The sequence below is a fragment of the Anser brachyrhynchus genome (genome assembly GCF_964034855.1).
Source record: "Anser brachyrhynchus genome assembly, chromosome: 20".
Lineage (NCBI taxonomy): Eukaryota > Metazoa > Chordata > Aves > Anseriformes > Anatidae > Anser > Anser brachyrhynchus.
Window position 1 is genome coordinate 11520656 of NC_137713.1, and position 121896 is coordinate 11642551.

A 121896-nucleotide genomic window follows, 5' to 3' on the forward strand; every position below is an offset into this window, starting at 1 on the left:
GTGTCCTGTTGTTGGCCAGGCATCTCATGATGGTGCAGAGACCAGACTGCTCTTCCTATTTCCTTTTGCGAGCAACCTTTTTGCTAACAAACTTTGTACCCATTCCCATTCAAAACCTGGCCTGAAAGAGCCACAAATAAATATGCCTTTGTGTCACTGAGACAACTGTCCTGCATGGTGAATTCAGGTGAAACTGGGGGGCTGGGGCTCGTGGTCCTCCTGGACAGCAGCACGCCCTCTGCTCCGCAGTGCTGGTGGGCTGCGGGGCGTTGGGTGCATTACTGAACCATAATTTCTCCAGTGAGCAGAGAGACAGGGGTACTTTTGCAGGCCATCACGATGTTGTGGGACCCTTCATCCCCAGCCCAAAGCTTTCCCCCACTGGAGGACCCTCCCCATTGCTGCAAGAGATGGATCTGGAAGAGCCAGCAAGAGCAGATGTTTCTGCATCATCTGCCAGGACCCTAAAATCTGGTCAGAGCTCCGAGATCACCGCAGGAGTGGCAGAGCCACCGTTGTCCTCAGGCTGGCATCAGTAGGAAAGCGATGCCACCACTCGTCCCTCCAGGTGCTGCCGTGAGGTCGCCTCCCTGCCACCGTCCCCGCACACCCTTTGCCAGGTCTCTACCTCCCAGGCACCCGAGGTCACTGCGCTCTCGGCGTGGCCTCCCCTGGCTCCAGATCGCTGCTTCCACCTCCAGCTCCCTCTCAGCAGAGGCTCGCTTTGAGCAAAGCTGCTGGCTCGGTGGCAGCTTCGGGCTGTCAAGAGGTGAGCTGCAGGACACGAGGACACTGGGGTCAGGGTCTGTGCTTCTGCCTCTGTTCCAACATTCAGATGCTTTGTCCAGGGAAACAACAGCCCCGTGCATGCCACCAGCCAGGACAAGCTGGAGGTGCCACAGCCTCCACATCCAGCCCCTTCTGCAGCCACAGGGCAACTCCTGCTGGCTCAGGCACCTCCAGTCCGAGCCTGAGCACCATCCCTTCTGCTGGAGACAACCCAGCTCGTCCCGAGAGCGCTCCTCATCCTCGCCTCTCCAGCGCCGCACGCAATGCTCCACCTTGGAGCCAGCGCCCAGCTGCGCTGTTAGCACCTCTCTCCTCCCCACACAACAGCCTCGCACTTGGCCGGCTTCTCCCCTTCTTATCTGCAGCCTCCCACCCCTCCAGCCCCTCCCCGAGCCCCCTCTGCGAGGATCCCAGAGGCAGCCGTAGCATCGCCCCTCAGACACTCTCCTACGAGCCCTGCGAGGCCTTCGAGCCCCCAGAAACTGGTTGCAGTTATTGCCTGTTCTCTCCCCCCATTCCCAGATCATCTCTAAATTTTTTCCTTCCATTACAGAAGTGTTTGGGATTCCTCTTATCTCTAAACATGGAGCCGCATTCGTACGAAGGGGATGTAATTTGATTATATTCTGCCTGTGTTTTAATCCCTCTGTGTAATGTCTCTGTTGTGCTCAGATTGTGCTGTTTGCCTCTGGTAAGGATCTTTTCTGAATTTCATTAGAGGAAAGACTTGCTTAAGTAATTTGGGAAACAATTTGCAAGTATTTTTGCTTATAAAAGCAGTGAGTTCAGTTTGCTGTCAGTGGTGGATTTATACCTCCTTTGTTTGTGCGCATCCAGATGGTATTCTCTGACTATTAAAATGCTTTTCACGATGTTCGCAGTGATTATTCATTTAGAAATTCCCACAGGAAGCCGACAACCCACGATGTGTTGCTTTTCTGCTTGAGGAGCCCCAGCCAGCCAGGCCTGGGGCTGAGATGGCACCAGCCACGCTGCATGCACCAGCCCTCGAGGGGAGCAGGGTCCTCTCGCTGGGCATGCCGCGCGTCCCCTGGGGACACCACCATCACGTTTTACAGCAGGGCAGAGCCAGGAGGGTGCTCAGGTCCCCATGAGCCAGACCCGAAAAGTCCCCTGGAGCCCTGGGCGGCCGAGAACTTTTGCAAGCCTGGCCCTGGCGGTAGCTCCAAGAGGAGCTGGCTTTTTGGAAAGTCTGGCCCTGGCTGTGGTGCCGAGTGCTGGGGAACCTGGCACTGAGTTCTGCTGAAATCTGGCGCTTGACACTTAATGACTTTCTCTTGTACGATGTGCTCTGTTATTTAACTGGGAATAAAAGTGGGATGCAGACTGCCAGACTCTCTCTCCATCCTTCGCTTTCCCTGAAGCTGCTCTGCATCAGCCTCCCTCCCACGTTCTGCTGCTTTCACCATTGCTCATGATTTTACACAAGTGCAACGATCAGTTCTTGAGGCAATTTCTGTGCTCCTCTGATGCCTGCCCCTGGCCTTGCTGGGCTGCACTTGGCTGGATCTTCCACCCCCTGCAAACTTCACTCTCCACCCTTCCTCTGAGCCAGTGCTCAGTGCCACCTGGACCTTGTGAAGGAGATGCACATTGTGCAATACTCCCATTCCCTCTCCTGGGCTTACTGGTATTCTCCTGATTGCTCCACCAATGCAGGGTTTGCTCCTGCTCACAGGTCACCCCTGTTTGTCCCCCCTGAGCCCCGGCTGTATCCCCATGCACGGGCACTACTGTCCACCCCTGCTGTCCCCTGCTCCCCAAGCCTTGGCACTGCCCGGCCTCCCCGCAGCCTCCCTGTGTGCTGAGCTGGGGACGGCCCTCATGCTGAACTTTCGCCAGGGCTGGAAGGAGGCTTCACTGCCACGGAGACAGCGCTTCCTGCTCTCCGAGGCACTATAAGGCCTGCCGCGAGCCAACCGCTCCAATCCCAGACTGACCGATTCTGTCCAACCCTCCTGCGTCCCCGCCCGGGCCAGGCACGGAGGTGTCCTGCTCGCAGCCTTGCACGCTTCATCTCGCTCCAAGTGTCCCTGGGCTGTCCCACGCACAGCCTTTTCCTCCTTCCCAGGGAAAAGAAAACAGCCCAACCACCGTGATTGTTTACCGAGTGAGGCTTCGAATGCCTCGCCTTTTTTTTTTTTTTTTCCTGGGGCTGGAAATTGGCTCCAGGTGTTTTCACTCGGGCCGCACACGCAGGAAGGGCGCAGCAGAGGGAGAGGCTGTGCGCTGCCACTGGTCCCCAGCATGTCACACCTCATCAGCTGCCTGCAGCGGGGGGCTGCGGGGGGGCCACATCCCCCCTCACACGTCCCAGTCAGGGTCAGTTTGCCAAGGGCAGGAGACAGGACCACCATCCTAGGCACAGCATCCTCCATGCAGCCGTGTGGGGAAATCCACTTTCAGCCCAAAAAGTGTCTCTGAAAGGAGAACGACACATGAATGTGGTTCCCCAGCCCAGCATCGCTCCCGCACACACGGCTGGTGTGCCCCGTCCTGTGAGTGCGCACACCCGCGGTAGCACACACAAGCATCCCCATGCCACGGAACACGGGCCCAGTTTCACGAGCAGCTCTCACATCACTCCACATGCCCCATTTACAAAGCACCATCGGACACACACCCCAAACACAAACCCACAGGTTGGCCAGTGGGCAAACCCTCCCGTCACTAGAGATGCCCCCCACATGTGCATGCCGTGTCCCCACACGTCACCACCTCCCACCAGCCCCAGCGGACCTGCCCTGGCTCAGAGACATCACCTCCTGGCCCCATCCCATCCAATTCCCCCATGGTGGCAGTGCTGAAGGTCTCGGGGTGTCTTCTGGGGGTCTCCTGCTGACTGGTGTGGTTGGCTTCTCAGAGTTTGCTCCTTGCAGTGCTCAGTTACAAGGTGGGGCTGCTCAAGCCGTGAGGCACCCACACCTTCTTCCCCTCGTGTCTGTTTAGGGCTCCTTGGGCAGCCCAGCACAGCACTGGTGGGGTTCTCCCAAGGTGTATCAGAGCGTAGATGAAGGGCCTGGAGTGGGACTCTGGAGCTGAGACAGCACAGTCCCACCTGCAGCATCGCCAGCCAGGGCTGTGTACTTGAAGAGCTTTTTCCTTCAGAAACACAGCCAGGAGGAAAAGTGAGAAAGCCGCCGCACGAGAGTTGGTCAGAAACACTTAGACAAGACATTTCCCCATTGGAATGTGCTGGCTCATCGCGATGTTTTGTGGAGACGGTTTGATTGTACTCAAACTCTGCCAAGAAACTGCCAGACCTGCTGCCTGGCCATCCTCCACCTCCCCCAGCTCCTGAGCAGCTGCCTGGGGCATGGGCAGCAGCCCAGGAGCCCGGAGAGTCTGCAAGCCCCAGGCCTCCGCTCACCGCTCCATGAGAACCTCGGCCCCCATGGCTGGCCTGGGCCTTGGCCGGGGGACAGAGCAGCAAGAGGAGTAGCGTGAAGTCAGCATTCCCAGGAATTCCCTGCGCCTCGGCGTTGCATCCAACCCCCCCATCCCCGAAAAAAATCGCCGGCGGGAGAAGTTCTGTGCTTTGGGTTCATTCTGAATCCAAACAAAACCAAATCTTGAAATGTCAGGGGTTTTTTTGGGAAACCACACTTTCTGCTCCCACCGCGAGCACTGTGCTGGTACTGGGCTCCAGGCACAATGGTGTGAGTCCTCGGGGAGCAGTGTGGGGACCTGGCAGGAGGCACTGCCTGCCATGTCTGCCTGCTGAAGGACTGGCTCTCCATCCCAGGTGGGCTCAGAGACCTCAGCTGCGGGGAGGAAAAACAGTGCTAAGCATCAGTTATGCGCATAAATGTTCTTGATGTGATGATGTGAGCTGTACATTACTGTGGCAAGGAAAACAGGGATTGCATCCCCTACTGAAAGTATTTTGCAGCCCATGAGAAAGATTTCTTTGTTCTTGGTAGAAAAGTTGAGACTGTGCATTTTTTGGCTAAGACTTGGCATGTTCATTCCTGTGCTGAAGATGCAATACTGGCTCTTGGAGAGGATCCCAGTGTGAGAACAAGCAAAAGAGTTGGGAGGGGGGGATCTCCATCTTCGGAGGCTTGCAAGCCTCAGGTGGACAAAGCCACAGCCCCCGGCCTAGTGCTGGAGATGGTTCTGCTGTGAGTCAGAGCCTCCAGAGCCCCCATCCCACCATACCGTGGCGGGGGCAGGGAAAGCCTCCCCACCAGGACGCCTTCCTCTCCCACCAGGAGGTGCAGAAGCTGGGCATCCCAGCTGAGGACCATGTTTCACGCTGGTGGTTCTCCGCAGTCACACTCCTGCCAGCCTGATCCCGGTCACGGGCAGCCACAGGCCGGGCAAAGTGACCACGTTTGTGAGATGTTGATGGACAGCCGACAGCGCAGCAGCCGCTGCACGTATACGCATGGGGGACGGCAGCGTCCAGCGAACATGACAGCTCGCTGGTGTGGTTCCAGACGATGCAGTGCACAGCTGCGGGACAGGTAATTCAATACTGCCCCGGATCTCAATTAGAGACTAAACAATATAAAAGCCACATGGCATACGTGAAAAGCAATCGAAAGCTGGCTGACTGTCAGCTCTCAGAAGTGGCTGTGGAGAGGCCCATCACTTCTGAGGTTTGTTTTTAGGGAGTTCCTGCAGTCCTCCGCTATTTAACACTACTGTGGATGAAGACAACATGATTAATGTCATTAGTGATTAATGGATGAAAAACACAATTAATATTGTCTGCAGATGGCACGGGCTGCAGAGGGAGAGAGCAACCACGATGTCCTATGGCATGAAGCCGCTCCAGCAGGAGCAGAGTGAGGACCGGGGGCTCTGGTCCCAAATCCACAGACCAACGGCCCTGAGCCCATTCCCAGGGCTGGGGGCTCCATCCCAGGGGGCAGCCTGGGGGCCTGGCAGGTAATTTGTGAATGTGCAGTGACACAGAGGGGCTGGAGCAGAAGCAGGAAGGCTTTGGGTGTTTTGGTGTGACCCCACCGGGGGCTGGGCTCGCTTCTTCATGTGGCCTTCACAGGGGAGGCTGGCTGGATGAAAGCTCCAAGAAGAGTCATAAAAATCACAGAATCATGCAGTATCCTGAGTTGGAAGGGACCCACAAGGATCATTGAGCCCAACTGCTAATGTCTGTGGAGAAGGAATCACACAGCAGTGGGACTTGCTGAGCCAGCAGGAACGGAGCACTGGCCTCTGAGTCCTCCCCGCTCAGCGATGTGCAGAGATGTGGCGGGCAGGGCATGGGTGCTCCATCTCTGTATTCTCACAGTCACATCTGTGGTGCTTTAGGACACTGATTGTGTCAGGAGCCCCTCCAGAAGAAGAGGACTCTCCCCAGGGAGCAGTGGGATGTGCTCTGGGGAGCCAAGGTCCTGGGGTGGGCAGTAGGTGTTGTCCCTCCCTCGGCTGGCTCCCAGCACTCTCCCAACACAGGGCAAAGGGGGCAGACACCACGGAAAATCATAGAATAATAGAATCATTAGGGTTGGAAAAGACCCCCAAGATCATCTGGTCCAACCATCCCCCTACCACTACCATCACCCACTAACCCATGTCCCTAAGCACCACGTCCAACCTTTCCTTGAACACCCCCAGGGACGGTGACTCCACCACCTCCCTGGGCAACCCATTCAATGCCTGACTGCTCTTTCTGAGAAGAAATGTCTCCTCATTTCCAACACGAACCTCCCCTGGCACAACTTAAGGCCATTCCCTCTAGTCCTATCACTAGTTATTTGTGAGAAGAGGCCGACCCCCAGCTCCCCACACCTTCCTTTCAGGTAGTTGCAGAGAGCAATAAGGCCTCCCCTGAGCCTCCTCTTCTCCAGACTAAACACCCCCAGTTCCCTCAACCGCTCCTCACAGGACTTGTGTTCCAGGCCCTTCACCAGCTTCGTAGCCCTTCTCTGGACACGCTCCAGGGCCTCGATGTCCTTGTAGTGAGGGGCCCAAAGCTGAACACAGCACTCGAGGTGCGGCCTCACCAGAGCAGAGTACAGGGGGACGATCGCCTCCCTGGTCCTGCTGGCTGTACCAGTCCTGATACAAGCCAGGGTGCCGTTGGCCTTCTTCGCCACCTGGGCACGCTGCCGGCTCATGTTCAGGTGAGCATCGACCAACACCCCCAGGTCCTTTTCCTCTGCTCAGCTTTCTAAAACATGTGTCTTCGAAGGAACAGCAGGCCAGAGATTCAGAGAGAGTTGCTTGTTGCGTGAAACACAAAAGCTCTTCATGCACCAGAGCTGTGAGGGTTGGCAACTGGTCTCTCTTGCTGGGAGCCGCAGGAAAGCACAGCACATCGCTCCCAGCAAGGGCAGTGGCCCTGCTCCAAGGGCAGGGATGTTCCTGGGCTCGAGGGAATTCCCAGGACAGGCTGGGGCACCCAGCTGGAAAGCAGCCTGGCAGAGAAGGCCCTGGGGGTCCTGGTGGGCACCAAGCTGACCGCGAGCCAGCAGCATGTCCTTGGGCAAAGAAGGCTGATGGTGTCCTGGGCTGCATTAGCCAAAGTGCTGCCAGCGGGTGGAGGGAGGTGATCCTTCCCCTCCACTCAGCGTTGGTGAGGCCACACCTGGAGACCTCTGTCCAGTGCTGGGCTCCCCAGTAGGAGAGAGACCTGGAGCTACTGGAGGGAGTCCAACAAAGGGCCGCGAAGATGCTGGAGGGCCTGGAGCCCCTCTGCTGTGAGGAGAGGCTGAGAGAGCTGGGGCTGCTCAGCCTGGAGAAGCACAGGCTCAGGGGGACCTCATCAATGTCCATAAATACCTGAAGGGAAGCTGCAAAGAGGACGGAGCCAGGCTCCTTTTGGTGGTGCCCAGTGCCAGGACCAGAGGCAGTGGGCACGAACAGGGGCACAGGAGGCTCCCTCCGAGCACCAGACAGCATTTGTGTGCTGCGCAGTGACCGAGCACTGGCACAGGCTGCCCAGAGAGGTGCTGGAGTCTCCTCCTTGGGGATCTTCAAAAGCCACCGGGAGGTGGTCCTGGGCACCCTGCTCTGGGTGGCCCTGCTGGAGTAGGGTTGGACCAGAAGGACCCAAAGGTCCCTGCCGGCCTCAGCCATGCTGGCATTCTGTGAGACTGATGGCACCCACACATGGTGCTTTGCTTCCCTTCACCCAACTTGGAGGGGTCGCGTCGCTGTCCCCAGCAATCACTGCCCCTGCCCCGTGTCTCTGCTCCTTTGAGGGATGAGCAGGATGGAGGCAGGAGAGCTTGGGGCAGCCACAAGTACAGGGGCACAGGGCGCAGTGAGCAGCTGGTCCCCACTGCAGGAGCAGGACCGTCCTGCAGCAGCCATGTCCCCAGGAGGTGGCCACAGCACCCAGCACATCCCGAGGTGCTCTAGCCACTCTGTGACAGCCGGGGCCACATCAGCACGACCGGGCTGGGCGGTCTGGACCTGCGGGGCAGTGCTGGCTGCCACCTGGGGATTGCTGTGACTCATTGACACTTGTTAATCAGTACAGAGTTTCCCCTGCAGGAACGGTGAGCTCATGTCCCTCCCTGGGCACTGCCACCACTGGGACCTGCTGGAGGCAATGGTGGCACTGGTTCTCCGAGGTGCTGCTCCTACCAGGGGACGGACAGATGGACAGACGGATGGACGGCAGCCAGGGGAAGCAGACATGCGTGTGCGGGGAGGAATGTTTGCTCTGAGCGGGTCCAGCCCCTGTGCTATTTCTGGTCCCAAGAGGCCCTGAGGGAGGGCTGTTTATCAGGGATAGACTGTACCAGATTGACTTGGCACCTTTAAAAAAATCAACAAAGCTCTTTTTTTTTTTTTTTTTTTTAAAGACAAGGTAATTGCTAGGAAGGCTGGAGAAGGAGGCGGGTGACACGGGATCAACTGGGCTATAAGGGAGAGGACGGACTGTGCTGGTGCAGCAGGCCAGGCAACTAGCAGACACAGCACGGTTTTGGGGCAAGATCATCTGGATCTCTGGGGAACAAGAGGCACAGCAAGGGACATAAGGGTCAGGAGGCCTCGGGACAGCAGCGGGTGAATGGCATTGAGGACTGGAGTAAGGGAAAGTGGGTGCAGTGTGATGCTGCAGGAAGGTTTTGTGCTTAGGGCTGATCATGGGGGCCACTTTGTAAGATAAGGCTTTGGTGGAAGTCCCCAGGAGAAAGGCATTCTGCAGATGTCAAGATGTCACCCTAAGCCAGCAACAATGGGTGGCCATGTCACAAGGATCAAAGGGTCAAAAGGATCCCAGGGTCACAGAAGTCAAGATCCTCAGATCAAGGAGCTGGGATGCTTGGGGTTGGGACCTCCCACCTCTGTGCTGGTGTTCGTCGCCCACATGCCCTCTTCTGGGAAGCACAGACCAGTGGTGGATCTGTGCACGGGTGTCCGCGCACTTCCCTGAGGTCCTGGAGGCTGCCCATCGTCTCATGGCCATCTCCTGTCCAGGCATATGCTGAGGTGATGCTGGCGGTAGGGACATCTTGGACACGTGGAGGAGGGGACACAGTCTGCACGGAGCGACTGAGCGGTGTCAGGGAATGGAAGCCGTCTGTAAGTGTCGGGGATGCCCGAGATGGAGAGCAGGCACCTTTCAGGTGTCCATGTGGGACTGGAGGTGCCACTGGATGCAAGCTGGACCCATGGAGGATGCACACTGGGTGTCCTGAGCACATGGTGGTGTCAAGGCAGGTGGGACTGCTCTCAAGTCATGGGGAGACCCCGGCAGCAGGAGACACCTTTACCCCATTCAAGGAAGCTGGAACGACCCACCATGCTGCTGGTAGCACAGGAGGATGCAAGGCACAAGCAGGAGCTGCAGGGCTACAAGCTCTGGGTGTTATCAGCCACAGGACACACTTGGGCTCAAGCCTGGGGTGTTCTCCTAGCTGGGGAATGGGGCCAGCAGTGGCTTAGGGCTGGGGACAGGGATGGCAGTGGCGATGGTGATGGCTCTTGGCAACGCGTCTGCAGGGGCAGGGCTGGGATGGAGTGCTGGGTGCTAGCCTTGGCCACGCCAGGGCTTTCCACATGCGCAGCCATGGCCCAGGGGGACACACAGGGAGCACAGCCACCCCCGCCGGGGCAGTGCATGGCGGGGCAAGAGCTTGCACAAGGCGGGCGCTGCCGCGGCCAGCGACTCCTTCCAGGAAGGCTGGCCCATGCAGCTCTCCAGGACTTGCTCTCTGGCACCAGGAGCCAACTTCTAGGAACTCCTGGCTGCCTGGGAAAGCAGCGGCCGCCCGCGTGTCTCCAGCCTTATAAGGAGTTTGTCCTGCACGGCTGCACTGCTCCGGCCTCCTCCAAGCACCGCAGGCACCCTGCAGGCACGCAGCGCCGAGCAGGCAGCCCTGCAGGGAGCAGAGGTGGGGCAAGGCAGGGTGGCACCCGGGGACCCCGTGGCACCCAGGTTTCAGAGGCAGTGGGGGGGTGGCAAAGAGCCTGGGCAGGTTTGAGGGCTCTCAGGAGCTGAGTGCCAGCAGAAGATGCTGAGGTGCTTCACCATGGCACCTCCCCTGAGCACACAGCCTGGCTGCACAGCGCGAGGGCACCCGTGTACCAGTGTATGAGCACACGCAGATTGCGTGCACGCATCACTGTGCCCCCTTCTCTGCACACACGTGTGTGCGTGAACAGAGCCCCCTTGGTGCGAGCTTGTCTCGGTGGCCCTGGGAGGTGTGTGTGACCCGTGCCCATGTTAACAAGCACGGCCCCAGCCATGTCACTCCCAGAAGAAATCTCAGGGCTTGCCAAGGGACACGGCTTCCTCCAATTGTCCCTGAGCAGTGGTGCCTGGGCTGGCACAGGGCTGTGACTCACCCATGGCCTTGGCACCGGGGTGACCATGGTCAGCATTGTGCTAGGTGGGGCGTTGAGATAAGGGACCCAGACACAAATAACAGCAGAGCCAAGGTCGCCAAGGCACCAGGACAGGAGGTTTCAGGACATGCACCTTCCGGAGGGACACCTTGTCCCTAACAGGGGGTCACAGCCAGGGGTGCTGCCTGTGAGGTCCACCATGTCCTGCTGCTGTCGCAGGGCACAGGGGCACCCTGTTGTGGTGACCCCATGTCCTGCTGGTGCTGTAGCCTGTGAAGCAGGGCTAGTGGTCAGCAGTGAGATGCAACACTGTGGACATCACCCAGCACCAGAGATAGCATGGAGGGGGCTCAGTCCTTTCCATCCATAAGGTCACAGAGGACCAGGAGGCCATGCTGGGGCCCCGTTGGGAACCACTGCCAGCCCCACGGGCAGACAGTCCCACTGGCATGGCCCTTCGGGAGCAAGGAGCTACAGCACCAGGCTCTACCCCTGAGGGCCAGAGCATTGAGTTCTGCCTTGATGTGAACTAGAGGAATGGCCCCAGGGGCTGTACTCCATGCCCTGCCCGAGCTGCTGGCCAGGGAAGAGGACATTGCCAGGTGCAAGCCTCTAGGGCAGTGGAAAGCCCAGGGCAGGGCATGGTGTAAGGAGCCCAGCCAGCACAGACCACATCTTGCCCAGGACTGTGCCTGTTTGGAGGCACGCCTCATGGAAATGTGTCCTCTGGGGCTCCGGGCTCAGTTTCTCACAAGCCTTGTACATTTTTCAAGGCTACTTTGATTTTTGATCAGCAGCTGGCAAAATATTGAAAAATATTTTAATGAATACTATGCAGTGTTTATCTTTATAAATGAGCATCTAGTTCGTCAGACTTACTCATGACTCTCTCCTTTAAATAACATCCTAAATGTCACTGCAAAGTTTCTCTCTGGTTCTCCTGGTGGGATTTTCCTTGACCGTGACCAAGAGCCCAAAGGGCAGCAGCAGCTCTCCTGGTACTGCTTTGCAGCACTGATTTGGCAGAGGCCAGGGATTCAAATGTTGTGTAGCTGTACCCCTCAGCAAGCAACCCACAGGGCCTTGATATAGTATTTTCCAGGCTTCCCAGCTGCTCATTGCCTACATCCCTCTTCAGTATCTAGAACGTGCCCCTTAGCACCAGCTCTCATCTCAGCCCAACCTCTACTTGCTGCCAGGGGTCTGGAGATGGCCCCATGGGGCTTGGCACACTTCGGGCATCGCATCCCTTCTCATCTCATCCCATCCCATCCCGTCCCATCCCATCCCATCCCATCCCATCCCATCCCATATCTTCCTGTCCCTTCCCATCCCATCCCTCCCTATCCCATCCCATTCTGGCAGGCAACATTGGAGAGTTTCTTATCAAGGAACAACAACTGATAGTTACAGCAGCTCCTGGCCAGGGAGAGCTTCCCGCACAGCCTTCCATGGGCTCTGCTGCCCATCCCATTCTCTTCCAGGCAGCTGTCTCTCCAAGGCTGCAATCCCCCAGGGTGCCCTCATACAGATAATGGCTCCTAATCCCATTGCCCAGACCTGCTGCCCCAAAATCAGCTCCACCAAAAGCCTGTTGAGAATCAAGCTCATGGTTCTGCCTGTGGTGTGTCTGCAGGGTGAATAAACAGCCCTAGTGCAAGGGGAAGGGCTGGGGCAGGGCAGGGAGGCTTTGGGCTGCAGGGCCTCCTGAGGTGAGAAGAGCTTCAGGAAGGAGGAGGGTGGGTTGAAGGCCCCCAGTGGGGCCATGCATCACCCCATTTCCCCACAGGGCACAGGCAAGAAGGAGGAGAGGCTCCCATGCAGCTTCTCCTGGCCCAGGGAAAGCTCACGCCAGGCTGTCTCTGACCAAGCAGAGCCCAGCTCACAGCTGGGATCCCAGGATCTACAGCCACCATGGGGTGCTGAGGGGCACCAGAAAGCTGCCAGGGGCTCGCAGCACCATGGGGAGGGGATGGGGTGGGCACAGGGCTGCCTGGCACCATCAGAGAGGGACTGTGGCCTCCTCACTGGGCAGGGAAGGGGTCCCTGTAGCTGGGGCAGCACCAGCGCTCAGGTCCCCTGAGCAGCCTGCGATTGAGAGCCATGAAGGTGCCAGAGCAGAGGAGCCACGTTCTGCCCAGGCACCGCCTGCACGTTTGCTCTGTCCTCCCTCCCTGCTCACAGAATCCCTGCCTTTTGGACATGCAAGGGGCTTTGGCTGGAGTCCAGTGGTCCTGGGCTCCCCAGGACATCAGACACCAAGGCTGCCACCCAGTGTGCCCTCAAGATCATCTCTACCCTGGTGTCATGCTGCCCATGAACAAGGGTTGTCCCCTCACTCCATAGGCAAGAGGATGGCCTGGCACCGTCACAGGGGCACCACTGCCTCAGTTTCCCCCACCTTCCAACACATTCATGACCCGTGGGCAGATGGGGTACCACGGCTTGTGTGGCCCAAGCAGAGCAGGGCTGGGGGTGCTGGCTGCCGTAGCCCAGAACCTTGCATTTCCCTAGGGACCTCCCTGGGCTCTGCCTGAACAAGCCCACCGCCGTGCTGCATCGCCTCTCATCCCCGCTCCCCCAGGCCTGCGGCACTCCCAGCGCCTGCGCAGCTGCTGGCGTGGCCCAGACAGGCCCTGCTGCAGGGGAACGGGGGTCAGGGGCCAGGCAGACATCTGGAGGGGGGCGCAGCCCTGCCCATTCCCCCACAGAGGGGACGGCAGCACTCGGGGCTGGGGCGGTCCCCAGGGGCACCCAGTCCTCTGCCCGGGGGGCTGCGCAGGGTGGGGGTGCTGACAGCATCCCTCGGCTGCTGGGGGCCCCCAGCGGCGCTGCACATCTGGCTCGCCGGCCGCCCGCACATCTGGAGGCACTCAGGCAGACCCCGGCAGCTGCCTGGAGCGGGAGGACAGGAGCTGGCGGCGGATGGAGGAGGCTTGGGGGGCTGGCTGAGGAGGGTCGGGCAGAGCGGCACACCTCCCCTTGTCTTGCTGGACCTTGGTGTTAGCACTGGACATCCCGAGGGGCCTCCTCTGCTCTGTCCTTTCCCTGGGATTCCTGTGTGCTCCCAAGCAAGGAGCCAGGAGGATCTCAGGCAGGCTTTGGAGCATCTCCTGCAGATGGCCACCCCTCTGTGAGGAGGTGAATTAGGCCACCAGCAACGGAAGACACATGTCCCAGCCCCTCTCTGTCCCCAGACACATGTCCCCAGCCCCAGCAACTGGCCCAGCACTGGAGGTCTCGCTGTCCCCACAAGCCACGAGGTCCAGGAAGACAAGAAGTAGGTCCCTACCCCTTCCAGCTTGGCCAAGCCTTGCTGTCCACCTCTCCAGGATGAGTCCCCACTCCTCTGCCACACCAGTGGAGAGCGCTAGCACTGCCCGCCGTCCCTCTTAGGTCCACCTGCCTCTCCCCCTGGCCAATACCCCTGGGTCAGGGCTTTCCCAGAGCAGGGGGAGATGCAGCCCCCAGAGCAGGTAACAGCTGGGTGCCCGGCTGGAGGCTGGCCCTGCCTGGCAGTTCTTACCCGTGCTATGAAAATCACTGCAAAAGCACTGGCTACATTCACATGGAGGTGAAACCCATCCTGGTCTTGCTGCTGAGCAAGCTCAGGCCAGCCTGTTCTGTCCCTGGAGCAGGAGAGACAAAAGCCCATTGTTTCCCCACCAGGCACCCCCCACCAGGCTTCCCAAAGCACTGGCCCGGAGGACAGCTTCGCCCACCCAGTCCATCCTCATCCTGCTCCCCACCACCAGTGCTCAGCTCTGACCACAGTGGGAAATGAGGCAGGGCAGAGCAGAGCAATGGCACCAGGAAGAGGCACCCAGCCACACCTCCAAAGCTGGCCTGTCTTCCTCAGAGCAAAGGGGCTTGATCTGCATGGTTTCTCCATGCCAGTCAGGCTGATTTCTCCCAGCCTACCAGCCCAGGGAGACTTCCACTGGTGGAGCCTGGGCTGCCTGCTGCAGCAGCTGGGCCTCCTCCAGAGCATCCTCTGAGGACCAGCTGGGCAGCACCCACAGCTGCCCACCCACAAGCCTCCAAGTGAAGAGGAGAGAGGGAGTGGTGTCCCAGTGTCAGAAGAGAAAACATCAATAATGAGGCATCAGTAGCTCATAAAGGAAAAGCAAGGCTGTTCTCAATTAATTCAGATCTAGATTAAGCAAGAGAGGTGAGCAACAGCGTGGGCTGAACCCATATAAAGTTATTTGCTCAAATAGGTTGAAAAAAAAAATAAACTAAAAGAAGAAAAAAAAAAAAGAAAGAAAGGAAGAAGAAATACCATATTCAGGTCTGGTTTGTTTATTCCGAAATAGAGAAAATTAAAACATAAGCACTAGGACAAAATATGCCAGCTCTAAATTCTGCCTTAGATGATGATTTTATTAGCAAAGAATCTGGATCTCAAGTTATGTCTCAAAACAACACAAAACCAGATGCAGAGGTCAGTACTCTCCTGCCTAATAACAATGCTTTCAGTGACATCCTTAAGGAAGAGATGGACTCATCAGTACTGCAAGAGACATTTCAAATAAATTTGGACAGCAAAGAAGACAGCAAAATTTTGCTATTAGAATCTGCAATTTGAGACAGAGCATAATGAAAGCTCTGTTCCAAATGCAATCCCATGACATCACTAAGACTCAACAATTAACTTCAGCTGCTTCTCAAGTAGTTTAAAAAATGAAGATAAAGTCATAACTCATCAAATAAAATCATCCCATAAGAAAAATCTGTGCTATCCTGAAAAAAATAGGTGTTTGAAGACTCAACATAAAGCCATTTCCAAAGGGAATAACAGCAAAACTAGTAGGAAATAAAGAACAATGTAGAAGTTATACAAGTTGAAGTGTTCACGACAGAGCTAAGACTAATGTCATAAAAATAAAACTATTGCAGCAGAATCAAGTCCTACGGACAAAACACTTCGCTACCAACCAAAGATATCTTGAAAGTCAGCAGGCAGGAACAGATTCAAATTTTCCAAACCTGGAAGGGACTACCAATTCCAGAGAACAATCTGGATACAACAGTGTTGTCCACGTTAAAAATACTTAATATATTCAAAAAAAAGAAAAAAAAAAAAGACTGACACAAAAAATGGTTAAGATATCCTGCATTAAAAACGAGTGCTGAGGGGCACAAGGACCAGATGTCATCTGTTGTTTGGCTTAAAATCTTCTCTTCGTTACACCCAAGACAAGCAAAACTTCCCTTTAAAGGCAAGAACAGCCCTATGAGGGGGAGCTGCCAAGGGGCACACAGAAGGTAAGAGCTAACTATGAGGAATGAAAGTGCACAGGGAAAGGTCTGCCTCACCAGGTGTCCCCAGCTGCTGAGCGGCTACGACTGCTCTGACAGGAGCTAGGCCCACATAGGCAGGCACAGATATCTCACAGGGAGCAAAACTGGAGACAAGTGAATGAGACACCCCACACATCATCCACAGATCGACTTCTGGTCACTCAACAAGTACAACGTGTGGATGCTGCATGAGTGTTTCCTCCAGCACCATTCCTACGGACACGGCAGGCACTGCAGGCACATCAGCGGTACTGTAGTTGCTTCGAGCAAGACAGGTCTCTTACCCAAAGCCGCAATCTAGACATGGCTCATGTCTGGCAGACTGTCTCCCAAGAGGACTTCTTGGCTTTGCTTACTGTTATTTGTCCTGGAGCAAAAGTTGATGAGGTTCCACCATGAAAAACGCCACTGACAGTCCCTGCTCATTACCGGTATTTAAGATCTCATAGCAACATGCCAGTATTGGAGATTATTACGCCCTTTTGCAGTTCAAACTAGACAAATATGGTACTGGAGCTATTTGGAAGGGGCACAGTGGGAGCAGAATGGAGCCTCCAATACCATGGGGAACCCTCTCTTATCTTTAAAGAAAGCTACAAATTAATGGCATTTGGCAGTTGAGTGTGCTTATCAGCAACACTGATGGTAAAAAGAAACTCCTTTAACTCTTGAAAGCCAAACTCAAGTGAAAAAAAAAAAAGGTTCAGACAGTTTCTTCTTGTGGTCTCATGCTGTTGATGTGGGAGTATGAATGCCAACATATCTGAGTTGGTTGGATGGGATGACCAAGAAATGTCATCATGACCCAAGGGCAGGTGGTTGCAGCACATTTGCACTTAAACAGCAAGAACTGAAGGACAGAAAAGCACAGCACTGAAGTCTTTGTGTTTAGGGAATGTTCAGGGAATCCCAAAGAAAGTACAAGGCTGGTGCCAGCTGAGTGGATAGGAGGGAATGAGAGAGGAGGAAACTGAAGGACATGGAGGAGCTCACAGCCATGGAGGAGTTCCTGACTGCTGCTCACCCTCGTTTCAGGGTGACCAGGGGAAGGTACAGGGGGTAGAAGCCATGGGCAGGCTCCTTTCTCTGCTGCATCACACTCCCAGCTGTGGGTTTGCTTTGTGGGTTTGGTTTCCTCTCCCATCGAGGAGCCTCCAGCCCACATGAGACCATGACCCAGAGCCTGCTCCCCACAGCTCCCCAGAGGGGTGACCACAGATTTTTAGAGGAAATCGCAGTCAAAGCTTGGTCCCTGCCTGCTGGCCCGGCCTGAGAGACTCGAGCAGGGAGGTGAAGACTGCATTAGCAAATATTGTGGCTTTGTTTGTGGTGCTGGAGCTCGGCAATCAGGAAGCAGCTCATCCTTCTCGGGACACAGCCTCTCAGCCCTCTAGGTCTAGGGACTTGCTGCTCTCCCCCACTTCCACCCCATGTGCCAGTGGCCTGGCTCTGATCCTGCCTTCTCTAATAGGAATATAAATTCCATGACAACATTTTCCTACCTTCAAAACACCCACATTTTGCTGGGGGATGCAATGAGAGCACAGAAGATGCGCAATAACCACTAGAAGATGTGCAATAGCCACTTGATGTGGTTGCTTGACTGCCTGGAGACAACCAGGCTGCTGATGAGCATTGTTGAGCAGGAGCCAATGGCACAGCACTGTTATTTTGCTCACGGTCTTTCGGATGCACCAAATTTATGTCCATAAGATTTCATTTTATGCAGCTCAAACAACTTCAGGCGTGACACCACTGCCCTGCTACCATCATGACCAGGAACTATCTTTTGGCTTAAGATCTTCTGCCGGAAAGGCAGCCAGTCTGCCTGCCAAGCTATCAAGGAGAATTCAACCTTTGCTCTCTGTAATTTGTTCCAGCAGTCGGTGTTGAGATATGCGCCGGTCCACATTTGAGGAAATCTAGCTTTAATGTCCAGCCTTTCATTCTCACTATTTTAATTTCTCTGCTACATAAAAGCACTCGCAAGTGCTTACTTTTTGTTTTGTTTTTTTGCAAAGAAGCTAGCCTTCTGAAATCACGCGCATGTGTGTGCTCCTCATGCCTTCATAATTAGTGGAACAAATTCAGGCAAATTTGACAGGCAGCTAGTGGCCTTAGGAGCCGTGTTTTAAGGATGTTTAAAAGTCAGATAAACATGTGGGAGGAGATAAACTCTGCTGGTTTCCCCCTCTCCGTGTAAGAAATCAGAAAATGCCTTTGGGCAAGAATGTGGAAAAAACTTCTCTTGGTGCCCACACATCTGTAGAGAAAGAGGATTTGGGAGGGGACCCATTACTCAGACCTCCATTATCTCAGTTAAAATATTGACCCACCAGGAGACACCCCCTTGGCGCCCATGCAGGGAACAGGATGTCCACCCCACGAGCTCCTTATCTCTGGTAACGAACCCTCCTGTGGTCTCACATCCACAAGACCATGCTTCCCAGCGCTTGGTCTCCTGGACCTTGCTGTCATGAGGATATCAGTGCCTGGAGATGAGCGGAGACCTCTGAACCTGGCATGCACAGCACTCGGATGCCCTCCCCTCCCTCTAGATCTGTGTGCATCACACTGATTTTGCAAAGGGAATTTTCCAGGATAAACAGCTGAGATGAACTAATGGAAATCTGTGGCTTGTTAACCCTCGTTAAAGCCACTGGCAAAAGCATGGGACTCTGCGTTTCGGCAGGGGCAGCCTGGGTCAGGTTTAACGAGGGCTGCGGCAGCGGCACCCGATGGATGCTGCTGGGCAGGAGGCGCGGGTGCCGTGCTGGGGCTGCGCAGGTGACGGCGGCAGTGGTGCTTGCAGGGCTGGACAGCCTGTTCTCCAGTCTCTCAGCCCAATTAACATCACCTCGGAGAATGAGGTCATTGTAGCAGGCCAGACAGTCTGGGAAAACACTTTCACAGCTCCAGGAGGATTTCCTCTTTCCTCTTTTCAATTGTTCCTCTGTGCTGCCTCGCTCCGCTCCCCCTCCCCATCCGTGTCCTCAGGCCTCCTTTGCACTTGGGCAGAGGCAGTGTGCTGGGTGCAGCTCACCCGTCCCTTCGGGAGCAATCACTGCCTGCAGGAGCAGCTCAGGTGCTGGGGGAGACCCTGGTCTCTGCAGTGGGTTCTGCTCTGCCTGTGCTGTCATGTGAAGGAGGTGGCTGCAGAGCTGCTCCCAGCTGCCTCTGGTCAGCCCCAGCAAGCTCGTCCTCCCCGGGACTGGTGGGAAGTGACAGGACCAGTAGCTCTGTCCTCATCCTCCTCATGGTCACACATGTAGGGCAAAGACAACAGCTCAGCATGACAGGGAGGAGGGTTTCTATATGTTGTCACCAAGCACATGGAAGACCCCTACAATGGATGTATTCAGAGTAAATATTTATCTGAAAACATCTTGCCACAGCATCTGCAAGGATTGCACCGAGGCTGCCTCCGCTTCCTCACTGCAGCTCTCACATCCCAAGGTGCCACATCTGGCGGTGTGCCCCACGGCCTACCCATGGGTCCCCCCTCCCCGCTCCTTCTGTGGGTCCCTCCTGCCCTGCTATCACAGCCGCCCCTGCCCTCCAGGTCCCCGTGTGGCCGCCCAGCTGATGGCACTGGTAATGCTGCCCTGCCACTGGTGTCCCTCTGTGCCCCAGCGTGCTCCTGCACCACCCCGGGCCCTCCCTGCTTCCCCGGGGCCCCCTGGCAGGACCCAAGAGCCACTTTTGTGCTCAGTAGTGGCCACCAAATCCTTCACCGAGCTCCTGTGCAGCACCGCGTGGCTGCCCAATGCTCCCAGGGAAGGCTCCCTCTGCCCCCAGTGCTTGACAAAGTTCTGCCTGCCCCTGCCCACAGTGCCATCACCCCAACACGGGGATCGGCTCTGCCTCTCCAGATGTCAGCTGCTGCCTGTGAAGAAAGCTCTCAGGGCTGCTCCAAGGGAGGTAAACACCACGCTGAGGCTGTGATGGGCCCTCTCCTGGCCTCGGTGCCTCGCACACATCAGTGCCTGCAGATGCAGAGCACAGGGACTGCGCTGGGTGCTGGTTTTGGCTTCACGACCCAGAGTTTTCCCAAGATGTCTGTGCACATCTCTGCTGCACCCCTTCTACCACAAGCCGGCAGGGCCTGAGGACTTAGCAGCCATCTCCAGTCCAGTTTGCTCCCGATTTCCCCGCCTACAAACTCATCCAACATCCACAGTCTTCAGCTTGCTGGGGAAGCAGACAGCATTTTGGAAGCAGAACCAGCGGCGTGGCAAGGGGCTGGCTCAGGCAGAGCGGGATTGAACGGTGCCGGAGCAGGGCTGGATGGTTCACAGCACCATCCCCAGCGCTGCCCAGAGCCCAGGCGAGCAGCCTGCCTCGCCCAGCACCCAGCCCTGCCCACATCCCTGCCCCTGGCCTCGCACCCACAGGCAGCAGGAGCCTGCGGGCCACAGCTCTGCCTGCATCGCATGGCATTTTTTCAGCAGCATTGCTCTCCAAGTCTTGTCTTGGACGTCAAGGGTCTTGTTCTGAGCCCCCCAGCTTTGGGCTGCTCTCCTCTGAGCTGCTCAGGTGCCGCGTGGCCTCCGCGGTGCTTGAGGAGCCCAGAGAATGAAGAAGGGGGGCCCAGCGCACGGCCCAGCCCCACACCACGTAGCGTGGCTGGATTTGGGGCACAGGAAGGATGTTTGGAGAGCTCATGTGTCTGTGGCTCTCCAAGGGATCACACTCTAGCTTTGGGCCCCCACTTCATTCAGGCAGGGCAGCATCCAGCATGGCCAAGACACCAAGAGGAGCCCTCAGGACTCATGGGCTGAGGTGGCCTTGATGTTCCTGGGCCAGGCCGGCCTTGGAGGGAAAACATGCCCCAGAGCCACCCAGAGCTCCCAGAGTATTCAGGGACAGGACATCTGCACATTCTCTTTTCCAAAGCAGCTTCCAGACTTGTCTGTGGTTCCACCATGCCCCAGGCACTTAGACTCACAAGCCTTCCTATCCCTTCTGCATCACAATGTTTATTCCCACCAGTGCTCACCATCTCTCCACACCTCAAAAAGTGCTCCCAGATGCAGCATCGCTCTCCCCTCAAGCTCGCCGCCTGCCCTCTGCTCAGAGGCCGCGTTCCAGCGCGCGTCTGCCAGGCTGCCTTTAGACATGACCTCAGGCCAGCGTGCAACATGCTCCAGAGGTGCCTGTTTTCTTCTGGGGAGAATCCACAGAGCAACTCGGACACAGGGATACACAAACCCGTCTGATATGTTCAAAGAATTACTGAGCATCTGCAAAGAGACCGAAAGAAAAACAAACATGCGGATGAAAGGATTCCTGTGACATGACAAAGAGGGAAAAAAAGGAGAGAGGGATGAATAAGGCCACCCAGACAGGTCCTGGGCTTTTGGGAAGCCCACCATCCTCTCTAGGAGGGCTACCTCAGCACCTGCACCATGGCCAGAGACTGTCACCACCTGCGTGTCCCCTCTGCCTCTCTGCTGCGAAGCACGCATCCCGACAAGACATCGGTGCAATTCCATCCTCGCGGAGCTCCTTTCTGCAATGCAGGGACATTGCTCCCTACCTCCCTGACCTCTGCCCTGGCCATGCAGGGTGGTTGATGGCTCTACGGCTAAGAAATGTGCCTCGAATCGCATCCTGTTGCTTTTGCACCCTCCCCAGAAACTCCTCTCTCCTTTACCAAGGAGTATGAAACATGCACCTCAGCAGACTTTTCTTACTGTCCGTGGCACCAGCCATCAGTGACATCCATCCATCTTCCAGTCTTCCACAGCTTGCTCCATTGACATTCAGAAGTCCCCTAGCTATTGTTCAACAGCTCCTTTTTCCTGTCACAATAGCAAGCAGATGTTTTCATCCATTAAAAAAAAATAAATAAATAAAAGAAGGCCGCCCATGGTCTTCCAGAATAACCAGAGGAGCTGCAGTTCTAGCTATACCCAAGGGGTATAGCCTCCTCTTGCAGAGCCCAGATGCTGTCTTCAGGTGGGGATGGGTCTTCTTGGTGTCACCTACTGCCAGGTGTCCTTAGCTCTGGGATGCAAAGTTACGGCCCTGCTTTGGGGCTCAGAGATGCTGGCCACTGTTGCAAGGGTCAGGCTCATGGCAGGAGACGTCTGTCTCACCAAAGGATGGGGGATGACGGAGGATTACACCCTTGGACCAAGCAGCATTGCTGCAGCCAGGCGCTGACCACTGGCACAGAAAGGTGCCTGCGCTGCCACGGCCAGCGCTGCCTTCACGGCGGGAAGCTGTGATGGGCACTGCCGGCTCACGGGCGGTACACAGAGCCCTGCTGCATGAAGGATGCGGTGGTGCAGCACTGGCAGCGTGCTGGGAACTGTCTCAAGCAGAGGAGAGTCTTAATGCTGCACGGGGCTGAGCAGGGAGCTGAGCCAGCGGGAAGTGGGCTGCTACCAGCATCGGCTTTTGCCCTGCGCTGCCTCGGTGTGTGGCTGGACAAGGGGGTGCAGGCAGATGGGAAGCAGAGCTCTGCAGAGAAGGTAGGAAGGCAGAGCCTTCAGTGGCTTTAACCTTTGGACTGATTCTGCTGGCTTATAAAACAAACCAGGTCCAGGTCCAGCCACTGCTTGAAGCACGGCTGGACAACAGGTCCCACTCTGATCGGCACTCATGGCAGAGCTTGGCCCCAGGGGCTGTCCAAGGGAGAAAGGAGGAGACCCCCTGGCAGGGAACCTGTGCCCACCACATGTCCTCTCCACAGGGGCCCTTGGGTGCCCCTGTCCTTATCCCTGCCCCTCCTTTTCTCCCACCATGGCCATCCCCCGACACATCAGCCAAAGCCTTGCAGCAGCTGAGCCTCATTGCAGCTGTTTTGGTGGGTGCTACTTGTCCCTGTGAAGGTGACACCACCTGGGCACAGCACAGCCTCTCCGCAGGGCTCCCGGAGGACCCTCATCCCTGGGAAAGGTGGGATGGGGAGGAGATGTGGCCTGATGTCGCACCATCAGCCGGTGCCAGCACTGGGCGCCCCGAGCACGGCAGCTTATAGGGACAGGCAGCCAGGCACGGGCAACATGAGATGCAGATTGAAGCTCTTCTGGGGCTGCACAGCCATCAGTGCTCCCAGATCCCAGGCCGAGCTCTCGAGTCAGTGAGTGCCAGGACCATTAATAGTGCAGTGACAGTGTTTAAATTGGAGCTGCCACTGCCGCAGACACAATAACTCCTCATGCCCGAGGAACTGAATAGCAATGGCCCCGTGCTGCATTCTCCTTCACCCTTCGTGGAGCGAATGAGGGGAAAGGGCTCAAACCCAATGTCTCAGGCTGTGGTGCACCCTGCCCTCACCAGGACCATCCCTGTAGTGGTGACCTGTACCAGTTCCTGTGAGTCCAAAAGCTGGAGCCCCTTCTGCAGAGCTTCAGGGCTGCGCTGTGACTTATTGTCGAGTGTTTACTGTCATTGCCGGGGAGACATTAGTTCAGATTATGTCAAAACAAAGTTATTCCAAGCTCAATCCTAGAGAAAAATATTATTGTAAGCAGTGATTGGCGAGGGGCGGTGTGTCCACCGCCAGCAATCCCAAAGCCCACGGGGTGGGGGGAGATAGGATCTTTGTTTTCAAGCCAGGCTCCCAGCCAAGAGCAGCCAAAGCCGAGGTAGAAGGGAGATTTTGTGAGGCAGCCAGCAATTCAGGTCAAAGCTTCATCTTCTCCAGAAAAAAAAAAAAATCCTTTAAACTGTAAAGAGAAAGTCCTGTTCCAGCTCCAGCCTTAGCCAGAGAGCATATGTGCCATATTGTCCAGGAATTGAATGTAAGGAATCCAGATATGCCATGTTATCCAAGAATCACATGTAGGAAATCCAGGAGTGACTTGTTATCTAGGAATCACATGCTGGGAAGCCAGACACAGCCTGTTAGACAGGGCTTGTATGCAAGGAATCCAGATGTGGCACATCAGCCGGGGGCAGGGCGCGAGGATCCAGATGTGCTGCATTCCCCCAGAGCTGTGCGCGGGGATGGGGAGCAGGCAAACACGTGCAGGCTGCACCCTGTGCGGAAGCGCAGGTACCCAGCTGGCTCCTGCCTTAGCTCAGAAACAGACAAATGCAAAAAGCAGCCTCAAAAGCAGGGGCTGAGCCGAGCCAGTCACGAGCTAGTAGTGTGGGGGGCCAGACTGCAGCTGGGCAGAGAAGAACAAGCTAGGAGAGGAGGATATGTATGTTCTCAAAGCTCCATGGGCTCAGACTCCGGCTCTGGAGTGGGGACGTCATCAGGGAGAAGTGGTGATTCTTTTTGCTGGTGCTAGACGCTGACCCTAGAGCCACCAAACAGCATCCAGGAGCAGGAGAGACCTTAAGGGTTGGTCCAGACTTGGCAGATGGAAGGAGATGCACCATGGAGAACACACAAGGGTATGAGTGAGCCTTGAGAGGGGCAAATAAGGACAGCAAAACGCAGGCAAAGTCTCAGGAGACATTCCCAGACGGTGAGATAGAGTGGGCAGTGGACACCTCTTCCCGGGGCTGGCAGGGCTGGGTGGGAGTGATGGAGCCGGCTCCCTGGGGAGGACAGGGACAGGGCTCAGAGCAGGGTGCCCAGCCCCAGGGAGCTGGAGGTGTTTCCCAACCCATCACCCCTCATCCCACCGCAGGGCAGCACCCAGGACGTGGGCACTGCAGGAGGCTCTGTCTCCAAAAGTAAACCAGCAGGGATGCTGCCACCACCCCAGTATCCCAGGAGCTCTTTCCTGATCCCACTGAGAAGTCCTGGGTGATGCTGGGTGAAAGGAGATCTTCCCCTACACGTCTCCATGACATGGAGGGGGGCACCTCTGCAGGGCCACCCATCACAGCCACAGCTGCCAAGCCCCACTCCACCGCCAGCTTGCAAGGTGTGCACAGCATCACGGAGCCAGGCCGGCCACCTCCTGGCCTTCAGGACAAAGCCTGGAGCTGCTCCTTACAGCCCCCTCTCCAAAGCTGTGACCTTCCCATAACAGTGCCCTACAGGGCTCAGGTGCACTGTTGTGACCAAATCCCCTCCTGCCCATGGTGTGCTTTCTTCTCAGCTTCTTCTCACAGCATCTATTTTTGTTCCCCCCTACCCACCTCCCACTGAACCTGTGCCAAAGAAATAAAGCACAGGGCAGCTCTGGGCACTGGCCAAAGCAAGAGCTGTGCAAATGGCACCAGGCAAAGTGCCCAGTATTATTCTGGCACTGATACAGCCCCTTTAGAGACTGGCCAGGGCCCTCCCCATCCCCAGAGCTCCAGGAAGGGGCACCCAGAGACTGGCCCCAGTCATGGCGATGCTCAGACCCAGCATCCTGCAAGCACATCTCTTCTGCTCCTGTTCCTGCCATGCTAAAAAGTCTCCTGGTGACACAGGCATTTGGGCTCAGACGGGCTAGAAGGCAGGAGAGAGGGAGAGGCCCATTCCCTTCCGCAGCCAGGTGGCTGCACACTGGTAACCAAAGGCTGTCCTCAGGGCCATGGGGCAGAGCATGAGGGGTCTGTTTGGCTACATTAAATCTCACGTACGCTGTCCCCAGCCTTGTCTGCCACTTGTCATTATCATGTTTGGTGGCTCATATCTCTGTATCCCACAGCATCCTCCATTCCTCTTCACTGTCTTGTCCATCTCCTGTAACTTCTCCAGTGCTCTGCAGATGATGTGCTCTGCAGGTGGCTGCTGCTCTTTGCTGCTGGACCTGGACTCTCTCTCTTGTGAGCACTCTGCCCTTCTGCTGGGCTGGATGCCCCCTGCCCCAGGGAAAAGCCCTTTACCCCAGTGAAGCTGCTCTATCACCTCTCGGCAGCCCTTCACTGCTGGGAAGGAAGGGGACACGTGCAGGCACTTGCTCCTGCTCTAGGAACTGCTGATCCTTCTGGACCCCCTGGAGCTGCTCTCAGAAATGTGATGGAGCTGTGGCTTGTGAGCAGACACCGTGCCCTGCCCAGAGAATGGAGCTTCCTCCTCGTCTCTGCAGCTCCTGGCCTTGCACCCAGCCAAAGCAATCCTGTCCTCACCCCGCTCCCCAGCCCGGGTACCAGTGCTGGCACTCGTTCTCTCATGTGCCTGCACCCCCGTCCGTGTAAGCCATAACAGCAGAGAGGTGACAACTGGTGATCCATCCTCTCAAGGACCTGAGACACGGGTTTGTGTCCTCCCAGCCCCAGGAGCTGCAACATGGTCCCAGATCCTGCAGATCATTCACAGCATCACCTCCATGTCTCCCACCCTGGTGCTAGCATCACAGCCTGTAGCCCTGAGGTGGATCAGAAACCCCCTTCCAACAAGAATCTGTGCACACCATGAGCACGCCAGCTGGTTCCTCACAAGGGCTGCGAAGGAACAGGATGCACACCATGATTTCTCCTACAAGCTGGCCCAAAGCCTGGCCTGCAGGACGGCTTTGTGCTGCTGCGCCAAAGCTCCAGGCAGCAGCAAATCCTCCCCCCATCCAAAAAGCTCCTCCAGTGTCCAGTGGCCCTTGAGGAGTGGGAAACTGCAGCTTGTTTCAAGGCTGAGTTTGTCTAAATGAGGCTTCCAGCCAGTTGACCATAACATACATTTGTCAATGCTCCTGAAAGCCTCCCCCACCAGGAAACATCTTTATGTTCAAGTACCTATAAAAATGGTCATGTCACCTCCCAGCATTCTCTTAGCAAGTGGCACAAGCTGAGCCCGGTGCAGCTCGTTTCCCAGCCCCTAGGACCAGGGGACCACAATGAGTGGACACCAAGTCCGGTTGCAGTCCCCCCTCCTCAGCCTTCAAACTCCAGCTCCTGGCAGGTCTCCAAGGGCTCAATATTGTCATGTCTTTCCAAGACTTGTTCAATGTCAGTGTCAGCATTTCAGGGACTCTTCCAGCAGTTCATTCTTGGCTCAAGGGTATAAGTTAACCGGGCCTGTTGGTCTGAAGTTGCACAGCCTTCTCCATCACAGATGTAAATATTTTAGCCCCCACAGGGGTGAACGCTTCTTTATGCTTCGACCCAAGCACAGGCTGGAGTCATCTGTTGCATTCTTCTGGTTTTGCTTCTTACCGTTTGACTCCATGTGTTTTGCACAGGGCTGAGATTGGGGGTTGGCTTGGTTTGGTCATCTTTAACGTACATTTCTAGACTTCTCACTGACATTAGCCAGTGAAAGCTCATTGATTTATTTGGTTTCCCCCTCTACTACCTGTACAGTTTAACCAGCAGTTCTTTAGGTCACTGCAGGCCTCCCTTCTCCCCACCCTTCCGGACAGTGCCAGCTTCTCCATCCCATGGGCTAGACCCAGTTTTGGACACATTCCATCTGTCCGGTGCAGCAGTGCCTGGCTCAGCAGGAAGCCTGCTCCGTGCAGGAGGAGATGTCTCCTGCCTGCTCTACACGAGCAGTGGCAGGACAGGGGGGAGCACCCCACAGGCTCTGCTTGAAGCACTAACCCTGGAAATTTCCTCGCCACTCCTACAACTCCTGGGCAGTAGTAGGGCCATGACCAATTTTTAGGGGTCTTGAGAAACTGAATCATGCAATTTTGGTGCTCAGTAACAGCTGGAGGAAGTGACCCCCCCGTGTCTGCTCACAACCTGCCAGAACCCTTCCCAAGGAAGGAGAGAGCTCGAGCCATGGCCCACCTCGTCTGATCACACCTCCCCAGCAGGATGGAGCAGCCCGGCCTGGAGGTCTTCACCTTTCCGAGGTTCTCACCAGCTGGCATTGTCCCACAGACCAGGAGATGCCACCAAGGTCTCTTTTCTCCTCTGATGGCCACTGCTCCACGCTGCCAGCTCTCCCACCAGCTGACTGGGGCTGCTCGGCATGAGTCACCCCTCCAAAAGGCATGGTAGAAGCAAAACAGAGAGGATGAGGAAGAGAAAAAAGCACGTTACCCTCTCTGGGCAGGGACATGGGCCTTTACTCAGCTGCCTTCCCTCCATGCCAACCTCTGGCCAGGCTCACACCTGGTTCCCACCTGCAACACACCTCAGGGCACTGCGGTCCTCCCCCCAGTCACTGCCACCCCAGTTACACATCCAAACCACCGCTGACAGCTTTTTCCTTGGGAGAATTATTTTGGTCTATGAAATCATGGCTTTAGGGCATTGCTGGGATGTCCTTGAATGAGTCCCAGCTTTTGCTAACGCCTCCCACTCTAAATTTACAGTCCCAGTCAGTCATGCCAGCGATTGTTTCACATTTTAGAAAATTGACCTTTCAGATGTCCAAATAAACACGTTGTTCATTGATGTCTAATGTGAGCACAGCCACGCTGCTCTCCGGTGCCTACAGATCCCCACGCCTGAGAGCAGCAATTAACTCGTCATTAGTGGAGCAGAGTCTGCTCACTCATCACCCTGACAGTGTCCAGAGCTTTCCGCCATGACCAGCTCTTATCTGCAGTTTTTAGAGACTCTCAAAAAGTCACATTATTGGCTGCAGAAGATATCCGCCGAGTGTCTACCAGGCGTCTCCAGGCAAAGAATTCTTTCCCCCCACGAGCCTTTCCTGCAGGCTGGAACCGCGTTTCTTCCACACGCTCCTGCCTCTAACAAAGCAGCTCTGCTGCCTCCAGGTGCCAGAGCCATCGTCGGGCCGTGGTAGTGCCTGTTCCTCTCGGCCCCTGTTCGGCGAGCAGTGTGCCTCCCCGCAGCCGCCCCGTGCCTGGGGTCACGATGCTGATGGATATTTTTATCAGCTGTTCCAGTGCCTGAACAAGCCCTCCAGGCAATAGCACTTCATTTGTTGCTCATCCCATTCCCACCCCCCACCCCCCTCCATGAGGCAATAAAATACTTTACCTTTGTTTTTTGTGTTTGTTTGGGTTTTGGCCATTATTTGCCATGGACTGCTCTGTAAACCCCCCAGATTCCTCCAAAGCCAGACAGGTCCTTTGCCATGTAATCAACAGCCCTGGGGAGCGAGTCCCTCCCATCTGCTTTCATCCCCCAGCACCAGTTTGTTTGCCGTAACTCACACTGTGCCACTACATTTGTATTGTGGGTTGGGTAATAGTATGAGGACACTTCATGTTTCTAAAACCAGTTATTTTTGGGACATGTTTGTAGCAATGCTGCAACCGAGGTCAGCCTTCCAGCCACATGCACACGCCGGCCTCCTGGAGACTGCCCTACCCTGTCCCATCCTATCGGACATGCACTGGCTCCCACCTTCCCAGCCCTGAGCCAAAGGGCTCGTCCCCCCAGTGCCAGTCACCCACAGGGGAACCATCCGGCAGCAGCCGATGTGGGGTGCTGTGCCCACCAGGCTCCCCTCACTCACACGTATGGTCCACGCCAACCTCCCAAGGCCTCCTTTATCTCCCAGGTGGGAGGAAGGAAAGCCCCTTACTTGCAGGAGGAAATCTGGCAGGGTTTGGAAGACAAGTTTATGAGGCCTCCACATGCTCTTGGGCCTTGGTGGTGCTCTGCTAGGTGCTGGGGATGATGCAGGTGGTGCTTGTTGTTGGTCACACCAAGGACCACTGCTGCAGAAAGCCCTTCTAGTACTGCCCCACATTTTCCACCCCCATGTCATCCAATAGCACATTCAGCTGCTCCAGTAGTGGTGGTGTGAACCTGGCTCCAGCATGTTGTACGGATCATCCCATCTCAATGCACCTCCCATGGCATCCAGATGCCTCTGTGGGGACTGACCAGGGCATGGGTACAGTGACCTCTTCTCCCACAGAGCAACCCTTCCAGCATGAGGCCCTACTCCAGGCCAAGCGCTCTGTGCCACGCAGGAGAGGGCCAGGTCCCACCACATCGAAATGGACTCTGCTGAAGGACGTTCCCACAGGCCACAGGCAGAGCCATAGCTTCCCTCAGGCACTCACGGGGTATCTCCTTCACACCAAGGAAAGGGGATGGGAAATGCTGTTGGCTCCCACACAACCCCAGCCTCTTCCAGGGCAGACCCCGGGCCCCAGGGCAGACCCCTTGCCTCGCAGCTCTGCAGCACATCGCGCTGTCAGGCCCAGGACATCGCCGGGCTGGAAGGCAGAGCCCGGGTGCAGAGGACCAGGTGGCAAAGTCTGTCCAGGCCACTTCTGGTAGCAGGCGAAGAGGTCTGGGGGGGCTCGCTGGTCCCTGTGGGTGCAGAGCAGATCATCTCCAGCGTCTGCAGCGCATCCAGCCAGAGCACCACGGGGCCATCACGCCGCGTTTCAGAGGCGCTGTCAGCAGTGACTCATGGAGTGAGAACACACAGTTCTGTGGGACCGGAGAGCCCAGGGAGACAACAACAGTCTGAGATTTATTCCACAAAGCAGCCTGAAAACAAACCCCAGGAATGTTTATTATTTTTCCTATGCAGCGGGGAAATAAAGCACAATTGTCTTGTGCTTGGAAATGCTGGCATCCCCACACACGGCTCCTCCGCGGAGATCGCGGCCACAGCTGGACGCTCCCAGCCCTCAGCCCAGGCTGCCTCCCTGCGGTCTGCGCCATGGAGGAAGGGAGTTTTATGGAGTGGCTGAGCTGCAACCTGATGGGAAGGGTCACCCCGAGCCACAGGAGCACCTGCCATGGACGTGGCTCCAGGAGATGGAGCCAGCAGGTTTGGGAATGGATCCTCACGCGGAAAGCAGGATCATCCACCTGCACTGCTGGTCATGCATGCACGAGCCTGGGACTGGGACCGTCTGCTCCCAGCCTAAAAACCATGAGACCCAGGTGCAGCAGGAGCAGGAGGACCAGGGGAGAGGGAGAGAGATACCCAGAGCATTAGCAAGGGATGTAATCGCCCCCAACCCCAGTGTTGGTGGGCATGAAAGATCTGGCCTCTGGTGTGGGGCTGCAGTGCCAGGATGCTCGTACCAAAGGCACACAGTGCACGCTGGCTGCACCCTCCCTCGGAATCCTCTCCGCACCCCCGTGCATCCCCACCCAGTGGGCGTGGGCACGGTCGCTGTCAGAGCTCCTGCTGCCAGCCATCTGCCCCTCGCAGCACCGGGCAGCACCACCTCAGTCCAGGGCTCCTGCAGTGCCTGAGTGAGGTAACACCGGGAACATCAGCTGTTCTGCTCCAGCAGCACCCACCCCACCCCAAATCCTCTGCAACAAGCAGCCGGCAGTGCTGGAGCCTCTGAACAGGACGTCGGAGATGTCACAAGGCACACTAGGGCTTACCCAGTCCTGATGCCCTGCAGACCTCACTGAGACCTGCACACTAGCACAGATTCACCCCAAAACCCAGCACATCCCATCCTAATGCTCTGTCTTGCTCCACTAATGTGCTGTTTCCAAGAGATGCCAGCCTCTGCATCCCTTCCTGAGGTGCCTGCCCTGAGGCTGCACCCCCCAGACCCGTTCCCCCTTTCCAGGGATCAGGAAGAGCAGTGCTGGGACTGGTGTGACTGGGCCGTGTGTGGGGACTGGAGGCAAACACCAATGGTGATGAGTGGTGGGAGAAGGGTCCTTGGAAGGGCAGGCATTGGCAGTGCTCAGATGGGCAGCTCATCACAATCCCAGCACATCAACAGGCAAGCACACAGGGCTGGGAAAGCCAAGGACAAGCTACCCCAAAGGGTGGCTGAAGCCACTGAAAGTCAGTGGCAGGAAGATAAGCGCTGTAAAACTCCCAGGTATGGAGACCAGCAGCAGCAAGCGGGAACCGTGGGCAGTGCCAGCCCATGCACAGACATTTTGGCTGCCCCAGACCACGTTTTCCACGCGGCGGCATCCCTCGGAGGAGCCGGGCTCTTGGCCGGGCCCCTCGTGCAAGATTTTCCAGCTTTGACCTCAGCCCTGCCGCGGTGCACTCAGCCTCGGCAGCCTGGAGGGCTGGAACTGGTCCCGCTCCCTGCCCTGTCTCGCAGGGCCCAGCCCTCTACAAATCAAGAATGTTTATTTAAAATAATTTGGGGAAGAAAAGAAAAAAAATATAAGCCTTTGCGTAGAGCTAGGGAAGCCCTGAGACAACAAACGAGCATGAGTGTGATACTCAGCTTCAAAAGGGCAGTCAGAACCGGTCTGTGCCTCATAAAATAATGAGTGAGTATTAGGAAAAGATCCTTAAATACCACAGATATAAAAAGCAAAAGCATCTGGCATGGCCTGTTTGCAAAGAACATCTCTTGCCTGAGAAACTTAATTGTTTTGTCAGGAAAAATTACTGGACGAGGCCAATTAGAGTGGGATTTTGGTTCAGTGCCTAGTCTGATGGCCCCGAAGATTAGCACCCACACGCATCCCAGTGTCCCGAGCAATGTCACACCAGCCCTGCCCCAACCTATGGAGCAGCACAGGGACCTGCAGCAGGACACAGAGCTGTGTCCTGGCTTACGCAGCGTTCCCAGGGCAGGGAACGGGGACACGAGGTCCAGAGGGGCTGTGCTGCTGCCACACTGAGCAGTTAAGCAAAGCCATTGGACCCCAGGAGCACACGGCCGGTCCATGAAGAAAGTTCTCTGAAGGGCCCAGGAAGCCGTGCTATGGAGAGAGCCCCAAGGGTTGGAGAGGACCTCAGGAAACATGAGTTTGTACCGGGATGGGCGGCAGGACCAGCCCCGTTCCTGCAAACCTCCGCTGTGGATTGCCCCGTCTCCGGAAGCCCCGGCAGCGCCATCTCGCAGCGCCTTCAACCCCGTGGGCATGGCTGTCAGCGTGCCCCACTGTCACCTCGCGGGGGTGTGCCACCAGCAAGTGACAGCAGCTGAGGTTGGGCAGGGCCCATGGAGGCACCTGGTCCAGCCCCACTGCCCCAGCAGAGCAGGCTCAGCGTGGTCAGACTGGGGCTGTGTCCACTCCAGTCCCGAATGCCTCCAAGGATGGACATCCCATTGCCTCTCTGGGCCCTTACTCCAGTGTTTGGCCACTCTTGTGGGGAAAATAAAACCGCCAGGAGAAATTCCAATGACAAGTCCCCATGTGGCAACCAGTCCCCATCATCTTTGGCAGCTCCCCTTCGCCACCTCACCTCCACAGCTGTGCTCCATCACCCCAAGCAGCGGTGCTCCATCTTCCTGGACAGCCCCACTCCACCGCCCGGCCAGTCCCGGGGCCAGCACCACCCCACGCCCTGCTGCGAGGCCGGCTGGTGGTCAGACGGGCATGCAGGGGCTGTCGGGGGCTGTTGGGTGCTGCCGGGTGCTGTTGGATGCTGTCGGGTGCTGTTGGGTGCTGTCGGGTGCTGTTGGATGCTGTCAGGTGCTTGCCAGCAGCCTCTGCCCTGTGTGTCTCGGGGCTCACGCTGCAGGGACTTGGTGTGAGTGGGCTTGGGGCCAAGGGGAGCGCAGAGGGCAGCAAGGGCAGTGCTGAAAGTGGAAAAGGTCAGACACAAGCAGCAGGAGGAACGGCTCTGGAACAGCCCTTAATAACGGAGAAATCCATTCATTGCAGACAGCAACTCAAAGCATGAGTGAAACCAGACCCCGGCGGGGAGATAACAGAACAGTTACAGGGAAACTGGAATTCGGCTTGCTTGCACTCAGCTGGGGAAAGAGCAGACAAAATAACCAAAGACCTACCACAAGTGCAGAGATCTGTGGCACCAGCCCCTGCATCCACCGGAGCCATGGGCACACGGAGGTGGGCAGGGGGCAGAGGTGGGAAGGAAGCCTCAGGGAGGGCTGCACATGGTGTCCAGGACCTCATTTGCTTAATTAGCGGATGGGGTTTTATACCAAACTGGTTGCAGTCATGGGGTCTGGGGACACGTCCCCAGTGCTTTGCAGCTTGACTGTGAGGGGTGGCCCGAGGGGATTGGACCCCATAACTAAAAGCAGGAGGCTGAGGTCAAGCAGGGACTTCCCAGGCAGGGGTGAGCTGGGCACAAATCAGGGGCAGGAGTTGGAGGCTCGTGAAGGAGGGAGCCCAAAACACCAGCAGCACAAGTGCCAGCAGGGCTCTGGGTCCTGCTCCCCGCCACTGCCATGTCCCACTGCTCACCCCACCAACCCATTGCCCTTGCAGGCACTTAGCAGAGGGCAATCAGGGATAAGCCCAGGGACAGCAAATCCGCTCACTGACTGCTCCGAGAGCAGCACAGCATCAGCTGGGGTGCATTGCCCTGAGCTGCACACCAGCAGATTTAGGATGCGTGGTTCAGGGCTACGTGTCCGTGCTCACCAGCCCTGCGCCCACATAGCGCAGGTCCTGGAGCAAAGCGCACCTTGCACAGCCCGGCCCCCCGTCCTGGCAGCCTCAGACCCCCCCAGGCCACGGGGGGCTTCCCCGGAGCTGCCCGCCAGGTTCCTGCACTGGGCTGTCAGCACCCATCGCACCGGCCTGGGAGCAGGGCAGCAGGGTCTGGGATTACAGGGTGAAATACCACAGCATCAGATCCCTGGAGCTGTCAAAACAGGACAGAAAATATAAACTGTGAAAAACACATCAGAGAGAGGGGATTTCCATCACCCTGACTCACCAGGCTTGGTAGGGGCTGCCCCAGCCTGGGGCTTGACCCCAGCCCCTGCATGGGGACAGGGCAGCTCCAGCACTGCTTGCTCCCCTCTCCCCGTCCAGCTCGGTGCAGAAGCCCCCAGTCCTAGGATGTGGTCGTCAGGAGAAGGGAAGCAGACCGTAAATCACTGCAGCTGTGATGGGAGCTGGGCCCGGGCCATGGCCATGGCAGACCCCTCTGCTCCCCTTGCCAAAGGGAACAAGCAGGGCACAGGGTGCTGGCTGTGCTGCCGGAGGACGCAATCCGTCTGCAATGCTGCTTGTCCAGCCAGGGGGCTGGGCAGCCGCGCTGTGTATTTATATCAAATGGGGGAAGGGTTGTATTTTTTTTTTTTTTGGAGTACAGCAGGAAATAGCTGGGATAGTTACATACCTGGCGAGATGGCTGAGGAATCGGGGGCCAAGAAACATAGAAGATCTGGCATCACCCAGAGCATCTGTGCTGCACACATCTTGCAAGCATCCGGGGCTGCGTGCGTGACAGGGCAGCGGGTCGCAGCCAGGACCCCAAGTGTGGCCAGCGCTTCGGGGCCCAGCAGCTGGCGTGCGAGGGGTGGCCAGAGGCGAAGCCGTGAGCTCCGTGCTCCAGGCAGCAAAGCACTCAGCAGCATGGCTCACAAGGCCAGCACACGGAGCCCAGCCAGCTTCCCACCATGGGCCATGTTCGGACGTCTTCTGTGTCCCCAGCACCCAGTCTGCCTGCAGACCCACGGCCCTGTTACGGACAGGGCTCCTCTGCAGCCCTCGGGACCACAGGAGGAAGATCCAAAGCAGGAGCTGCAGAGCTGTGGTGCCTCCCCCGTCACGCTCAAGGACACCACCGTGGAGCCCTTCGCTGCTGCTGTACTGAGGAGGGGCTGCCCACAGCCCACCAAGCCCCAGCAGGAGACCTGGCGCTGGGCTGGTCTCTGGCGCTGGCAGGAGCCGTGCTCGGCAGGAGGCTGGAGCAGGGACCTCCTCAGGTCTCCTCCACGCACCGCCGCTGTCAGCTCTGCCCTGTACAAGAGCCAAGGCACGTTAAGCGCTGCCGTCCACCAGGACACCCCACGGTGATCCCCAGACATCCTTCTCCAAAGCCCGCTGTGCCAGCCAAAGGCTCACAGCCCCCAGACTTGACCTGATGAAGGAGACCCAGCTGTGCCAAAACACGGGGACTGGGGCTCCCCTTGGCAGGCCAGCTCCAGTGGGGAGCAGCCACGAGTCCAGCCTGGCTTGAAGAGTGGGGCTGTCCCTGGCTTGGCTGAGCACGTGAGGCCAGGTGGGCTGGGAGAGACCAGCCCTCAACAGGATGAACCTCAACAGGATGAAGGCGGATGAAAACGATGGGATGAACCTGGAGAGACTCTCCTAGGGCTTTGGATACAGGATTCTCCTCCAGCACTGTTACTTTGCTGTATCCCCACTGTTGCCATCTCAGTCCCAAATCCCATGGGCAGAATAATTGTCCTTGTCCCCCTGGGGCCGACCAGGCCAGGTCCCTCCTGGTCCTGCTCCCCAGACCCTGCTCACCCCCACCACGTTTCTCTGCTCTCCCTTCACCCATGTCCCTCTTCCAATGCAGCAGCCCAGACTGGGTCCAAAGCCACAGGCTGTTTCTTTGGTTTGTTTTTTTTTTTTTTCCAAGAAGGTCATTTCTTCAATGTGTCAGGATTATTTTGAGCTCTGCATCAGTCCTTCAGGGCGTTTGCAGCTTCTCATGGGGCTGTGGAGTCTGGGGAGGAAACCAACATGGTCTGCCTCCAAGGACAAAGCAATGAGGATTGCTCTTTGGGAACCCCATTTGCACACAGGCTGTAGAAGCCCCAGGTGCTCCCTGCTGAGCAGCACTGTGAAACAGCACGAGAAGCTTTCCTGCAGCCAGAGATGTGGCAGGGGTCCTCTCGCCCACCTTCCCCCTGGCTGCAGGCGGTGCCTTCCCCTCCCTCTGCTCTGCAAGGTGGCTGCAGTGCCTCGGGGTCCGTCCCTATACATCGCCACCAGCAGCCACCTGGAAAGCAGCAGAAAATCAGGGCCCACACAGGGTGACACATCCTCAAATACTTTCCCAGCTTACAGCAGTTTGCAGTACATGGACCTCCTGAGCCAGAGCTGAGCCTTTTTATGTGATAATCCCTGGTGGATTTTTCTTCCATGAACTTGAGCTGAACCCACACTTTGAACCCACGTGAGCTCTGAGTTTACTTGTTCTCAGAGATAATCCACAATGAGATTGCTTCAGCCAGTGTTCAAGTGCCACAAGACAAAAGCCCATCAGGCTCAGCCCGTCTGGGAACACGGGGTTCCTCCGAGCACCCCTCACCCCGACCTCCAGCCCACTGGAGGCTGAGCAAGCCGCCCTGCCCAGGGAGGCATCGGCTGTGCTCCCAGCCAAATGCCAAAGCAATAATGGAGAGAAACAAACCAAGCCATCCCAGAGCCAGCTGTGGTCACCTCTCCACTGGAGCAACAACCTCCGGAGACCTCCTCCACCTTCGCTGCAGACCCCTGGAAATCTACCAGCCACCTCCAGCAGGTCACTCTGCGTCTGTCCCTGCACTCATGTTACCCCGTCTCCAATGATTTAATGTTGTTTCCGCTGTCTGGGCCCCTCCTCCTTGTTCTTGAGATAATTGCAGAGATTTGGATTTTGCCAGATTCCTAGCCTCTCTCTGAACTTACTCCCTTAAAATCATTTCTGTGAGCACCAGGCAGCTGCCCTGCAGTATCCTCCCCTGCACGTGCTTCCCGGGAGTTATTACGTAGCAGTTCTCAGTCCATAGTCTGCTTTGCTGCTCTCCTCCTTCCTTTTCCAAGACACTAATTGCACATCCTCTTCCAGCTGCAACTGTGAGTTAGGATAAGCCCACCACTAAACTGCCTAACCAGGTCATTTGGATCAACACGGGTTGGAGAGCGTTCAGACAAGCAACTCAAGCCAGGAAATCCAAAGATGCAATCCTCCGGCAAAATCCTCCTAAGCTGAAATCCTCCGGCTAAGGGAGGGCAAGAATCAACAGCCAGGCGTGCGTGGCTGACACGGCTTCAACCACAAGAGAACACCACGATCTCCGGGGAGGGCGAGCTCTCGGTCCATGGTCACCATCACCCAAACCGCTGTCACCTCCTCAGCCCGTTCCTCAGCTGGCCGAGCGAAGGCTCCAAGCCACACGTTTATCCTCCAAATGTGTGCTCTCCCTGTAGCTCCATGTAGCTCCATGTGCTACATGGTCCTTGCCTGGGGATGTGGTTCCACTCAGAATTGACAACGCTCAGATCCAGCCCAGCTTAATCTGAGACAAAATAATGCTTTGGCCATGGAAAATGCTATTTTCCATTCATCTCTACTCCCCAAGGGAAACCTGCAGACCCCTCATGGGCAGAGCAGGCAGGGATGAAGCCACCAAGGGGTCCCCCTGGCCTCCCACCCACGGGAGCTGCTGGGCTCCAGCTGAGCTGGGATTCACCACTGCCCCTGCAGGAGGAAGGGCTGGGCTCCGGGGTCCGATTCAGGGGCCTGAGGAAGAAATATAAGAAGAGTAAGGGGAACGGGGTGAAGCAGCCCATCCTACCTCCTGAATGAATATCCATACACTTAGGTGCTGGTGGAGGGAGATAAAAGCTGCTTTTTTGAGATTCAGACCCCCAAATGACACCTCAGTCCTGGTCCAGACAGGGATGAGGTAGCTCGGCATCACCAAACATCCAGAAATGCTTTAGGATCACCCAGGACCTCAGCAGACAAGAGCCTGCCACACAGCCCAGGGCCCACCGCCTGCCTGCTGGCGTGCACCCAGCCGCACCGCGCCGCACCTCGCGGGCAGCACCGAGTCTTCCCTCACACACCACATCAAATGCGCCGCGTGTTGGCGGTCTCTAATCCCCTCATTAATTCCTGCTGCAGCAAAAGCTGGCACCTCATTACCGAGCTGACCCGGCTTCCACCCCCTGGATCTCATCCTGCCCCTGGATCTCGTTGCCTCCCTGGTGCTTCCCCGGGGCACAAGGGCAGAGCAGAGGGGACTGCCCTGGGGTGTGAACACAGCCAGGGCCAGGGGCTGGGCTGCGTCCCGGGAGTGCAGCCCCGGGGCTCAGGCTGAACGCAGGCATCCGCAGGCAGCCGTGGGGACGTGGTGCCTGGGGTCACACCGAGGGATTTACACCTAGTGGCAGGGGTGTCACCAGCGAGTCACAGTCTCGGGGTGGGAACTGTCAGCTCCGTGGTGTCACCGGGGAGTGCCCGGGGACCGCTGCCAAGTCACGAGGGTGCCATCACGCCGGTGGCACTGAGTCACAGGGCCGAGGGCTGCGCAGGTGCTGGGCGATGCGACGGCACGGCCTGCGGGCGTGGGAGCAGCCCGGGGGCATGGGGCAGGGAGCTGAGCTAGCAGGAAAAGGAGCAGCTCGCGGGGTGTGCGGGACATGGCCAGCGTGGGAAGTGGAAGCACCCGGTCACGAGGAGAGCCGGCAATGGGGACAGGGAGAGGGAGCAAGCATGGGTGGAAACATGGGCAGGGAATGGGAGTGAGGCCCGTAGGGTGGGCGTGTGGGGTGAGGAAGGGGGTGAGCTGGGCAGCGGGGGCTCAGGCAAGAACTGCAGAGGGGGTGCTGGTGAGCAGAGGTGCTGGGGTGCGGGATGGGGGTCAGAAATGGGAACGTCACCAGGATGGGAGCAACCGTGCCCCCGTGATGCACTGACCCGGGACTTCCATGCCGTGGGGGTGCAGGGGGGGAGCACCCTCCTCCGGGGTGCAGGAGGGCAGGATACTGGTGGCACAGAGTGCAGCGTGCCAAAACGGGGCCGATGCCGGAGCACCGAGGTGCCGAGCTCCTGCTGCCTGCGGCCCTGGGGAGCAGCAGCGGGCAGGGCTCGGGGGGCAGCAGGTCCCTGGGGGCGGCAGTGGCACGGGCAGCGTGGCACGGGGGTGGAGGACAAGCCTGGCCAGCCATGCCAGCAGCCATGAATCAGCTGCCAGCTGCCCCCCAGCCCGTCTGCCTGCTCTGCCGGCCTGATCTCCGGCCAGCTCCAAGCCGTACTGCGCTGATCTGTATCTCAGCCTCTTCTTGCTACCTGGTCATGAGCCGCACAGGCATCAGGGGCTGGTGCAGATGGTTCAGCAGCAGCAGCCCCGGCCAGGATCAATCAGAGCCGTGCTCAGATTTATGAACTGAGAAGTCGGGCAGGGGCCCAGCCCTCCTGGGGGGCTCGTGGTGCTGAGTAGTGTGCGTGAGGGGGCAAAATCCACTTGTTCTCGGACACTGGGCTGGGCTTTAGGGAGGGACTGGACAGCCCAGGGGCTGATGGACTCCGGCCACATTTGGACTCTGGGAAAGGAAAACATTGCACTGTACAAGCACGCAGGCACAGAGCTGTCCCAGCCCATGGCAGCACTGATGTGTGACCAGTCACTGCAGACATGCAAAAGCTCAAGGGTACCAAGTCCCCAGCTGGCACCATGCCCTCTGTCCCCCTGCCCAGCCCCAGGGGACATTTTTGTCCTGTGGCTGTACCCCAAAGCTGAAATACACCCAGGCCCCAGGCTCTGCACACCTGGGAGCACAACCAGGCCACGGGCCTTATGCAGGATATTTGGGACCAAGTAAGCACATGCAAAGCCACATGCATAGGGGAGGCACTGCTGGAAGGGGGTTGATTGCTCCATCAGCTGGAAAGGGAGATGACGGCAGAAGAGGGATATGGGTGCCAAGGCAGCCCCTGCGGGGGGTCAGCTGGGCTCAGGCTGGTGCAGCTGCAGCTCCTGGGGGACCCCAGCAGCTGATACCAGCAGGAGCTGTACAGAGAAGGAGCTGGAAACACAGGGATGCACTAACTGGGATGTGCCCCACGGCCTCCGCCCCGTGTCCCATCCCTCGTCCCACCAGCATAGCCCTGAGGGACACCCTCTCAAACTACCTGGACCTGTCGGGGTGCCCACAAAACTACCAGAGCCCATCTCCCTCCTTGCTCTTTTTGGGGACCAGCCGTCCATCACTAACTGCTGCCAGCCAGGCTCACACACGGCCACTGCACACCCTGAGGGTGCTGCACACAGCAGGGTGGCCAGAGCCAGTCCTCGGCAGTGATTTCCACACCCCTGGTTGTCCGAGTTGCTTCTGCCTGGGCATCCCAGTTCTCTGCCCCAATGGGGAGGCTTAGGGACATGGCTACTTCCACGTTCAGGGCCAAGGCCATGCCAGGGATGTCCTGCAGGGAAATGTAAACTTTACGCTGGAGCCCGGGACAGGCTCAGGCAGGGGACCTGCAGGCAGGCGAGGCGGTGGGTGACATTGCCAGAGCTGGCAGAGCCTAGCCTGGAGGCGCCCATTCCTGCAGTGCCTCCAAACCCAGCTCTGAGCCGCTTTTTCCCATCTCCTGTCCCAGATCCATGGCAGGTTAAGGGTGAGGGACTGGCTGTGCCTGCTGCACAGCACAGCCACATGCCCTTGCCAGCAGCACCATCGCAGGAGACGCTCTGGCCCCAGGCAGGGCACAAGGACAGCACCCGAGGAACGGCACCGGGCACGGCAGGAGCACGACTGGACACAGCAGGAGCGTGGGGCCCCGTGCCAGGACAAAGCGCAACCTCAGCATGGCTCCGGCCACGGGCAAGCTCCCAATGGCTGAAGCCTCCTGCCGCCCTCACAGGGGTCCCCGCCGTCCCGCGGGGGACAGCATCCCTGGGCCTTTCAACATTGGCACCGGGTCCGGTCCAAACCCTGGCTCGCCGGAGCTGGGTCCAGGCCAGTCCAAAGCTGCCGTGACGCGGGGCGCAGGAGAAGCTGTTTGTACAGCTGTGCACAGCACGGCAGCGCGAGCCAGCCCCGGGAACACGATGTTTAGAAAAGCACCGGCTAATTTGAGAGTGGATCTGCGCGAGCCGGGGCTGGGGGACGCGCGGCCCAGCTGCAGCCTGGCAGCAGAGCGGGATGCGGGGCCGAGGGGAGGATGCTGGCTGCGTACCCCGCCTCTAGTTTGCCTTGTAAATGGACGTCAGGCTTCAATTAGCGGTGGGAATGATGTTCAAAGTGTGAAAGCGGGCCCCGAAGCGCCTGGCCACGAGGCCGCCCCGTGGTGCCAGCACCGGAGGCACCTGCCCGGGGCACAGAGCCCAGGCGGGCGGTGTGGGACGTGCGCCAGCAGCTGCAGAGGGGACAAAGGGCGCAGCAGCCCCCGCCCCGTGCCCTCCGTGCCCACAGCCCCACCGGCCCAACCTCTGCCCGCATTCCCCCGCGGCGTCCCCGGACGGGGGGGAAGCGGGGGGGACAAGGGGGCAAACGCAGCCGTTTGCGGGGAGCCACCGAAGCGGGGCCGGGGGCTCTCGGGGCGCTGCCGAGCACCGCGCCCGACGGCTGGGGCAGAGCCGCCGAGGCTGCGGGGCCCGGCGGGGCCGGCGGGGCAGTGCCCGGCGGCGGGGCCGAGCGCGGGCGGAGGGCTCCCTCTCGAGGCCCCCGGCCAGCACTGCCCGCACCCACCGCGGGGCCGGCACCGAGCCCCGGGGCGCGGCCCCCACCGTCGGGGCGCCGGGGACGAGCACCGGCAGCGAGCCCCCGGGGCTGGGGGGAGCCGGCAGTGAGCGGCGGGGCTGGGCCCGCCGCAGGCCAGCAGCGGGGGCACCGGGCGACACCGCGGGAGGGGGACGTGTCCTCCGCCTTGGCCACCAAAGGGGAGGCACTGCCACGAGCACGCGGTCTGCGGTGGGCACGGCCGGTGGGACCGCTTCTAATGAGCTCCTCTCGTTAACCAACGGGGCTTGCTATGCTGCCGACGCCACCACCAAGGGGGAGGGTGTCCCAGCAGCCCCCACGCATCGTGTTGGCACCCCATGCACCATGTCGGTGCCCCACGCACCATGTCGATGCCCCACGCATCATGTCGGTGCCCCACGCATCATGTCGGTGCCCCACGCATCATGTCGGTGCCCCACGCATCATGTCGGTGCCCCATGCACCATGTCGGTGCCCCACGCACCATGTCGATGCCCCACGCGCCATGTCGGTGCCCCATGCACCATGTCAGTGCCCCATGTACCACGTCAGTGCCCCACATACCATTTTGGTGCCCCGTGCCAATCCTCGTCCTGCTCCCCGTGGGCCCCCACTGGAGCCAAGCAGCTCCTCGCCACTCACAGCCCTGAGCAGCCGCACTCCCGGTCTCTGCCCCCCCCGGCCCCGGCTGTGCCCTCGGGACATGAACCCTGCGGCACGGCCACCCCGGGCAGCAGGTGGGCAGCTGGGGATCTGCAGTCAGGCCTGCACCAGTGGCTGCGGAGCACCAGGATGTCACCTGCGCCTGCGGTGGCCCAGGACAGGAGCAGGTGGTGGCAGCGGATGCGGCGCTGCAGGTGAGCCGAAGATGCAGATGCAGGCGCAGAGGTGACGGCGCGGCACTGGGACATGTGGGAAGGTGACGAGTGGCCGGGCGGGAGGTGACCTGTGCAGGGAGCGGCCATCATGCCCGGGACACGGCGAGGCACGGGGACAGCAGGGCACTGCCACGGCGGAGCGGCCGACCTGCAGCAGCGGCTGAGACAGGCCCGGTGGCACTGCGGTGACACCGGCACCTGGTGACCCGGGGGTGCTGGGTGTCGCCTCCATGGGGCGCTGGGTGTCCCCTCCCGGGGCGCTGGGTGTCCCCTCCACGGGACACGCGATGTCACCTCCCTGGGGCTCGGTGTCCCCCTGCCCGATGCCCCCCCGGGTGCCGGCTGCCCCCCGCCGGGCGCGCTCCGTGTCCCCCCGTGCCGCTCGCTCCCGCCCCGCGGCTCCCGCCCGAACACCGGCGCGGCGGCGGCAGCCAATGGGGCGCTGGGGGGCGTGTCCTCCCCGCTCGCGGGACCAATAGGGGGCTGGGGGCGAGCCCGGGGCGGGGCGCGGAGCCAATGGCGGCGCGGGGCGGGGCGGGGCGGGGCGGAGCGATGCTGCCGCCGGCGGGGGTGCGGGAGCGCGTCCGGGCCGTGCACGGCGGCGCGGCGCTGCCCGAGCTGCTGCGGCGGTACGACGGCTGGGCCGGCCGCTACGAGCAGGTGCGGGGCGGCGGGACCCGCCGGGAGCCCCCCGGCACCGGGAACAGCCCGGCACCGGCACCGGCACCGGCACCTCCCCGGCACCGGGACCGGTTCCCCCCCGGCGCCCCGCCGGCCGCCCCGCTGACCGCCCCGTCCCGCAGGATGTGGCCGCGCTGGAGTACCGGGCGCCGCACCTGGCCGCCGCCTCGCTCGCCTTCGCCTTCCCCGCGCCGCCCGCCGGGGCGCGGGTGCTGGACGTGGGCTGCGGCACCGGGCTCGTAGCGCGGGAGGTACGGGACGGGACGGGACGGGACGGGAGGAGCGGGAGGCCCGGAGGCCGCGGGGTAACGGCGCCACCCGTCCGTCCCCGCAGCTGCAGCGCCGCGGGTTCGGCTGCCTGCACGGCGTGGACGGCAGCGCGGGGATGCTGGAGCGGGCGCGGGGCACGGGGCTGTACCGGCAGCTGCAGCGCTGCGTGCTGGGCCGGGAGCCGCTGCCCGGGCCCGCAGGTAACGGCCGGCACCGGGGGGGCGGCGGGGGCCGCTGTGGGTCCCCGCGGGGCCGGTGACACGGGGCCCCCGCAGAGCACTACGACGCGGTGACGGTGGTGGGGGCCCTCGGCGAGGGGCAGGTGCCGTGCTCGGCGCTGCCGGAGCTGCTGCGTGTCACCAAGCCAGGTGAGGTGGCCCCATGGGACGTGGTCCCCATGGGACGGGTACCCCCGCCCAGGTACGGGCAGGCCGGGACGTGGCCTTGTCCCCACGGGCACGGGGTCACACGCTGGCGGCCCGGCCAGCTGGGTCCAAGCCAGGGGTCAGGGCAGTGGCACTCGTGACCCGCTGCCACCCCCGGGTGACACGGCACAGCGGGGGCCCCGTCACCCCATCCCCTGTCCGGGCAGGGGGCTTCCTGTGCCTGACCACCAGGAGCAACCCCTCGAACCTGCGCTACAAGGCGGAGCTGGAGGCAGCGCTGCAGCGGCTGGAGCAGCAGGGGGCCTGGCAGAAGGTCCTGGCCCAGGAGGTGGAGCGCTGGGAGAGGGCCACCGAGGAGGAGGAGAGCGTCCAGGGCACTGGCTACATCTCCGGCGTGGTCTACATCTATCGCAAGTGCCCCGTCCCGCCTCTCGAGGAGGGCTGAGAGCTGAAAAAGCACTGGGGAAGGGGGCTGAGCCTGGTGCCCTGCACGATGTCACCCTGCACGTCCCCTGCCCCGTGCAGCCATGCCACCCCCTTCCCACACAGCGGCGCATTCAGAGCCCAAACTTCCCCATTTCCTTCCCCATCTCCTCCCCTCGGGTCTGAGCCCTGGGGACCTGCTCCTCAGCTCGGGGAGGGCCTCCAGGTTTCATCAGGGTCTTCTGGGCACCCCCGTTAGCCCTGACATTCAGGTGCCTTGGTCCTTGTCTTTGCTGTCCCATCTCGCAGCTCTTTGTGACATCTTGCAGCTCCATCTGACTGGGCAGAGCCACCTCCTGTCTGGGCTGTCTCCTCCCCACTGTGCCCACCTCCCACGTGGCCGTGGTCAAAATCTGGATCCTTTTTCATCTTCCCTGCTCCAGACCCCAGGCCTCTGCCTGGGGACTGTTGCTGATGGGTCCCCATCACCACAACCTGCTGTCCCCCTGTTCATCCCCCGCCCCCAGGAGCTAAACCACTGTGCCCCAAGGTGCCGGAGCCCCGTCTGAACCCGGAGCAGCTGTGCCAGCACAACGCCCAGCTGGAGAAGCTTTCTGAGCACCACATCAGCCTTTCATCCCTGCTTAAGCTCTCATTTTCCTACAGCTTTGTAGTTAATGGTCTGGGTGGAAAATGAACCTGGAAGAGACCTCGGGAGTTGGTGGCTGCTCCCCACCCAGGAGCCGCCCTGGCATCTCCTGCCCGTCCTGTTCCCCAAGCCCCTTGTGATGGTGCCTCCACCCCTTCCTCCTCCAGTCCTTCCTTGGGAAGTTTTTTACCCAAATCTCTTGCTGGGATCTTTCTTTCTTCCTTCCCCAGACCTGTTGCTGCTTGTCCCATTCCCATGGATGTGGGGATCGGGTGATCTCCTTCCTCCCTGGAGCTCAGCCCCGTTGGGAGGTGGCAGCCCTGCCGTCCACGCTGGGCTCTGATCGTATCCAGCGCTCGGTGCCCATCCCGGTGCAACCAAACCGGCGGCTGAGCCCTGTGAGCCCTCGCCCCTGTCCCAGGGCTTTGGGGACAGCCAAGCGCCCCGGGCTGGGTGCCCTGAATGTGTTTTGAGGACCGCAATACCCGCTGTAAAAATGGGCACTTGTCACCCCTCCTGGCTGGTCTGCGTTGTCCCCCCGTGTCCTGGTGTCATGGTGCCCACCTCCCCTCTGTGTCACAGGCACTGTCCCTTTGTCCCCAGTGCTGCCCCGACCAAGGGGCCGTGGCTGTCCCCATCCCATGCTTGGCTGTCAAATAAACCTGTGCTGCATATCTGGGGCGTGTTATTCCCTCGCGCGGGGCCACCGGCCATCCTGCGGGGTGAGGAGGGTGGCCAGGAGCTGGGGGGGGGGGAGGGGGATTTGGGCCCACCCCTCTTCCTGCCTCAGTTTCCCTGCTCCTGCATGGGGAGCACCCTGGCTGGCAACTGCTGCATCCTCATGGGGACATGGGGGTGTGCCAGGACAGCCCCTCCCCGAGCTGGCCGCAGGGGTGCAAGAGCCATGGGAATTGTCACTGTCCCCCCACAACGCAGCTTTAAAATGAGCCCAGGCAGCTTTGGTGGCACCGAGACCTTTATGGGGGCCGGGAGCCGGCGGCAGCACCCAGCACGAACACAGCCCCTGCCCGCGTCCCGGGGGCGGTGGGCAGGATCCGTCCCCTCACCCGAGGGGAGCAGGGCTGGCAGTGGGACAGGGCCACACGTTGTCACAGCCTGCGGGCAGGGCAAAGCGCCAGGGGGGCCGGGACGGGGACGCAGCCATTGTGGGAACGGGGTGCATGGGCAGGGGGTGCTGGATGTGGGCAGGCTGGGGACCGCGGGCCTGTCCCCACGGGCTGGCGCCCAGGGCAGGCAGCTCACACATAGTCTTTCATGGGGTAGCCCATGGGGCTGCAGCTCTTCACCGCTCGGTACTTCTTGGGGTAGTGATCCCGCTGGGATGGGGGCCCTGAGCAGCACAGGATGCCCCCGCCGAAGAGCTGTAGGGCACTGGAGGCCCAGCCGATGTAGAGGGCAGCCCCCAGCTCTCTCTTCAGGGCCTCGGGCACCATGGGGTTGTAGAAGTTGGTGACGATGCTGTTGGCGGACCAGGACACAGGGATGAGCAGCACAATGCCAGCCAGGACGAAGATGGCACCTGCCACGATGGAGACGCGCATCTTGGAGTTCTTGTCCTCCACACAGCGGGTGCAGTCGGCACCCGAGATGGCGGTGAGGAGGGCGAAGAAGGCCACGATGATGGAGGTGACCACCAGGGCACGGGCGGCTTGCAGGTCGGAGGTGAGGTCCAGCAGGGAGTCGTAGACCTTGCACTGCATCTGCCCCGTGCTCTCATACACGCAGTTCATCCACAGCCCTTCCCAGAAGACCTGGGCCACCACGATGTTGTAGCCGATGAAGGCCGTCACCTTCCACATGGGCAGGGCACAGGTGAGGATGGAGCCCAGCCAGCCCAGCACGGCCAGCACCAGCCCGCCCAGCTGCATCGTCATCGTCGCCATCGCCAGCACCTGCAGGGACAGGGCACAGCCATCACATGCGGGGTTCCAGAGCCGGGCTGGCGCTCGGAAGGGTGGTGCCTTCGGGCTGGGTGCACCCTGCTCCCATCCACATGGGGACGGCTGCAGGCCAGCACGGGGACACACGTGCTGCGTGGAGCATTGCTGCAGAGCAGCACGGGGACACTTGTGCTGCAGGGAGCATTGCTGCAGGCCAGCACGGGCACACATACTGCCGTGAGGAGACTGAGCTGCAGGAGCCCAGGCAAGTCATGTTTTCACTCAAAATGACCCCACAGCACAAGGCAGTCGTGTGTGGTTGCCCCATCCCAGCTGAACCATGCCAGTGCAGGGCGCATTATGGGGAGGAAGGCTTTTGGGGAGCAGGACAAGGGCTCGCTGTGCCCATCAGGGCAGGGCTCCCACCCCACAGCTGCGCCGGGCTCTGCCCCATCGCCTACCGGCCCTGCCGGCTCCTACAGGCTTCACTCTGCCCTCGGCGCACTCTGCCCCTTTGGACCTGGGGCTTCCTGTCTGGGGCGCTGGGAATGGGCGCGAGCCCAGGTCTGTCCCTGATACCGACTGCAGGGCTCAGCACTTTCAGAGATACCGGCTCCTTTTTCTCCAGACAAGCAGCACAGGGAGCCCAGGGATGAACTGGGGCTGGTCAAACCCTCATAGCTGACTACAGAGTGGGGCACCGTGGACAGCTGGATACAGGGGGTGCTGCTCCCTGGATGGGGGGACAACAGGGGCACCGACCGCTGCACCATGCCATGGTCCCTGGGCTCATCCCAAATCGCTGCTCGGCCCCACGCGGAGCAGACCCCGGGCTGCCTGCACCTCCCCGCCAGGGGCCAGGACCCGCGCTTGGCGGCCGGGACCAGCCGAGTTTTTATGGTCCCGGTGTGGCAGCAGGTATCGGCTGTGCCTGGCACACCCTGAGGCTGTTGCAGGTTTCACCGCAGTTTCTCCAGTCCCGGTTTCGGTTTCTGCGGCCTCTCCTGCACAGCTGTGCTTCCGTCCTTCCCCGGCACCTCTCACCCATTGGCACCCCTGCTGTGGCAGGCGCCTGGCCGAGCTGGGGCTCTGCGTTAGGCCCTTTGGGCCAAAAATAAAGTCCCTTTCTCCCAGAAAATGGAAGAGGCCAGGGGTTGGGATGATGGGAAGCCATCCTAGGTGTCCACTGCAGCCAGCGGGTCCCAGGCTGGTGGGGCTGCTCCAGCAAGTGTCACCATCACCACGGACGTCTGCACCAGGGACTCACGGCAAGCATCGCGCTCCCATTCCTGCCCATCCACTGCCTTTCCCAGCTCTGTGGGAGCGTTTGGGCTCCCCACTTCCATCCCCCCCTCCCAGCAAAGGATGGGCATGAACCAGGAGCTCTCAAAGCCTCCAAACCCAAGAAGCATCCAGAGCCCCACAGCTCGGGAGCCCCCATGGTGGGCAGCACGTGTTGTCCCCATATACCCCGAGGTGCACACACAGGATGTTCCCAGGGCTGGCCACAGGCCGGCCACGCACCGGCACGGTTTCAGTGCTGGAAGACAAACAGGCAAAACACCCGGTGTCACCCACGCTGGCCCCAGGTGCTCTCGGGTGGCCCCAGGGCGCGGGGCCATGCCAGCGCACCCCTCCCGCCGTCCCACGTCCCGGCTGGCGCCCGCCACCTCCTTCCTGCTCGGCGCGGCCGGTCGGGCAGGAGCAGCGCCCGGTGCCGGTCCCGATGCCTGGGGCCCTGCGACAGCGTGGGGCGGCCCCGCCACCACGCCTGGCGCCGTGAAGGCATCTCACCTTCGAGGCACCCGCTGTCACCTCCAGGGGTCCCCCGGTGGCCCAGGAGGGGAGCACGGCCACGGCAGGGAGGCCAAGGCTGGACCAGGGCCGAAGAGAGAGGCTGGCCCCAGGCCCCAGCCCGGGGGAGGCTGGTGCTGGCCCTCCGGAGAGCAGCTTTTGGGGTGTTTGAGGCTAGCGTTCTCCAGGTGTGGGGTCCGCAGCGGAGGCCCCGCAGGCTGCCCCGCCACTGAGGCCAGAGGATAAAGACAACGGAGCACAGCGGGGTCCGAGCAGCTGCCGTTTAATGTGGGATGGCTGCGACACGGGAACAGGCGCTGCCACAGCCGGGGGCACCGTGAGCCCCCCCGGGCCGCCCCGGCTCCTGCCCCGCGGCGGGGGTGAGAAGCCCGGTGCAGAGCCCCGCGCACCGCCTGCTCCCCTCCCGCCTCCCCGACCGGTTCTCCCAGCCCGGCCGCTGCCTTCCCACTCCCAGGATAATGATGCCCGCGCCCCGGGGAGCTGCCGAGAGAGATTCCACGCGCATAGAGCTACGCAAAAATGCTGAAAGTAGGTCAAAGTAAAACTACAAGGCACAGGGGGTAAGAGCACCCCAGCCACCCCTCAAGACCGTGCCGGGGTTTGCTGAGCCACCACGTCCCCTGACCACGTGGGACAGGTTTGCTGTCCCCGCTGCCCCGTGGTGACCTAAGGACACGTCCTGGGGTTTTCCCGGCCTCCGCAGCGGCGTTTGGGCGAGTCCCCCGGCCAGAGCCGCACAGGGCGCGGAGCCGTGTGTCACCCACGGGACGGGCACCCCGCAGCGCTCAGGGCTGTGCCACGGCACGGCACACCCCGATACCGGCAGCCGGGGCTCCTTCACCAAGGAGATGCTGCGGGTGCCCCCGAGCCGCGGGGGGGAGCGGGGCAGGCAGCCAGGACAGCAGCGTTTTGTTCCCCGTCCCGGACGGGATTAAAGAACCAGCTTCAATCCACAGGCGAACAAAGGTGGCTCTGTCTGCCCTCCCTCACACCGGCCCCTCCGCGCAGCCCCGGCACCCGGCCCCAACCCAGCCCCCCCGTGGGGCCGTGGGATGCCCTGGGGGCATCCCCCCCAGGATTCACCCGTGGCGCCTGGGTGGGCGCAGCAGGGCGGCGGTGGGTCCGGGTGGGAGAGGCGCCAGGGTGCGTGCGGGGCGCGGGGAGCGGCTCCTAGACGTAGTTGCTGGCCGGCAGCGAGCGGGACGCCGTGTACTTGGCAGAGTAGGGCTTCTCGCCCCGCGGCGGGCAGGTGCAGCACAGGATGCCCCCCCCCAGCAGCAGCAGCGCGGAGGCAGCCCAGCCCACGTAGAGGGATGAGCCCAGGTCCCGCTTCTGGGACTCAGCGACCAGAGGGTTGTAGAAGTCCCGGATGATGGAGTTGGCCGACCAGGAGATGGGGATGAGGATCAGCACGCCGGCGATGATGAAGGTGACACCGGAGAGGATCATGACCTTGGCCTTGGCGGTCTCGTCCTCCACGCAGTTGGTGCACTTGCCGCCGGCGACGGCGAGCAGGGTGCCCAGCACGGCCAGCACGATGGCCACCACCACCAGCGCGCGGGCGGCCTGCAGGTCCTGCGGCAGCGCCAGCAGGGAGTCATACACCCGGCACTGCATCTGGCCCGTGCTCTGCACCACGCAGTTCATCCACAGCCCTTCCCAGATGATCTGTGCCACCACGATGTTGTTGCCCACAAAGGCCGTCTCCCGCCACATGGGCAGCGCACAGCAGAGGATGGAGGCCAGCCAGCCGATGACGGAGAGGGCAATGCCCAGCACCTGCAGCCCCATGGAGGCCATCGCTCGCCGGCGTGTGCCTGCGCGCAGTGCCGCCCGCCGGGACCATGGCGGGCGTTATATGCCCTCGCCGAGGGAGGAGCCATCCCGCCGGCACCGGATGAAGGGGTAAAACCAGTTTCCCGGGATTCCTCTGCTCGCATTTCTCCCCACAGCCATGACACCTAATATCCCTGCTGCTCCCACGGTGGCCAGGATGAGGCCACCCAGGTGCAGGATTGCGGCCACATGCTGCCCGTGGGCAGACAGGGAGATGCCCAGGTACGGCCAGGGCAGGCCCTGCAGCTCACCCTGGGGTGCTGTAGGGGAATAGGCAGCATCCGGGATGGGGATTTCTCCGCCATCACTCCCAGCCCCTTCTTCTCCATGACCTGGATGGATGCCTCCACGCTTCTGTGCCCCAGTTTCCCCCCAGTGGCTGCTCCTGCCCCGTCTGCCATAGGCCCCATGCCAGGGAGCAGCAGCTGTGCCAGCCCTGCTGCTGGGCTCCACGCCGGGCAGGGCACAAGCGGCTCTTGTTTGTTCCTTGGCGTCTGACGAGCGCTTCCCGTCCCTCCATTTGGCCTCAGGCAGGAGGTGCCGCCGCCCGCCGCCAAGACCCACAAACCGGTCGGAGCTGCTGCCGGCTTGCCGCGGAGCAGAGATGGCGCTGCCTGGGGCAAGGCAAGGGGCAGACCCCAAAGCCCTGATCACCGTCCCCGCAGCCAGCATTCACATGGCAGCCCCCAGCCCCAGCCTGGGCTTAGCTGGACCAGGCACATGGTGCCGAGACGCCAGCATCGTTCTGCAACCACCTCGAAGTGCCCCGGTGCCACAGTGGCACCAAGTGGGGACCGGGGTGCTGAGCACAGCAGGCCACATGGTGCTGGGGGCACTTCCACCAGCAGACACCAATACTTCGGGCTCTGCCCGACCTCTCCCCTTTTAATCCCCCAGCCCCTGTGCACGTCTCCTGCCTGCCCACTCCAAAGCCCATCTTGTCCGCCCAACTCCATCCTGTGCAGAGGCACAGCCTGAAGCCAGACAGCCCGCAAGGACAGACAGACAGGCAGTGCACTGTTCCCTTTCCAGCTTAATCTCTGGGAGAGATAACAGGGCCTGAGACTATCTTTGTTTTTCCAAGCACGCAGGCACCGCGTGGATAAGGTATCAGGAAAGCCCCGTGGGGCTGCAGGGGGGGGAAGAGCCAGCCCCCACCAGGTGCTGCATCCTCCAACCTGCCAAGAAGTGGGATGGTGGCTTGCTGATATGATATAACTGCTTGTGCTAATTGTTCGGCATGACGGGTTCTTGAGCCACTTCTGACCATGCTGGGGCATCTCCGGGCATTTGTACAGAGAAGGTTCCTGCTCTAATGCACAGCCACACTCACGATGGGACAAGCCGTGGCCGTGGCAGGGAGGTGACAGCAGCCTGGTGGTCCATGCAGGGTGGTGCCACGAGGATGCCACCAGTACTGTGGCTGGGGACACAGGTGTCCATGCAGGCAGGGCAGAGGTCAGGCACTCAGGGACACTTGGGTCTCGCTGCAGAGCCCCCTGTCCGATCCCTGTGCTGTTTCAGGGGAGCCACCCAGATGCCGGGGCGCTCCCGTGCCCGTCTGTCCATCTGGAGCACCCACATTGCTGGCATACCAGCGCGCCCACCCTCGAGCCAAAGGGCCGAGCGCCGCGGTCAGGGCTCCCTTTAATCAGCAGGGCGGCGGCAGGGACCAGAGCATCCCCTGGCCGGGGCACCCTTCCAGGGATGCAGCACCGGGGCCGAATCCTGCCCCAGGCTGGATGTGGCTTCGCCGCCCAGCCAGCTGCTTTAACCACACCATCATTTGGGGTTGGAGGCAAGCACGCACACATGCGTGCACACACCTCCATAGCACAACCTCGGCCCGTGTGGGCCGTGTCCCCACAGGTGCCTCCGGGCTGGGGACAAATGGCAAGGTGGGGAGCGGGACATTGCCACGCGCAGTGCATCCAGCGCCTGCGCTGAGACAGGCACGGGGCAGCTCGCCCTCACCCTCGGAGCCAAAGCAGGCGCCAGCGTGCCCATTTGACAGCTGATTACTGTAATTAAAGCCAGAATGCGACATGTCCTCAAAATGGTGTCTGTCACCAAGAAACAGCCCTCGTGCCCTCCCCCACGTCCCCCAGCCAACACAGCCAGCCCCATGTCCCCAGCAGTGCCGCGGAGGCCAGCAGGACACACGGACACAGGGCTCAGCGGGAAGCAGCGGAGCTGACCCCTGCAGCAGCGTCCCACCTCACACTGCGCCAGAGGATGCCACCCCACTGGGGACACAGCCTAGCTGGACTTCAGGGAACTCCTCCACACCAAAATGGGGTGCTCAGTCTGTCCTGGGGTTTCGCCTGGCACCAGCTGAGTGTGGTTGCCTCGCCCCGAATCCCATGGGATTCGCGGGTCAGGGGGGACTGAGCTGCTGTCCTCGCTCCAGTGCACCCCAAAGGGCTTGGAGAGGGCAGAGGGCACCTCCCATGGTGGCTCATAAAATGCTCCCCGTGGATCCCCCTTGCTGCGGCAGGACAGAGACGTGCTGCATCCCCGTGAGGCCACCCTGGGGCAGGGAGAGGGGACCAGGCATTAAACCTGCAGTCGCCGCAATGCTCAGCGCTGGTGGCACGGAGGGACTGGCACAGTCCCTGACCTTGTGCCGGGCAGAGGACACCCTGCAGGGACAGGGCTGGCAGATGTCCCTGCGTGGGTCACGGGTGGCAATTCCCCCTCTCCCTTGCCCCTGCATTTGCTCCCAGTGCAAGACCTCACCGCGCCAGCGCCACAAATACCTCGAGGTCCCAAAAAGACGGGCAGAGGGGAGCCGGGCAGGGCCGGGAGCTGCAGCGGAGCTGGCGCAGAGCTGAGCAGCCTCTCCCCAGGGCGCACACGGGGCGGCGAGGGATTAGTTACCCACACGCCGCCTCGCTCATTGGAGACTCAATGTTCCCAAAAAGTTCTTGCCTGACATAAACCCCCTGACCAACTGAAATGTGCACACTAAGGTTGTTTTCCTCTACCTGAAAGCAAAGGTCTATTAACTCAGCACAGCCCAGACACTCATGGAAAGCACCGTGCAAGGGAGCTGCTGCCAGAAACAGGACCTTTAGTCCCTAGTCTCCAAGAAAATAAAATCCCTATCCGTTCGCTGAGCAAAAAAGCAGCCAAAAATGGGCAAAAGCACTGGTGAGTCAAAGGGACGTGTGAGCTGACGGCCACGTCCTGGGAAAGGAACACCTCTGATGTGGCATGGCAGGTGTAAGGGGGGGGGGTCCGCACATGGGTGATGCTCGGGGGGGTCGTGCCCTCAGCAAAGCCTGGGCAAGACAAAGAACCACTCAGAGCCCATAGGGCTGGGGGTGTCCCAGGTGTGCCGAGATTTAGGGTGGCTGGGGCGTGCCACCAGCCCCCTGCCAGGCCCCGCCGGCCAGTGCCCCGCAGCCCCGGCACCCTGTGTGCCGCGCTGCCGGCAGCCCCGTCCCCACCCCGCCGCCAGACAGAGCTGCCATTGATGCTGGAGCCGCCTTACCTGCTCCCCGCCGCCGCCGAAGGGGCTTCAACAATGGGACGCCTGTGTGCCCTGGCCGGGGCAGATCCTGCAGCCCCGCGCCTGAAATATAAGCGGGCGAGGCAGCGCTCACCGCCCCGGCCCCGCTGCCCCGGGGGGGAAGGCGCCGGCCCCGCCGTGACCACAACCAGGAGGAACACCCCAAGCCCCGCGCAGGCCGCACCGCGCACGTGAGCGGGATGCGGCCCCGCAGTGCCCGGGGCAGTTTCTGCTGTCACCTCCTGCTGTCACCCGCCCTGGGGCAGCCAGAGCTCCTGCCCAGTGCGAGATACACATGGGGACAGGAACGGGGACAGGTCCCCTGGGCCACCTGCGGTGGCTGTCCCCCTGCCAGCGTAGGTGCTCGTGGAGAAGGGCCACCACCACGGCGATGCTCACACACCCCTCAGTCTGGCCTTCATTCGGGATCACCTCTGTCCCCATGTCACCATGCGTCCCCCCCCTTGTTCCCACCACAGGGACCCACTGCGGGTGATGCGCCCCCTCACTTCCCAGCAGCAAGGGGAGAGAAGAGGGGCTTCAGGCACATCTGGGACCCCGCAGAGATGCCAGCCCCCTCGGCTGTTTTGGTTAAACACCAGCAAGCTGAATTCCTCGCCACAGGAATGCACCCCGAAGCGTGTGGCGGCCGGCACCCCGAAACCCTGGTGATTTGCCCCTTCCTCCGCCGTGAGTCAGGCAACTGCCACTGCCCCAGGCCGGCAGCGCAGCGCGAGCGCAGCCTGTACTTTGGGCAATTTGGGATGATGAGGGGGGGAGGCAGCGCGGCGCGTGGGGGCTGATTGCAGGGCCGGGGGACCCGTCACCCCGGTCCTGACCCGGTGGCCCCTGCCCCACAGCTCTGCGTGGGGTATTCCCCTGCCCCACGGCCCTGACCTAGGTGTTTCCCCTGCACCTGCGCAGCCGCGCGTGCACCGCTGGGTGCTCGTCTGCGCACGCACGCCGCCGGCATGCGCATGTGTGTGTGTGTGTGCGTGCACCTGTCTGTGAGTGCTTTTGCTCCCCGTTGTGCCTGCGCAGCCTTGCGCGTGCACGCAGGGCTGCGTCCGGGGCACGTTCCCCTGTGGGTGTGCGCACTTGTGAGGGTGGCTGTGTGTGTGCACAGGTGTGCAAGCACCCGTGTGAGCACATCTGAGTGTTGGTGTGTTTGGGATTCTGTCCCTGTATGTGTCTGTGTGTGCGTACCTGTGTGTCTGTCTGTCCGCACCTCTGTGTGTGTGTGTACCTGTGCGTGCCTGTCTGCGCGTGTGCTTGTGTACCTCTGAGTCCGTCCGTCTGTCCGTGTGGCCCTCTGTGTGTGTGTGTGTGCGCCTTTGTCTGTCTGTGTCTGTCTGTCTGCCTCTGTGTGTCCGCCTGTCTGTGCAGCCGTGTGTCTGTGCATCCCAGCCAGCAGGGGGTGCGTGTGTTTGGGTGTGTGCACATTGGCCCCCGTGCAGCCTGCACCTGTGCACCCCTGCACGCCGGGGCCGCAGCCGGCAGAGGTTTTGCACTGCCAGCACCCGGCTGTGTGTCCCCGGGGTGCCCCAGCCCTGTCACCACTGCCACCTGCCCAGGGACATGCCCGTCTGTGCCGTGCTTTGTCACCCCGAGGGCTGGGCGCCCCCAGCAGCACCTCACCAGGTGCAAGCCCCCTTGCCTGCTGCTTGCACAGAACCCCCCCAGTGCCCCGGGTACCCGGCCCGGCCACCAACCCCAGCCCGCCGTGGGGTGCCGTGGGGCGGCAGGCTGACCCTGCTGCATAAGGGGTGTCAGGGTGCCACGGGGTGGTGGAGGCCAGGCACAGGGTGCCACGGCACAGCACGGTGCCAGAGGCACCCAGGCACAGGGCACTGGGGTGCCGTGGGGTGGCAGAAGCTGACCCAGCCAGACTGGGGGTGTCGGGGTGCTGTGGGAAACAGCTGGGTCAGGGCCCCCTGCCTTTGGGGTCCTGGGTACTGGAGTGGGGGGGGGCTCTGATGCTGCACAGGCTGCCAGCACCCGCTGCGCGCCGCGCTCTTGAGTAGTTAATGAGTTGTAGGGGAGCCCTCGGCAGCGGCCAGGAACAGGCTGGAGCAAGCCCGCGGGCACTCGCTCGGCGTGTCCGGCTGCAGAGGGGGGGGCGAGCGCATTCCTGGGGTGGGGGGCTGGAAATACCTGTAGCACTCTGGTCAAACAGCCGTGCAAGGGCTGGGGGAGCCGCATGCACAGCAGCACCCCACCGCCTTGGGGTGGTTCTTTTGGGGGACAGTGGCCCCCGGGATGTGACTGCTCATGGGGCGACCACGCCTGGGCAGCCGGCCCGTGCCTGCCTTGTTTTTCTGTTGCCGGCTGCCACTCAGCCAGGCCTGCCAGGTGGATGGGGTGACGCTGCCAGAGTGTTACGTGCTCTGTCTGCTTCCTTCAAGGACAAAACATTTGAGCAGGATGAGTAAAGAGGTTTATCACCTGGCCAGGGATCCCCATGGGCACACCCAGCCCGGCACGTCCCACGTTGCACAAGGGGGATCGGGGGCTCAGGACGGGGGGGACGGGTGGAGATGGGGGCTGTGTGGGGTCGGGGCTGCGTGGGGACTGCCAACATGGGGTGCGTTGTGGCGAGGCAAAGGGGCTGCACTTTGCACGGTGATGCAAAGGTGCCTGAGTGCACCCTGCTCTCGCTGAGCCACAGTGAGATAAGGGGCAATCTGCGAGCGGATAAAAAACCCAACAAGGCTGTAATCTTAAATAAACTCCCTTCCTTTTGGACACTATGTTAAACGTGAGATCTGATAAGGTGCTCCAGAAATACAACAGACTGTGACCTACAGCATCCCTGCTGAAGAGGCTGGGCTGCGGGAGTGACGGCTCCCACCCGTGCCGTGCCGTGCCGTATCACGTCATGCTGCCCGGAGCAGGGGCCAGGGCCGGGATCTGGCCATGGCCACCTCCAGCGTGTAAGCACAAAGCCGAGGGATTTCCAGGGATTTCGAGGCCCTGCTGCCTTTAGGAAGGGTTGTGAGGGGGCAGCGGTGGACGTGGGCTCCCCAAACCGCACCAGGGTGCAGGGTGGGCACCGGGGCTGGCACACAGAGCCCGTGGACGTGCACCGCAGCCCATCCAGCTCCTCGTCCGGGCTTCCTGGTTCCACGCCGGGGTCTGCAGATTGCACCCATCCAGCCCCACGCCCCGAAACTAGGCCTCCGCCGGCAGTGGCCATCTCAGGTGGCTTCTCCCCCTCCCTCCCCTGCGCCAGCGCCATCTCTGCAAACAAAGGGGAGGGTGTGGGACGCTGCGACCGAGCCAGTGGCGAGGAGCGTCCGGCGGTGAAACCCCACCCCGGGCGGGCGCTGAGTGAGCGCAGCCCGGCCCCGGCCCCGCCAGCCCTTATAAGCACAGGTGCACCCAGGTGTAAGCTGATCCCCAAGGCTGCAGCGGCGAGCGGAGCCCGGGGTGGTTTCGGTCAGTGGGTTCCTTTCCGCCATCGCCTGGGGCGCGCTGAGCCGGACACCATGTCTATGGGGCTGGAGATCGGTGGGGTGGCCCTGTCGGTGCTGGGCTGGCTGTGCAGCATCATCTGCTGCGCGCTGCCCATGTGGCGGGTGTCGGCCTTCATCGGCAACAACATCGTGACGGCGCAGATCATCTGGGAAGGGCTGTGGATGAACTGCGTGGTGCAGAGCACGGGCCAGATGCAGTGCAAGGTGTACGACTCCATGCTGGCGCTGCCGCAGGACCTGCAGGCCGCCCGCGCCCTCCTGGTGGTGGCCATCGTGCTGGCCGTGCTGGGCCTGATGGTGGCCATCGTGGGCGCCCAGTGCACCCGCTGCGTGGAGGACGAGACCACCAAGGCCAAGATCACCATCGTCTCCGGCGTCATCTTCCTGCTCTCCGGCATCATGACCCTCATCCCCGTCTCCTGGTCGGCCAACACCATCATCCGGGATTTCTACAACCCGCTGGTGCTCGAAGCACAGAAGAGGGAGCTAGGCACGTCTCTCTACGTCGGCTGGGCGGCCGCCGCGCTGCTGCTCTTCGGGGGGTCCCTGCTCTGCTGCTCCTGCCCCCCCAAAGATGAGAGGTACGCGCCCAGCAAAGTGGCCTACTCCGCCCCACGCTCCGCCGTCACCAGCTACGACAAGAGGAACTATGTGTGAGCCCCCGCGCCCCCGCCCCGGCCCCCCGAGGGGCTCGGCCACCCGCACCCCCACCTCCAGCCCTGTCCGGCGGGACCGGCGCCGCCGGGGACCCTCCACCCCGCGGGCCGGGGAGAGACCCCGTCCCCGAGGGCGCCCCGACCCCAGCGGGAGCGGGCAGAGGCGGGGGGCGATGGGGGGGTGACGGGAGAGGTCCTGGGGTCAGGGCTGGGCCGCGGGAGCGGGAGCCGGGCGGGCGGCTGTGTAAATACAGACGGTTTCGTGTAAACAGAGCCAGTTTCGGGTTGCCAGGAGAGCTCTTCGCATGAGCGCCAGGCGGAAGCGGCGGTGCCCCCGTGCCCTGCCCCACCAGCCCCCGGCCCCCCGGCCCCCCCGCCGGCCAGGCGCCTTCTCTCCCTGTTACGCGTGGTCTGTACGAGTTACATTTGTCAATAAACGTGTCCTGTTTTGGTAGCAGCGTGTCCTTGGGGCGGCAGCGCCTGCTCTCCTCGGTGGGATGTGGGGGGGGACGTGTGGGGTGGGAGCCATCCGCGGGACAACAGCTTCAGCCCCGCGGGCTGGAAGTGTGGAGCTAATTAGCACAATTAGCGAAGAAAATGCCAGCCCCGGAGCCTGGATGGATAGGAACCCACCGCAGCCAGGACCATCTCTTTGTCCCCTCAAACAGGGGCGTGAGCACAGAGCTGTCCCCACGCCAGGAGCCACCCCACCGGGAACGGAGCCCACCAGGGGCACTGGGGACACCCCCCCGGCCCCGCAGGAGCAGCAGTGTCCCCACAGCACCAGATCTGGGGACGTGCATCTCCCAAGTCCCATCCTGTGCCCCAGCCCCTCTTTGCTTTCCCTCCCCCTCCAGCTCCCTCCCGACCCGTGGGTCTGCCCTTCTGGGGTCTGGTGGTCCCGGGGAGGGCTGCTCTCCCCCCCCCACACTGTTAGGGGTACTGCTGGCAGCGGGTGGGTCCGCAGACACCCAAGCAGCCGTTCACATCCTGCTGCTGACACTCCCTGCCCGCTCAGTACAAAGTCTGGCTCTCCGGAGGGGAAGACGAGCTCTCTCCCCCCCAGCAAAGGCTGGGGCGAGGCCGCATTGCACAACCGCCCGTACCGCCTGTTCCCAGCTGGCGGCACGGCTCGGCTCGGCTCGGCTCGGCACTGCAGAGCCCCCGCCTTCCCGCCACGCTCTGGCGAGCAGGGACAAAGCCGCAGGTGCATCGCCCCGTCCCGCGCGGGGCCACCGGCTCCTCTCGCCCCTTCCCCGGCCCACTGGGCACGTCCCGCCGCCACCGCTTGGAAAAGCGCTGCCCAGAGGCAGGGCAGAGCAGGCGGTTTCGCCGCTCCCGGTTCGACGCCCCCGCGGGCAGGCCGAGCCCCGGCGGGGCGTGGGGCGGACGGTGCGGCCGAGCCCGCGGCGATCTGCACCGCTCCGGTTCCCCGGCCCCACCTGGGCCCTGATAAGGATCGGCCGCGCTGCGGAGCGGAGCAGCCCGGCTGGGGCCGGCCTGGGGCTCCCGGGGACAGCGGGGCGCTGGCACGCGTGGGCTGCGGGCGGGCGGTGACCTTGCTGCCTGCAGCGAGCACAAGGAGGCCTTTGAGGGACGTGGCCCCCCCCCCCCCCCGGTTCCACCCCCGGTGTCGGCTCTCCCCTTGCTGGCTCCGCGACAAAGGCAGCGCCGCGGGGCCGGGATGGCTGGCGTCGCCGGTGCGGCGAGGCGCTGCCTGCCGTTCATCCGAGCGTGGCTGCGGAGCACCGACACGCACCCACGTGCCGCCCGCAGCCGGCGGCTCCGTCCCGCCGCGGCACATTTCCCCTCGGGGTGTAACGGGGAGCAAAGCACGGGCAGCACCCGGCAGGCCCGGGGCAGTTCCCGGGATGGCGGAGGTCCGGGACACGGCACAACCACGGTCCCCCTCGGTCCCCGGTCCCCGTCTGACAGTGCTGGCCTGAGCCGGCCCCGGGGCGGTGGGGGCTGTCCCGGGGTGCTGCGCAGCATGCGGGGTGCGGGTGCCCCTGCGGTCACCGTGCCCCCGAGTGTCGGTGTCACCGCCACGGGGCCGCAGCTCCGGGACGGGGTCGGAGCCCCACGGGGACGGGGACGGGGACGGGGACGGCTGCCTGCATGGGGCCGGGCGTCGGACGGGCAGCGTGCGGTGACACGCGGTGTGACGTGGTGACACACGGGGGGACACGGTGGCACACCACGGTGCACGGTGACACCCGCTGACACACACGCACGGTGACACACACGCACGGTGACACACACGCACGGTGACACACGGGGCGCGGCGAGGCCCCGTTCCCCGAAGCCCGCTCCCGGCGCTGAGTCACGGCGCCGCCGCCCCCTCCGGCCGCCAGGGGGCGCCCGCGGACAGCGGCGGGGGCGGGGCCGCCGCCTCCGCGTCACGTCCCGCGCGCGCCGCCCGCCGCCCGCCGCCGCCATGCTCCGCCGCCTGCCCCGCCGCCCCCGCCCGCCGCCGCCCGCCGCCCGCTCCGCCGTGACGTAAGGGCCCGCCCGCGCGCGGGGGGAAGGAGGGAGGGAGGGCGGGGCCCCGCGAGGAGGGGCGGGGCTTCGCGCGCCGCTTGGCCCCGCCCCCTCGCCTTATAACCCCGCCCCTGCCGTGTGGCCCCGCCCCCCCGGCCACAGCACTCCCCTCGCGGGCGGGGCACCCCGGGCCCCGCCCCCTTCCCGGGCCCCGCCCCCTTCCCGGGCCCCGCCCCCTTCCCGGGCCCCAGGCCCCGCCCCTTCGCGGCCCCACCCCTCCAGGCCCCTCCCCCGGCGCCCCGCCCTCTCCCTGCCCCGCCCCCCTCGGGCCCCACCCCCGTAGGCCCCGCCCCCAGGCCCCGCCCCGCCTGCCGCCCCGCAGGGCCGTGCCCCTGTCCCACGCGCTGCTGGGTCCCGCCGGGGCGCGGCCGCCCCTGGTGCTGCTCCACGGGCTGTTCGGGAGCCGCGGCAACCTCCAGACGGCGGCCAACGCGCTGGCGCGACGCAGCGGCGGCCAGGTGAGGCCGGGACAGCGCCGGTCCCGCCCGGGCCACGCCCCGGGGCGAGGGGCCCGCGGGCCGCCCGCCGTGACTGGGGGTGCTCCCCCGGCAGGTGCTGACGCTGGACGCCCGCAACCATGGCGGCAGCCCCCACAGCCCGGTGATGACGTACGAGGCGATGAGCCTGGACGTGCAGCAGCTCCTGGCCCGCCTGGGCATCCGCAAGTGCATCGTGCTGGGACACAGCATGGGCGGCAAGACGGCCATGGCGCTGGCCTTGCAGCGGGTCGGCGGGCGCCCGGGGCCGGCGGCGGGAGGGGGACGGGTGGGGGGACGCTGAGGGAAGGCGGTAGCACCCCCGAGGCAAGGGGTGGCACCCAAGGGAGCTTGGAGGTCTGGGGCGCGGGGAAGGAAGAACTCGGGGACGGGCACGCGGAGCCCTGCGCTGGGGCAGGAGGAGGCTGAAAGCCTTCGGGGAGCCTTGCCAGGAGGCCTGCGCCTGGCCCCGCTGCGCAGAGCGGGGCTGGGAGGTCTCGGCTCGCGTCCCATGTGCCCCGCTTGTGTCCCCAGCCAGACCTGGTGGAGCGCCTTATCTCCGTAGACATCAGCCCTGTCTCAACCACGCTCGTCTCCGAGTTCTCCGCCTACATCTCCGCCATGAAGTCAGTGAACATCCCGGCTGGCCTGTCCCGCTCTGCAGCCCGCCAGCTGGCTGACAGCCAGCTGAGCCCAGCGGTCCAGGTGGGAAATCCTTCTCCTGGAACGGGGCTTCTGCTCCCGGCCTGTCCCTGGGACACAGGGCTTTAGGACCGCAGTCCCTGCCGGGCTCTTCCCACTCCCGCTAGCTTGGTGCTGGCCTGGGCAGCTGGGTCGCCAGGGCACCAGGGGACGCGCCTGTGAGGCAGGCGGGGTGGGCTGGAGGGGATGATGAAGGGCGCCAGCACATCCCGAGGGCGCGGTGCTCTCACTGATGAGCGTTATCCCTTTTGCGGCAGCACCCTCAGCTGAGGCAGTTCCTTCTCACCAACCTGGTGGAGGTGGAGGGCCGCTATGTCTGGCGTGTGAACCTGGAGGCTATCTCCCACCACTTGGAAGATATCATGAGCTTTCCTGACTTCCACAAGCCGTACCCTGGCCCTACACTCTTTTTGGGAGGATCCAACTCACCCTATATCAGGTGGGACCGGAAAGAAGTCCGTGGTTTGACCCCTCGTGATCCTCTGCAGCTGCTGAGAGTGCGAGGAAGTCCCAGGAGGGGGGAGGTCCTGGAGGGAGCCCGGTGCCTCCAGCAGCCGGTGACACCAACACGCTGGGGAGCGAGGAGGAACCTGGGGGCAGCCCCAGGCCTTCCCAGCAGCGACGGGAGATGTGGTCAGACCTGGGATAGCCCTCGGCTTGGGGAGTGTGAGGGCAGGCATTTGGACAGACCTCTGACCACACCTCCCATCTTGTGTTCACTCGTCCCGCAGTTCCAAAGACTACCCAGAGATCCAGCGCCTCTTTCCCAAGGCAGATATCCAGTTCATCGAAGGTGCAGGTCACATAGTCCATCAAGATAAATTTGAAGAATTCATCACCGCTGTCCTCAATTTCCTGCCACCACCATAGCCCTGGGGACCAGGGTTTCTGCAAGCGTCGTGTGAGACCTGAGGAGCCCTGGGCAGTGGCGCAGGGCTCCTGGGCTCTGGGAAGAGAGGCTCAGCCCGGACCAGCTGCCCCCTTTGCAGTCCTAGGACTTCTCCCATCCCCACACACGTGGAGCCGGAGCTGAGACACACTTCCATGCCCATCCCTCTGAGCTGTCCTGCAAGCTCACTGGGACACCCGTGGCGCTGGCCCAGGCCGCAGCCTGCGTGCACTGCAGTGTTTCAGACACTAGGAGGGGACAGGAGAGTCCTCTCCTTCCCTACCGCCAGACCACCTGGTAGCGGAGCTGCAGAACTTGCAATAAACCTGACTCCATGCCAAGGAAGAGAACGGTTTGGATGTGGCTGTGGAGGAGAAGGGGAGCAGTGGTGGGCACAGGAATGGGCTCTGGCTTACCTGAGGGGATGCTGGTGGGACTGGGGTGTTAGACATGGGTTTAAGGAACCCTCACGACTCCCAGAGGGAATCGCATCCTTCCTCCAGCGCCAGGCAGTGGGAGGACATGGAGGGAGCTGCCTCCTGAGCAAGGCAACGCTGCGGGCCTGCAAGGGGGAGCTGCAAGGAAGGAGCAGTGGGAACATGGACACCCACCCTGCTTTGGGCTTGGTGGCCTGGATAAGGAAAGGCTTTGCCTTCGCTTTCTTTCCCGAGGGACTCAGCCTAAGGAGATGGAAACCTGGGGAGCACGCAGACTCGGGGCAGAAACTGGAGATGCTGAGGGACAGCAGGGCAGGAGGCAGCTCTGCTGTTGCGTCCCCCTCATGCCAGAAAGGACAAATCCCAGCTCTCGCACAACTCTGGTAAGGACTAGAGGAGACACTGTCACAGAATATCCGTATTGGAAGGGACCCCCAAGGATCATCAAGTCCATCTCCTAGGTCCTGGTGTCTCAGCGGTGCAGCGAGCAGATACACTGAGCAGTCGAGGGCCTCCAGGAGCGCAGCCCCAGGCAGCGCGTGCCCAGCCACCCCCAGGATAGGCACCCCCTCTGACTTCTGCCCTCCCACTTTGCTCCCGGTGGCCCCAGTAGCTGCTGTTGTGTTGCGTTCCTGCTGGCCACAGTGACTATCCACCCGCCACGGGCTAGACGCAAAGAAGAGGTGCTGTCTGAGGTTAAAAACCCTTTATTAGATGACAGGGGAGTCAGAGACGGGGTGGAAGTGGCTCTCAGGGATCTGTCATGGCTGGGGAGACACTTGCTTCACAGGCTCTGTTTGGTGACAGTAAAGAGATGTTAAGCAGGTTTGCATTTAGTGCTCTACGGCCAGGTATCTGCTGCTCCCTGGCAAGAATTTGCTCAGGGAGAGGTTGCAAGCCACAAAAGGAAAGGAGGAGAGGAGACCATGGACTATTTTATTCCAGGTCTGAGGTTGCCTAGCAGAGGGGGCAAAAGGAACTGGTTCAGAGATTGTTTTTCTACAGAGAACACAGTTTTTGGCCTTTACTCCAAGGACAGAAAAGGAAATTTTCCTTAAGTGCATCTCTCTGAAGCAGAGCTGAATTCCCCTTGAGTCTGAGCTTTCTGCTGCGTCACTCCCAAAGTCAAACACTTTCTCTGTCCATGGCTTTTTTTTTTTTTAAGCCCATTGGAGAACATTAGACCAAGAAGCCCCTGAAACATGGGCTACCAAAACAACTTCCTTCAGCACCTATCTCCTGTGGCCAGCTGGGAGATGGGGAGCACGTCAGGCCAGTGCCTGGCACCTACTACCAGCACCCGTGTCCTTTGGGCATATAGTTTGTGTGGTCTGGAGCCAGGAGAGACAGGGAATTTCTCCCTGCTCCTGCCCTCTGACAAGATTACCAGGTTTGGGGCACAGAGAAGAGGCTGCTGTAGAGGTGTGAGGTGAAGATACTCACGGCAGGCAGGCAGATCAGTGGCCTGGGAAGAGATAGAACTTTCTGAGCATCGTAGTCCTTTCTTGGGTTGGCAACTGCTGAGGAAAGTTTTCAAAGGAACGTTGGACCTGGGGTGAGAGAGTGGGGAGAAATGAGAACACTCCCTTCCCAGCATGGGAACAGTGCAGGGAATCAGGAGGTGTTCCCAGGAAGGTGTCTGGTGCCATGGGCTGCACCAACACTCCAGGCTCTCACACACCCACCACACAGCATGACGCTGATACACCCTGGAGATCCAGCTGATTTTCCAGGCCAAGCCAGAGCGCCTGGACCCCCTTTCCTCAGGAGCTGGCTCCTGAGGCCTGCAGAGGAACGGCCTGCCCTGGCCAGAGCTCTGCTTTGAGCTGGGCCCTGCTCCCAGAGCAGTTATCTCTGACCACTGCATAGCTGCATCTGCATTTGGCTGCAGAGCCTCACCTTTCGGAACAACTCCTGCAAGTCACTGTTAAAGGCATGGTTTCGAAACTGCTCCACCAGTCTCTGGATAAAAAGGGAGCCTGTTACTGGGCTTCTCCAGGAGACAGTATCTGGGGAGACAAAAGATGCCAAGTGTCATTTCCCTGGTGTTCTCCACTGCCGCAGTGATTAACACTGGGGGCTACAGCAGGAAACAGGGTCACCTTCTCTGGGATATTTGTATTTGGCCTATCTGACCTGAGGATAGAGAATGGGAAAAGGACAGAGCATCCCAGGGAGGCTGGCTGTGATATATCTTCTTCAAGCCTCTCTGCCCTCCCTGCTGCCAGCCACACTCCTGATGTGTGCCGACTGGCATGGCATGGAGCCATCTGACCGAGCCAGGCTCCGTGCAGGAGAAGACAGCTGTCCCCAGCCGGCTGCTCCCTGGGACCCACGGCATAGGAAATGGCAATCCTGTCCCCCTCGCCTCCCCTCAGACAGGAGAGCTATCTCCCAGGAATTGCTTACCAGGTGTGGAGGAATATAAAGTGGCAAAGTCACTCTCCAGGTGAATTTTTCTGATTTTTTCACCTTGCAGCATTGCAGTGTTCATGCTGTCTGAGCTGAGAGCAGGCATCTCAGGGATGGTTGAGTCGGACACCAGCGCCAACCCTACGTTGTCTAGGAAGGCAGGGCCAGCCATCAGTAATGGGGTGCCCCAACTTCACCCCGTGCTTGGGGCAGACTTGCCCTGGGAGAGCCTGTCTGGCTTGCTCACCTGGCAGGCACCCCATAGTGGGAACTCACCTCCACGGCAGGACTGGATAACCACCACCTTGGGTTTGCCAATCAGCGCCTCGCAGTGCTTGTTGTTGAAGTTCTCATAGATAGTGTCGAGGGAAAGGATGTCTGTGGTCTCATCTCTGCTCTTCGTCCCGCAGAGCCCAGTCCTACGTCCGTGGGACATGAACACCAGGAAGGTGCTGTCAGAGGTCAAATGATCTTTGTGACCTGCAAAATCCTTCATGACCATGGCCATCTCCTGCACACCACAAGGAAGAAGGAGCATCAGCCACCTGCGATCAGCTGTGTGGAGATCCAGCCACCAGCTGTGAGCAGGAGCCGCTGCTACTGGGGACAGAATTGTCCCCATGGTGCCTGAGCCCCCCATGAGCATTGCACACAAGGGTCTCTGCGCTGTTTGTGGGGCCGGTGCCAGCTGCTTTGTACAGTCCTTTACCTGGGAAGTTAAGTTTTCATGGAAGTCCACCCTGTAGCCCAGCCCCTCCAGCAGCTTCGTCATCTCCTTCACATCCACTTCAGCCCCCTTCCGCTGGCTGAGGTGCTCAAACTCTGTGTTGCAGATGAGCAGGGCCCTACGGGTTCGTGTCTCCCGTGGCAAGTGTATGGGATAGATCTGTGAGGAGGGAGGGAGGTGGTGCTCAGCTTTGGGTGGTTGCAGCAGAATTTTCTTGGGAAAAGAGCAGAGAAGGCCCACAGACATAGCACCCACACCTCCCTTTCCCTGGGGCATCTCCCCTGAGCTCCTGCTCCTGGGCCAGGGAGGACCCTTGGTAGCCCTCGCCCACTCTGGTGGAACGGCTGGTCCGTGCTCCAGCCCTCCTCTCATCTCCTCCACCCACAGCACCTGATTTCCCTCTGCCTCCTGGATGCGCTGGTACTCGCTTAAGGAGCACTGCCGGATCCACTGCTGGCCCTGGATGCTAACGGGGGGCTGCACACCAGGGGACCCTGTAAACACAAACTCCCGCAGTTACACGGGGAAGGACAAGCGGGGACCGTCACAGGGCATGGGTGGGCAAGCAGAGCCAGACTGCCACACGGTTGTCCCTGTTCAGTCCCACGGGGGACAGCCACCCAAGAGCCTTGTCATCGCTGCGTGGCAACAGGGACCCGCTGCCACAGCGCAGTGACGCTGCGAACTCCCAGCTGCTCCCACGTCTCCCTCCAGCACCCTGCAGGAGGCGCCCAGCGCCTCAGCATGGCTGGGGGAGGCCACAGCCCCGCATCTCTCACCCGAGCCAGTGGCCAGACCCAGCTGCTCCACCAAGGTGTGATCGTGCTTCCTGAGGCTGTCGATGAAGATCTTGCTGGCCTTCGAGCCCTTCAGGCGCACAGTGTCTATGAGGCAACGGGCCTTGTCGCTTGTCACTGCGTTGCCTTCCTGTACCTCATCCACTTCCGCCTGGCTCAGCACCTTGTGGGCCAGGAGGTCATCCAGAAGCTTGGAGATCACTGGCTTCCTCACACGATCCACGAAGTCCGCCCGCACCTTCAGCAGCTCCTGGTCTGCGGGGTGGCCCTGTCAGCACCCAGAGCCCGCGGGCCACAGCTCCGCCGCCCCACCGCCCGCCCCAGGTGTCCCCTCTTCCCCCTCACTTCCCTCAGCGCTCCCCCCTCGCCCACCCCAGGGTGTCCCCACCACTCCCCCAGCTGCTTCCCCTACCCCGGGCGCTTCCCGTACCGCCACCCACCCCTCCCCGTTACCGCACAGCCACGGAAAGCGCCCCAGGGGACACATCCCTGACACGGGGCTGTGCCCTGGTCCCCAGCCCGCACACCAGGGGCTCAGCAAGGTGGGCAGGAGCCCAGCAGGGCCCCATCCCCCCGAGCCCCAGCCCCGCAGGCTGCACTCACCCGCCATCGCCCTCCAGCCTGCTGACGGGGCGCCAGCAGCCGTTTAGGCTGAAATAACCGAAAGCAAACACAAACCGCGGGACTTCCTGCTTGGGCCGCTGCCACGGCCCGCCCGAGCCCTGCTGGTCCCCGCCGCCCGGCACCAGCACACCTGCGGGGCCGCCGAGCACGGCGCTGGGGCGCCGCCGCCCCATGGCTTCCCTCCGGGGGACGGGACGGGACGGGACGGGACGGGACGGGACGGGACGGGACGGGACGGGACGGGACGGGACGGGACGGGACGGGACGGGACGGGACGGGACGGGACGGGACGGGACGGGACGGGACGGGACGGGACGGGACGGGACGGGACGGGACGGGACGGGACGGGACGGGACGGGACGGGACGGGACGGGACGGGACGGGACGGGACGGGACGGGACGGGACGGGACGGGACGGGACGGGACGGGACGGGACGGGACGGCTCCCTCCACGCCCCTCACGAAGCCCGCAGCCCTCAGCGGCCGGGCGCGGCCCGCCCCGAGGTGAAGGTGAAGGGCCGCGCGCTGATTGGCCGCGGCGGGACGCGCTGTGATTTCTCATTGGGCGCCGCGCGCCGCGCCCCGCCCCTCTCCGCGCGCCGCGCCCCGTCACGGGATAGGCTCGCGGGCGAGCAGAAGGGCGGGTCCCGGCGGCCGGCTCGGCGCTGGGCGGGGACGCGTTCCGCTCGCTCATTGGCCGGCCGTGCCGGCGGCGCAGGGCGCCGATTGGCGGCGCCGGGCGGGGCGGTGGGGGCAGGGCGGGGAGCTGCACGCGGCACGGGCGGGAGCGGCGCGCGCCGACCCAGGTGAGGCCCCGGGGGGCTCCGGGGGACCAGGACCGGGGCGGGCGGCGCGGGCCGGGGCCGGCCTCTCCCTCCCTCCCTCCCGGGGCAGGCCGCCCGGTGCCGGCCTCGCCGAGCCGCAGCCCCGGGCCCGGGAGGCTCCGGGCCCTGCCCTCCTCGCGGCGCCCCCCCCCCCCCCCAGCGCCGCTGTCCCCCCGGGAGGGCTCCGCCAGCCGCGGGGTTTGCGTGCCGAGAGCCGGGGGAACGGCCCCGCGCTGCCGGGGAGCGCCAGGGCCGGGCCCCGCCGGGCTGCGGGGGCCGCGGAGCGCCGCTGGGCCGGCCCCGGCAGCCCCCGGCCTGCCTTCGGTTCTGTGCGCGGCTCAAAGCCGCCCCCGTCCCGGCGGTGGCGCGGGCGGCGGGGGCGATGCCCGCAGGGGTTCCCCTGCCGGCGGCTGCGTCTCGCCGAGCTCCCCCTCGGCACCGGGTTCCGGCCCTCTGGCTGGTGGGGACCCTGCCGGGAGGTTCCCGGAGGTGCCGCCGTGTGCAAGGCAGGGCCGCTCCCGCTTCCCGTCCGTGTCCGCAGCTCGTCCTGAGAGGGAGAGTCGGTGCCGGGGGCCGGCTGCTCGGTAAAGAGGCCGGAGATGAAACGAGGTTGTTCCCCAGGCACGCGTGGGGCTGAATGGGAAGAGCGCGTGGTGGAAGTCGCTGAGTGCTGTCTCGCAAGAAAATCCGGCAGCACAAACTAACCCGCAGTGTTTTTACATGGGAGGAAGGCGAGCAGGAAAACGTCTCCGTGCTGTATGCTCGCACACGCTCCCAGGGCGAACACGTCCCAAGGAATTCATAACTAGCAAGCGACTACAAACAAAAGTTTGTACCGTCTTCTTCCGTCCTGGCTGGCCCACCCTCCAGTGCGGCTTCATTCAGCCGCGGTTCTCTGTCTGTTGGAGGGTTTCGGGATTTGGATGTGGCCTCACCATGGCACTGCCGTCTGTTGCGGTGCGCAGGGAAATGTCAGCATCTGGGCCTTTGGACAGCGCTGAACGGAGGAGAGAGCCGATTTAAAAAATTACCTTGCTCCTAGCGAATTAGGTAACAGATTAATTCCTGCTGGCAGTCCCGGCTCACCCCCCAGGATGTCCACACCGCTCCTGAGCGGGGAGGAATTGATCCGCGTGCCCCGCTCCGATGCCGCCGCGTCCCGCTGCCCCTCCTGGCCGTCCCGCGGAGGCGGCCGCTCTCCCGGCGGCCCGAGAGGATAGGATTTCCCTGCGGAGGGGTCAGATGATTAGCTTATAAATAGTAAATGCCTGTTCGGGCCTACTTCGAGTGGCGTGGCTGGGCCGCGGCCTCGCTCCCCGCGCTGCCGCTCTGCCTGCCCGCTGAGCGCAGCCTCAGCCGCGCCTTGGGGTGCGAGCCACCTCCGAGGCAGTAAGGGGGACGTTCCGTCCGAGGTGGTGAACTTCTGCCAGCGTCGGCCTTTGAGGAAGGAAGCTGCCCCGGTGCGAGACGCTTTGGCTCTGCAGCCAGAGCTTTGCAGCTGATTGGAGAGGCTGCGGCCGCGGCGATGCCCTGCGCCGCTGTTACGCGCTGAGATGGTCTCCGGTTACTTGCTGGTGCATTTAACTGGGAGCCCGAGTTGAAATGAAACTGAAACACGTTTAGTGGCTGAATTCCATGTGATACGAGCCCATTTTCCTGCAGGAGAGTGTTTGCTCGTGTGGGGGGGAGCCCTCTTCTGCCCGACCTTCCTCGAGCTGAGGTTTTGTCGTGGAGCTGTACCCGGCTTTGCCCCCGGAGCTGGGGGAGCCCCTTCCCCTTCTGCAGGGAGCTGCGCTGTGCTGGGGACCGGGAGCGGCTTCGCGTGGGGTGTGCTTTGCAGCATCCCTCTGCAGGCCGGATTGCTCTGTGTGGGGTAGGTCTGAAAGCAGCGCTGTGCCTTTCACAGGGGACACAACGACGGGAGGCGGCAGAAGCAAAGCTGAGCAGGTGGCTCCTGCTCTTTGCAGTGGCAATGACTTTGTTGTTGCTTTTTGTTTTGACGTGGTTGCTCTTTCTTGGTTGAGAGATTACCTCAAATTCCTTCTTCAAGAGGGAGAAGCCTGCCCACGACACATCCCTAGAGAGGAGAGTTACACGTTGGTGTATTCTGATCCAACTCACATTAAGTTACCAGCCTCGGAAGCTTCCTTTGCTGTTGTGTTTATTTGCAGGCACCTTATTCCTTTTAGCTCTTGGTTTAGAGCAATGCCAGTCTTCCTTCCCTTGTGGATTGTATCCCTTATCTTCTAGGTGGAGCACTTGCTCAACAGCACGCTTGATACAGCTGATCTCATGCACTGGAAACCCCGTGAAGGTCAATTCTCTGCTGGACGCGCACAATGAGTTTTGCGTTTGCCAGCACTTGTTTTCCTGGGGAAAAAAATTGTGGCGCTCTCTCTTGCAGGGGTGCAGAGTTGGTCGGGCCGGAGGACTGGCACGGCGTCCTTGGGAGGGCTGGTGACAAGGACTGAGAGTGAGCTCAGCCTCGGAAATGGGGTGGATGGGACTGTTCCGATAGCGGCCCCGTGCTGTTCGCCTCTGCCTGAGGCTTCGCGAGAAGCCGAGTCCGGTGGCGTTTGCTGAGGCAGGCGACTGCTGACCGCAGGCAGCTCCACCCCTCTCCGGAGGAGTCCGTCCTGGCAGCAGAAACATGGGTGGGAAGTGCTCGCGACTTATCTGCTTGGGGGCAAAGTCTTGTAGCTGAACTTAAGCCCACATTCATGGCAGTATATCCTCTAGAGCTTTCTTCCGTTCCATGGCTCGAGCAGCGCTGACTAGGGAGCGGAGTTGTTCCTTTTCCAGCCCGGCCAGTTCTTCGTTGCAAAATGAGGTTTTGGCATTGCTCACTCCAGCAGAGCGTGCAGGGACACGGCACTGCTTGCGAGCGACAGCTTTATGGTAAGGACCCTCCAGAGCCAATTCAATTGCTTGCTCTTTGCCAGTCTTTCTCTGATGTTCTCTGTTGAAATTGAGAACTGCTCGGAGCAAAGGGTGCAGTTTGCATTGTTCCTTCTGGAAGCTTCAGAGGCTTTTTTGTGTTTCAGCCTAGGAACTCGTTAAAGTAGCCAGCTTTCTCCTAGTGGTTGATTGTCTCGTGGCAACCCAGCATCAATCTATTCAGTTGCCTCTGTTATTTCAACTGTACTGCCTGCCTTCCCAATATTACTGTTATTATTTTTTTTTTTAAGTCTTTCAAAGTAATCTGCGGAAGCACACTTTATTGCTGGTGCATGACTGGCGTGCAGCACCCAGCACCGTGCGCGCAGCGTGACGCAGCCGGCCAGGAGTCTGTGTAGCTGTTTTCATGTGGAAGAGAGAAGCTGCTGCCTCGCTGAGCGTCTCGTTTACGAGGCATTACACCCGGCTTTGAGGCCACCTCACCGAGGGTGCTCGGTGAGAGCGCAGCCGGCCCCGGCACAGGCAGGCGCCTGCTGCAGCACAGCTCGCCTGGCAGCGCCGGCACCCGGTGGGCTTCGTGTGGCCCGGGATGCTCGGGTGTAGGGGCCGGAGGATGTCTGGAGCCCTGCAGTTGTTGCTTCTCACCCCAGTCGGCATCGTCTCAGCTTGTGCTTGCTTCTGCTTTCTGACCTGACGGCATGCCCCACTCCTACCTCCCACCAGCTGCAGCTGCCCCGGTGCCTTTGGGCACATCTCTTGTTGTGGCAGTCTGGATTTCCCATGGGCTAAAACGCTCCAACCTTAGTGAAAACTTCGGGGCGAGCCCGGTGTGTCTGGGTGCAGGCTGTCTGGATGCCTGCGCTGCCCCAACGGTCAGACTTGGGTAGGTGGAAATCAGCCTTTTGAGGCAGGGAGGCTGTGCTGGGGCGTGTTTCTGTTCCCTAAATGGAGCAGCCCGAGCGTTAAGGGTGAGACGGCTGCGTTTGGATGTGGGGAGGGCAGCAGTAACGTTCTTCTGGTGAGCTTCCTTTGGTGAGCTCCTCTGGAAGTATCAGAGATTTCTTAAGAAGCTTTCTGTTGAGGCTGTGCCAACTTTACCTCCCCAGCAGCCCGCACCTGAGTGCAGTTGTTGAAGCTTTTGGAGCGCTGTTGTCAACCTTTCCGTGCCTTCGGGTAGGTCCGGGGCTTTGGCAGCCCTGGTCCTTCTGCAGGGCTCCTTCCGTGCGCAGTGATGGATGCCGGGGTTTGTCAGAGCCTGATAACCTCCGGCTGTGGGAATTGCTCCCTCGGATGTTACAGCTCACGTTTGCTTACAGCTGAGGTCCCGGTGACGCGGGGAACCACCGAGGTGTGATCTGTGCCAGCTCCTGCGCAGCCCTTCCCCTGCGGTCCCACTGGGTTGGGACCCCGCGGGGGGATTGACTGCCTCTCCTGTGTCGGGGGCATCAGCTTTGCTTTCTGAGGACTTGAATCTTTTGTGCTTGCAGACAGTGTGCCTCGTTCTGCTCTGCAAACATCTCTCACCTGCGCGGGGCCGTTCATCACCTGCCTGGTATGCGGGGAGAGCCCCCGCTTCTGGAAGGTGCCAGCACCTGATGTTTCTTTGTCAGGGGAGCTACCAGCCTGCGTTTTTCCTTCCCACACCCTTCACAAGCGGCTGACAGGGGCAACCACCCAGCGAAAGGGGAGCTCCTCGTGCCCTGCGTGCCTTCGCGGGGGGCTGGGAGCTTGGCCACGGGTGTGTGCGAGCCCGGCGAGGGTACCCAGGGCGAGGAGACACCTCGGCACCGCTGGGCTCGGGTGGGTGCTGGAGCTACGCGGTGCGGTGCCCCCGTACAACGCCTTACTACCAGATCTCGGGGAGTTTTATCATCCCCGAGACAGCCCAATGCTGAGGGCCCTGTGTATCCTTCCCTACCCCAGCTCCTGCCTGCTGCCCTTTTTAAGGGCCTTGTTGCCTCTAACTCAGGAGGTGAAAAGTGTCTCGGGCTCTGAACGCGTTACTGATGGGTGCTGGGCTTTGATGTCCGTGACCGGCTGCCTATGGGAAGAGGAAGTCCCTTGATTTCAAAGGAGAAGTGCTCGTCTAAGCTGTGAAGTCCCTATTTTCTGGGGGGTTTTGAACCTGTAAGACGTCACCGCAGTGGCCGCTGTCACCAAAGGCACACGCGGGGCGTTGAGCAGGAACACGCGCCCTGGTTGGAGGGCCCGAGGTAGGGGAAGGGCGGCGGCGGGACACTCCAGGGGCTGCAAGTACGTCCAGAAATCCCTGAGCGAGTCCCAGACTTTCCCTCTAGCTTTACCAGATCGCACCACGGCACGGGGCGGTGTCAAACGCTGCTCGGTTCAGGAAGCCTTACAGGCGTTATCCTCAGCGGTGGTGCCTTGACGAAAGGTGGTGCTGCAGCTGCTTTGCTCCGATCCTTCTGCTGGTGTCGGCCCGGCTGTTGTGACCGCTTCGGTCCTTCAGGTGGGCGTCTGCGGTGCCAGCCATGGCGCGGGGCTCTAGGGGAGGCAGCGTCTTTTGGAGGTTTGTCCCGGGCTAAATTGTTCCTTTTCTCATCTCTGAGTGCCTGCGTAACGCGGTGGCACCCTGAGCGTCGGGCTGCCAGCCCGCGGGGAAGCCCCTGCAGTGCCCGGAGGCGAGTACACGATCAGAGGAGGAGCTGAACGGGCAGCGCTTCTGGATGAGGAATCGGCCGTGCCCTTTAGCGTGCCTGCAGCTCTCTCGGGCCAGCATGCAAGGTGTCGTGGTGCTCGGTTTGGGGTGGCTCAGAGGCATGCTGCAGGCAGCACGGGCTGTGCGCGGAGACCTGGGCAGTGGGTGCAGGGCTGGTTGTGCCAGCGGGCAGGCGACTCGCACCGCTCCCTCCCGTCCTTTGCACCTTCTTGGACTGACAAGAGATAATTTCTTACCTGCTCTGTTCTTTGCTCTTTCCCCTCTCTTATTTCAAAAGTTAATGCATGCTGCCTGCTGGCTCTGCTCCCTGCCGTCCCACTCCTGGGAGCGTCACCCCTGGCATGCCAGCGGGCAGACCGATTCCCCTGCTGCCTCTGCCCCCCGTTCCCATCAAAAGGGGGAGCCCAGGTGCCCCCGGATGCTGGGTAAGAGAATCCTAGACAGAGCTGGCTTTGCTCAGCAAGGGGAGTAGATGGAGATTGTTTTCATGTGATAAAACCGTTCAATGCAGAGGTTCTGTGCAGATAATCCGACTGCCTCATTAGAAAGCAGGGTGCAGAGCTTTCACTGCAGTTGCTAAATGAGACGAAAGAGGAAGCAAAAGAGTTTCAGTCCTGTAAAGTGGACTAACAGTTTTGTTTGATAAAGCACACGCTTAATGAAAAGTAACCTCCCCCTCCCTCCCTCTCCCCTTCTCTCTCCCCCTCCCTCTCTCTCTGCATCAATAGCTCTTTCTGCTGGAGGAATTTCCAGCAGTGTGACAAACGGTGCGACCTGTGGGCTTCTCTTCTCTTTTTTGCAATACAAGAGGAAGTTACTTGGACTTCTCAGGAAAGGTTCGATAGGTCTGCTCCTCTGGCAGGAGGAAGTCACATTTTCGGCATGTTTTACTCATGACGAAGCAGCCAAAACCAGAGCCCGAAGGAGCACCCGACTGGCATGGCAGTTCCCTGGAGCGCAGGGCACCCAGCGGCAGGATCCCGACGTGCTCGTGCTGCAGGTGCCCGTGCTGCTGCTCCGGCTTCCTCTCAGTGCCCCGAAAAGTCACAGAGCCCCGGAGTTACCAGAGCAAGGGCCGGGAAGCAGGATGCCTCTTCCAGCACCGTGCCTCTGACTCCTCTCAAAGCCCCAGCTTTCCGCTCTGCCTGTTTTTCATTACTGCTGGTATCCAGAGCTATTGTGTTGCAGCCCTGGGTGCTAGCTTGGGTTGCAGTGCGCGTGTTGAAGTGAATAAGTGGTGTTGGGGAAAATCTGGCTTCGGCTGAAAGTGCTGCTGGGTCTGCCGCTGCTTTCAGCAGGCCTGGGATGTTAGCTGCTCGTGTCAGTGAGGCGCCGGCGTGCAAAAGGTGGCTGTCTCGAATTTAAGGAAAAAAAGAAAAAAATCCCATTGCCTTCTGATTTTTTTTTTGTATTCAGATACAGTGAGCCTGACGTATTTCATTTTTGGCCTAAATCTCGTAGAGGCAGGAATTCAGTGCTGGCGAGTTTTAGTGCAGTCAGTTACTAAAGGTAAGTGATCGCAGTCACTGCTCCTAGCGTAAAGAGAAGTTTGTGCGAATTGCAGCAGATGGGTGTAAATCCTTTGGCTCCTTTTAGCATTGAGCTTGTCGTGTGACTGTCCCCGTGCCCTGTCCTGGGCGGCGGGGAAGGGGCTCTGGGTGTGAATTTGTGCAGCTCATGCTGTCAGATAAGCAGGGGACTTGCTATATATATCGAATTGCCTTCTCTTTCCTTTTATTGATTGGCTGGGGATTTCCCTTTCTAAGCCTGTCTGTTGAGAGGACGTCATGGGCGGTACTGTTTTTAGAAGCAGTTAAGCTCATGGTAGAGGGCAGGGACCATAGCAATTAAGCTCACCTGAATTTGCTGGCCTGCCCCATGGTTCGAGCTGAGTCGGTTCATGAAAGCAGGTGAGCGTGCGGCACAGTCCCTTGACGTGATTTTCACTGCTAAAGCACAGAACGGTTCTGAAGGCTCCGGATACCTGGACGTGAAGGAAGACCGGGGACTCCAGTCTGATCTTAAACCAGAGACTTCACGGGACTGGGGGTGGGAGGGGGGAATCCTTAAAGGCCGAGGTAGGTGTTGCTTGGGATTGGGAGGGCGCGATGAGAGACCCGGCAGGGCGCAGAGTCCCGTGCCGCGTGCGCCTGGCCGGGGACAGGGAGAGGGGAGGTGGAGGCTGCTGTAGTTTAACCAAGCGCCCGTAGGCAGCCGAGCCACCGAACCCCGCGGTGTCGCAGGACAGGTGACGTTACGGGGCGTCCGGTCACCGGGACTAACGGCAGTACTGGTTTTCTTTCAGACACTCTCCGCTGACTGTCACAGCTGGGCTTCGGGTGCCTGCGGGTGGGTGCCAGCTTAGATGCCAAAGGCGCCCTGCCTGGCCTCCGGCCCTTACCGGGGGGTGTTGTTCTCCCGTCAGTCCTGCCCTCCTCCTGCTCGCGGCAGGCAGATGCCTTTGACACCCTAAGACTTGTAAAATAGCACCGGATGGGTATGTTTATGCGCCTGTGTGAAAGTAATAGGAGTTGTATCCCTAACACCAGCAGAATCTGGGCTGAGTTTGTGCTGCTGCTGTTTAGTCGGCATTATTTTAAAATACCCAGGTTGTTGGTAGGAGCGCATTGCAGCCCAGGTGCCCCAGAGAGCTGTGAGCTCGAGGAAGCTGGGGAGCAGGGAGAGATGGGATCGGCACATTTCAGGCCTTCTCTTTTGCTTTCCGAGCCTTCTGGTGCATTTGGGTCACATATTTCAGGCTTTTTTTTTTTTCTTGCACTCACAAAGACTGTCTTTCAAAGAAAACGCCAGCTGTCAAGGACGTTACAAGTTGATGGGAATTAAAACGCATACGCTTCCGATGAGTAAGAAGAAATGAATGTTTGCAGGGAACCCAGGTTGAACAGTGCTTCTCCAGCCTGGGGACTTGGGATGTGACCTCAGTAGCACAGTCACTGTTTCCTTGAAGCTGTTGCTGCTTCCTTCCTGAGATTGAGGTAAATCTGAGAGCCGAGCAGCACGGAGAGGTAACGGGGCTGGAGCTCGGCCGCCTCCTCCGCTCCCCGAGGCACTTAGGGAGCAGCGTGTGTTCTCCAGGGCAGCCCAGCCCCTGAGAAACCCTCCTGGGGTCCTCTGCAGCCCCAGGCAGCGCCTGTGCTCTGGTGGGTGGCCGGGGCTCTGCGTTCCTCCCCGGCTCAGGCCCGGCTCCGGAGCTGCGGGCAGAGGATGGGGAGAGGCAGGCGCCTGGAGTGCAGCTGGGGCCGGTCCATCTGCGCTGCTTTGGGTAGGGACCAGGCAATTGTTTGTACTTGAATAAAGGCCCGATTGTGACTTGAAATGTCCCAACTGCTTTTTTAAAGAAAAGCAAACAGAACCGGAGAACGACGGGCTGGAGTTAGAGGGGGCGTTGGAAATGCTCACCGAAGTCACGCTGCGCTTCCCATCTCCCTTCACCCCGGGGCTGTGAAGTCCAGCGCGGAGCCTCGGCCTCGAGCCCCTTCTGTGCCTGGTCAGGAGGGTCTGGAAAAGGTCAGGAGGGTGGGGATGGCACAGGGGTGGTGGGGGCCCTTTGGGGTTTCTCCGAAGGCCACTGAAGTGAATGAGGAGCCTGCCTCGCCCTCTGCTGCTCTCAGCTTTTCCCCGGCTGTCACCGGAGACGGATCGATGCGGCGATAACAGCGCGCGGGGCCGGTGCCAGTCCCTGTTCTTTGCCAGCTCCTCAGGAAGATGAAGGAGGTGGCAGAGGCAGACCTGGCAGGGGAGCATCCCCGGCGTGCTGCTGCCACCTGGTGCCACCGGCAGCCCCCGGCCCCTCGGCTGCTTCACCTGCAGAGTGAGGTGTTTCGTGGCACCGCCTCGGCGAGAGAAAGGAGGTGCCCTGGGGTGCCTGCGGCTTTGTCAGCGGTCACCAATTTCCCCTTGAAACTGTGATTTTGCTGTCATTAATGTCAACAGTGGAGCTGATTGGCAGGCAGGCTTGCTGCTGAAATTAATTCCGTGTAAACTCCATGCAGTGGCGGATGGATGGCAGTGCTCCTCAGGGGTCTGGCAGAGCACGGGGCTCTGTCCTCGTCCCTTGTCATCCTGCACACTTGGGTCACACCTGGCTGGCCTCTTCCCCCAGAGGCATTTTTCAAATCCTGGTGGTGTGTTCTTCCCCCAGGCTCTAATCCCATCTGCTCATTTTCACCCTCCAGCTCTCTGCACGCCCCGTTCTCTGCCCCAGCATCCTTCCCTCCTTTCTGCTCCCTTCCTTCCCCCTCGGCCCTTCTTGCTTCTGCCTCGAAACTGCGGTGCCCCAGGGTGGCCGGCTCAGCTCAGGCCACCCCCTCTCAGTGCACTTGGCTGCTCTGCGCACACCTCCGGGATCTCCAAAGCTCCCGTCTTCTTCCCCCCTTCTCTTTTTCTGCAGAGGATCTTGTTTCTTCCAAGAGAAGAATATGAAATGGCAGTGCCAGCGTCCCTTCGTGCCTCCCCGCAGCACTCTGCTCCTTTCCCTGCGGCAGGCACAGCGCCTCTTCGCACCTCTGCCCCCTTCCTGTCTCCTCTTTCATCTGCCTCTGAATCCTTGCCCTGTGCAGTAAACTGTGTGGTCTCTTGCTTAAAGCAAAGCCACCTCTGCTCCTCTTCACCTCCCATGACTGACTTTTTCCCTCCTTCGTTGCACCCCCCCCTGCACAGCCAGCTCGGGCTGGCATCCCGCACCTCTCCGACCCATCCTTCCCCCTGCACCAGAACTGCTGATGCAAAAACCTTGAACTTGGCAGGCTCCCTGATTTATTCTCTCCTCTTCACCACTCAAGAGGGTTCGGCTCCCTGGCTCCTGAAATCCCTTCCCTGACCTCACTCTGCCCCTTCCCACCCTCTCTGCTGCTCCTCCAGCATCTCTGCTGGGACTCACCTCCTCCAGCACGGGGGGTACAGGCGGGGTCTGGCCGCCGCAGGTGGGCGAGCTGGCAGTGCCGTGGGCCGGCTTGGAGCAGGACAGACTTCAGACATCCTCACTGCACAGCTTCACCTGGGCTGAGAGAACGAGGCTTGGAAACCGTTAGCCTAATCCGGGTACGGTTTTGAGGGCCAAAAGGTGAAGTTCTCCTTAGGAGAGTGCTGTGCAGCCAGAAGTACTTACAGCTTCGGCAGCTTTCCCCCGTCTCTCCACGATCCTGCATGTCCCGTTCTGGCCTTTGGGTGCAATCCCCGTGATGGAAGCCCGGGTGCTCCTGCTTCGAACGCAGGAGGAGCTAAACCAGTTTTCAGAGACGTCTTCTGATGGTTCTCCGTTAACATGAAGCCTAACAGTCTCAGGGCGTTTTAATCACGAGCCAACCCTCCGATCAGGGGGGGCGGGAGGTTTGCGAGCTGTTACTTGCTACCAGCTGCTGCCGTGGCGCTGGTGGGGCTGGGGCAGTTCAGCTCTGGGGCAGTGCCCGCGGGTCCGTGTCCTGCTCCTCGTTTGCCTGGAACTGAGGGGGTGAGACCGTCCCATCCCGTCCTCGGGGCGGGTGATGCTTGTGCAGCGCTGCAGGGCCGGGGACAGTACCCTCCTCCACAGGAGAACGTTTCCTGCCTCCCAAATCCCGCAGGAACGCTGGCTTTGAACGTGCAATTTGCTCTGTGATCCCAAGCCGCTGTTCTCCAGGTGCCGGCAGCCGGAGCTGCAGGGTGCTGAGGGCACCCCGGGCAGCGCTGCTTACCCAGAGACCTGTGGGGATTCGCTTAGTCAAACCTGGAAGAAAAGGTATCTGATCCATTTTAAATCCTGTAAGCTGTAAAAAGGCTGGCTTTGTCGTAAGCTTGATGGAATTTATCCGATTCTGAAACTTCATCTATCAGTAATTGGATTGAGTTGTATCCTTGTCAGCAAAGTTGCCCAGAGCCGAGCATACTTTGCATAAATACTTAAACATATTGAGCAAGTTGTCTCGATGGTTTTTTAAGCTGCGTACACGAGCTTGTTTTGCTCTGGATTACTTTGGTCCCTCTGCTGTGTGCTTGCTGTCTGCGCTTTGGCCACCTGGAGGCAGCCCCAGTCCCGGCCCGGTGATGCTGGGGGCAGGAGCACGATGCTGGGGACAGAACTGCCCTCGGGTCACTGCCTCTGCAGTGACAGTGACCTCTGGGTCACAGTGCCCCATTAGGTATCGCTGCGGCAGGCTGCCTGCCCGCTCCTTGTTCCTGCTGCCCTTCTTCACCTGCCGGGTATTCCTGCTTCGCTGCGCTCGTACCCGGCCCTGGTTATGCCCGCACACAGGTAAATTGGGGTACTTCTCACTGCAGGGTGAGCTGAGTGCTTTGGCGTGCTTGCCATCATAATTCGGTATTGCGGTGATGGTTCTGAACCCTGGTAGCCCAGGCTTTTCTTTTGAATATTTATTGATCAGTAAAAGTAAAAAGAAAATTCTTGTTGTTGAAGACCAGCTGTTAGCGGCCTTCATTAGGAGCAACCCTGGGACCTGCAGTTTTGCTCAAAATAACAAAGACTATCCCATACAATCTGCTTTGCGTGTAACCGAGCGGTCTGACAATTGTATTTTTAGCCTCTAATTAGTTGAGAGGCCTGAGATGGCTGGTTTATTTCATTTGGGATCAAAATAAGGCTAATTGGACTCCTGGCTGTTTCTTCTAACATCCCCTGTTTAATAACGGGACTGTTTTCCCCCATTAAGTACATTAGGACTAACTGCACTGTTTTCACTGAAATTAAACCGAAACCTCAGCCTGGGGCAGGTGCTGAGCGTGGAGAGCCTCGCTCCAGCTGCAAACAACCGCCAGCAATTCCTAAGCGGTGCAGAAGGAGCCACAGGAAGGGCAAGCTCCCACCTTGCCTGGGGTGTGTGCCGAAATCTGCCCCGGAGCTGTGCCCGTCGTCTGCTGCCCTTCCCACCTCCCTGAGCTCCATCAGCATGGGACACCTCCCCGCGTGCGTGTGGACGGGCGCAGCTCCGAAACCGTCGCGCTTCTCCCTCCCAAAGGACTTCACTCCCCGTAACGTGCCAGCGGCAGGTGCTAGCGGGGAGCTGCTCTGTGGTGCTTTGTTATGATTTATTATTTATTCCCCGTTCCCTAAGCCTACATCGCTGTAGTGAACCAAGCTGCACTGAAGACAGGGCTGTTAAGGTTTTCCTGAGCTTTTCCGCGCGGCTGCCATAAATAGGTGCTGGCTGTTTGTTTTCACAGTCCCGTGCGAGGCAGGCAGATGCAGAGAGCGAGTGTTTCTTCCCATCGTTGACAGCCTGTTTGCTCGTGGAGTCAGGTTTTTCAGAGCACGCACGCTTGATGCATGTGGACGTTGACTTGCAAAAGGGGGCAACTCAGGTGTTTGAGCCTGGAGCTGGAATTAAGAAAATTCCAAAATTCCAGGGGAATTTTTCCTCCGAGGAGAAGGGGACCAGGCTCTTCTGCAGCCCCAGCATTGCTCCCAGCACCTGCAGCAGGTGAGGGCAGAGGTTTCGAGATTAATTCCTGTCCCTGTCCAGTGCTGCTTCGGTCTCTGCCTCTCTGTTTTGCACTAAGAGAGGCAAAGGTCCCTTGAGGAAATAACACCGTTGTGTAACGCGGTGTGCAATAACCCGCCTGAATCACGTGCGCAAGAGGGCTGTGGGGAGAGCAAATTAAGGTTTTATGAGAGCTCTCGACTCTGACACTTCCTTGTTATCTGAGGGCTTGGCTCCGAGATTAATAATCCTGGAGTAGGATACAGGCTATAAAAACATGAGAACAACGTGAATTGTTTTCCTGCTTCACCCAACCCAGGTCCGTTGGGCAGCATTGCGTGAGTGCTGGGGAGAGCAGCGGGCACCGTGCTCTCTTACCTCTTCCCCGGCTTCATCCCTTGCCTCTGCTCCCGTCATTGTTTAATTTGGCCACCTTGGTTTGGGCATCGCCTGTGGCCAGGCCCGGGGCATACCCCGCAGCTGAGATTTTAGGGCAGCTTCCGACCCGGTGGGCTTAAGCACGTTTTTAGGGGAACCCGGCCTGCAAGGCACGCTGCTGAGCTGAGTGGGTGACCTCTGGGGAGAGTGGGGCGGTGGGACGGAGGTGGGCAGCCTCTGCGAGGAGGAGGAGGAGGAGGAGGAGGAGGAGGAGGAGGACCATGCCAAGTCCTGAGGCAGCAGACAACATCAGCGAGGGCAGCTTTGAGATGCTGGTGGAGGAGCACAGGAGGCCGCGCGAGTGAAGCTGTCTGCAGGCCCCGGGCCGAGGAGGACAGCTGGAGGCCCGGTGCCTGCGGTGCCTCCCGGCTCCCCCAGGTCCTCAGGGAGGCCTTGCCCGGTGCTGCCCCGGCCTGCCCGGGCCGCGGGAGGAGGCGGCCACGTTCCTGCGCGCTGAGCTCACACCGAGCTGCCTCCTCTCGGCCTCCTCTCGGCCTCCTCTCGGCCTCCTCTCGGCCTCCTCTCGGCCTCCTCTCGCCGCAGCCTGGGGGTGGCAGCTTGGAGGAACGGCCTGGCGCAGGCTGTAGCCGAGGAGAGCTGCAGTTTGTAGCAGTTACACCAACTTCTCCTACGAGGGAGGAAGCGAGGAGCTGAAACAGCCATTAGCAACGATTTAATACATCGGTACAAAGCGTTCAGCAGGAAAAGTACTCGTGTGTCATTCAGCGTTATCAATAATTCAGATAGCTTCAGATTAGTGAACAAAGCGTATTAACATTTTACTTCCCTGGCTAATTGGGCTGTTCACCTAATTTGTAAGTCCCTGCCTGGCAGCGACTCCTCCTGGTGGCATCGTAAGCTACCACCAGTGGTTTTTTCTCTATATGAAGTCTGGTGTAAGTGGCTCTTTTGCTAAACAGTGGGAAAATCCTTTTATAGTTAGAAAGAGAGAAACTGGATCAGGGTTTGATATCGCAGTATTTGGCTTTTCCGTTTTCCTTGGACAAAACACTCATTCCCATCGTGGTTTTTCATGCTTTCCTGAAACTTGTTAGCCTGCTTTTAGATATAAGGGAATATAGCAGATAAGTTTTGAATCCTTTCTGAGGTTCCCTTCCTTTCTCATCATGTGCGTGGCAAGACATGAGAAATTAGCAGACATTAGCTGAAGCATGAGGGCAGTTACTCCTTCCGGATGGCGCTGCTGCGGGCTGTGAGCCCTGGGGCAGGGCAAGAGCTCCCTCCAGCACAGCCTTGTTCCTGGATGACTTGCATGCTTCTTGTTCACGGGGAAGATTAAATTTCAGAAATGATTTCTCACTGCTGGCATTTGGCTTGGCCTTCTGACGTGTAGGTGTGAAACCTCACGTAATTCTGTGCTGGGAAAGAAATCCCAGAGCGGAGGGAAAGTGCTCAGTAGATGTGCAGAAACTCTGCTGTATCCGATGCAAAGCCTTGATGGTGAAAGGAGGAGTAAATCTCATCAAAGAGAAGTTTAGACCCTCTCCAGTTCCACATTTGTTGACATTTGCATTCTGTCTGAGGAGGGAAAAAAATCTTCACATCAAATGGTGGCAAAACTTACCCAAGGCATTGAGCATCCCTGGAGCTTTGGCACACTACAGATGGCTGCTCGCTGCCAGAGGCTGGGTTTGGTTGGTGAGCTTGAAGCCACCTTCAGGCTACACTTAAAACTGAATATTTCCAGAAAGAAAAAAAAAAAGCCAGTAATATTTAAAAACGGGGGGGGGGGGGAGTGCAAGCGACACGCACGTGTGCTCTGCTTGTACGTACTGAGGGTGCTGCACAGATGCATGAGTGGCACCGGGGGCATGGGCGCACGGTGCACAGCAATTGTGGTGATCCGAGATCTCAAATGTCTCACAAAGGCTCCTCCCCAGGTCCTTGAACCGTAACGACTAGGTCTTTCTTCCCCCGGCTCCCTCAGCGCGTGTTCCTCTGTAGAATGCCATGGGTTTTTCTGTCTCACTGAGCCGCCGCCATTCAGGGCAGCAGTTCAGCGTGTGCTCCATTGTCTGACAGGAGAATGTTTCTCCCCAGCACCTTTTCTCCTGCCCTTGGGTAACATAAAGACTGAAAGAAGTACTTCTCCCCCATTAATGAGCTTTCCAACTGTTAATTTTGAGGTTTGCCCTTTGCTAGAGCTAGAGGCTTGTACCGCTTGATTTCTTAAGTGGGCATGGAAGTAAAATAAGGTGGAATTTGGTGAGGAGGCTGTATCTGCTTCAGTCTCACACCCGTGTCGCCCACAGACACAGTTCAGTTTCTCTGCCAGAGCTCCTGTGCCGTCCCCAAGGTGTTTTTCACACCTCTGGAGCCCTGGCCACCACGTGCTGGTGGGGAACAGGTCCTGCGTGTAGTGGCTGACCCCTGGGACGTGGCGTCTCCCCTGTGATAACCGTTCTGATACCCAGCATCTCCTGGAAAGGGCACAAAACGGGTTAGCAGCGATAGGTACAGAGCGCTGGCCTATTGCGCTCTTTTATTTTTATTTTTTGTCTCTGTTCATACTGAGGTATCGTTGCTGTTGATCTGAATTTCTGCTCTGGGTTATCTTTTGTTTGCTGCAGGTGTGTTTCGTGGAACAAGAAGAGGAGACTGAGCTGCGATTGACCCAGGAGGTCCTGGACAGTGGCTGAGGATGGTGAGTACATATTCTAGTCCTCCTCTGTCCTGTGGTTTTTTGTTCTTTTTGTGTGTGTGTGTGTGTCCAAATATTGTGCTGCTCTTAAATGTGAGAGAAAATACAAGAATTAGAAAGAAAATTGCTAAAGTATTGTGTATTACATATAATAATATGATACAGAGAGCTCTGTAGTATGTCTGCAGTCAGGATGCTGTTGGCAAAATGTTGGAAAAATTTACTGCTAAACTTGTTATTGAAATATACTGGCAAGCGAAGCAAGTAAGACTGGAATCCTCTTCTGCCTCCTTGGACTAGTGACATAGTCAACGATACTTTTTTTGTGGCTTACCAATATTTTTACTTTAAACGTAAAGTTGGGATTTCTCCTTCTGTTCCACTATCACCTCTTAATGAAGAGTTAACACCATGTTAACAATGTGTTTTGGTGGCACCAAAGTAGCAGAGATTTCACAATAATTTGTCAGAAAAAAATGTGGTTTAATAGAATCTGGAGGGACTGAAACACAGCCAAAATAGCCAGATTGCTGATAAACTTGAATAAGGTGACTCGAATGCCTCCAGCAAGAAATTATCCAAAATAAGCGCCATCTGATGAGAAGTCTTGAGATCAGGAATGTTGAAAGATAGGGTGAAGGTGTCTCTAGGGCCATGCTTTGAACAGGAATTGGAACGTGACGTGGTGATACGCGTGTTTTGCAGTGGGTGGGCAGCAAGTCTGTGCATTGCTGCAGTAGCAGTATCGTGATCAGCTTTGTACTCACTGCTGTCAGAAGCACATCATTATGTTGGAAGGAGAGCAGAGAAGAACAGCAGAAGCAGTCAAAGGGCTGGGAATTCAAACTGAGGACTTGAAAATTTAGGTTAAACATGTCAAAAAAAACCTGGCAGGCTGCTGAAGGAAACGGTGATATTTTCAGTGGGATTGTCCCCCATGTGATCAATTAACAACTGCAATAGAAAAGGAAATTTGCTGTCTGCATTAATTGAACTGTCAGCTCTAGTAGCATAGAATCACAGAATATACCGAGTTGGAAGGGAGTCACCACAATCATCAAGTCCAGCTCCTGGCTCTACCCAGGACCACACGAAAAATCAGACCATACGTCAAAGCCTTGTGCAAGCACTTCTGGACCTCTGGCAGCTTTGGTGCCGTGACCGCTTCCCTGGAGCCTGTTCCAGTGCCTGACAAGCTTCCTGGTGAAGGACCTTTTCCTGACAGCTCCTGTCTGAGAACAGCTTCCTGTTGTTCCCTCGGGTCGTCTCACTGGGCACCAGAGATAGGACCTGAGGGAACGGCGTGAAGATGTATAGTTATTCATGCAGCATTTTTGGTGTAGCCCCTATCCTCGTGCTCCCTTACTCGGCTTAAGATCTCCTTTCCTCTCTGTTGGAAGAGCTTCTTGCCATGTTTCAGATCTACTAGCTTGCTTTGGGGTGGAGAGATGAAAGCATACCTTTGTTGTAACATGATAAAGCATCTTATACTCTGAGTTGGATTTATTCTGGTTTCAGACTGAAAAAGACCCAACAGTTTCTCTATACGAGATGGAGGTGAGATTGATGCAGATGCATCCAAACGTTAATGAAAAATTGAACCTTTTTCTTTTCTTAAAAGGACCTGATCCTATGCAACCTTTCCTGCTGTAACGTGTCACAAACACTCAAATGTTGCAGTGGCACTGGTAAAGCTAACCAACATCTGGATAATCCCGTTCTCTTTCTTTTGCATCTGTAGCAGAGCATCTCACTGTCAAATCTTGGAAATGTCTGGATCGTACTTTGTGTCATGCTGAATCACTGAAAAACAACCAGCTCTTTCAAAATTCCTTGTTGTGTGCATGTTCGTGGCTGTCGAGAACTGACTTAGGTCAGCAACTCTGTCCTGGGGCTTGCTGCTTTTGCCCATACCTTTTCACGCCCAGGTTAGTGAGAGTGTGGGAAGTCAGGAAACCTACTCAGGTTTCCCTTTGTTGAGACAGGGCTGTCTCCAGGCTGGAGGCCACATGTCTGTGTCTGATTCTGGTTCCCTGAACTTCCCTCGTGAAACTGGAAGGGTCGTGCTGCTTCCTCCCAGCTAGAACCCCTTGTGTTTCGCGGTGACTGAGGCTGGGAGAACTTGCTTTGCTCTCTGTGTCCCAGGGAACCGGCGTTCAGGGTACCACACAGCATGTGGAGAGGCTGAGTAGACCCCAGCAAGGCTGGTTCGTGGCTATTCCAGATCCTGTAGTCTGAGAATCTCTGAAGGAGAGGACAGAGAGGAGGAGAAGTGAATATATGTGTGGAAAACGCATCAAAAATCCCTCCAGGTATGGTGGAAAAGGCCAGGGTCTACTGGAGAATGCTGCAGAGAGAGCCTGGGGGAGCATCTCTCTGCTGTACTCCCTCACGTCAGGATGTGCAGCTCAACTTTGTAACCCTGAAACAATTTCCTGATGTTTTATTAGCCCTCGGTAGATTTTTTTTTCCCCCATTAATTAGTCTATCTGCTTTTCAAAACCAAGTAAAGACCTGCAGCTGTGCAGACCCTGGCCTTTTCCACCTTACCTACGGCTGCGACGCGCTGTGCGAAGAGCTGCGCCCCCAAGCTGTGGGCAGCAGCCCCTCTTGTACCTGCTCCGTATCGTTTCAGCTGCCTGTCCCCAGCTCCTTGCTGGGAGTAGCTCCGAACGGGGGGGTTGCCTGTGAGCTGCTCCGTGCCCTTCCTGTAGGTCTGTCACGTTCCCCTCAGACAGCTGAAGAGCTCTGTCGTTTGCACTGTGCTCTGTGCAGAAGGTGGCCCTTGCCTTTAATCCTTGTCTACGCTCCCGAAACCTATATCCTTTGTGGGGTGCATGGGCTGGAGCTTCAGACTTACTAAAAAGTTGGAAGCCTTTACTTTTCACTGGGCTCCTTTCACGTGCCCTGGCAGGTGCTGGGCCTGAGCTGGCCCTTACTTAGTTTTAACCCTTAATAGTTTGGCTTCTTCTAGGCAAGAGGGTCTCCTTACGAATACCTGAAGATGTCTTTACATTTTCAAAGGACCTTTTGAAAAGGTTGTATGCGTTTTTCGTATTATACTCAAATGTTCCTTTCTGGTCTTTGTTTTGCTTTTGTTTATTTTTCCTTTCGCAAGAAAAGAACCACACCCCCCTCACCCACTGTTTTGGGAAGAGGGTATAGGCTTTCTGCCTCCTGGGACAAGGGGGAGAAAGCAACTTACTGCGAGCTGTAGAGACAAGCGTTTATCCCCTCCTGCTTATCTGAGCTGCTTCCAGCAATTGAAGGTAGCTGCCTGATGCAAACCCTTACCCCCGCTGAGTCCTTCTGTGGGCTCTTCTGCAGCCTGTGCCCTCTGAGCAGGCCTGCATCGGGTGCTGGAGGCTGGCTGCTGGCTCCTGGGCAGGCGGCTTCGGCCCGCTGCAGGGAGGGCTGCTTGGAGACCTGGTTCCCTGCGGGCGAGCTGAGCTGGAGTTAATGAGCCGTGATCACTGCAGTCAGAGGGCAAAGCACCAATGCCCTCTGGTTAGCAAGGGCATGCCCCAAAGCTGGTACCTTGCTCAGCAGCACCCCGCTGCTACAGGTGCGTGGTCATCGCTTAAGAGCTTTGACTGCTTTGATTGGAAGAATCTCTTTATTTCTGCCCCAAAGATTAGCTGCTGATGAAAATAACCTTAAAGACAGCACTAGTGGTGGTTTAATCCTTAACTCCGGCTAATGGAAGTCCTAAAGAGCAACCAGCACCTTAATATGTTACTTAAACTAACCCGGCGGGTAAGTCGGTGCGGGCGCAGCTCTAACCGCGTGCCGTACAACTCGTGCTGCAGCATTCCCTGTTCCCAGCTGCTGTGGGTAGTGGGGCTGTCGAGATTTCCACCTCGAACCGTTCCCTTTGGAGGCTGCTGGCTGTTAGTTGGGGTGAGGCTTTGCAGTATAGCTGTCCCCTGTCCCATCTCTGTGGCATATGGAGCTGTGTCCTTTCATCCCTCTTCTCAAAGGCTTTCTGTGTCGTGCTTGTGTTACGTGCTCACCTCTGGGCAGCTTTCTGAACAAATATTAAATGCATGGTATATCAGATCTACAACCTCTACTGTCATCTTGTAAAGATCAAAAGATGACATTCACCACCCCACTCCTGGTTTATGGGGTATAAAGCAGTAACCTCTCCTCTTCACACAAGTTTAGGTTTTATTTCTGGAAGGCCATCTCAATGGCTCAGCAGCCTTTTGGTTCACCAAGGACCTCTTTAGGCTTTGAGGAAATAAACTATTTTTGTAGAGAGACCCGAAACAAAGATGCCCTTCATATAAAGAAGCAGAGGAGGCAGAACAAGAAGTCCCTTTGACCACAGCTCATCAGCTGTCTGCATCAGCTCATGTAGATCCCCGGTATAGCAATTTATCTCACCCTGGTTAGGTATCTGTGCTAAGCAGGAGGATAAATTTTGACTTTTAGGACACGGGACTGTCTGCCCAAGACAGTTACTTCCCCCTGCCGTGTTTTTTTCCCCTGTTGTTTCTCTCCAGCTGGAGGCAGGCTGGGGCAGCCCTAGGGACAGGGCTGCGGGATCGGTTCTGCCATCCTGTGCAGCAGCCCTGGCGCTCCGTCCGCAGGGCTTCTCTCCTCGCATAACGCTGCAGTGACAAAAAGCCCACCCTTAATCGTTAGAAGCGGTAGAAGTGGTGCCCTCTGCCTGATGTGAGGGTATTTACTGCCGTTTTGTGAAATGGAGGACAGCAGTCTGTTAGGATTGGGACAGACGGACCCGTTCTCAGAAGTCTGTCCAGGGTGATGGTGGTGGCATCCTGCAGGGGACGGGAGCACTTCTCCTCCTCCTGCCCGCCAGCTGCTTGCTTCCACCTTTCTGCAACGGTCACGTTTTACTTGGCGAGGGGTTACCAGCCCTGCAGTGTTTCATTTGCACTCTGTGAGGCACTGCAGACTTTGCTCGGGTGGCCTCTTGTTCTGGGAGGGGGCGTAGGGCTGTAGACCCGGGGAGCAGGAGGGAAGCTGCGAGGCGACTCGGCAGGCGGGTGCTTGCTGCTCGCTGCACTGCGCTCTCCCTGCCCTGTAGAGAGCTGGGCCAGCTTTTGACACCGGGATGTAATTCAGGGCGCTGACCAGCTCCAGGCCATGGGATTTCAGCGCCTCGGCAGCAGTCCTGTGCTGCCAGCACGGATCCAAACGCAGCCTCCAAATCCCTTCTGGGACCGCTACCTGCGGTTTGTGAGCGGAGCTGCACAGAGGGGAGGGAGGAGCAGCACAACACGAACGATGTGCATTGCTAGTGGGAGAAAACAGGGTTAATTACTACTAATCGGCCTTCTGAACGTGTTGACTGTGTTATATTCAGCTCCTCTCTTCCTCGAAGTACACAAAGCCTTTAGGATTGTTGCGACTGGGAGAAATGCGGGAGGTTTCTCTCTGCCCCAGCATAAATGTGCATGTGCACAACACTCGGAGGAGCCCAGTTACGTGCAAACAACCTTGTCTTCCCAGTTCAGTCGTACGGTTGTTAGTGATAATGGAGGGAGCACCAGCTGCTCAGCTGGGGAGACATCTGACTTGGCATTTAGGAAATCCCTTGAGTTAAGCCAGCTAAAAGGAGGCTGCCGGCACCCTGCGCTCCCTGAGCCCGCTCGGTGCTGCAGCTGCTTGATTGCATGGACGTGAGAACAGATATTTTGTGAACTGGGATGACTCGGGAGGCTAAATTTGCAGTAGGAAGGGGTGAAAGTGGTGGAGTTTGAAACTCTGCAGGCCTTTGACATGCTGCTAAGGCGTGGGGCTGGGTCTGCTCAGCCCCAGGCTTGGCTCTCGGGCACAAGTCTGAGCTGTGTGCGAGTCCTCTTCTAATGCTGCAAATGCAAAAATATTTCAGTTGAAGCAGGGGAAAATCTATTTGTGGATGTTCAGGTCAGCTTAGGTTAGAAATTCAAAGTAATGATCTGACAAGCGACCTCTTAACTCTGCGCAGCTGCAGCTTAGGTCTGTAAAGGTCCCTCTGCAACCTGAGCTGGAAGCAGCCCCTGTGCTGGGCCCTGAACTGAGCTCTGTGTCCTGACCAGCTGGTCCGGAAAGGCTCAGAGCAGCTTGCTTACCTGCCTTGTCCACAATTTTGTATGTTGTAAACACGAGTCATACATTTTATGCACTCAGTACATTAAAGAGCAATGTGTGCATTGACTCTACCAAAGAGACTTCCATGCTTCACCTATTGACAGATGTATTTTGTTGCTTTTCCCCTATGTGCATCAGGAAAAAAAAAAAAGAAAAAAGAAAAATCTGTTTTATGTCTTTTATAGCTATACTTTCTTTCCAGAATAAAAGGTTTCTGCCACCTTTTGCTGCTCTGTTTTTTCAGCAGACCTCTGGCACTCACCCAAGAGGAGTACCCCAGGGGAACCACTCAGATTTGGCCAACACAAATCCTTAACCTTGTGCATAAACCTCTGTTCTCCTTATGTGTTGCCCTTGTATTGTAGCACAGATGCCTTCGGGGCTGTGCTTTCTCCATGTCCTGCCTGGCAGCCCCGTTAGAGGAGAGCCCAGGGTGCCCACTGGAGGCAAGGGCCTCTGAGCCCAGGCAATGGCTACTGTGGCACCCACCAGGTACCAAGTAAATGCTGGACTGGGACAGAACCAAGGGTAATGGTTAATGGGATTTTGTGGCTTATTCTTCCTCTATGCTTTTGTCCAGCATCCAAACAGTGTAGCCTGTGTGGCCTTTGGGGCAGTTGGTTCGCTTGGTTTCCCAGCGAGGGAGTTCATTGCCTGGGCCCTGCTGCCCTGCAGTGACACGGGACAGCACATCGGGGTGTTGCAAAGCTGTCCCTTGAGCAAGGCAGCTCAAAACAATCTAACCCTTAACAATTTTTGTGGAGAAATGCCCATGTCTTTTTATGTGACTTGAGGGAACCTTTTGAGATGCTGTTGTGTTGGTGTTGGCAGTCGGAGCTGTCTTGTGCTGACTGTGGGGCAAGCGGGTCCTTGGGGAGCCCAAAGCCGTGTTCTGGTCCGATGCTCCAGGAGGAAACAAGCTGGTCTGAGCAGAAGACCTGGGCCTGGGGCCTTGGAGGACTGATGAAGGGCTGGATGTCCCTTCTGTGTTTCAAGCAGAAGGTTCTCACTTTTGCTCTTTATTTCCGGCATGCTGATCTCTGCCACCAAGATGTGGTGGCTCTGTAGGGTGCGATTCTTACCCTTTGGCTTCAAAAGCAGCAGCTAGGACAGTAGTTTTGAGGAGGGATGCTGTCCAGGCTCAGCGCTGCTGCTGCCCGTGCCAAGCAGGGCAGGGGAGAGCAGAGAATCCCAGCCGCCTCCTCGGTGGCAGGAGGCGGAGGGCTGGTGGTGGGAATGGAGCTGGCGTTTCCCCAGAGGCTGCTGTCCTGTGGCTCCTGGGCTGGGTGGGACCTGGTGAGCCCGCGGTCTGCTCGGGGACGTGAGGAGTGGCGGGCAGAGCGAGGCAGCTCATCCCTGGGGATGCAGGGGAAGGGGCTGGGTGTTCAGCCCCGCGGCGCCTCCTGCACTGGAGGCATTCGCTCGGTGTCTGCAGCCGTTGCGAAACTGGCGGTGGGGAAGCTCCCTGACGGAGCCACCACCCAGGCCATCAGCGAGGGGACCCGGTGGCCCCGTGCTGCTGCCTGCCCCACGGCAGGAGCACCCGGAGAGCCAGTAGGAGCCAGACATCCCGCAAATCCGTGCGCCTGGCAGCCTCCGGGCAGCGCGGACGTAAAGGCTGGGGAACCAAACCCCCGTGGAGCAGCGTCGCAGCCCCTTTGTCCTCCCCTCCCAGGCCTGGCAGGGAGCCGCCAGGCTGCTGGAGGCCGAGGCGAAGGTCTGCAGCAGCGGGGCCGCAGCACAAAGCCTCCTCGCCGCTATTGTTCCCGGCATTCCCACCCGCGCCATCAGTGCGGCAGGAGCCCGGGTGCCGCCGGGGAGGAGCGCCAGGCCTGGACTGCATCTCCCGGCAGCCCGGCGAGGAGCGGGCCGCGTGGCCGCTACCCGCGCGTCCTCGCCGGCCAGGTGCCGGCTGTGCACATGGGGACGGGGGACGGGGAGAGCAGGGGTGATCCCCGTCGGCCTCTCCATTTTCTGGCTCGCCTGTCAGGGAGACGCTTGGATGGCAGAGCCCTGCTCCGCTTCCCTCGGAGGTAGGTGGAGTCTGCCCGTCCTCCGCCCTCCCTCCCTCCATTGTCAGCGCAGCCGAGCGCGGCACCTGCTCCGGCCGCCCGCTGCAGGGATGCTCCTGCCCTTCGCCGAGGCACGGGGAGGCTGCGGAAATCCCTGCGCCGGGGCTCGGGAGCCGCTGCCGGCCGCAGCAAAAGGCCCGAGGAAGGAGATGCTGCTTGCGTGCGCCCAGCCCAGCTGCCGCCTCTGGAAATGAACATGAGTCTGCCAGGCCGCGTCTCCTGCTCTATGCTCAACTGCTTTGTAAGTGCTTTTTTTTTTTTTTTCCTTTCCTCCCCCCCCCCTTCCCCTCCCCGTCTGCTCCATGTCTGCAAGCAGGGCGGTAAGCCAGCTCATCTCTCCAGCCCCCGTGCTGAGCCGCCCGCCCCAGATCAGGCCTGTCCTTGAGGCCAGGCTGCCTGCAGGTCCTCCTGCCCTGCATCTTCCTGGCTCGGCGCGCTGCTGCATCCCGCTGGCCTCTCCCTTGCGAAGGGGGAAGCCCTTCTCCTCCCTTCCACGTGCCCTGCGAGACGCTGTGGTCCCTGCCGTGGCTGTTCCGCTCTCCTGCCCCAGCCCAAGGACACAGCAGCCGCCAGCCCAGCGGGTTGAGTCAGCCAAAGGCCCCGGTGGGTCCGTGCCTGGGGATGGAAAATGACACCAAAGGAGCAGCAGACCCCAGGGGCACAGTGCGAGGCTGGGGTGCGTGAGCCCCCTTCCCGTGCTGACCCTCCCTGCAGGCCATGCTGAAGGAGGGGATCCCGAGCTCTCTCTTTTTTACCTTCTGTGAAAGCAGTTTTGCTCAGAGGAGATCTGATGCCCCATCCTGCAGGAACTCGTTGTCCCCCATCCCTCTGTCGTGTCCGTCTGTTCCCCCCCCCCCCAAAAAAAAAAGACTCATGGCCAAATGGCTTCAGGGAATCACTGGCTTGTGACGAGCGAGGGGTCCTGAGCTGCTGCTGCACCCCAGGAAGGGGCTGGGCAGGAGATGCAGAGATGCTCAGCCTCCTGCCCAACCCGTGCTGCGGGCAGGGAGGGACTCAAGGACACCCAGGCTGGTGGAGATCTCAGGCTGCTCTGCTCTAGCTCCTGCTGCTCACCGGCATTTCTTTGTGTGGCAGGAGATGAGGGTCTCCGCTCCCAGGCCAGCACCTCGACAGCCAAGCAGGGGCTGGTGGTGGGAGAGGCCCCGAGCCCCCGCATCCTCCTGCGCCCCTCGCAGCAATGTGCAGGGAGCCGGTGAGCAGTTGAGGAGGTGCAGTGCCTCTGCCTCCAGCTGGGATCCACACCGAGTGTCGTGCACGCTGTGGGCAGCCGGCCTCGACCCATCCAGGCCTCCTCCGCGGGTACAGGCCGCTCGCCGTCCCACTGCTGCGTGCCTGCTGGAAGGGCCCTGCTTTTGGGGTGCTTGGGGCCGCAGGCTGAGCCTTCGGAGGAGGAGCGGGGTTCTGAGTCGTGTTCAGTGCCGGACGTGGCCCTCAGGGCATACGTGAATCACTTTCGGTTTAATCTCTGGTGAAAACATAAGGGGATTTGGCATCATTTTAAATATGGCTGAGCAGGGTTCTTATTTCCTCAGATCGAAATTTGGGGTTCTAGCTCAGGGAACTTAACCAGAAAAGTATTTCATTTTAAATTCTTCTTGTTACTGAATGCTTAGCAGAGTATTTCCTAATAACTGCTGGAGCTTGTAGAGGAGCACTAATGAGAGAGCAAGAGGCACTCTGAAGAAACATTCCTACAACAAAGTACTTCAGCACTTGGAATTAACGCCACCCTCAGCTCTCAGCGGCGAGTGTCTTCTGCTGAGTGTCTGGATGCCGCTCATTCACGCAACGCGTTGGTGGTTTGGCAGAACGTGGGGTGAGGGTCACTGAAAATTAGGACCAGGATTTCATGAGCAACTGAAGATTCGCTAGTCCCAAACTGAGACACTCTTCACCTCTCCAAGGGTGGTGTGTCAAGGCTCCATGTGTCCTCTCAGACCACCTCTCTGAGACCTTGGCGGGCTTCCCAGAGTTTCCATCTGAGCAGGGTTGACAGTTTCAGGTGCCCTGAGGGAAAATGCCGTGCTTCGGTGCTGTCACCCGTCTGTAAGGCTTGCTGTGAATTGGGCGTACTTCGAGGCAATTGTTGTAGGTTTGCATTTCACACTTTCGTATTCTCCTCAAATAAAACTTCAGGCTCATCCTAGGTTTCTTTGGGCCAAGAGTGAGAAAAGCTCCCCAAAGAAAGGAGTCCTTTGTAGCAATAAGAGTAGGTTGAAGCTGGACTGTAGGTGGAACCCTCTGGGTTCCTTTCTGCTGTGGTTCCATGACAAAGTTCATGGGGTCACATTTGATGTGACAAATCACAGTTACTGTCACATTACTCCAAGATGCTGTGCATCATTGAGGTGTATCTGCTCAGCTTTCCAAATGGCACATGGCTAGAAGAGACAGATTTGGAGACCTGTGTCAGCTTTCTGCTGTGCTGTGGTGTTAGGCAATAGCAGGAGAAACTGCTGAGGTCCTGCAGCATCGGAGAGGTTTGGTCTGGCGGCAGAACAGGCATTTCCATCCACAGGTTCAGGGGATCCCCAACGTACTGGGGTGCCAAGAGTATCCAGAACTCTTGATTTTGCCTTTTCATAACATGCACTGGCTGGGGTCTGTCTCTTAACATGTGTTTTGTTTGTAATGCAGGGTGAGGAAGGCCCTCCCAGTTTGGAGTACATCCAGGCCAAGGACCTGTTCCCCCCAAAAGAGCTTGTAAAGGAGGAAGAGTCATTGCAGGTAAGGAAGTCAGAAAACAGAAACCATCGGCTTCAGGATGTGGCAGGCTCTGTAGCGTGAAATCGGAGAGCACTTCTCCAGCCCAGGATGTGCTCCAGAGGCCTCAGGTTGGCCAGCACTGTAGGTCACACTTGCACCGGTGAGCCCTTCATGTGCATGGAGGCTGTGGGCAGCTGCTTGGTGCCTCCTCCCTCTCCTTTCCAGCCCTGCCAGGATGCTGCAGTTCACATGGCGTCACATCTGCTGCTCAGACACAGCTGAAGCATGATGCAACACCGCTGTTCTGGGTATTCCCTGCCCTCCACCTGTGCTGGCGGTGAGGAGCCGTGCTGCTGTATCACGCCGCAGCAGGCAGGCCCTCTGTGGGACAGGTAGCGTACCGGAGCTAGGCTGTGCTCTGGATGGCAATAGCGTGCCGTATTGCAACAGCTGATCTGACTCTCATGTACATTGCTCCCGGCGTTTTTCTGCTGCAGAGCTGTTGGAAAGAGAAACCACCATATGGAAAGAGAAACCTGGGTGGTGCCAACCTCATGCTGCAAGAGACCCTTGAAAGAGACCCAGGTGCCACTGCTGCTGTGCAGCAAGGGCAGTGGGAGCCGAACCTCCCAGTGTTTCTGGCTTCTTTAGCACAGTCCCCTGCCACCTTGTCCCAGTGCTTGTCATCCTGCTCCTATGGCCAGAGCCAGGCACACAGTGTATGTTCTTACTGCTGCTGCAATAGTCGAGGATGCTCAGAGATTGGCATTGTTTCAGTAAACAATGCTGGTAAAAGCAAGGACTGAAATGTGACAGCTGGAAGGCTGACTGGGAAAGAGCAAACACGGGCTGGGAGGCGTGCAGAGGCTGCGGGTCGGTGTCCCGAAGGTAGAGCTTCTGAGGTGGCTCTGAACGGAGAGCACCTGGAGAAGAGCACAGCCTGCTCGAGTAGTCTTCATGGAGGACCATAAAGTTCACCCCTCCCAAAGGATAATTCGCATTCAGTAAAGAGAATAGTGATTTTTATTCTCTTAATATAAAATGAAGTCTGAAAGGGAGCCATCGACTTGATAACAAGCTGCATTCAGGCACCGACAGTTTATTCCAGGATTCCCCTGTCAGTTCTTGGAGCTTTACCATCCCATCTCTAATCTCTCTCCCTTCTGTTGCTGTGTGAAAGAGCCACGTAAGCAGACAAAATACATGCCAACTAAAAACAGCATTGGCAAGTATGCATAATAGACTGCAGAAATAGAGAATATTTTCTTAATGTCAAATAATTAATATTTTAAAGGGTTTTCAGACAGGTGCCAGCCTAAGGTTGTTATTTTTGTTCAAGTAACTTAAGGGAAAATTCTCTAGGACACTTGTCGCTTGCACAACACATCACATCTGAAATCCAGGAAATTCAGGTTTTAGGCATCATGTATCCAAGCCATAGATACAGCTTAGAAATAAAGACAACGTGGCCTGACTTGTATTAATTACAGTAAAATGATTGCTTCATAAGATCCCCTGGCTGGCAAGTGAAGGGCTTTGGCTGAAATAGTTACGATATTTTTGCATAACTGGTTACCAAAATCACCTGGAGTAGGTGGCATTCGGGGAACAAAAAGGAGTCTGCTTAGCTAGGGCAAAGAGGCCTGATGAATTCCAGGCTGCTCCACCTTTTTTTTTTTTTAACAAGAATAAAAAAAAAAAACCACCACACATTAGTCTTGGCCATCTGCCAGGATCCCCTGTTTTAAAAATAGCTACAGCATGTCTGGGCTGATAGGGAAAAACAGACAGACATTTGATTTATCTGCTACCTAGATTAAAAGAAAAAAAATAATAATACAGGTCGCTTCATCACGGTTTCCTCAGTCTTACAAAGCACTATACACAGAGATTGCTTCACAGCCTTGTTAGCAGAAAGTGTGCCAACCTTTGTTTCGTTTATTTACCTGGATTAGTACCCAGGGGTTCTGTAGGGCTGCCGAGAGCCCCCTTTGCTCCCGTGGCGCAGCAGCATCACGCGCGTGACTGCACCTTGGGCAGAGGACTCAGGCAGCATCGGGCTGCATCTGGCACTGTGCAGAGCCTCCCTGAGGCTCCTCCTCAGCCCAGGCTGTGTCTGAGGTGGTTCCCTTCATCACGCGGCCTGCATCAGCGCTATGTTGACCTTCTGTAAGAAGTGGGGACCGTAAAGCCCCCACCTTGCATGCAGCACCCTCACAGCCCGGTGCCCACGGTCGGTACGCGTAGCATTTGTGGTGCACACCTCTCTTCTGCAAGTAATTGCCTGCCTGCAGCTGCTGACTGCTTCCCAAGGCATCCTTGGCAGAAGAGCCATCCGGCGGGGCTGGGCAGCGGGTACCAGCGCTGTTTTGTGCTGTACCTGCTCTCAGCAGCGCACAAAAAGCACATCGATGTGATTTCCCACAGGAGATGCATTGTGGAGGCAGTAGGAGGAGCGGCTCTTGGCATTAATGGTGTGCAAAGTGCTCAGCATGTGTCCTAACGAGTGGTGTCTCCTTTCCAGGTCCCGTTCACTGTGTTGCAGGGTGAGGGGGTAGAGTATCTTGGCCACGCAAACGATGCTGTGATCGCCATCTCCAACTACCGGCTTCATATCAAATTTAAGGATTCTGTGATCAACGTAAGTCTGGATCTGCCTGTTCCTGCTTCCTGAACCGTAATCTCGTGCAGTATTTTGGGATGGGGAGTGGGGGAGGCATAAGCCATTTGTATGGTTTGCAGCCTGGGGACTGTGCCTCTTCAAAGATGCCAAGCCTGACATCTCTTATTACTGCTGGTCACGCAGTTGCTGTCCTGCTGCTGCATTTTGGAGGGCAGATGGGGTTCTTCTGTAGATGATAATTAGGTCTTTCCCTTGCTCTTCATTTTGAAGTTCAGCATTAAGCTCAGGGGTTTTAAGGCTTGTTAACGTCTCTTGTAGGCCAGAGGCCGGTCTACCTGGCACTTCTCTTATTTGGATATCAGCATCCTAGAGTCAGCCAGTGGGAGCCTGAGGCTTTCTCTCACTGTATTGGCGTGCCATCTTTTATTGTAGCCTTAGTTTGGCTCAGTTGCCTGTGTTTATCTAGTTGTGATTTAGTCAGTAACCGGCCAATGGTGGGAGACTAGCCAAGGACAGAATAGAAATCAGAATAGTAATCCTTGAAGGAGACTCTATGCTGGATCATGAAGCTTTCTAAGCCTCAAAGTGGGTTTGTAATTTGGGCTAGGAGCTCGTGTTTGTTGGCAGAGCCATGGCTGGGAGCGATGGGCCTGTGGGCTGGGCTGCTGTTTCTGCTAGTATGATGTCTTGTCATGCACTGCTTCTGTCCCTTGCAGGTGCCTTTGAGGATGATGGAGAGCGTGGAGTGTCGGGATATGTTCCAGCTTCACATTGTCTGCAAGGACTCCAAAGTGATCAGGTAGCCGTTGCTATCTTATAGATGCCACTGCAGTTGCCGTGATCAGCTCTGGCATCTCTCTTTGTTCTGTCATTGGAATGAAGCTCTTTATGGTCAAGGTTGCTCTGCTTTTTCTAGGACTTGGTGCTTTATTCCTTCTTCTGGTTAAGCAGAGCAGAGCTCCCTGTCTTTGTCTCAGCTGGATGTATGTACCCACTGAGTATGATTTGCATTTGGGTTTGCAGGTGCCATTTTTCCACCTTTAAGCAGTGCCAGGAGTGGCTGAAGAGGCTAAATCGAGCCATTGCCCGCCCTGCAAAGCCTGAGGACCTTTTTGCATTTGCCTACCATGCGTGGTGCTTAGGAGTCTGTGTTGATGAGGAGGATCAACATGCCCATCTCTGCCGTCCAGGTAAGCTCCTGGCACATCTGCATCCTGTTTTTTTGTCCAGAAGCACAGCAATGCAACATGAACTACTGTTCATAAACTGATGCCTTGCTGTGTCTTACGTTCTGCTGTGGCCACAGCCCAAGTTAATCTTGCTAAGGGCCATCCCGTACCTAGCCTAGACATCCAGCTGATGTCCAGATGCAGCTGGATAACACGGACAGTAAAAGGAACAATGAATAATAAGCACGCTAAGGAGCATTCTGAGCCAGCAGCACTTAAATCCCCTTCTCCCTTTCTTCTTGTGAATGAAGAAAACATCCCATCCTTTAGTACTTTCATCATGATAATGAGACAGCTCAAGCAGTCTTGTCCTTCGACAGTAAATGTCATCAACGTTGAGGCAGCATCATTAATATCAGTCCATCTGCATCTCTTCTCCAGTGCTTAGAAATGTCATGACATTCCTGTGATCAAATCTGCAGAGATGTCTGGCTCATTTTTACTCAGGCACAAATGAAATGTTTGAATCCATAAAGAGGAAAACAGAGTTGTGATAGTGCCCTCGTGTGGATTGGAAGTTTGCCCTCTCCTGGAACACAAAGTTCACTTGCAGTTGCTTTCTCTTTGAGAAGCTCCAACATGAATAAAGGGAAATTAAAATGAGTGATAAGCCCAGCTTTAGACTTAGAAAAGTGTTGTTATTAAGAGAGAAGCAGTAGCCAGAATGATGCAGGTTTGGATGGAGGGGTGGGGGATGAATAGTATATCTGAAAGAGGTACCAAAAAGAAGTTAGTAGAGAAAAAGGTAAGATATGTGTTCCTGCTCTGCCCCAAACATCAGCAATTAGGAGATATTTGATGTCTTTCCCATACAGAAAATATTATTCTCTAATATAAATACATCTATGTGCAAAAATTGTGGCTGCAGGATATGAATGAGGCAAAGAACATTTCAGTATTTATTTATTAACAATATTTGACACTTGAGCACCAAAGGCATCCAGTATTTGTAAGGTAAGGCTAAAACATAAGAGGAAACTGAGTCACCCTCTGAGAGAGCAGTCTGAAAAAACTGCCTCTGGGGTGGGCTGCGTAATACTCTGCCATTGGCTTCCCAACATCCGCTTTGGAAGCCATCTCCATCAGAAGGGAAATGCAGATGAAATTAACACCACTGCCCCCAAAACACGCACTGAAAGGGGAAGGCTATTTCTCTGCTGCTGAGACTGGGAGGTGATCTGACTTGACAAAATAAGCAGAGGAACCCGTGCAAGGGACAAGTCTTTTTGGCTTCTGAATCAAGAACCCTGCTGTCCCAGCTGTCCTGTGGTTTCTCTCCAGCTTGTGATAGTTGTTACGGAGCTGCCACTGATGTTTAAATTTTATCAGTTCTGCTTAGCTGTCAGTAAATACCCTGTGCTCTACCATTCCAGGAGACCACGTAAGATACCGATTCGAGATGGAGCTGGTGAGGATGGGCTTTGACTTGCAGAATGTCTGGCGAGTCTCTGACATCAACAACAATTACAAGTGAGTGTTTCGCCACTAGGCTCTCCCCGTTCTCCTCTTTCCTTTCTTTCTTCCCTTCGCAATCCCCATGCAGAGCAGTGGATGAGTCAGGCTCCAGCTAATCCTCCTTTCAGGTCTTGATAACCCTCAGGCAGATCAGCGTATGAGCCAGATCCCCTTTCTTTCCTCCTTGAAGAAGAAGTACACTCCAAACATCAGAGCTAGCAGCAATTGTAAATGCTGACTCAGGTAGTTTATAATGTGGTGGCCATAATTTATCCTTGAAGAAAATCTAGGGTCTTGGAGAAATCATCCATCATAGGGTTGCCTTTCTGTTCAGTCCTTCTAAAATGCTCACTGTGCAAACTTTTAATTTGCAATAAGTCAGGCAGCTATTCACCTGTGTCAGGAAACTGGGGACAAGCCAGTGGAGGGCTCTCAAGGTACTGAGAAGTCTGGAGGAAGAGCTGGGTTGGTTCAGGCTGGTGAAGGAGAGGCTGAAGGGTGATCTGCTTACAGCCTGCAGGGCAGTTACAAAGGTGATGGAGTGAGACTCTTCTGACACTGGAAGGTGATAGAACAAGGGACACTGGCCTCAAGTTGCAGCTTGGGATGCTCAGATTGGACATGGGGGAAGTGTCCTTCCCCAGAAGGGTGGTGCTTTGCTGGGACAAGTCCCCCAGGGAGGCGGGAGGTCTCCATCCTTGGAGCATTTCAGGTCTCAGCTGATCTGGTGTTGGATGTGGTTCCACTGTGGGCAGGAGGTTGGAGTGGAGATCTCTGGAAGGTCCTTCACCCAGCACGTCGGTGATTCTCGCCTGTCTTCTGCTCCTGGAGAAGAGCTCTTGGAGAAGCGCTTCCGCATTCTTTGCGGCAGGTGGCATTAAGCCAACAGGTTTTTATTAAGCTTTGACTGACATGTTCATTTCTGCATTCCCTTTAATCCTTTGCTTGAAATGACTGGTATCCCTCAGTCTTTTCTGTATTTCTCAGACAGTAAAAGCATCCCCAATCACCTTTATATTTCCAGTTTCTTGTGGAGACCGTGAGAAGCCTCAGGTATGCTGACCTGGGGAAATCCCTGTGGAGTTTTTGCAGTTTGCTGCCTGCTACCTTCTCTCATGTGCTTCCTCAGGAATCCAGGCATCAGGCAATCTATTTGGGCTGTGATTTATTTTCTTCTTATCCATACCACATTATTGCTTTTGGACTGTTATGTGACTTTGTTGACAGCATTTACACAGTTTTTCCAGGAATTTCAAATAAAAATTGTTTCCCTGAACTGCTCAGTTTCAGAGTGCACAACAGGTGGGTCCATGCCGCAGGTGCAGTCTCTGTGTGTCTTTGAAAGCAGCCAGGCTTTCCCTCGCTGCTAGACTTTGGGATGTGGTTCCCTCTGACTGCTTCAGAAAGTCCAGCTTAGATTAACCACCTGCGGTTTGCTTCCTGTGAGTTATGACCAGCAATGCACAGCTATTAGCCAACTTCTCTGAAGACAGATGCTTGGTTTTCAACCAAACCAGGGAAGAAAGGACTTGAAACAAACCTTAGCAAGCTGGATGCAGGCCTGGTTGTGCTTTCCTTGGGTCTGCTGAGTTCCTCCTTGGGGATCCTGGCAGGTCTCAGCTTCCTTTCTCAGCAGACATCCCAAGATCTTAAAGGTGTTGTAATTTGCTTGTGCAACTCAGAAACCAGTTCTCTCTTGCTGCTCCAGGGAGTGTGTCTTTAAATCCTGCCTTGGCTTTTGATCATTAACACCTGCCTCTATTCACAGGAATCAGGTTACTTTTTAACTGTTTATAGTCCTTTTTATCTTTTATTTCCCAGCATTGACAAAACAATGTTGTTAGAGACAGGATACTCCAAGGTAATGACTTTGTTCGTTGTCTTTCAAGTCTGTTCCGAGATGTTCTTATCTGGTAACTATTATCTTCTTCCTGGCGACAGCCATCATAAAAGTAGAGCTATACAAGCATATAATAACCACTCCTTCAGTCATGATAAAAGTTATACTCTTTCAGCATACAATAATAATAAAAATATTACATAATATCTCCATGGCTTTTACATCCTCAGTGATCTGTACACCCAGAGAACTGTGCATGCTCTGACATACGCCAGCTAATGCACCCATGCTGTCTGAGCTAGAAGTTCTTTTCCTGTTGCCCATGATGCTAGGAGGGTTGATGCACACATAGTTCCTTCAAAAACAAACAAAAAAAATGAAAGAAATTCACCTTTCTTTTGCTGTTGATGCTTGTTTTCAGCTTTGATCTTTTTACAGTCACGGTCTTATTTATTTTTGATTTTATGAGAAAAAGCTGCCTGGAGTGCTATGGTATTGTTGAAGATATCTGATGTTTCCTACTCATTTCTGTGACTGCTCTTAATTCATAGTTTGTCTTATTTTGTTAGACTTCTCTACAAATCTTAATGCTTTCCTCCACTTTCATGGGAGAGGTGATGCTTCATGTTCTTGCATTCTGTGAAGCAGGATCTCTCACTGGGGTGGTTGTTGCCTTTGTGGCAAGAAGGTGCTTCATCTGTCCTTGTCTGTAGGTGTGGCTAGTGCTGATTTATGCATTGGTGCCGTTAATGCCTTTTTCTGGGATCTAACTTCACAGTTTCAAAAACATTCCATTTGTTGGTTTGGGTCAGCATGGTCCTAGGGGTGTTACAGGCCACCTCTCCATGAGTCACATTGCTTCACTCTTCATTTCTTTCCATGTGCTGTGTGAGCACATTACACAGCACAGGGCCAAACATGGGTCCCTTTGGGACTCCCTTTCTCACAAAAAATAACCGTTTACGTTCTGTTTCTGTTTCTTGCTTTTCAAGAGTTGCTGTTTCTCAAGAAGAGCTTCCTTCAAGTCTTTGGTGAGCAACCTATAAGAAAAAAAAAAAAAAGCTACGAAAATCCAAATCCACTGTCAGCTTTGTGAGCTGTATCTACTTGTTCAGTGGTGCCTCCAGCAAGCTCTAGATACGTGACATGCGACCTCCCTCCACAAAAGCCATGTTGACTCTTCCCAAGTGCACTGTATTTACCCTTGCACCAACTGTGCAGTCAGTGGCTTTGTACAGAAGTCAGACTTGAGAGGTTTCCCACATTCGCCCCAGAGAGCTTTTTACAAAATTGATACCGAGTTTGCCACCTTTCATTCCTCCGGCACCCAAGCCAATGTAAGCAATAGATTACGCATCTCAGTTAATCATTCACCTGGTGTGCATTTGGGTTGCTGTAGCAATGTTGGGTATTATCTAGTCCTGCTGATTAGTTGCTCTTCGTTCCTAGCAGATAGATCTACAGCTCCCCTGCTGAAGTTTCCACATTAATCTCTCCTTGTGCCTTGTCCCTTGTAAAACAGGGGTAGGTCTCGCAACTTCTTTTTCTCTGTGTGCTCCTCCAGTGATCACCAGTGTGTAGGTAGTTTTGACTTTCTGCTGTGATCTTGCTTATCTATCAGACCTCCGAGGTGTTTGAAAAAAGTCTTCATAGTTTTAGTCTCTTAATAGGGCATTTCTTGAAAACTGCATGATTGCCTTGTTTTTACTGTTTTTTAATTGAGATTCACATTTGGCTCCTCTCAGGTTTGTGTCCTTTGGAAACGTTTCCCCTATTTGAAGGATGTCATTGTATTTCTAAAATCCTACTTTCATTCACCAACTCTGCCAGCTCTTTCTGATCCTTTTTGATGTGTTTTATCTTACATTGACTAGCATATTTAATTGAGCATCGCATCAACTGCAAGCTTTTTTTTCAGTTCTCTTCCTTTCACTTTCTCTTGAAGTGTATAAAAATGAATATTTTCCCCTTTCTGAAACAGACTTCTACTGCAGTGGGAAACTTTTCGCCTTTAAATATATTTTTGACTTCTACTGTGCAATGATCGCTGCAACAAAGCAATTTTTCAGTTACTCTGTTTTGGAGCAGCTTTGTGCATGCTTAGGACCAAAGGAAGAGTTATATGTCTTTTGTATTATTTGGCTGGTACCATCAAGAAGCAGCTGATCATTTCTAAAAACATAGCCTTTGTCTAATGTGTTATCATGATGCTTATGTATTTTATGTGGAAGCAATGCAAGTCTCCCATTGCAATTTCTGCCCTTGCAGCCTCTCTGAATCTCTTTCAGCCTGTCATGGATGTTGCTGCTGACATGCTTCTGTGGTTGTAGTGGATCCCTAGTACTATCCAGTTTCTCTTTAGGCTTGGGATTTCGGTCCATGCACTTCTTGCAATGTGTGTTGATGCTGGCAACTCTTGGCCTCACGATTTCACCTTCACTTTTTCTTGGAACAGACAGGACTTTGTTAGATCAATCTATTCTGGACTTCCTACAAAGCTTCTACTCCGAAATCTAGGCTACCACTGATAATCTCCCTTGTGCCAAGTTTATAAGGTGCTGTTAAGCCAACATACTCCTTTATCCTGGCTCTTCGTGTCCTCTAGCCTTGGGAGCACAGGTCTGTTTATCTTCATCTCAGTGCCGATTTTTGTGCACCCTCCTTAAATTTGGCTTAACTTCTTGAGGCTGTCCTGTGTCCTAACCTGAATTTTATTGACTTGATCCTTATTGTTTTTGTAAGATTACAGAGTTTGTGGCTTAACTCTTAGAAGATCTGTAGAGCTTAGTGATATGGTTTAGTGGATAACTTGTCAGTGTTAGGTCAGAGGTTGGACTCGGTGATCTTGGAGGTCTCTTCCAGCCTAGACGATTCTGTGATTCTGTGATATGCTCCTGTACTGAAACACTCTTGTATTTATTCTACCCAGTTTTTGAGACATCTCCCGTAACATTTCATCTGAAGTGCCAGGAAAAACAGGTTCTGTTTTGATTTAGATGAAGACCATTCTTTTACAGACCATGGCTATTCAAAAAATCCCCCCAGATCCTAATAGATACTAATCATATTCAACATTTCATTGTTCTTGATCACACTTCAGTGCTTTTCTGATTTCCTGAGCAATTTTACGAGTGGAACATGAAGCACTCCAGAGAGTGCTACCACACACAGATGTTCTTCACACTGTGTGAATCCTAAGTGTCTTCAGCTTCTTACCCAACAGCTTAAATTTTCCTTACTGGATTTTCTTTCCATGCCCTATTGTTATTATCCCATAGACCAACCTTGCCTTCTGTCCAGGGCTTTCTGAGAAGCTGTCTAGACACAGTGTGAAGTGACGTTTTTAACAGGTCAGGCAGGTCCTTGCTACCATCACAAACCAGGTAACATCAGCTAGGATAACCTGGATTGAGGGGAGCACCAGGCCACCCTCTGGAGCTTACCTGCTGGATAGTTTCACCCTCCTCAGTTTGCTTCCTGTCTGCCCTGAAACATTCCTTCGAAACTATGTGGGTTGTAGCCTGGAGCTGAGACTGCTCTTTGATGTTTCTTGTCTTAGCTTTGTCTGCCTGAGCTGCTGGGGCTCGGCTGGTCCGGCATCCAGGCGGTGCTTCTCCTCTAAAGCCTGCAACCTGCCTGCCCGCATGCAGCCACATGCTGGGAGCCCAGGGGCAGGCCAGTTGCTGTAGTAACCAGGAAGCCCCTGCACTCCTGAATTTCCACCTGTGCTTCATTTTGTTTGCACTGCTCTTAGCCCCTTTCCCCAGCATGCTGTTTGGCTTTCCCTATCTTTCCCTTGGCTCCTGTCTTGTCCTACTGTTAACACACACTACATTTTAACGTCTGGGGAGTTAAGCATTTGTAATCCTATTGCCTGTTCCCCACTCCCCCCCCACCCCCAACTTCTGTTTCAGCCAGACTGCTTTGAACTTCTGTGCATTTAAATGTGGCACTTTGTTACTGCAGCTCTGTTTCTTAAAGAGTTGTGTCCCCTCTGCTATAGCTGTACATGCTTGGAGTTTATCCAGGTAACCAGATTGGTAGGGACTTGCCCATCACATTTATGTCACTGCTGGCACATGTTCAGATAATAACCTCACTAAATAAGATACTATTTCAGATCTCCCTTGTATCATTTTATTGTAGCACAGACCAAACCATCATTGCCATCTTTCTAGGCAGAGATCTACCTCTTTGTCATAGAGGTGTGTAAAGCTTGTCAGTGGTGACCTGTTTCCTGCAAGTGCCAGATAATTATTTACTAAACATAGTGTGCGTTTCTCGGTTTGTAAGTACTGCAAGAAAACCGACCCCCCACACACACAATGACTGTTTCCCTAAACCCTCGTGCACATTTAAATCCAGAGCATGTTCTAAAGGCATCATTGGGAAGAGCTGGGATACTTGGCATGGGCCCAGAGGTGAGGCCTGATGTTAAAGGGAGACTGTCATCTCCTAGCTCATTCTTGACAGCATTTTTTGGGTTACTTTTCCTGTGTTGGAACTGTACTGAGATAAATATGAAGAGGAAGAGCCATGCAGAGTTTGGGAAAACGTGAACTGCTCCTGCACTCTGTCTCTGTACAACTTGTCTAGTACATATTTTGGTCACTGAGTTCTCATCTTGCCTTGCTGCTCTTTTTTCCAGGCTTTGTTCCAGTTATCCCCAGAAGCTGCTGGTGCCTGTCTGGATCACGGATAAGGAGCTAGAGAATGTGGCTTCGTTTAGGTCGTGGAAGAGGATTCCTGTGGTTGTGTACAGGTAAACAAAAAAGCAAACCAGCGCGCTCCCCAAGTCCCCAGTAGTTGCCCTTTAGACAGGCCTAGGAACTTGGTCTGTGATGGTAAAGCAGGATGTTCTCCCAGAGAGAAAAATCTTTGGTAACTGCTGCTTCTTTCCTGCTTGCAGTTAGATCTGAGGTCAGGAGTGACTTTCCTTCTGTGCGAGATGCAGCAAGAATCCCATGTCAAATTCAGGTTCTCTTTGAGTTTCAAAACATTGTCACAAATTGAGGTGTGCCTAGCTGTTACTTTGAAAAGAAGTCTTGGCCAAAATGAGCCTGCTGCATGGCCCTTCGATCAACAACTTATCATGGCCTCGATACACATTTTAGTACCCACATGCAAATCATTCCTGTTTTGACTGAGTTGTGAGAGTTTGAAAACATTTAAGTAACAGGTAGGATGAAATATTTGCCTGTGGCTGAACATCACTGGTTCAATAACTGGTAAATATGGAGAGTACCTCTTCCCCATCAGAGCAGCCTTGCAAAAATTACCTGTATGTGAGGATGCATGAGGCTAGGCAGCAAATAAAGCAGGGCTTTTCAGGGTAGGGGGTTGATTTCTCATTAAACCTGTCTTCTAGGAGGCTGACATGTTTGAACCAAATGGGAAGTTGGTTGCATAGGTGTGCAGGAAGATACCTCACCCAGTCGGTGTATGTTGTAATGTATGTTGTGGTTTCTAGCATCAGACTCGGTGTTAGCAATTATTAAATCCAAATATAAAAAGCTTTGAAAATGTCAGAGCTGCATTACAAAGGAAAGCCCTGAGAAGCAAGAAAGCCAGGAAACAAAACCAGCAAATTTACACATACCTTAACTCTACATCTTTGTTTTACATGGTTTGTGTTACATGCTGGCAAAACAGCGTGCTGTTTCTACAAGAACTAAATTCTACAATGAAGTAGTAATGAGCACTGGTTATCGCATGGAGCCTTCCCCTCTTTGCAGCCAAGTCAGCTAAGAAGTTAATTGTATTTGTGATTACTTCTGCTAAAAATGGTCTGGCGCTGGAGACTGTCCCTGTGTGCTTCTCCACCTGAGGGCAAAGCCATGTCTTTTTCTACCCTCTTAAAATTATTTTGTTCAGTACTTTATAATATCACTATAAAGGTACCCAGTAATTTACAGGTTGAGCTGCAACCTTTTGCAGCCTGGTATCAGATTACAAGATGCTGACAAGTGATATTATAAGATGGGTCCAGGCCTTCCCCGTTTCTCTCTCATTTTCACGTGCTCTTTAGCCTTTGTCCTCGAACTTGAAGCATTTGGCCAAGAGGGTCTATGAGGGCCATGGCTGCTTCTGGAGTACCTTGTGCTGTGCCAAGGGGAAGGGACAAAATGCAGAGCCTCACACTCAGCTCCTCATCACCTACAGCTCAGGAGAGAGGACAAGTGGCCTTGGATGCACTCATCCCAGGGACTCAGTCACCACAGGACTGTTTGCTAGAGTTCAGAGATTTTGGAGAGCAAGGCTGAATTCAATGGCTGACATTCGGATCTGTAAAGCATGACACCAAAGGTATCACATTATCAGTTTCCTTACAGAAAGTATAATTCAGCTGGTAAGCAAAGCAGAAATATGGATCTCCGAGTCCTCAGTGGAGGACATGGACAGTGGAGATTCAGGACCCTCCAGGCACAACTCACTTTTAAAGCAACACAGAGGATGCAATCAATTATTTAGTTGACTACAGAGGCAGACGGGCATTGTATGCCAGCTGCTCCTCGTTATTACTCTGTCTGCACAGCCACCTTCAGAAGACCTTGGGACTACGTTAGCAGGAGAGCTTCTCACAGATGCTCAGCAGTCGCCTTTGACTGTGTTCATGCTGCAGCGAGTGTCAGGGAAGCAGTGGGCAGATGGTGGACGTTGCTGCAGCCCCATGCTGAGCATTGGTCTCAAGCCTTCTGGTCAAGGTGGAGTGGGCCAGGGCTCTCATCTGTAGGCCTGGAAACTGAAAGCACTCGCATGAATGCATCTCAGGTGGGAATCTTTAGGTGATGCTGAGAAGCAGCAGCTCCGTAAACCCTCTCGGCAGTTTCTCATGTTTTAAGCTGAGCTGCTTGACTTTGCATTGTGGGTGAGAGCTCCTATGGCCAGAATAACAGTCAGGAAAATCAAGACGGCATGTGCTAAGAACATCACATCTGCTCTAGCCTTGTGCTCTGAGTGAATCTGGGAGTAAAAGATCAACTGATAAAATACAAGGCATGTCATACTCCAGCTTTGGATTCTGAAAGGGTCTTAAGTCGTCTAGACTAAACTGAGGATCGCTGGGGAATACTTATGTCCACATAAGTTAACATGCTATGGCACTTTCTGCCATTCCAGTTTCAAGAAAGGATCATTTTTCCTTGGGGAAAACTTCCATTAAGAAAAGAACCAAAACTCCATACACTCGTGTTTTGGAGATCTGCAGGAGACCACAGAGTCAAGCTAGCTATGGGTACTCCCCTGATCTAGGAAGCTCACGGCAGGCTTGGTTTTGGTTTTGGTTCTTATACTGGCACCTGCTACACTTTCTGCTTACTGATGACTTCATGTTCATCAATGTTGGCCATATTTCCTCGTGTTTATTAGCACATCATTACATCTCTTGAAACTGGTTACCTCAAGACCATGCCCTGCCCAGTATTTGTTGCGCTGCTCAGAAGCCTGTGGTACCAAGAAATTCTCTAAATGTAGTATGACGCTTTGGCCACGCTTCTAGTACTGCATTGGACAGGCCATCACTGGCTGCAGGTGGCCTCATACAACTCACATCTACACAGCTAAAGTCCTTTCCTACCCTCTGCACCCCAAAACAGTGCTGTCACATCCAAACAGGCTGCTGGGAACAGTCCCTGGCACAGCACCTGCGTGTCCCAGAAACGTGCTCAGGCGCTGTCTGGGAAAGTGCTAGTTGGCACAGGCCGAAAATTGTGGGTGTGCTAACAAACAGGCTTGGATGATCACAGGCCAGTGCTTAAGTCCACACCTTGGCTCTGTTTCATTTACTAGTATAAACAAAGCCTTTGCTGCTGTCTGTATTAACCATCCTTCAGTGATCCCAATGCCAGAAACAGACCTCCTGGGAGTGTAACTCATCTTGCAAAACAAAACGGCAGCAGAGGATGGCACCAAATGAGAAAGGACTCCAAAGTATTTTGAGTTAGCTGCATATGAATATTGTTTTTTGGAAGTCTTCAGTTCAGAATCTTCATCAGTATTAATTATGGGATGTCATTAGCAATAAAAACTTTTTCAGTGTTTACTGGTAAGTTGCTTCAGGAGAATCTTGTCTCTGAGGAGCAAAACCATTTCTACAAACTGCAGTAGCTGCTGGTGAGATGCCACCACTGTTGAAAGAAATTCAAAGTTTCAGTGTATTTTCTGGATGTACTGCCTTATAGCAAATAATGTGAACAAGCATTGTCATCCACTGTGGAACAGCAGAGCAAATAACAGGGGGATGACAGCATGAGGAAAAAGAGACCTTCAAGAGTGCTTCTACTACTAGCCCCCACCAGCAACTGAACAGCCTTTGAGTGATGGGATGAGGATTGTGCTAGTGTGTTTTAGGATCTAGGCTGTTATGCATTCTGCTTGGCCACCAACGCAGGTTTTTCAGAGGTGTCAACCTTCAAAGAAAATATTTGGATGTTGTCAGCTGTTTTATCTCTGTCTTTGTTCTTACTCTAGCTCGTCTTCAGAGAGGTGTCACATGCGGGGCAGTGGGACAGGGAGGGGTGAGTGCACAGGGCTGTCCAGGTTCTTGTCCCCTCCCTGAGAAGGGCCAGGCACCACAAGCAGCGTCTCAAGGAAGTGTAACAGACAGGACAGGGATGCAGGTATTCTGCCCTGCTGTGTCTTTGGAGCAGACAAAGTATCTTAGACTTCCTGCGGCATATATTCAGGAGGATGTATGGTTGTGTTTCGTGGTCACTTGGTGGACCTACCCACCATGAATTAATGTATTTGTAATTCCATATCACTGTGGCAGTGAGTCCACTCGCTGTTACAGTTGTGGATGGATTAGAGAAAGAAGCTTGTGTGATTATGAGGATGCAGGTGTGTGATGTGGTGTCATATTATTTTCTGTTTTGTTCTTTTCTTAATAATTCCTTGCACATTCGTAACCTTTCTGCTTCCTTTGAGCACTGAGCTGAGGCTCTTTGAGAACTGCAGTGGCTTCAAAGTCTTTGAGATTTGGCAGCTTATTATGCATAACTGTTTCATGTCATAACTGGGATACTTATTGATCATCTTTAAATACTTTTCAATTATTATTGTTACACTTTTATCGCTCAGTATCATGAGATCCTCTGCATTTTTTCCAGTCAGCTATGACTCTCTTGGATAATTCTGTAGCACCAGCAAAATTTGTCACATAATCATCCACTCCCTTTTCAGGCCACTTGTGACTGACTTGACAAGTATGTTCATGTGAAAAATGAGTACTTCTTTTTATTTCAGACTTTCTGTCAGGCCTTGATTAGCAGCAGCCAGGGTAAGGTTCACATTGCAGGGGTTATTAGTAAACACCAGCGCAGGCCTCCACCCAGAAACTAACTAGTCTGATGCTGAGTGAGTTAATCTTTCTAATTTACAAGCACTAAATGAAATGGTTTAAGAACCAGTACATAATGTAACGGAGGAAAAAAAGTGAAAATAGAAGAACAGAACAGTAGTACAAGAAATAACTATGACTTTCCCAAAGTACAGCCATATTTATCTGAAGTTCTCTCTAGTTTCTTAGGGGAGTAATGACAAGAACAACTGGCAGCTTCCCCCTTGCTACAGAAACTCTGGATCATTTTAGTGGTGGTCAAGATCCCAGCACAGCCACCGGTCCCAGGGGTGCAGCTGACCCTGGAGCTGCCGCCATCCGCTGGCACTGCGTGTTCCTGACAGCCACTCCTGCAAACACTGCAGCAACCTGCTCCTCTGCAATCTCGTTTTGCCAGCTGTTCCAGCTCCATTAGCCGCTCCTGCGCTACTCACAGCCATCTTCTGTTCCTCAGCGCTGAGATTTGAGTGACAGCCTCTGTGTCACTGCTGTCGTTATGAATAATGGTTATTTGAAATGCCCTGCCCTGTTTCACTGCTTGACTACAAGGGTAAATGCAGCAGATGAAGCAGTGAGGAGGGTTGCACAAGCACTGGCTGTTTGTAGATGTGTGGGGAAGTTTGCTGGGCTCATTCCTCACCTCTCCAGGGGGATTCATCCGGCTCTTGCTTGTTTTGCAGACATGTGCGGAACGGGGCAGTGATTGCACGCTGCAGCCAGCCTGAAATCAGCTGGTGGGGCTGGCGAAATGCTGACGATGAGTATCTTGTGACATCTATTGCCAAAGCCTGTGCCTTGAACCCTGGAATAAAGGTTCCTGGTGGCATGCCACACAATGGAAGCAGCGATGGCAGCGAGGCCTGCGAGGCTGACTTCGGTGAGGCAATGTGCTCCCTCCTGCTGTCTCTTGAATGTGTGAATTATGGTGTGGTTCCTGCGTCTAAATGTTGTTGTTCACTGACAGGGCTTACAGTGAAAGATTTAAACCCGACGTCCAGGTTAATAATCTGGGCCCTGCATGTGGGACATGTCTCTGGGCTTGTACACAGCCAGCGTTGGGTTGTGCTGGAGGCCTGTTGTAAGAGGGAGGGAGGTGCCAGGAACTCAGTCTGTGCTGTCTCTGCAGACTCGTCCCTGACCGCATGTTCAGGTGTGGAGAATGCGGGAACTCCTCAGAAGCTGCTGATTCTTGATGCCAGATCCTACACCGCAGCTGTGGCCAACAGAGCAAAGGGAGGAGGCTGCGAATGTGAAGGTACACAGAGCTAAGCAAATCCCACAGTGAATTTCTCTTGAACCTGCTGTGTTGAGTTGGGCCCTGGAGCACAGTTTGGGTCAGGCTGGCATTTTGGTGCTCACTCTCTGGGAGCACGTTCCCCTTCTCACTCATGCAGTCTGTTATTCCAGATATATTGCTGCTGGCCCACAAGGCTTTTCTAGAAACACTCCCTACCTTCCGCTGGAGACTAGAAACAGTGCTGCAGGGTACAACCAAACTATGGGCATAGAGGCACTTGCTGCAGTGGCAGCAGCACTTTCTGAATGTTTCTGTCTCTGTTGCGTTCAGAGTATTACCCAAACTGTGAAGTGGTGTTCATGGGCATGGCCAACATCCACTCCATCCGCAACAGTTTCCAGTATCTGCGTGCTGTCTGCAGCCAGGTGCCAGACCCTAGCAAGTAAGTGACCTTATTCTAGCTGAGTTTGATGCCATATCTGTTAATGTCCTGCAGGCTTTTTTTCTTCCTTTTTCTTTTTCTCCACTCCAGATTTCTACCTCACAAAATGGAGGGAAAGCACTCACAGTGCTTAAATGGTGGTGCCCATTTTGATCCCCAGTAATCCAGAATAGATTATGTCACTGACTCAGTATCACTTACCTATTTGTATCCTCTGCGGGTTTCAAAAACATAGCTGTTTTGGGGAAAAACTGAGATTAGGTGATGGATACTTCGTAGTTATTCACAAACTGTCTGACTCCTCTTTTGGACATGTTTTAAAAAAAACACTGTTTTTTTCACTGCTAAGGAACCATCTCCTTGCTTTTTGCACACCTTCTAGCTGGCTTTCTGCCCTGGAGAGTACCAAGTGGCTGCAGCACCTTTCTGTCATGCTGAAGGCAGCGGTGCTGGTCTCCAGTGCAGTTGACAGAGAAGGGCGTCCAGTGCTGGTTCATTGCTCGGACGGCTGGGACAGAACTCCACAGATTGTAGCACTGGCAAAGATTCTTTTGGACCCTTACTACAGGACCATGGAGGTACACATTGTGCTATTCTGCGGTTTCATGTCTGCTAAATGACAGTCTTTGAGTGTCGTCAGAAAGGAACAGAACTGTATTTGGCAATTAGCTTAGTGGCATTTCAGAGCTGCTCTTACAGGTATTGAGTTTTTCTGTATGGTCTTCCTGCGTGTTTTCAGTAAACTATATACCTCGTTCCCAGTGTCGTAAGGCACTTTGGAAAACAACCTGTTGTGCTCAAGGTGCACCTGCTTCCCTGTACTTCCTTGTGTTTATTCTCGAGGCTGTTTGTCATATAGAAATAACAGTTGTCACTTTGTTTTTGGAAACCTCTGACGTTCCTGTAGCTTTGCTCCCAAACCAAGCACAGATACAACATTCTTTGCAGACCTCCAGAAGTCCTGAGATTTCCTGGCCCTGCCAGCAGACAGAGTTTGCCTTGTCTTGCTAAGTGCCTACAGCAAAGTCGCCTGCAGTTAGTTTTCTCTTGTGTTCACAGGGTTTCCAGGTGCTTGTTGAATCAGATTGGCTGGATTTTGGTCACAAGTTTGGTGATCGCTGTGGTCACCAGGAGAAGGTGGAAGATCAGAATGAGCAATGCCCAGTTTTCCTCCAATGGCTGGATGCTGTTCATCAGCTTCTGAAGCAATTTCCTTGCCTCTTTGAATTTAATGAAGCTTTTTTGGTAAGAAATATGCATGCAAACATTTCTTTGTTCCTTGCAAGATGTGAGCAGAGGCAGAGAGAAGGCCATAATATTTTACAGCATTATAGTTGAAAAACAAAAATTGAATTCTTTAAAAATGGGGAAGTGTCTGAGTACTGCTTAGGTTTCTGCTGGCATTCCTGACATACCTACAGTGTACGGGTTCAGCCCTGCACTTTGGTTGTGGTATTTTGACCTGGTTCTGTATGTGTAATGCTCCTGATGGCTTCTTGCAATTTCTTCTTTCTCCCAGTAGGGATTGCAGGCTTGGAGTACCTGGCAAACTGGGCAGTGATTAAGGTTTTATATTGTCTAATTTCTTTGAATCACTTCTTCTCCGTGTCCCTTTCTAGCCCAGTGAATTCAGATTTTCTGAATTCAGAATTCAGGAGCATTGTTCTGATCAAAAGCTTGATTTGCATCTCTCAGACATACTTAAAAAAAAAAGGGGGGGGGGAGGGGCAAGCGATAGCTATTAACTGCTGACTTACCAAGTAATAGTTTAGGGTCATAGAAGGATGGATATGGTATTGGTTGACTGTTGCTTTTGCTTTAAGCTAAGTGGTTCCTGTTATCCCCTCTTTGTCCTGCCCTGTGTGACAGAGGACCACAGTAAGGTCACCAGCTAGATAGGAAGTGCATGGACCATCCTAGACAGGTAGAAGACACTGCCCTTGGGGACAGGAGACACTGCTTACCAGTGGCCATGACAATTGTTCTCCTTTTGATGCTGCAGGTGAAGCTGGTGCAGCACACATATTCCTGCCTCTATGGGACCTTCCTTGGGAACAGCCCATGCGAGCGAGAGATGCACAACATCTACAAGCGTACCTGCTCCGTGTGGTCCCTCCTGCGGGCTGGCAATAAGAACTTCCACAATCTTCTCTACATGCCAGGGTCTGAGCAGGTGAGTAGAGCTCCTGGTCTAGTCTTCTGGGCTCTGTGCCTGCCGGGCACTGGGGACTGTATAAAGAGAGACTGGAGAGGTTTCCTTCTGTGTTCATCTCTAAACATAGCGATTGTTGCAGGTGCTGCATCCAGTGTGCCATGTCCGAGCACTGCACGTCTGGACAGCAGTCTATCTCCCAGCTTCCTCCCCACATCCTCTGGGACAGGATGATATGGACATTTACCTGCCCCCTGGATCTCAGAGCCAGGAGTTCAGTGGCAGATGTTTGGACAGGTAAGAGCCTGGAGCTCCAGTCCCAGGTTGCCTCCTACCCACAGTCATCTTCCCCTTCTTGCTCATTATAGTTTCTCTGTCTTACCTGTTGTGCTTATTATCTTTGCTGTGGAGAGCAAGAGCTCAGTAGCATTGTCCCAGCCACTTGGAGAAGAACATGTATAATTCCCCGCTGCTCCTAAAAAGGCAGATTGTGGAGGCTGCGATGTAGTTTTGTGCCTTTCAGTTCATGCTGCTGCACCCCTCTACCTCACCCACCCTGTGATCTCTAATTAGGAACATTTCTCTTATCTCAGTTTCAGCTGAAATGAGGGAAATTTCAAGAGTTTTGTTCTGAGATTTGCTTTGCTTCTGGGTTCCAGATTACCGAAGACAAGATCTATGGATGACCTGCTTTCAGCCTGCGACTCCAGCAGCCCGCTGACCCGCACATCTAGCGATCCGAACCTGAATAACCACTGTCAGGAAGTCCGGGTGGGCCTGGAAGCCAGGCATGCCACTGCTGAGGGAGCCGAGCTGCACGTGGGAGAAGGCAGCATGGTGGCTGCAGGCGAGGCACGGGAGGTGGAAGAGCATCAGGAAAATGCCCCCCTGCAAGCCAGCAGTGTTTTTAGCGGCTGTGCTGAGCATGAAGTGCATAGCAAGCAACAGAGCAGCTGGGCATCTGTGCCAGCAAGCAGTGTGTCTCTGGAGACGGAAAAGGGAAATGTAACGTACATGGAGGAACTGGATGGCACACGTCCAGCTCCAAATCCTTCCAAGCAGGAAAATGTTGACAGGGTTCCTACCAGTTCTGAAAAGCAATTAGAAACCTGTTCCCAGGAACCCTTGAAGGCTGCTGACTTGGCATCCAGTGGAGGAGGTTGCCCCAAGAAAAACACCACCTGCCAAGACATTCCCAGCCAGGAGACCCTGGCACCAAGTGCTCCTTCTCAGGAGCTGGGCACCCCCTGCCCGGATGAAGATAAGGGCAAAAGCGATGCTAGAAGGAATGGACCCTGTGAGGAGCTATGTCGGCTGGGGAGAGTCCCGCTAGAGCAATGGCGCAAACCTATTTCCCAGAGCCAAAGCAGCGAGTTCTCCTTCCTGGGGTCCAACTGGGACAGTTTTCAAGGAATGGTGACATCGCTCCCCAATGGGGAGCCTGCACCCAGACACCTCCTCTCCTATGGCTGTTGTAGCAAGAGGTTGAGCACCAAACAGCTACGGGTGCCTGGCCTGTGCCTCAGTGGCCAGTGGTCTGCCAGAGAAGGCGCGAAAGCCTCAGTCTGCTCTGGCCATGTCAGCACGCATTTTGCAGGCTCTGCAGCGAAGCCCAGCCGTTCATGGCTACCCTGCCACCTGAAACAAGCATCTGGTCCCAAGCACGTGCCGCCAAAATGTCCTTCTCCTGTGCCTCCTCTCTACCTGGACGATGACGGGCTGCCCTTCCCCACAGATGTGATTCAGCACAGGCTGCGGCAGATCGAGGCCAGCTACAAGCAGGAGGTGGAGCAGCTACGCAGGCAGGTGCGAGAGCTGCAGCTGCGGCTGGACATCCGCCACTTCTGTGCTCCACCCGCCGAGCCACCCATGGACTACGAGGATGACTTTGTAAGTAACTGCCTCTAACACCCCAAGTCCAGCCATGCATCTCCTGGCCAGCAGTGGTCCCTGCACACCCCTCACACTACCCGTTCCAACCCACATTCACCTTTAGAGTGGATGGTTAATACTGCTGCTGTGTTTCTTCAGCCCCTTTCCCCTCTTTTCCCAGTGCCATGTCCTCATGCCACCCAGAAGTACCTCTGCTTCCTGGGGGCCAGGCAGTGGCTCCTAGACGGTTGTGAATGCTTCAGCCCTTTGCTCCTTGTGTGGAGAACTGCAGAGCTAGCCACGTGCCCCTCATAAGCACTGTGTGGCTGGAGAGGGAATGCCCTTGGCTCTGTGATTGAGGCAGCTGAGGGGATTTGTGACTTGTTCTCTTTTTGCAGACATGTCTGAAGGAATCAGATGGCAGTGATACTGAGGACTTCTGTTCTGATCATAGTGAAGACTGTTTGTCAGAAGCGAGCTGGGAGCCTGTTGATAAGAAGGAGACGGAGGTACGTGTGCTGTTACGGCAGCTGTAAAGGTACAGGAGAGGATGTTTCTTCCTAGCAGGTAACTTCAATGGTTATGGCAGCAGAGAGTGGGCTGGAGGAAAGGCCGAGAGCAGCAACCCTTGTCCTTTAAGACAAGGTGCAAGAGGCTCTGCATCCTCTGCTGCTGCGTCCAACAGAAGAGGACCTGTGGGATGGGCTTTCTCAGGGCTAGCCTGTTCTGGTCCAAAGCAACATCTCAGCCTGCATCTTGGGTCCTGAGACCTGGTTGGTGTGGTGTTACAGATTTAAAGCTGATGAGGACTGGTGTTTGCCCTAGGTTACGCGGTGGGTTCCAGACCACATGGCCTCGCATTGTTTTAACTGCGATTGTGAATTCTGGCTGGCCAAACGGAGGCATCACTGCAGGTAAACAATATTTTTGCTGCAGTTCCACTCTTCTTCTCTGCTTTTGTCTGTCAAACCTCACAAAATGCTTGAGTGCAATCTTTGTCCCCTCCACCTCCGAGGAGAAAGTGTTAAGTCCATCCTTTATTCACCAGGTCTCATAAATTCCCTGCAGGTTTCCAGTCTGCTATGTTGTCCTTGTTTCCATTTCCTTTTTGATCCTTTTGGTCTTTGATCTTTTTTCTGGGTAGTAGTGCCTACTAGTCCCTTTCTAGTGCTAGCCAGCCAGATTGTGCTGGGAACCACATTATTTTTTAAGAAACGTGCTGACTAGTTGTAAGTAAGGCTGAGACTTCACTCCTGAACTTGGTCCTTTGCGCTTGCTGAAATTTGCTGTGGCATTCCCAGCTCTCGTCTCACTGCTTTTCTTGCTCCTTCACAGGAACTGTGGGAACGTGTTTTGTGCCGGTTGCTGCCATCTGAAGTTGCCCATCCCTGATCAGCAGTTGTATGACCCTGTCCTCGTTTGTAACTCCTGTTATGACCACATCCAAGTGTCTCGTGCCAGGGAGCTCATGAGCCAACATCTGAAGAAGCCCATCGCCACAGCTTCCAGCTGAATGCCAGCCAAGGGACCTGTCTAAGCCCAGCCTTTTCTCTCATGGGTTTGAAGGGTGACTCTGCCTCCACTGTAATTGTGAAGGCCTTTGGTGCAACACTTAAACACCAAGCTTGAATGCACTGTCTTCAACAGTCTTACTATCGGTCTGGAGCAGAGGAGCTCAGATTGGAGTACGGTGTGTGTCCCCACTCTGGTACCGGTGGGCCCGTACATTGTAGTCTGATGACCTAGGGCTAAAGAGGGCATTGCAACCTCTTTCTTCTGTGGGCTGGAAAGCAATGTTTTCACAGATATTGCCTGTGCAAAGTACCCCCAAAGCAATAGGAAGGCATGTTTAGAACCAATTCCCCCAGCAAAGGCAAGCTGCTGTACAAGGAAGAGGGCAGACTCTAGGTGGTACCATGTGCTTTCAAAGGGCCTCAGCCTGGAGCAGGTCTGTAGATTCTCTTTCCATGAGTGTGATTTGTGATCAGCTTGGTGAACAAGACTCATTAGCCATCACTAATTGATTTTCTCTTGAGCATTGAAGAGAAATTCATTCTGGCTGAAAACGGGCCAAGCAGATTTCACCCGTTTTCATGCTCCGCTAGGATTGGTGAATGCACTTGACTTTGTCCCTGCCCCCCAAGCAATGTGGGGAGATGGGAGATTGGCTTTTTCACTTCCTGCTCTGCCCGTCTGCTTTGTCTGCAGTAGTGTCACAGCCTGGTGCTAACACAGGAATGGCACCCTGATCCTCTCCTGGCATGGAAACAGAACTTGTGTTCCTGTGTTGCTCCTCCTCCCCTTTTCTGCCCTCAGCTCTCCACTTCCTACTGCTCTTTATCCTGAAAACTTGATACCTTGAGGGTATAGGCCATAATGTGTTGTTTTACCTCCTGGAATGTGCTGTCTGGTGTATGTGAGGGTTTCAGTCCAAATGCTGCTATATATTTCTGTGCACTTAATGTAACCCGAAGAAGGGAGAATGAAGCATTGATACCAAAATGGGGCTGGGGAAAGACACTGGCTGACATAGACACTACAGTCTGTGCTTTTCACTTTAGGATGTACAACCAAGCTACAGTGATAAACATGACATGTGGCATCTGTTCAGTGATGGAAACAATATCTCTGTTTTGCCCCAGCGCTACCTAAAATGCCTCTTGAATTTGACATCCTTTTTTGTCGCCTGTACAGTGGTCGAAGTTCAGAGTTGCCAACTTGTAATTGCCTCTCTACTTGTTCATTAAACTAGAGAACGGGAATCCCAGCTCATTCCAAAAATAAAAAAATAAAAAAATTAACAACTGAACTGGGGTTAGGAAAAAAGTGGGCTTCGGGTGAGTGTTCTGCAGATATTAATGAGGAAGAAGAGTTTGACCATGAGGCATTTCTTTATAGAAATGCAAGTTTTCTTTCCAACAATATGAAAATGTACTATGTATTCTGTATGTCATGAGCTGAGACTTTATATGTTGGGAAGGGAGTACCTGTGAGGGCATTTGGTCTAACAACAAGGCAAAGTACTTCATGCTGTTGTGATCTCCCAGATTTTTTGCTAATGGTTTGTCATCTCTATCAGAGGGAATGGAATAATGACCCTCTCCTGTACTTTGATATGTCAGCCTCTGGTTTTGTAAGTCCCAATAGTGCAAGTAAAGCTAGCATCATCTGAAGACCCTGTACTTACTTGGACTCTGCTTCTTTTCCATACTGGGAACAACCAATATGGCTTTGGGAAGAGAAGGCACCTTGCTTCAGATTCTCCCTTGCCTTGTACCTTGCAGTCATTGCCAGACATGGAAGAGTGACCATTGGGCTGGCAGAAGAATTTGGATTTGTTCCTGTTTTGCACATGTTGGAATGACTGCAAGCAATAAGGAAGCCAGAAACTAGGTACTCCTGGCTCTTCCGTTCAGGCCATTAGTCCAAACTGCTTTTAGCTCTTGTGAGTTTCAGTGTCACAATGTGCTGGCCAAAAACTCTAAAATCAGTTTGATAGCATTGTGACAAACAAAATGTGCTGTACAACTCAATACAGTTGAAATAAAATCTCTATATTAGTGCTGCTGTGTTTGGACCCATTCTTTAGTTTGTGGTGTAATCTTACTCATCGTTTCCCTGGCTGTAACTTGCTACCCTTTCCCTTCATTAAGGTATGTTAGGAATTTAGTATCCCTTCTCACAAATAGTAATCAAGAGTAGGACACAAAGCATGCTATGTCATAGTCTTCTACTTTGAGGCTCTATGCTCTTTACCAAACAAAACAACGGCTACCCAAGATGCCAACTTCCTCCAGCCTCTCCTTTAATGACTGGGTAAGGAGAAGGGAAAAATTCCTTACCTCTAAACAAGAGCTGCTAGGGAGGATTCTGTAGCTTTTCGACATGTTTGTACCACTTTTACCTGGTAAGTTATGTTAGATTTGAACATCTTTAGGGATGGGATGGTTTCACAGGCTTCTGCATAGCTGGATTAGTCCCCAACGTCCAGTCTGTGGGAGAAGTAATGGTCCACTTTCTTTCCTTGTAACTTGGCGAGCTTTTTCCTGCCAGTTTCACTTCTGCATCTGACAGTTGGTTGCATTCCTCTATGCA

The 121896-nt window shown here is 56.8% G+C and overlaps 7 protein-coding genes and 1 long non-coding RNA gene across 18 annotated transcripts; 4 read left to right on the plus strand and 4 right to left on the minus strand.

Annotated features, from left to right (window-relative positions):
• Positions 1–14410: 14410 nt before the first annotated feature.
• LOC308180602 lies at positions 14411–28830 on the minus strand. Its single transcript, XR_013941053.1, has 3 exons — positions 28624–28830; positions 27460–27654; positions 14411–21131 (listed from the first exon to the last, which is right to left on the minus strand). It is a non-coding gene; the product is annotated as an uncharacterized lncRNA (long non-coding RNA).
• Positions 28831–43082: 14252 nt separating this feature from the next.
• On the plus strand, positions 43083–45649 carry METTL27 (methyltransferase like 27; the record flags this gene model as incomplete). Its single annotated transcript, XM_080562693.1, has 5 exons — positions 43083–43226; positions 43370–43498; positions 43582–43717; positions 43793–43885; positions 44110–45649. The coding sequence occupies 5 exons, from the start codon at positions 43083–43085 to the stop codon at positions 44346–44348; spliced, it is 741 nt and encodes a 246-aa protein (XP_080418819.1). The 3' UTR covers positions 44349–45649.
• LOC308180656 (claudin-3-like) lies at positions 45628–56774 on the minus strand. 3 transcript variants are annotated; one of them, XM_080562682.1, is made up of 2 exons: positions 54024–56774; positions 45628–46888 (listed from the first exon to the last, which is right to left on the minus strand). In XM_080562682.1, exon 2 carries the CDS (start codon positions 46877–46879, stop codon positions 46235–46237), a length of 645 nt encoding a protein of 214 aa, XP_080418808.1. In that variant the 5' UTR covers positions 46880–46888; positions 54024–56774; the 3' UTR covers positions 45628–46234. The 3 variants fall into 3 exon arrangements, with proteins under 3 accessions (XP_080418808.1, XP_080418809.1, XP_080418810.1); XM_080562683.1 differs by lacking the exon at positions 54024–56774 and adding an exon at positions 53287–54012; XM_080562684.1 differs by lacking the exon at positions 54024–56774 and adding an exon at positions 48671–48800.
• LOC308180662 (claudin-4-like) lies at positions 48938–52820 on the minus strand. The gene has a single exon (XM_080562695.1). The coding sequence runs from the start codon at positions 50489–50491 to the stop codon at positions 49862–49864; it is 630 nt and encodes a 209-aa protein (XP_080418821.1). The 5' UTR covers positions 50492–52820; the 3' UTR covers positions 48938–49861.
• A 755-nt stretch (positions 56775–57529) lies between the features above and the next one.
• On the plus strand, positions 57530–58627 carry LOC308180661 (claudin-3-like; the record flags this gene model as incomplete). Its single annotated transcript, XM_080562694.1, has 1 exon — positions 57530–58627. One exon carries the CDS (start codon positions 57530–57532, stop codon positions 58172–58174), a length of 645 nt encoding a protein of 214 aa, XP_080418820.1. The 3' UTR covers positions 58175–58627.
• Positions 58628–60563: 1936 nt separating this feature from the next.
• ABHD11 (abhydrolase domain containing 11) lies at positions 60564–63131 on the plus strand. The gene is made up of 6 exons (XM_080562692.1): positions 60564–60672; positions 61037–61172; positions 61267–61440; positions 61725–61895; positions 62150–62331; positions 62624–63131. The coding sequence occupies exons 1-6, from the start codon at positions 60611–60613 to the stop codon at positions 62760–62762; spliced, it is 864 nt and encodes a 287-aa protein (XP_080418818.1). The 5' UTR covers positions 60564–60610; the 3' UTR covers positions 62763–63131.
• Positions 63132–63909: 778 nt separating this feature from the next.
• LOC308180655 (caspase-1-like) lies at positions 63910–68531 on the minus strand. Of its 7 annotated transcripts, none has more exons than XM_080562678.1 (10): positions 67909–68500; positions 67758–67805; positions 67137–67404; positions 66748–66851; positions 66340–66516; positions 65907–66141; positions 65628–65780; positions 65118–65227; positions 64662–64768; positions 63910–64011 (listed from the first exon to the last, which is right to left on the minus strand). In XM_080562678.1, the coding sequence occupies exons 1-9, from the start codon at positions 68470–68472 to the stop codon at positions 64676–64678; spliced, it is 1752 nt and encodes a 583-aa protein (XP_080418804.1). In that variant the 5' UTR covers positions 68473–68500; the 3' UTR covers positions 63910–64011; positions 64662–64675. The 7 variants fall into 7 exon arrangements, 6 of the variants coding, with proteins under 6 accessions (XP_080418804.1, XP_080418807.1, XP_080418802.1 ...); XM_080562681.1 differs by having other exon boundaries at positions 67137–67409; positions 67909–67927; XM_080562676.1 differs by lacking the exon at positions 67758–67805 and having other exon boundaries at positions 67137–67409; positions 67833–68500.
• Positions 68503–121363, plus strand: MTMR4 (myotubularin related protein 4). 3 transcript variants are annotated; one of them, XM_080562674.1, is made up of 19 exons: positions 68503–68584; positions 84643–84716; positions 95546–95635; positions 98139–98255; positions 98954–99036; positions 99261–99427; positions 100840–100936; positions 107410–107523; positions 112779–112975; positions 113225–113353; positions 113666–113777; positions 114160–114355; positions 114837–115022; positions 115780–115950; positions 116072–116226; positions 116589–117819; positions 118200–118310; positions 118627–118715; positions 119137–121363. In XM_080562674.1, the coding sequence occupies exons 2-19, from the start codon at positions 84714–84716 to the stop codon at positions 119312–119314; spliced, it is 3426 nt and encodes a 1141-aa protein (XP_080418800.1). In that variant the 5' UTR covers positions 68503–68584; positions 84643–84713; the 3' UTR covers positions 119315–121363. The 3 variants fall into 3 exon arrangements, with proteins under 3 accessions (XP_080418800.1, XP_080418801.1, XP_080418799.1); XM_080562675.1 differs by lacking the exon at positions 68503–68584 and adding an exon at positions 73997–75689; XM_080562673.1 differs by lacking the exons at positions 68503–68584; positions 84643–84716 and adding an exon at positions 84794–93128.
• Positions 121364–121896: the final 533 nt, after the last annotated feature.

Coding starts and splice junctions, on each gene's coding strand:
- LOC308180656 (XM_080562682.1), bottom strand. CDS start 46,879: ATGGCGACGATGACGATGCAGCTGGGCGGGCTGGTGCTGGCCGTGCTG.
- LOC308180662 (XM_080562695.1), bottom strand. CDS start 50,491: ATGGCCTCCATGGGGCTGCAGGTGCTGGGCATTGCCCTCTCCGTCATC.
- ABHD11 (XM_080562692.1), top strand. CDS start 60,611: ATGCTCCGCCGCCTGCCCCGCCGCCCCCGCCCGCCGCCGCCCGCCGCC. Junction 60,673..61,036: donor GCCGCCCGCTCCGCCGTGAC/GTAAGGGCCCGC, acceptor GCCGCCCCGCAG/GGCCGTGCCCCTGTCCCACG. Junction 61,896..62,149: donor AGCTGAGCCCAGCGGTCCAG/GTGGGAAATCCT, acceptor CTTTTGCGGCAG/CACCCTCAGCTGAGGCAGTT.
- LOC308180655 (XM_080562677.1), bottom strand. CDS start 68,472: ATGAGCGAGCGGAACGCGTCCCCGCCCAGCGCCGAGCCGGCCGCCGGG. Junction 66,852..67,136: donor GGGTCTGGCCACTGGCTCGG/GTGAGAGATGCG, acceptor TTGTGTTTACAG/GGTCCCCTGGTGTGCAGCCC. Junction 64,769..65,117: donor TGCAGGAGTTGTTCCGAAAG/GTGAGGCTCTGC, acceptor CTCTCACCCCAG/GTCCAACGTTCCTTTGAAAA.
- MTMR4 (XM_080562673.1), top strand. CDS start 93,078: ATGAACATGAGTCTGCCAGGCCGCGTCTCCTGCTCTATGCTCAACTGC. Junction 115,023..115,779: donor AATTTAATGAAGCTTTTTTG/GTAAGAAATATG, acceptor TTGATGCTGCAG/GTGAAGCTGGTGCAGCACAC. Junction 118,311..118,626: donor TTGATAAGAAGGAGACGGAG/GTACGTGTGCTG, acceptor TGTTTGCCCTAG/GTTACGCGGTGGGTTCCAGA.